Below are 144179 nucleotides of genomic sequence, written 5' to 3'. Positions count from 1 at the left end.
TCTTGCTGTTGGAGTGAAAACTTGTACAACCATTCTGGCAGTCAGTATGAAAGTTTTACTGACAATCGGGATGAGTATTCTTCACCATCTAACAATTCCATTTTTTTGGCGCATACCCAAATGATGTGCATTCATACAAAACGGACATGTATACAGCTATGTTCTTTTTTGTTTTGTTTTCTTTTGTTATTTTGAGACAATGTTTCTCTGTGTAGCTTTGGAGCCTATCCTGGCACTCGCTCTGGAGATATTGCAGGTCTCAAAATCACAGACATCCTCCTGCCTCTGCCTCCCAATAAAGGCCTGCACCTCCACCACCTGGCAGCTTGGTCTTAACAGCAGTATTTTTAATATTAAGCATCGGAAAACAACCAAGTTATCCCTCGACTGAAGAATGAAAAAAGAAAACTTGTTACAATTAATCAATTAACTACTAATCAGTAGAAAAAGAAACAATGAAATAATTAGGTAGAACTAGAAGAAACCATTCTGAGTGAGTTTACTCATACAAAGAAAGAAAACATGTTATTTACCCAATAATATATGGATATTAGACTTAAAGCAAATGATAAGTAGCCTCCCATCCACAACTCCAGAGAAGCTAAGAACATGTATGACGTTAGAGAGACACACATGGTTCCTCAGAGTAGTGGAAAGGCACAAGGTCTCCTGAATAATTTTGGAGCATGGTGAAGGAAAGGTAGGTAGGAGAAAGAGGAGTGGAGTAGAAGAGGGAATAGGAGAACATGAGGTATCAGGAAGATTGATTAGGGGGAAGAATAGATGAGAGCAATATAAGAGATACCTTAATAGAAGTATAAATTATAGGTCTAAAGAAAATATGGTACTAAGCAAATGTCCAGGAATCCACAAGGATAATCCCAGATAACAATCTAAGCAATAGTGGATAGGCTACCTTAAATGCACCTCCCGTATAATGTGATTGATGACTACCTTATAAGCCAGCCTAGAGCCTTCATCCAGTAGCTGATGGAAGTAGATGAATACCGGCAAAGCTAAACAATGACATGAACTCCTGGAATCCAATTATAGAAAGGGAAGAATGATGAGCCAATGGGTCAATCCCAGGCTGGAGAGACCCACAGAAATAGCTGACCTGATAAAGTGGGAGATTTCATACCCAATTATTACAGCTGGGGAACCATAATGTTTCTTATGTCCATTTGACTGGATAATTATTTCCAATCTTTTGTATGAGGTAGTTACACTCTTTAATGTAGAGCTGTGTCTCATGTTTGCAGCATAAGGAGTGATACTTTTTTCAATGATGTACAATCTATTAGCCTTTGTATTTTTATAAGTATAAGATGTCCACCGATATTAAGAGATATTAATCACCTGTGATTGTTATTTTTTCTTTTTTATCTATTTATCTTTTATTCTAATACCATCCCTCCTCTCCTCCTGAAACCCCAGCTTCCCCCTATACACTAGTACATTCCTTGGAGCTGGTAAGTCCTCCCCTAGGAAATAGACTAAGTCTGACCAATTATATAGTTGAGGCAGAAACAAGGAAATACTCTAGCCACCATAGCACTGTGTCTAAAATGACCAATGTATCTATCCATATAGAATGTGTTCCATCAAGTCAGTTTGTGCATTAAAGTTAGAACTTGTATCCACAGGCAGTGACCACATAGTGTCTGACAATCACCATTGTTACCTGTATTAAAGGAGTGGAGTTCAGTCCTAAGTTGATTCCCTCTTTTTCAGACCAGTGCCAATGATCTCTCACTAGCTTGGACCAGCTGATTCTCTGTATCTCCTCCTCATGCTCTTGACTCCACTGTTCATAATATTTCTCCTTTCTCATATGAATTAACTACTGGAGCTTAGTGAAAATGTTAGTGGTGCATTTCTGCATCTCCTTCCATCTGTTTCTGCAACAGGTTTGTAGCTTGTCCATGCTTTTGGCTTGTAGGGCAGTTATTTTTTGCTTTGTATCTGATATTCAATTACTGGTGGGTACATATTATATTTTTGTTTCTTGGATACTTCACTCATGATGGATTTTTGTAGTTCTGTGCATTTGCCTTCAAGTTTTGGGATGTACTTTCTTTCTTAATGCTGATTAGTATTCCACTGAGTAAACGTAACATATTTTCTTCATCCATTCAGCAGGTGAAGGGCATGAAGTGGGTTTCCAAGATCTGGCTACTATGAATAATGTTGCTATGAACATATTTGAGCAACTGACCTTGTGGTGTAATTGATAATCCTTTGGGTATATGACTTCCCATACATGTGTGGTTTCCTGAAGCTGTATAAGGAACCTTTGAGATAGAGGAAGCAACAAATGCTTAGAGTCTACAGATAGACTTATTGCAATGCAGAAGGCAAAGGAATATGTAATGTGATGTCATTATTGAGTGGGATTGTCTTAATTTGTGGATATGGTGTCATAGCTTAATATCATTATTTTTGCATGGGAATCACAGTGGGAATCTTTTCCTCCATTACTATGAAAGAAAAATTAGAGAAAACCTGAGAACCACTGGTTTCATAGGGTAATTTACTATCTAATACATGTGTACTATACAGCCTTTAATATTGACAAGGTGGTAAGTAACTCCAATCAGGCCATGGACAAGGCCATGAACAATATAGACTTGTATCTTGCACAACTACTCATTCAATGGCATATAATGACACTGAATATAGTCTGAGTGAAAGGTGGGAATAAAGTTGTGTGATACCAATGCCCGGATGATATCCTCTTTCTTTTTACTTTTTTTGCAATTAATTTTGATTATTTCAAGTTAGGAAAAAGCTTGCTTCACAAGTCAATCCCTTCTCATACCCTTTCCCCCAAAACTTCCTCAAACCCTACTCCCCAACCTCCTACATGCCTCACCACCCGATCAACCCTCTAATCCCCAGGCAGGGTAGGGCCTTCAATGGGGCTGCTCAAAGTCCAGCACATCATCCTGGGTTGGGCCTAGGCCCTTCCCCATCTGTCCAGGCCAAGAGTGCATCCCTACACATGATATCCTCTTTCTTAAGAAATAAACTTGGAGTCCTAAAATAAGACTTTGAAATGTCCATTAAGAGTTGCGTTTTCCATTGTTACATCCATTGTGTAAGATTTCAAGCTATTTCTTTTTTCTGAATTATTTTTTTATTTGAATTAGAAATAAGATTTGTTTTACATGTCAATCCCAGTTCCCACTCCATCCCTTCCTCCTCTACTATTGCCCACCTAACACCGTACCTATGACATATCTTTCTGCTGCCCAGAGAGGGTGAGGCCTTCCACAGGGGTCATAAACGTGTATCATATATTTTGGGATAGGGCCTAGGCCCACCCCTGTGTGTCTTGGCTCAGCGAGTATCCCTCCATTTGGATTGGGCTCCCAAGTTCTACACATATGCTAGGGATAAGTACTGAACTGCTACAGGATGTCCTGTAGATTTCTGAGGTTTCCCCAATGAAACCCATGTTCCTGGGGTCTGGATCAATCCCATGCTGGTATCCCAGCTATCTGTCTAGGGTCAAAGAGCTCCCAAATATTCTGGTCAGCTGTTTCTGTGGGTTTCACCAGCTTGGTCTGGACCCCTTTGCCCATCACTCATTCTTCTCTACAACTGGATTACAGTTCAGTTCAGTGATAAGTTGTGGGTGTCTGTTTCTACTTCTACCAGCTGCTGGATGAAGGCTATAGGATAGCATATAAGAGAGTCATCAATCTCATTATCAGGGAAGGGCATTTAAGGTAGCTTCTCCTCTGTTGCTTAGATTGTTAGTTGGAGTCACCTTTTATATCTCCAGACCTTTCCCTATTACCTGATTTCTCTGTAATACTAAATTGTCTCCCTCTATTATGGCATCTCCTTTCATGTTTTCTTCTAATCTTCCCCAGACTCTACCTTTCTTTCCCTAATGTACTCCTCACTCCTCCTCTTCTCCCCTTCTCATTCTCCTAGCTCCCTCTCCCCACCTCCCTTGCTCTGAATTTGCTCAGGAGATTCAAGCTATTTCTTATTTTTACATGTTATTTTATTTTATTTTATTTTTTTGAGACTGGGTTTTACTGTGGCTTTTGAGACTGTCCTGGATCTAGCTCTTGTAGACCAGGCTGGTGTCAAACTTAAAGAGATCCAACTGCCTCTCCCTCTCAAATGCTGGGAATAATGACATGTGCCGCCAACTCCCAGCTTCAAGCTATATCTTAGAGTGGATTAAGATTCATGTGGAAGGTTCTTTTCTCTACTGATTTATCTGTCCTACTTAATCAGGTTGAAAGACTATACAAGTCTATATTAGAGTCTATTTTCTGTAGACAGGGTCAAGGTTCTTTCTTCTATTGAATTCAAGGATAATTAAAGTTAGAGGCCCTGATGGACTCTGTAACTTCCCAAGGTGTTTAAGGAACTAGAATCCTTGAATGAGAAATATTAAAAGTCACAATCTCACACTTGAATGGTAGCCCTGTTCAGCAAGAAGCAAAATGTATTATTCTGGAAGTCTACATATATTGTCTGGGTAAGTAGGGAACGTTCCAGGAGTTTCTTCATGCTTGGTGCAAAACAGAGAAACCAGAATTCTAAAGAGAGATTCGAATTTTATGGAGTTCCCCTCAGGTTCCCTACCTATTCATTGGCTCTTTATACCAAATGATGACCCATTGCCAGGGGATTCAACATATCCTTGCTACTCTTTCACTACCATTAAAATTGAGGGGATAATTTTGATCTTCTTCGTGTGTGCTGTTATATTTCACTGTTGAGATTATGATGTGATTGTCATTTCTGCTTCATATGGAGACTCCCAAACATCCCATTTATGCTTTTTCTTTTCCAGTTTCATATAACTTTAAAATTGTGAAAAAACAATAAAAAAGATAAAATATACAACACTATCTGTGGCAAAGTGCTTAAAGGTAAACCCAGGATGATTCAACACTACAGAATTTTGTAGAAGAAAAATGGTCTTGTTGAGCATGAGGAAATGGTCTTCTTAGTGGAATAAGACAATTTGTTGTATTACATACACCTTTGTTAGATTAAATTATAAAATACTAAAATCTTCATTGTATGTTTGAAGACTATCACTTATGTTTTTCTTTAGCATATTCATGACCCCTTTACCATTAGTTATTGCTACATAATCTAAATTATATTAATTAGAATGTACACTACTGAAATCATAATCATTACCTTCTCAGTTTTTGGTTCTAGTTTCATTTATTTTATCCTTATTAGCTTCTTCTTTCCTACATGTCTTTTCACTATCATTTTATATGCTTTATCTTTTAATACTTTTCCATGCCCTTATTCATTTTAAGTTTCTTTTTATATTTTCATTTCATTTTATTTTTAGTTAATACTCCTTTCTTTCCTTCTTTGCCCCATCCTTTCTTTTATTTTTCTACTCAGAAATAACCTTTAAAAATACCTGAATATCTTGCTCACAGACCACTTCCTGTCAAATATATCACTTCAAATGAATTGTACACTCATTTTGAATAGAAAACAGTATGAACTTTGCAGATTTGTTTGCATATAAGCAACTAGTTGTTCTATTGGAGATGTAGATCTAATAAGGATAAAGCAGCATATTATCATAGTGAGAACATTAGTAGGAGAGATATCCATGATGTTGAAACCTGTGAAATAGGAAGAGTTTCTTTTGAAAGTTTCCACTGAATTTGTGGCTTATCTAGCTAGAAAACATGTAACATGAAGTATTTGAAATCATTTACACTTTGAAGGAATGTCTCTCAATCATGCATAAAATCCACGCCAGATTTGTCAGGTCAAAATTTTCAAAGTCTGGAATCCATCATTTTCCATATGATGGAGCCTAGTCTTTTCAAAAACTCTCTGATCACAAGCAGAATAATATGTAGCACATGGACAGCTATTACTTTATGATACTGTTCCAATAAATAAATTCAAGCAAATGGCAAGGAGGGAGAAATCCATCTACACTTCAAAAAAATTCAGAAAGCATACTAAAATCATGCTTACATATTATAATATAATATGCCATATCCAGTATTAGAGCTATTCATGTTCAATGAAAAAAATGTAATCACTTGCACAAGCCATATACCGACACAAATGAGAAGGAATCTGACATTAACACAGGTTATAGTCCAATGATCAGAAAAGATAAAACTAGCATTCTCTGGAAAGATATCTATTTTTAGTGAGAACAGGTAAGACTGTTGTCTCAAAATGTAGAGATAAATAATCTTTTCAGTTATTTGACATGCAAAAATATCCTGTTGAGACCTCCATGCTTGTCCACATGACTCAAGGACATTGTTAACAATAATGGTTTCATTATTTCTATAGAAAGTATATACAATGTCTTCTGCCAAAGAGTGTGCACTATTATTTCAGGTAGCACACCCAAAAATCGCAAAATTAATCCAGTTGCCTCTGTAGACTCATGACTTAGGGAATGGAAACTTCTTCTTGAGTAATATAATTTATTCTCCAAGCAAATCTATTAGAAATCTCGAGAAAAGTATCACTTCTTTGTGCTTAACCATGGAATATATGTGATCATGAATGTCAATTTTGTACCTGATATTCATTGTTACCTATGTTTGCCTCTTTCCCAAGGCATATGAAACTGACCAAGCATTCTGGAGTTCTTTGAAACGATAGCACGAGTTCAAGAAACCACATTAAACTGAAATATAGGGTAATCATTGGATATTTTACTCTCCCCAAAGGAATATCTATTTTATATCCTTGGACATCAATATGCATTGAGGTGAGTTTTCTATCATTAAAGCCTAGGGTGGTTTAAAGACAATGGACCACAGTGAAAAGCACAGCACAGGTGTGAATAACTCCAAAAAACTTTTCACAAGAGAAAGCAGAAAACACAGCTCTCAGTTCAATTGGTGGGCAGATTTAGCAGGAAAGCCAATTATAACTAGCCAGGATTCTCTATAAGTCAATATACAAGGAAGGAACTTTTCTGTTCCCAGCTACACAGAGTCACATTGAGAGTCCTGTGATGTTTCTGGCCTCTCTAGAAGCTCTCCTTCCTGGGATCTCAAATGATCTGGGTTATTCTGGCCTCTACTCTTGAAATGAGTACAAACACTGTTATTGTGAAAAGATAGTTTTGTATGATTTTTAGATCAGTATGTGATTATAATATTCCTGCATCTCTTTGAGTGAAAGAAGTCCCCCATTTTAGCCCTGTATATTCTTTCCATTATCATGAAATTTATGAATATGATATCCTTATAAAAATCTAAAAAGTTCTTTATATTTGAATTTCCCTGATGGCTAAGGATGTCGAGCACATTTTATGTGTCTTTCAGCCATTTTAGATTCCTCTATTGAGAATTCTCTATTTCCCACTGTATGCCACTTTTTAAACTATATTATTTGGTCTTCTGAAAGTAGCTTCTTGAGTTCTTTGTAAATTTTGGAGATCAGACTTGTATGCTGTGGGGTGTGTGGATATTTTTTCCCATTCTGTGGGCTACCATTTTGTATTGCTGACTTTGCCCTTTCCCTTACAGTAGCTTCTGGTTGTGTAGGGGGAAGAATATAGGGGAGCAAAATAAGAGATGCCATCATATAGGGAGCCAGTATAGGTTTACAGAGAAATTAAACTATGGGGAAATGTCTGGAGATCTACAAGGATGACAGCATTTAACCATCTAAGCAACAGTGGAGAGGCACAGGAATGGAATTTGGGAGTCCATTTCACATAGAGGGATACTCCCTAAGCCTAGACTGTGGGTGAGAGCCTAGGCCCTATCCCTAAGGATATGACAGACTCTGAAGATTCCCCATGGAAGATCTCACTCTCCCAGGGTGGTAAAAATGATATGGGATAGGTAGGGCATTAGTATTGTGAAGGGGAGTAGGGACAGTAAAGGGACCTTGGACTGACATGTAAAACAGTATTGTTTCTAATTTAAATTAAAAATGTAGAAAAAACTAAAAAGTACAACTACTAATGTTCCAAATGTATTAATGAAACACCCAGAAGCCTTAAACATTCCCAAATTTTACAAAAAACTTAGATTTGTTCCATTTTGGGAACTGCAACATATGGGATACATCTAAGTGTTCATAAATCAAGTGGAATGGTACAATGATACATTTACTTACATGTGTATAGATTGAAGCTATAGTAGATTACTGTGGAGCAGCAGATGTAAAATAATTAAAGCCAGATAGACAATTTTGACTTTTGCCTAAGTCCAGGAGGATAAATTCTGATGTAATAGATTGTGACACACAGATCACAAGTGTTTTCTGGCAACTCTGACAGTAATCTCTCTGGCCATATCATGGGCACAAGAAACAGGGAGGGACTGTGATGCAATTTTCACTTGGGGATTTTAATTTCCTAATGTATGTGCCATTGTACAACTTTTATTGTCACCATACAATGGAGCTGATTCTCCAAGTGAGCCTATGACAAAAGGTTTGTGCAATTCCAAGCAACTGGAATTGTTAACCCACATGAGGATACCTAATCTCTCTAAATATAGTCCATAAAGGAGCTGAACAACATCTTTTATTAATAGATTTTCTCTTCCATAGGAAGTAAAATCCTGTTGTATCTTTTCTATTTACTTCTGTAACTCACTTTTTAATTGGATTATTTGGTGTTGTGGTAATTAGTTTCTTCAATTCTTTGTATATTTTAGAAATTAGCCCTTGGCTAGATGTGGGGTTGGTGAATTTCTTTTCCTATTTTGTGTGCTGGCTGCCTTGTCTTGTTGACTATGTCTTTTGCCTTACACTATCTTCTCAATTTCAGGAGGCCCCTTTACTGAATTGTCAATCTGAGTGTCTGTGCTACTGTTATGATCAGGAAGTTGTCTTCTTCACAAATTCATTCAAAGCTACCTCCCAGTTACTCTCCTAAGAGGTTCTTTGTCTGGATTTATTTTGAAGTCTTTGATACATTGGATGTTTTGTTTAGTCAATAGAGGAATCTAAAATGTCTAAAAGACATCATGGAAATATAAATCATAACAAACCTGAGATATCATCTTACACTTGCCAGAATGGCTATAGAAACAACATCATGGACAGTTTATTCTGGAGACTTTGTAGAGAAAGGCGAATTCTTCTCTGTTTCTGCTGGGAGTGAAAATTGCACAAACTTTTTAGCGGTCAGTATGGCAGTTTTTCGGCAAATTGGGTATTAATCTACTTCAACATCTAGCGATTCCACACCTTGGCATATACCCGTATGTTGTAAAATCATACATCATGGACCTCTATACAGCTGTGTCCATAACAGCAGTAATTATAATAGCAACCTGAAGACAACCAAGATGTCCCTAAAGAATGGATAAAGAAAATGTGATGCAATTAATCAAAGGTGTACTGCTCAATGGAAAAAACTGAAACAGATGGATGGAATTAAGAAACCATACTGCTTAGATAACACATACATGGAAAGACAAACATGTTACATACTGACTAATGCATGGATATTAGACATAGAAAAAATGAAAAGTAGCGTAAAATTCACAACTTCAGAGAAGCTACGAATATGTAGGACCCTAAGAGATACATACATGGTTCCTCAGAGTAAGGGAAAGGCTCAAGATGTCCTGAAGACTTTGGGATATGGAGAAGGTGGAGTTAGGGAGGAGAAAGTGGAGGCGAGAAGAGAAGGGGATAAGATAGCATAAGGGATCAGGAAGATTGATTAGGTATAATAATAGATGAGAGAATGAAAGGAGATACCTTAATAGAGGCATATATTTTGGGTTTAAAGAGAAATATGGAACTAAGCAAATGTCCAGAGATCTACAAGGATAATCCCAGATAACAATGTAAGCAATAGTGGAGAGGCTACCTTAAATGCACCTCCCCTATAATGTGATTGATGACTATTTTATAAGCCATCCTACAGCTTCACCCAGTAGCTCATGGAAGTAGATGAATACTGGCAAAGCTAAACAATGACCTGAACTCCTGGAATCCAGTTACAAAAAGGAAGGAATGATGAGCAAATGGGTCATTACCAGGCTGGAGAAACCCACAGAAATAGCTGACTTGAACAAGTGGGAGCACAGAGACTCCATTCTTAGAAATGGTTATGAATCATAGTACCAAATTAGTCCTTAATGTGTGGGTCTCTTGAGAGATGTGGGCACTCTATGGGCCTGTGGCAGTGTAACCAGTATTTATTTTTAGCACACCAAAGTATTTTTTGAGTCATTTCCCTATGGAGGCCTACTCTGTAATTCAAGCTACTCTGTAGTGTGCTTAGGCTTTGCCCCAAATGATGTGACAGACTTTGATGATCCCCAATGAAAGGTCTCACCATCTCTGTGGAGAGGTTTGGGGATGGGATTAGCGGCTTTGGAGGGCATGTGAGTATGGAAGGGAGAAGGAATGGGATTATAAAGTAAATTAAGATTGTTTCTAATTTAAATACAAATTTATAAAAATGGAAAGAAATAAAAAAATTAGAGAGATAATAGTATTTTGGTGGGTTATGTCCTTTTGTATATTTGTTTCTCATTGTGGTTGATGAACTAAACACTGATGATTAAGTAGCCAGGTAGGAATACAGACAGTGCTTCCAGAGGAGGAGAAGGCTGGGTAGAAGAAGGGACATAGAGTCTGAGAAGAGATGCCAAGCTGCTGAAAATGGCAAGCAATAGTCCCGTGGAAATATATAGATTAATAGAAATCATTTAATGATTGGAAAAGATCTAGCTTATAAGAATCTCTAACCAATTGGTCAATAATTTAATAATTAATGTATCAACTATATGTTTGTTTTGGGCAAAGTGGCATTGGAACCATGTGTAACAGACACCTACATCACCAAGAATCCTTTTTCCTACCTCTCTTTGTAGCTATGTACTTATCATCCATTGTCAATTATTATTCCTTACTGTAAAATGTCTTTCTGACTCTGTATGCAGACAGAACTAAGTAGTCAGCAACAGAAGGCTAGCCTTGATTCTGTTGGTAGAAAGGGAGAATAGGATATCTCCAAGTCAAAAGAAAAAAATGATACATCATCAATTATCTCGAGGGAGAATAGATAGTTCCTGCAGGTTAGGTATTCAGATTTCTCGGTTGAGTGGGGATAAGTTTATTTACAAAAAGCATTTCCAGAGTGAAATAGGCAACTTCCTATGTAACCACCCCCTTCTCACGAACAGGTCAAAAATTATGTGTCTAGTAAAGGGTGATGATATTATTATGCAAAGAATTTTTTCAAAAGTTTACAATTTGATTTTGAATTAATTCAAACAATTTCCAAAGGTGTTACAGTGTGTATTTAGAGTTTCAAATGAATCCAATCTTTGGTCTTAGTAAAAGCAAGTGTAGGACACATACCACAATTACAATGGTCAATCTGAACTATGACTTTTCTTTTTGTATTAGGAAATTGATATTGTAGATTTATAGCTGTGTGAAGCAGAACATGCTCTTAATCGTAGCTACTAGCAGAATGAAGCTCAGCTAATTTTCTAATCTTTAGGTACATGAAAGTGGGTTTACATATTTAGACTAAAAAAATAAGTAAAAACTGTCTTGAAAAATTAAAACAATGTGTAATGAGAAAGAGAAAAGTTTTTGAAAGTGAAAAACATGTTGCTCACAATGGTAACAATAATAATACTAGAAGGATTAAAGTTCACTACAACAGAATATAACCTAAAGAGATTGAAAATAAAGATTTAAAATCATAACAAATTGGTAGTAATTAAATACACACTTTTCCCTGATTCAGATGCTATGTCAAAATGAAAGCCCCATACATATGGTACAAGATGACCATAGATACAAATTTAGTAACCTGTACTGCAAACTTCTCAAGAGTTTTTCTTTTTTTAAATTTTCCACTGGTAACCCAAGAATGTGTTACCTATAAGAAAAGGGGAAAATGAGGAACCAAAATAAAATTAATAAAAATTTATAAACTTAGGCCCTGAAAAGGGAACTTCTAATGGTAAAGTTAAATTTAATTCCTTAAATCAATAGTGCCATGCCTGGTACTGGATCTCCTGATCTTAGAAAAGGGGAGGGATCTCTCTACCTCTCCTGTTAACATTCCTTTGCTAATTGCTGGTCATAAGGAACCCCCAGCCCAGGGTATAACTGACAGACCCTGTGACCATGTCTGATCTCACTGAAATGTATATATATATATATATATATATATATATATATATATATATATATATGCTTTTATTTCCTTGCATAGAAGTTTGTGTTCCTGCTAATTTTCACTTTGAGGAAACAAACAGTGTTTGTCTACATTATGTAACAGCTTAAAAAACTAGAGTGTTAATCTGCATCTGAATACTAATGGACATACCCACACATTGTATTAACAATGGGATCTTTTTCTCCTCATGAAGCAAAATGACAGAGGTACCATGTGCTCGAAAAAGGGAGGAACAAGGGAGGGAGGATAGAATAGGTGTGAAAAATGTCTTCCACATTAGCTACACGAAAATCATTACCAAAATACCTAAATGGTATAAGTAGGTATAAGGATAAGAAGGAATTAATACAGATAAATTCATGCATAGAAGAAAAATATTTAAAAATCCAAGCAGGCATGCACACAAAAAGATCAAAACAGATTTTGAGAAGAATAACTTACAATTGCTAAAGCTCTTTTAGAATCTGTTTGTTAATTTTTTGTACATCAAATTCAAGGATATCTGATGCCCTCTTGTGAACTCTGTAAGCACTTAATTCCAGTGCACAAACCTATTCAGAGAAACACACATATACATTAAATTTAATACTGTGAAATAGAAAAGTAATAAATGATACAAATTGGAAAATGTGATATTATATTTTGTCCACTGTAAATTTCATTGTCATTGGAGTTACCTAGGACACACATTGATATGCCTGTTTGTGAATGCATTTTCAGAAAAGGTGAAGAGAGAACATTTATTGTCAATTGGGATGGCACCATTCCAGGGGTCAAAAGTTGAATAAACGTTTAGAAAGAAGGGACTTTGGAGGATGTTTCAGTTGGTAAAAGTGTTTCCTGTCCAATAATTTTTTTTAGTTCAAATCCATACCATCCAAATAAAATATGAGGAAGGACTCTGCTTTCAACCCTGTGGAACAAAGTTATACAGATACCAGAAGATTGTTTAGCAGCTAGCCTATCAGGACGAGTGAGAATCTAGTTTAGTGAGAACCAAAACTAAAAGGGAAAATGAATGCATATAGTGATGAATTAAGTAACTTCCACTGGTTTCTGAATGTGTTCATGCACCCACACACTAAGTGTATCATTATTGAATATCTACCACCAGAACTGAAATTAAAGAAGCGTTTATACACAAAAAAGTAGTAAGAGGAAAGAATGTCAGGTGAAAATATCACTCATGTCTCTGACTCCTGATTGCAGATGTGATATGACAATATACATGGTATGTGCTCCTGCTGTCATGCTTTCTCTGACATAGGACTCGATATATGTGAGAATTTTCCAAAGCTCCACATCTTTCTTTGAATTCTTGTCATGCATTTAAGGGCAATAATGTAACATGTATCTGATATTACAGAAAACAGAATATTTTTCTATGTACAATGACACAAGTCAAAAGTAACATGCTCACCTTGAAAAGTCAAATTATTGGTGTGTGTGTGTGTGTGTGTGTGTGTGTGTGTGTGTGTGTGTGTGTAGAATAATAAATGGAGACCATACAAAATAGAGATAAAATAAAGCAAACATATTATATAGCAATAAGAGAAAAAGACAGCATCGAGAACATACACTTCATACAAATTAAAGTACATAAGTTTGATCTTGTCATTTAAAACACTTAAAAATTTCACTCAACAAGTAAATACAACTGTCTTTGTCATGGAAATCATCACAAAGTGTACTTTTTTCCACTGCATCAACCAAATTTAGTAAGTACAAAGAAGGTTGGAATTTATAAATAACAACCAAAATTAAGGAGATTAGAAATATAAAGATGAAAAAAAGCACACAGCTTAAGATCCTCATACACCCATAGAGAAATCCAAGCTCAAATACACACAAAGAAGAAAGAACAATTCTACTGTTAAATAACAAATAAAGAATTATTGTATCATTTAGAAAATTTTAATATACTGCATAGAAAGCTCTGTGCATCAAGTTCATTGCCAAAATACTATAAAAATCACTGGGATGGTGGAAAACTATTATTATCATAGACCTGAGGTGACAGAGACAGGAAATTTCCTATATCTTGAGTGATAGATGGCCTAGCTTGCTCAATGTGTCCCAGTTCTGCTCTAAATTAGACTGCTCTAAAGGAGGTGCACATAAGATTGACTTCAGGCATATATATGTGTACACATACAAAAAAATCTATACCTACACATATGTACACAATAAAACAAGAAGGTTTTCAACCAAACAGTAATTTGGATGAAGTATAAACTACAGTGCAAACACAGCGACAAAATCAGAAAGTCAGAAAATGAAGGATTTTACATCTCCTATATTACTAGATGATAATTATATTTACAAATCATAATTATAACTAACAATATAATAAACAAAGTTTTACATGTGTATAAAATTCTAAACAACAACAGAAAACAGGGATTCTTTTCTATATTACATTGCTAACATACAAAGATTACTTTTGAAAATTAAAAACCCAGAAGATAGAATTTTTTGTGAAACATTTTTGTCTTTAGTAAATGAGAAATTATTTATAAAATCAAACTGTATTCTGTTTCACAGGCAAAGAAGATTAATAACTGTAATCATTTCATAATTTGATCATGGCTTATTTAACATGATGATTTATACCTACCATTGCCTTAGTGTGGAATATTAATAATTATATATGCTCCTATGAAAATGCAAAAAAAATTGGCAAATAGATAGATTTGGGACATTTTTCAATGATGTTTGCAACACTTGTTAATTGTAGGTTTAAATGCCGTGACTTATTTTGGAACTTAAAAATTACTTGTTGAAATACTTTGTGAAGTTTGAAAAACTCTTTTTTGTAATAACGACATTTTATAAAATTACACATTTCTTTGAAGGTAATATTTTATAATACAACATGTAATTTTTTATTGATACTGCATCTCCCTATCATGGCAATGAGTCCCTTGACCATCACATCCTCCCACTGACACCTACATTAGACAGAAAATAGATTATACAGCCATTTGGCACAAATCTCAAACTCAGATACTCCTCCCTCCCTTTCTTTCTCATTCCTTCTTTCTTTCCTTCTTTCTCCCTCTCCCTACTTCACTTCCCCCTTTATCTTCTCCTTTTCTTCCTCCTCATCCTTTGTTTTATTTTCCTAGAAAAGGTCAATATACAGCCAAAGCTTTGAGGCTAGTTATCACCAATGACCATGCTGTTCAGCAGAAAACCAAGTCTCATTTCTGATTGAAATCTCAAATCCATCCTGTTTTTGAGAAAATTTCTTAGTATACTTTCACTAAAAATATGCTTTCCACCATCTCAGCATGCAACAGAGCTCAGTTTCTTCCCCTTCTCCAACTCCTGCCATCACTTGTAACAAAGTCCCTATAAATAAAGTGCAAGGTTCAATTTTCCCATAAATGGTATCTTGTTTTCTCCAGTAATCAGTCCTTGATTGACATTCTTGTGGCCTCATTCTGCAAAATTTGTTAACACATACATTTGTTACAATTTATCTCAGAGAAAATCCAAGTTTGAATCAAAGACTCCCTCATCAGACTCTCTTGATTTACCCATTTCCCAGAGCTGGATTTTAAATCAACTGCCAATACAATGTGCAACAAATCATTATGTATCATTTGCATTGTTATTAGTATCATTATCATTATTGCCTTGTCTTTATGTTCATTATATTACTTTAGTTTTGTGAGTAGGCTTGGCATTCCTGAAACACAATATATAGACCAGATAGGCCTCAAACTCCCATTAATCCTATGCCTTCAAATCTAAAATACTGAGATTAATGAAGTGTGAACCTATGCACAGGTCATTTTTAAATTATTTATATGTATTTTCTGTCTGTATATTTTGCCAGGACGTACATATATTCACCACATGAGTGCCCAGTGCCTAATGCCCAGTGCCCAGTGCCCAGAAATGTAGAAGAGTTCATCACATACTATGGTAATGCAGCTAAAAACAGTTATGAGCCATCATGTGTAGGTGAGGAAACACAGTCCTCCTCTTCTTCTTTTTTTTTCGACACAAGGTTTCTCTGGGTAGCTATCCTGGCACTTGCTATAGAGACCAGGCTGGCCTCGAACTCACAGAGATCCAGCTGCCTATGCCTCCCGAGTCCTGGGATTAAAGGGGTGCGCCAGCAACGCCCAGCAGAAACACAGTCCACTCAATCATCTCACTTATTTCTACTAAGTGGGACATCTGCTCTCTATGTAGTTCAGGAACAATATTCAGTCATGCCATGTGTGTCTCCACTAAGCAGTGTGTACTCATACCCTAGTGAAACAATATTTTTCTCTAACTCAGCAATAGGTTCCCAGTTTTTATCCCTTTTGAGTCAAGGTTTCTCTATATTTTCAGGTTTCTTTTTCCTTCTTCTAATGTCCATTTCTCTGCAATTAGATTACACTATTGTGCCTAAAATGTGTGCAAGAAACATGATCCCTTTTTTTAAAGGAATATCTCTGAAAAGATACTAGGCCATGAATAAATTTGACTTCCCTTGATTTCCCCCTCCCTCACAGGATAATGGCTTTGAGCATGGATATACACCAAAAAATCTGTTGACCCTTTGTCAGCTTTAGTTTTATTTCTAAAACTAGGGAATTTCTCTCCTCAGTGCATTTTGACTTGTTCATATAATTCTCATGCCCAGCTAACTCCACCCTTCAAAATAAGTATTATAACAGAATATACACCTTAGAGAACTATGCTCTTGTTGTGTGATGTTTGTTTGTTTTGAGGAGTAATTGTTGGTGTTTATCATTTTTTCCTTTATGTCCTTGCATTTCCTTACTTAAGGTTTCTCTGAATGGGTCTGGAATGATTCTTTGAATACTCCCTTTTATTTCAGTTGCCCAATATTGTTAAAATTATCTGCAGCAATAGAACAGAAAACTGTATTTGGTGCAAATCTTTCAATTTTCCAAGGTTCAATTTTTCCAAACAATCCTTGAGTTGATGCATAGATTAATGTTATGCTTTAAGAGAATTGAATAAAATGTATGTGTAAATTAATGGATTTAATTACTGAAATTCTAAATTTCAACATTGAGTTTTGTAATAGTATAGAGCTATGTTTTAGGAACAAAGTAAAGGAAAGAAAATAGGGAGAAAAAAACTGAACGATTGAGGAAATTTTGAAAATACAGTCTAAAATTACAAAGAAATATAAAGAATTACACGAACAGAACCTGTTGTTTTCCAATTTACAAATCAACTTCTAGATTTGAACTTCTGTCTGTCTGACACACTTAAGTCCTTCATGTAAAACAAATAATTCCTTCAAAAGGCACTCAGTTTATCAGACTTAATTAATATTAATCACACTAATAATAATCAACTAATAATCACACAATGTGATAGGGATTTCAAGATCACATGTTAATAATTGTGATATTTTATGCCTAAAGAAAAAAAAAAGGTTAGGCATGTAGTTGGTTCAGGAGAACCATCTTTAGCATTTAAGATAAAAAAATGATAGAAATAGGTATTTTTTGATCAAAGAAAAAGGAAAGGAAGGCACAAAAGAAAGATATATAAGCAAGTAAAATTAGAAATGAAAATGTGTAAGTGGTAATAAACCAGTAAAGAATGTGTGCCACCACAACCCGGCTTCAAGCTTTTATTTATACTATATTAAGTTTCATGTAGAAAGTTCTTTTCTCTAATCATCTGCCTACTTAATCTATTAAAGGAATATGCAAGTCTATAGTAGAGTTTAATTTCTACATATATGGACAATGTAATTTCTTTTATTGAAATTCAAGGATATTTAAAGTTAGGGACTCTGATGGACTATATACTTTCCCAAGGTATACAGCGATCCAGAAATTCTTGAATGAGAAATTTTAGAGGTCACAGTCTAGCTACCAAAACACCCATCAATGAAATTAAAAATTGGGGTGTAGAACTCATTAGAGAATTCTCATTAGAGGAATCTAAAATGGCTGAAAGACACTTAAGAAAGTCCTCAAAATCCTTAGACATCTTGGAAATGCAAACCAAGACAACTCTGAGATACCATCTTACATAGGCCAGAATGGCTATAAAACACAAATGACAGTCTATGCTGGATCTGATGTGGAAAATAAGGAACACTCCCTTATTGCTGCTGGGAGTGCAAACTTGCAAGAGCACTTTGGAAATCATTATGGTGGTTTCTCAGGAAAATGGGAATCAGTCTACCTCAATATCCAGCAATCCCTTTCTTGGGCATATACCCAAAGAATGCACATTCATACAACAAGGGCATATGTTCAAATATGTTCATAGCAGTGATGTTTGTAATATCCAGAGCCTGGAAGCAACCTAGATGTCCCTCCACTGAAGAATGTTTAGAGAAGATATGGTATATTTACCCACTAGAGTACTACTCACCAGAAAAAAAAATGCAATCTTGAAATTCACAGGGAAATGAAGGGAACAAGAAGAAACCATCCTGAGTTAGATAACCCAATCAAAAAATGACAAACATGGTATATACTCATACATGTATGAATTTTAGACATAGAGAAAAAGATTATCAGCCTACAAGGACTCTAAGAGAAAATTTTTTAGAGCATGGAAAAATGGAAGGGGCAGTAACTCATGAGCTAATTGAGGCATGAGAGTAGGGGAGAAGGAGGTGGCATAATGAGAGTGGGATAAGGGGAAGGGAGAGGAGGAAATGGAGATGGAGAAAGTTTGAGTCAGGGGAAGAATGGAGGAGATCAGGATGTGAGATACCATAAGAGAGGGAGCCATTATAGGTTCAATGAGCGATCTGACACTAAGAAGATTTCCAGAGATCTACAAGAATGACACCTACTGACAATCTGGGCTGAAGACTAGTTTATCTGCCAATCTAGAGCCCCCACCCACAGCTATACACTGAACTGAACTCTAGAAATAAGTTTGCAGACAAGGAGGAATGAAAAAAAAAGGGACTAGAACCAGGTTGATGAAACCCACAGAAAGAGCTGATATGAACACATGGACCGCAGACTTATATATGTGAGGCCACCAAGTGACTGATCCAGACCTCTAAACATGTATGTCAATGAAGTTGCCTCAGTAGTCTATGGGTTCCCTGATGGTGGACCAGTATTTATCCCTGGTGTATGAAGGGAATTTGAAGGGCCATCCCATATGGGGGGATGTGCTTTCAACCTGGACAAATGGAGGTGGGCCTAGGACCTGCCCAGAATGATATGACAGACTTTGGAGAATCCCCATGTAAGGACTTGCCCTCCCTGGGGAAAAGGAGGAGATGAAGTGGGGGGTTGGTTGGGGATTGTTGGTAGGGGAGTAAGAGAGAGACCTGCAAACTTACCCACATGAATCAAGGACATTGTCAACAATAGAGCTTTCATAGATTGAGGTTTATATAGAAAGAATATATAATGGCTCCTGCCACAAAGGTGGTAGTATTTTTCTAGGTATTGCTCTAAAAACCTCAATATTAATCAAGCTGCCTCTGTAGGCTTCTGACTTAAGGACTGGAAACTCCTCCTTGTGTTATAAAATATGTTCACCAAACAAATCTACTAGGAATCTAGGGAAAAGCATCACTTCTTGGTGCCTTTACAATGGAACATATGTGAGCATGGGTGTCAATTTTGTTATCTTTATTTCCTCTTACCTTTGCCTTCTGGTTTGCTAAGGCATATGTCACTATACAAACATTGATAAAGTCTTGAACCCATATATTTGGTCCAATAAGCCACATGAAGCCCAAATACAGTGATATCATTGGATATTTTATTCTCCCCAAAAAACATCCATTGTACATCCCTAGACATCAGCATGCATGAAGGTGTGTCTTCTGTCATTGAAGCCTATGGTGGTTTAAAGTATATGGGTCACAGTCAAGTCCACAGATTCCAGGATAAGTGTGAAGAACTCCAAAATTGTTTAACAGGAGAAAGCAGAAAGCACACCCTCCCAGGTGATTTGGTGGGCAGATATAGAAAGAAAGCAAAGTAAAACAAGCCTGTATTCTATATGAATTAATGTATAAGGGAGGAAATTCTCTTTGTCACCTCCATACATCCTCTGCAGAGAACTGATATGCCAGCAACACAGTCACATCGAGTGTACCTTGATATCTATGGCCTCACTAAAACATTCTTTCCAAGGATCCCAAATTATCTGAGATCAACTTTAAGAGTAGAGGCCACACACTTCTATTGTGAATAGTTAGTTTTGTATAGCTTTTAGTTTTTTATGTGATTATAATATTCCTCCATCTGTTTAGTGGACAACAAATCTTCCATTTTAGCCCTGAATGTTCTTTCCATTATTATAAAGCATTCACAGTATGAAATCCTTATTAAAAAGTAAAAAGTGTTTTGATTTACATTGCCCTGTTGACTAAGGATGGTGAGCAAATTTTTATGTGTCTCTCATCCATTTTAGATTCTTCTATTGACAATTCTCTATTGAGTACTGTACCCTACTATTTAAATGTATTATTTGGTGTTTTGTAAACTAGCTTCATCAATTCTTCTTAAATTTTGGAGATCAGCCCTCTGTCATATATGGGGTTGGTGAATATCTTTTCCCACACTGTGGGCTGCCATTTGTATTCCTGACTGTGTCCTCTGACTTACAGCACCTTCTGGTTGTGTTGTTTGAGACAAGAAGAGAACAAAATAAGAGATACCATTAGAGAGGGTGCAAGTACAGGTTTAAATAGAAATCAGGCAGTAGCTAAATGTCTACCTATCTACAAGAATGATAACAAATAACCTATAAAGGAACAAGGGATTGTAGATCCCCACAATTAAACACTGAAGTGATCTAGTTTCCAATTACATAGAATGAGACAAGGCTGGTTAAACTCACAGAAACTGCTGACCTGAAAGAAGAGGAGCTCTTTACACCACGAATGATTGCTGGGAATCCATCATGGAACTGATTCAGATCCTATGAATATGGGTGTCAATGAGGCGGCCTTGAAAATCTATGTGGCCCCTTGTATTTCAGAACTTATCACTAGCCTACGAATGGATTTTGGTAGCCCATTCTTCATAGGGGGATACTTCCTGAACCAAGACTATGGGTGAGGGAATACGCCATATTCCAAGAATATGAGAGACACTGAGAACCCCCCCATGGAAGACCTCACTCCCATTTTGTAGGAGAAGTGTTATGGGATATCTAGGGCATTATTCAGGGGCAGGGGATGCAGGGAAGGAGAAGGAATTTGGGTTGACATGAAAAACAGTGTTGATTCTTATTTAAATAAAAATGGAAGAAAAATATAAAAAGTACAACAAATAATGTATCAAAATGTATGCGTGAAACACCAGGAAGCCTTAACCCTTCGCAAAAAAGTACAAGACACTATGGGTTGTCTCCATTTTTGTAACTGCTTCATAAGAGATATATGTAAGTGGTCAACAATCAGTAGCAACTGTATAATGATGCATTTACTTACATGTGTAATGGAGGGAAACCACAGTAGGTTACTGTGGGGCAGCTAAAGTAAAAATGCATTTAGCAAGAGAGAGAATTTTGCCTTCTGCCTAAATCCAATAGGATATATTGTGAAATCATGAGTTGGTGTGTTTGGTTAAGAATTTGAACATGCGACTGACAGATCATAAGTGTTTCCAGCTAAATATGACAGAAATCTCTCTGCCCAAATAATGAGCCCGCAAAAACAGGCAACAACTGAGGTGCAGTTTTGCCCTTGAGGATTTTAGTATCCTAAAGTATGTGGCATTGAACAACTTTTTATGTCAACATACAATGGAGTTCAATCTCCAAATGAGCCGATGACAAAATGCTTGGGCATTTCCAAGCACCTGGATCTGTTAACTGCCATGAGGTTACCTAATCTAACTAAATAGTCTTTGAGGGACCTGCTCCAAGTAGATTTTCTCTTACATAAGGAGTGAAACCCTATTATGTATTCTCTATCTTGTTGTGTACCCCAATTTTTAATTGGATTATTTGGTGTTATGATGACAATTTTCTTCAGTTCTTTTTATATTTTAGAAATCAACCCTTGGCAACATCAGGAGTTGGTGAATGCCTTTTCCCATTCTTCTGGCTGCTGTCTTATTCTATTGAATCAGTATTTGCCTTACAGAATCTCCTCAGTTTCAGGAGGCCCCATTATTGAATTATCAATGTGAGTGTCGGTGCTCCTATTGTTGTCTTCAGGAAGCATCTGCTATACATAGTCATTCAATGCCACTTCCTAATATCTCTGCTAAGAGATTTAGTGTGGCTGGAATTAGATTCAAATCTTTAATTCATTGGGACATTATTTTGGTCAATATGGGAATCTAAAATGGCTAAGAGACTTGAGATATTGCTCAACCAAAGAAACAAATGGATGGAAATTTAAGAAACCATCCTGAGTGTGGTAACTCATACACAGAAAGACAAACATGTTATGTATTCACTAATGTATGGATATTAGACATAGAGCAAGTGATAAGTAGCCTACAATCCATACATCTAGAGAAGCTATAATCTAGTAGGACACTAAGAGAGACATACATACTTCCTCAGAGCAGGTGAAAGGCAGAAGATCTCCTGAAGAATGGGGAAAGAGGAAGTAGGTAGGAGAAAGAGCAGGAGAGAAAAGGAATCTAAAGGAGAATATGAGGGATCAGTTAGATTGACAATGGGGAAGATTAGTTGAGGGCAATAAAAGAGACACCTCGATAGAGGCATAAATTATAGGTTTAAAGAGAAATATGTCACTAGGCTAAAGTCCAGTATTCCACAAGATAATTCCAAATAACAAGTAGCTGATGGAAGCAGAATATATGCAAAGCTAAATAATGACCTGATCCCCTGGAATCCAGTTTCAGAAAGGGAAGAACGATGAGCAAATGTGTCAATGCCAGGCTGGAAAACCCCACAGAATCAGCTGAAGTGACCAAGTGGTAGCTCACCCAACCCATTCTGAAAACTGCGGAACCATCATAGTACCAAATAAGGCCCTTCTTAATGTGCTTGTCAGTTGGGTGAAGTGGACACCCTATGAGCCTCTGACAGAGGAACCAGTGTGTTTCCTAGCACAAGAATGGACTTTTGGAGCCCCTTCTCTATGGAGGGCTATTCTCTCATTCTAGATACTCAGGGGTGTGCCTAGGCTTTGCCCCACATGATGAGACAGACTTTGGTGATCCTCCATGGAGGCCTCACCCTCCCTGTAGAATATAGGGTATTATATGGCCATTGTTGTGTGGCATGTGAATAAGGAAGTGAAAAGTTATGGGATTGGTGCCTAAAATAAGATTGTTTCCCACAAATAAAATTCATTTAAAATGGAAAGAAAAGAAAAAAAACTTTTTAGAAGACATAAGAGTATATGTTGGGATATGTCCTTCTGTATATATGTCACTATTATTCTTTGATGAACAAAACAATGATTATTGAGTAGCCAAACAGGAATATAGGCAGTGCTATAAGACCAGGAGAAGGCTGCAGAGTACAACAGAGAGAGAGGGTGACAAGAGTTGCCACTCTGCACAAGGAGTAAACTTCCAGATATTGTGTAAGCCATAGCAACATGACAATGCATCTATTAATAGAAATGTGTTAATAATTAAAACAGAGCAGGCCAATAGGAAGATCAAAATATCCCAACAGTTTAATAAATAATATAACATCTGAGAGTTTGTTTGGGGCTAAATTGAATTGGGAGCAGGTGGGACAGAAACCTCAATCTTCAAGATTCTTTTTCTCCCTTCTCTCTGTCTACCTATGAGCTTATCCTCCATTATCCCCTTGTATCTGAGAACCTGCTTCAAAATATATAACCATAATATCATAAAGGTAGGTAAATAATCATAGTATTATTATTTATTTGAGTAAATATTGTTGGATTTTATTGAGAGATGTTTACAGGTGATTCCGGATTTGCCTTTGAATCTTGATCATATTCCATTGCTCCGCTATCTCGTTGCTATCATCACAGTTCTATCTCACTTTGACTGATAAAATCATAGAATAAATGTTGAAGTGGAGACACACATTATATTTAGTTATTTTTTGAGAGCCAAACCTAATAATTCTCTTTTTTTACTTAAAAATCCTTGCTTTCATGCTTAATGAATACCAAGATGGCACTCAAAAGAATAAAACAGAAGTAGGATAAGTAGGCCCCTATATAATCACCTGAATACATTCGCCATGTTGCAAATTTCAATAAAATATTCAAGCCGAGAATATGGTGCATCTCATAAGTAATATCTGTACATCACTTCCTTTATGGATTATTAAAACTTCTCACAAAGTAAAACTTAATCTTTCTATCCCAAAGTATATAATCAAATTCCACAAAATCAATCATCTGGTTTCTCATGTTGTCTTGCTCTTCAGTTTCAATAATATGGAACTCAATCAAACTTTGCTAATATAAAAAAGGAACTAAAGAAAATATTAAGAATATTCCATCATATCACAAAAGTGGATTAATTTGTTTGTTCCATATAGAAAATATTGCTGGTACTTTTTACTGTTCTTGATCAAAAACATCATGAGTTGTACAAAATAATGCCTTGTAACTACTGGCCACTTTGCAGAAATTTTTCTCTGTTTCTTTCAAAGAGTTTTTATTCAAAGATTGTTTTTGCTATCTTTTGATATGAAAACATTACTAAGTTTGCAGTAATTATTGCAGTTATTTCTAATATTAAAATCCTGGCTATAAATAAGCAGATTCATGTATGTTCTAAGACACATCTGCCAATGCATTTTATTCTGGCATTGTACCCTCACTGAGAATTTGTTCCTTTACAAATGAGACTGCTTCATGGACAAAGGGGTGCAATCCAATGAACAGGCATCAACCTGTAGGGACAGTGCCTTTTTGAAGTCCAATTATTTCAAAATGCCTTTAGAATTCTTGTAATATCCAAACAAATCTCCTGGTTGCAACAAGATAGGGCATGTCACCTCATTTGTATGAGAGCATTGCCACAAGAAACCACCAGATGAATTCATAATTTAAATGTGGGAAGTCAAAATTTAAGTATAAATGGTAGAAGTGTATATATAACTTAACAAAAGGGACAGTGACCAATGTTTTTTCTCAGCATTTCTAATACCTGTTCCAATGTAACAGTGTCCTGGATCCTCAGATCTTCCCACCTTGTACCCCTACTCTTTTCTCTCTTTTTTGGTTTTTCGAGACATGGTTTCTCTGTGTATCTTTGTAGCCTATCCTGGCACACTCTCTGGAGACCAGGCTGGCCTCAAACTCACAGAGATCTGTCTGTCTCTGCCTCCAGAATGCGGGTATTAAAGGCATATAACCCCAAAGTCCACTGAACCTCTACTATTCACCACTCTATCACCTGAGTTCCAATTCCCTTCCCCTGTCCTGTGATTCTTACATAGGCTCAGTCACTTTGGATATTGGGTCTCTTTGTCTCTTAGCTTGCTTCTGGCATCAAGATTTCTCATCCCTGCCTTTTCCTGTCTCAACCCCCTCAACCTCTCGTGGATTTCTTCACTCTGGACCTTTCCAGATGCTGGGTATTTCTCCCTCATATCTCCAGAAAACCTTCTCATCCCTCATGACAAGCAAATACCATTACCATGTCATATTTCTTTGTCCATTCAACTGGGTTTATTTAACATATATGCAATAGAAACTTAACAGAACATGCTAAGATTATTTCATGGAAAACCCTGTAATAATCAGATGGGGATCCTATTTAGAAATACCAAAAAATATATTTGTGTAATTTGAAAAAAGTGAGAAACACATATTAACATGTTTTACACTTTTAGTGTTTAGATATTTAACTAAATTCATGTCTGTATAGTGCATGATTTCCTGGTTCTAGTATATGCCAGAGGTAGAAATAGGATTGTCTTTAACTGGAGTCTCAATATAGGTGCCGGAAATTCATCCCAAGTCCCAAGGAAGGGCTCCCAAACTTAAATTATTGAGTCATCTTTCCAGCCAGTCTACTACTTCAATTAGGTTGGCTTGTCCTCAAAGGAGCATTAGGTGAAGCAAGTGTGGATTTAAAGAAACCCATTTAAAGGATATCCAAACGGATTCCATATTGAACAATACATGATTTTTCTTGGGAATTGGTTTCCTTTTTTGAAAAACATGTTGTCTTTTTCAATCAATTTATATTTCTGAAAATTACTTTGTAGCACTGAATTTCAGCTTTGGTACTCTCTTTTGCAAATGGTTTAATGTAGTGTCTACAAACCAACATGTTTTTCTGTGAATACTCTTCTCAGCTTGGGAAACTTAAGTTATACATATTCTCTAGAATGACTGAAACTGCACTCTCACAAATGTGAAGATTTTGTCCTCCTTCAGGGGCTTGCTTTCCAAAACTGCTTTCAGAAGGACACATAGCCACACACTGGCCAGCAGAAAAAAACTCGGTGGTGAACATCAAAATGTGATCAGATGTTAAGATCCTATTTTTGCCCAGAAAAGCCAATATCATACCTGGATTATCATACCATGCTGTATTTTAATACAAATATTCTGAATTTAATTAATGTCTTAATTGGATAGACATAGAAAGTGTTCTTTCTGTAACACCACTTACTTTACCTAGACCCATTAAGAGTCACTATGCACACAGATGGCCTCTGTGCTTCAGGTACCAGCTTGTTACGTGAGGCTTGGTAAAGTGCAGTATCCAGGGATCCATTCCATTATCATCATCATCATCATCATCATCATTAATTTAACTTTGCAGCAGAGATTTTCTTCACAGTCTTGACTTACATAGAACTCTATTTCCAGATAGGTCTGGCCTCACTCTCAGAGATTCACCTTCTTCTTCCCTGTAATTGTTGTGATAATAGACGTGCAGCCACATTGCCAGCTGACTTTTCATTCTTTACGTAAGCAACATGTCATGGCCAATATCAATGGGCACCAGAATGGCTACTGTGCATATCCTATGCAGAGAGTCCAAACTATTTGTTTTCATTCCCAGAACTTGGTAGTTTGTGAAGCCTGTTTTCATTAAACATCCAGGTCATGCAAAATTGGCTAACTCCCCTCACCAGCAGAGAACACTGATCGCAAGCAAACCTCCAGAATGTTAGCAGAGAACAGTGATCGCGAGCATACCTCTGGAACTTTGATCACTTCCTGAACCCAATAGCCACTCCAGTTCTGAACTTCAACCACCGGACTTTTGCACAGGTCTTGGGAAAAAAGCCTTTCACAAATAATATCACTTAACATCTTCCTACAGCCAGTTGCCTTTGGAGGTTTTGCTCCACTGGTGAACTTCCCTCGCCAGCAGAGAACAATGATCGAGAGAAAATCTCTGGAACTTTGATCACTTCCTGAACCCAACTGCCACTACCTTCTTTTGGCCTGCCGAGGGTGCACAGGTGTTGGGAAGAAAAGACTCCTTCCTGCAAACACAGTTGCTTACCCTATTTCTCCTCCCAGTTGCCATGGGAAACACCCTTCAACCCTCTTAGCCTGAGATAAATAACTTAAGACAGTTTTCTCTGCTCAACTGCCTTAGAAACTACCTACCTAGACCATTTGAGACAGACCTACGGTCCTCAACTAGGCTGTGGCCCCTTGACCACACAACGTAGTCTCTCAGACGATGGAAGACTATCATCAACCAAGATGCACAGTAGGAAGTGTACAACCCGGGCAAAAGCCTGGAATATTTGACCCACAATAAATCCCAGAAGGATTTGCCACCTCATCAAGAGCCGCCGTGATCTCTCCTAAGATTGCAGTGCATAGACTCCCATTTGGACCAGCAGTAATTGCAAGGGGATCAGATACTTTCACTCTGGACGTGCAGACATCCAGTACTATAATGCAGACACTGAAGTATCTATGGACAATATGGGCACTTCAAGTTCCACAAAGGAGCTGAGACAGTGCAAGTATGGAAAGGGACCACTCCTTTTGCAGGTACTTAATACCTTGAGAAACACAGTGTGCAGTGATCACAGTCTATCTGCTTTCCATCTAGTCATCAGAGAAACACACAGGTAATCTTTTTTGCCCAGACCAGAGAAGTCTAAAAGACACTATGTTATGTCTGTCCTGTTGGAAGATAATGTGGATTGAGGAAGAACTAACATCCAATAGAAAAGTTGAATGGGAGTTTGAAATTGTTCTAGAAACATCTGTGTCTGTAAATCTGTTATTTTCAAAACAGGCACAGGTTACTTCTGTCTCTACTCGTGAATCCCAAGCACATTCCACATGTGAGGGAGGTGCTATGGATAATCCCTCACATTTAGAGGGGTCTCAGCAACCATTTTCTCAGGTACTGGTTCTTTGGGGCCATTGCAGTTCAATCAAGGGCCTGTAATACTATCCATTCTAGCAGACTGGACATACACATAAATGCCCTCCCCGGATGAAGTTGTCACTCACACTCCCTCTTACAAAGTGGAGCCCAGGGGTTCCTGGTCTAGGAGAATCAGATTAACAGGAAATGCCTGCAAAAGGAAGGGTCAGTAGATACAAACCAGGACACTATGGCCTAGAATTTCAAAAACAAGACCCAGAAACTCCAAGCCCTGCCTTAACAGATGAGGAAGTCCTAACACCAAACACTTATGATGAATGGGACACTGATATTTTAGTGGGGACATCTGATTCTCCAGACACTACTGCATCCTCTGAAGAGTTCCAAGTCACTTCCAGATCTACTGGAGAGGCCTTAGCATCATATCTATTTGAAGGAGGACTTCTGAATTATTCCACCCCTCCACCCCTACATATGTTGCTGTGGACCGATATTACTCGGTCCCTGACTCTCTTCAAACTTTGCAGTTCAATCAAGGATCAGCTAAACAGTCCTTACCTGTAGAATCGATGTTCACAAATATGCCCACTCAGCTGACACATTCTCCCTGTATAAAAGAGGACCCGAGTTCACCCTCTTCTATAAAATCCAGAATTCAATAGGCAGCCACTGTACAAGGAAGACTGAAGAGTGCACATCCTAATGACAATTGCTAAGGCCAGAAATCCTATGGCCAACAATATCCTGCCAATTCCTTAACATCTGAGGGAGGCCTAACATCCATCACAAAGTTGAATGGGACTTTAACATTGTTCTTGGTACATCTGGGTGTCAAGACCTTCCCATACTCTCAGAACAGATACAGATTGCTTCCATCTCCATTGATGGGCCCAAACACAGTCCATGCATGAGGCCATTCTGGATAATCCCTCACCCTCACAGGGGTCTCTGAAACCATTTTGCTCTGTCCCCAGATCCTTTTTGCCCTTTCAGATAACTCAAATGCCTACAACACTATCTATTCTGGCAGACTGGAAGTACACGTATATGTCCTTCTCAGAGGAACAGATCACACAATTTCCATCATAAAAATTGGGTTCAAGATGCTCCTACTCAAGGAGAAGCAGATTAAAATAGGAAACCACAGTAGAAGGAAGCCTCAGTACATAAAAACCAAACGACAATGGTATTGCACAGCAATCCTATGACCCACAAACTACCTGCACTATCTTAAGAATTGAAGGAGGTCTAAAATCTAGCACATCTGCTGAATGGGACATTGATTTTGCCATGAGGACAGACATTCCTTCTTCCTCAGTAGAGGCCCATGTGAGCTGCCCTAGAGAGGTTTTACCATCATGCACAAGTAAGGGAGGAGTTGTGGCTGAAGACGCCACTGAAGAGGGGTTCCTGGGCCAATCTTGCATTTTCCCTGAATCTCCACAGCCTCTGCAGTTCAGGCAAGGTACTATAATACTGCTCATTCCTGAAGACTGAAAGTTAACACATAAATCCTCTCAGGTGGAAGAGTTGACAGCTTCTTCCTCTTTCAAAGAGGACCCCATCTGTGAAAAAATCCTCATCTGTGAAAAAATCAATAATTAATGGACAGCCACAGCACAAGGAAGGCTGAATTGTTCACATCCTTGTGACATTTCCACAGGCCAGATGACCCAGAACCACACACCTCTGTTTTAAAATCTGTGGGAGGCCTAAAATCCAACAAAAAAACATGAATTGGACTTTTACATTGTTCTTGGTACATCTTGGTTTCTAAACCATCCTTCATTCCCAAAAGAGAAACAGGTTATATCCATCCCAACTGGGGAAGCCCAAAAACATTCCACATGTGAGGGTGGTGCTGTGGGTGATCCCTCACCCACAGAGGGGTCTGAGGAACCTTTTTGCTCTGTCCTTGGATCTTTTCTGCCCTTTCAGTTCACTGAAGGGCTTATAACACTATCCATCCTGTATACTGTACATACACACATATGCACTTCCCAGTGGAAGAGATCACACATTCTCCCTCTTACAAACTGGGTTCCAGTCATTCCTCCTCTAGGAGAAACAGATTGAAAGAGGAAACCACAGTAGAAGGAAAAGTCAGTAGATCTCATATGGATCACAACGGCATTGCACAGCAATCCTAAGACCCACGAAATTCCTGTTCTGCCTGTAGAATGGAGGGAGACCTAAGAACTTGCATATTTGATGAATGGATCATTGGTTTTAACATGGGGACATCAGGGTTTCCAGACTATCATTTATACTCAGAAGAGACCCAAGTAACTTCCAGCTTTCCTGGAGAGGCCTTAAAATCACATACATGTGAGGGAGAAGTTCTTGTTGAAGACTGACCTTAGAGGTTTTGCTGAACCAATTTTTCTTTGTACCTGATTGTTCTCAGCATTTGCACTTCACTCAAGGGCCTATAACTCTGTCCATACCTGTAGATTGGAAGTTAACACATAGTTCCTCTCAGGTGGAAGAGCTGACAAACTCTTCCTCTTTCAAAAAGATCCCCATGTCATCCTATTCTATGATAGGCAGTATTCAACAGGCCAACAAAGCACAGGGAAGACTCTGTAGAGCATAAATCCAATGACCCAAAACCCTTCACCTCTGCTTTAACAGCTGAGGAAGGGCTAACATTCAATATAAAAGATGAAAGGGACTTTGATATTGTTCTTGATACACCTGAGTCTCTAAACCTTCCATTATTCTCAGAAGAGGAACAGATTAATTCTATCTTTAGTGACGAAACTTAAACACTGTTGAAATTTTTTGTAGCTTATTTGGATGATTCCACTCCTTCCGAGGGGTTACCAGATTCATATTGCTCTGACCTGGTGTCTTTTGGCTGTTGCAGTTCACTCAAGGTCCTGCAATACTATACATTCCAGCACATTGGACATACACAAATATGCCCTACCTGGATGAAGATATAACTTACCCACCCTCTTTAAAATTGGGAATCAAGGGTTCCTGATCTAGCACAATGAGGGTTAATGTTAATCATGAAACTACAGCAACAGGAAGTCTCAGTAGATCAAAACCAGGTGAAAAGAGCCTAGAGTTGCAAAAAGACAACCAGCAGATTTTTGCACTGCCTAAAAAGCTGAAGGAGTCCTAACACCAATTACTTCTTATAAATGCTATAGTGATATAATGGAGGTATCTGATTCTTCAGACATTGCTGAATCCTCAGAGGACATGGTTACTTCAAGACATACTGGATGGGCCTTAACATCATCCAAAATTAAGGGAGAACATCTGCATGATGCCTCTCCTTCAGTGTGTGCTCTGGACCAATTTTGCTCTGTCCCTGATCAGTATAGCCTGTGCAGTTCAATCAAAGACCAACAACACAGTCCATAACTGTAGATTGGAATTTCACACATATGTGCTCTCAAGTGGAAGAGCTAACAACTTCTCCTGCTATAACAGACTACTCCATGCCATCCTCTTGTGTGAAAATCAGAATTCAACAGGCATCCCCTGCACAAGGAAGCCTCAACAGATCACATTCTGATGAGAATTACTCTGGCCAGAAATCTGATGAGTGACAATATTCCTTGAATGTCTCACAAGCTGAGAGAGGCCTAACATTCAAAACAAACTTAAATGAGACTTTGACATTATTTTTGCAACATCTGAGTCTCTAGACTTTCCCATATTCTCAGAACAGTCACAGGATTCTACCCTCTCTACTGGTGGGGCCTAAACAGATTCCATAATTGAGGCAGTTGTGCATGATCCCTCATATACAGAGGGTTTTGTGGAAACATCTTGCTCTGACTATGGATCTTTTGTGCCCCTTCAGTTCAATCAAGGGCCTAGAACACTATCTATTCCTGCAGAATGGACATACACACATATGCCCTCTACACAAGGAGAAGCAGATAGATACCAGAAACCATTATAGAAGGAAGCCTCAGTAGATCACATCAAGATCACAATGGCATTGCACAGCAATCCTATGAACCACAAACTCTTTCCAATGCTTTAAAATTGATTGAGGCCTAAAACCTAGCATATATGAAGAATGGTACTTTGGTATTACCATGGGGACTGACATTCTTACACCCTTAGTAGAGGCCCACATTAGATCTTAATCTACCTGACATGCTATAACATCGTCCTAGAGTGACTTGCTTATGGCTCCCCTGCAGATGCCTCAGTGAACCCATTTTGCTCTGTCCCTGATTCTTCTCAGACTTTGTACTTCATTCAAGGGACTATAACACTGTCTATTTCTGTAGAGTGTATTCTCATACATATGCCCTCACATGTAGGGTAGCTGACACATTTGCCCTCTTACAAACGTGGTCCAATGTTTTCATCCTCATTGAGAAGCAGACATAAATTAGGAACTAAAGCTTAAATAAGACTCAATGGATCATCACCAGTTTACCATGGCCTATACCAGAAAATCATTGACAAACAAACTCCTTCTGCTTCCTTAAAAGATGAGGAAAAAATAACATTTAACACATCTGATGGATGGGCATTTGTCATTTCTCATGGGTCTTCCTTTTCTGAGGTCTTTCCTTCATCTTCATTATAGACACAGGTATACTCCAACAATGTTGGAGAGATCCTAGCAACTACCACAAGTGAAAGAGGCATTCGTGATGCTGCCTCTCCCTGGAGGGTGATGTGAAAACCTTTTGCTCTGCCAGGATTACTTGTGGCATTTGTAGTTCACTCAAAGTTCTGGGTTGTTCTCCATAACTGCAGACAAGAATTTCACACAAGTCTTATCTCAGGGACAATAGCTGACAAATTCTCCTTTTTACAATGATTGCCCCATGTGTTCCTGTCTTAGGAGAAGCAGATGGAAACTGAAAACCACAGCAAAAGGAAGCCTCAGTAGATCACATACTGATTAAAATTGTGTGGGCTAGAAACCCTATGGCCCAGGAATTCCCATCTCTGTCCTAATACTGATGAAGTCTTCACAACCAACATACTATTTGAAAGGGGTAAACATTTACTCTAGTTACATGTGGGTCTCTAGATTTTCCATCGTCCTCCCATCAAACACAGGTAACATTCATCTATACTAAATACATCTTACCTAGTTCTACATGTAATATATGATTTATAGATTGTCCCACAACTACGTGTTGAATTGTGGACTACTTTTCCTGTCTCTGATTCTTTTGAGCCCTTGACGTTCACCCAGGGGCCTTTAAAACTATCTATACTGGCACATTGTCCCTTTCAAACTCCACCTTCCTATGAAGATGTCACTTTACCATCTACTTCTAGATCGCAGGGGACAATACATCACAAACTAAGGAGAAGAGATGCAAACACATAGACCCTCAGTTAGCATCACAATTATTCCCCTCAGAATAAGATGGCTTCAATTACACCTCACAGCACGAGAATGCTTCAGACCCATTCACATGCCTCAATTGGGCCAGATATTCCCCTTTACAAGATGATAGTCAAACAGCTTGCTCATGAATCAATAAGCTAAGAAATATATAGGTTTAGAACTAATGACCTAAGTAGTCCACAGAAAAAAAATATTTCTCTTTATATTTTTATATTGAAAAGACCTCATAAGCAGATATCTCATGTCTTTAATCATTGCAAATCTTCTCATAAATAAACCTAAGCCAGTACCAGGAGACTGTCTTAACTTCTATTTACCACAGCAGTTTACTGATATATGCACACTGAGAAGCAAGGTCTTTGGACTTTCCTTAGTAGACCAACATGCAATGTTACATACATATCTTTATTCATTTGATCTTGGACATTGTCTAGCGACCAAAATGGATTTCAGACAAAATAATGTTTGGATTTTGACGTTTGCATTTTTCACAGGAGGCAAAAGATTCCTAAACTTTAATCAAGGAAATCTGAGGTCCATCCGTTCAAGGAGAAGAGAGGTGAGACTTTTCACTTTCATGTAAGGAGGCCAAGATCTTCATATTAAGTAGAACAAAGGTTTGTATATTCCCCTCCAAACACATTTTCCTAGAATATATATTTATTTTCAACTGGGACTAAGAAATTCCTGCTGTATTCAGAGAACATTAGAGATATACCTGAGTTCATGACCGTAAAATCATGGCTCCTCACTCTTTGGAACAAGAAGAAGTAAAATACTACCCCAAGGTTCTGAATCTTTCTCTTTCCATGAAAAGAGGGACAAAAGTTATAACTAGACATAAAGTTATCAAAACTAACCTACTGAACAAAAGATACTTGGAAAAATGCTCATATGTAGAAATTAACTTATTTCTCCTGACCACATGAGCATAGCATCAGATTTTCAGGAGTGGACTAATATTGGCATGCAGGACTCCATATTCAATGGGGAGAATTCAGAAATTAATTATCCCTATTATACTGTGAGAGAAAATATCCCTATTATACTATGAAGATGTAAGCTACAGAGCATACCATGCATATACTAAAGTTTTCTACAATGCTAAATGGCAATGAAATGTAAACCTATCACTAAAAAATGATATATCTTCGTTGCATTCCTGTTAGTCCTAGTTCTACAGTGTTTTCTAGGAAAACTAACAGTGATTGAGAACTTTTCCTTCTCTGTTTGGTAGACCTTACATATACCCTTGTTAAAGGGAAATTCGGGGAACACTAATTTGAAAACCCATCACAAAAATGTAGAAAATCTAGCTTGAAACCCAGACCATTTACTGATAATTTTCCACTAAGTTTGGCAATTTCCTGTTCTTTGTGAAAACACCTTTCAAGTGATTTACAAATTTGAGCACCTAGCGCCAGGAATTTACATCTAAATTCTGAGAAGGATATAAAGATTTCACTCTTGCCTTCAGTGGAGTTGCCAAAGAAAGACGTTTTCTATACTTTAAAGATGAACTCAAATATGACAAGAATTATCCTGGATCATGCACTTCCTTAAAATGTAAATTATGGCATTCACACTTATAACAACACCATTGGAGACACTCAGCCCTCCCAAATTTTGTCTGACTGTTTTTCACCGTTTGAAAGACAGGAGTTAGAACTCCTCCGTTTGTGTCAGGGAGCTGTCATATTTCATTTTTCTGAGCACGGCACATTGATTTGCCTGCTTACTGAGAAATATTGTTCAGTATAGTGCAGATCATAGAGAACCAAGAGAGCAAGCAAAGCCTGGAATCTATCTACTTCCTTCAATTCAGTCAGCAGAAACTCTGTTCCATTGCAGCCCAGATTTTTTAGGTTGGGTGAACACAAATGTAACTATGCAATTTATCTGGAAAAAGACAAAGATTTCAAGACACCCGAGACTGTTGACATGTATCTTGCAGATCCCACTCTAGATATGAATATAAAAAAAATAACAGTGAAGACTGGGAAACTAAGGAGAATGTTCTAGGACTATAATGGACTGAATTTTACAAGGTATGCAAATGTATCCTGAAAATTTATCAGATTTTTCTTATGTAGCAATAGGAGTATAAATTCCACTTTTTTGATAGAGTGTGTCTTATACAGATGAGTCGACTCCTTCTCAGAAATCCTATGTACCTATATAATTCATTTTTCCACCTATAACAAAGGGAGCATAAAATATTTCTTCCAATGTCAAAGAAAGCCCAGACACCTAGTTATAAATGTCATTCTTGGCTACTACATTACTATAGAATTTCAGCTCTAGGCCAGGCAGTGGTGGCAAATGACTTTAATCCAAGCCCTTGAGAGGCAGAGGCAGGCGGATCTATGTGAGTTTGAGAACAGGCTTGTCTACAAGAGCTAGTTCAAGGACACCCTCCAAGGCCACATAGAAACCCTGTCCCAAATACCAAAAAAAAAATTCAGGATTTCAGCTCTAATAAGCTAGAATATAAATATCTTGGCTCACGTTTTGAGAACTGCTATTCCAGTATAAAAATTGTTTGAATCTGACATTGAATTCCAGCCTAGTATGAATAATGCATATTGAGACAATTACTTTCTGAGTGACTATGGGGTATCCCTTTTCTTATGTACTAGGTACAAAGGAATTTTCCCCTGAGCCTTTGTTTTATGACTCAAGTAGTCTGATATTTAACTTAGAGATGTTGATATATTAAAGAATACCTCTCTGAATAGTGTCTAACCTAGATATGCCAGAACCTATTATTTGCAAACTGAGTTGAGAATTCATGTCATCTATCTTTAGCCAGTCATCAGAAATTGAGAATTCTGCCTTATATACCTAGACCTATATGGCTAAAATTGAGGAAGCAATTTTCTAAGCCTACATCATTCATGCTGTTACAAACAGCATTTGAATGCTAGCCGTTCTTCCCAATATTGAAGACAATGTGTGGAATTACTAACATCTGAAATAGTGTTTCAAAATGGGTGATAAATGTTGTGGTATTTCTCTACTGCTAATCCCTTTTAAGTCAGGGAATTTCTACCCCCCCCCCACTAACCAAGGGGATTCTGACATTCACTTTTGTTTAAGTGGGTCTCACAGTTTTTCTATTGTAGAAGGTGTCAAGTACTCCCATTCTTCCATTATTACTCCTTACCTTTTCATTTTTGATAAGACTTAATGCATAGTTCTTAGACAAAAGCCTGCTTTTGACTTGTGTACTTTTTACCAATGGGATTTAACTTTTGTTTGTCTTCCATGGTACTCACATTTGTCCATTTGTATAATTGGGTACAAATTATTCTGCTGCTCAGTAACAGGGAGTAAAGTGAAGGGAGCCAGCTGTATGATTCTTCCTCTGTAGAAAAAAATATTGGGTACTTCAAGACAATAGGATAGATTAGAATGTTTATAATGCATCTCTTGTACATCAGTGTGCTCCAGATTTTCTATATTGTCTAAGGTGGTTTGGGGCAAAAGTATCTGGTAATTGAAAACACCAAATGTTTTCTATTGGCAAGTGAGTATCTTAATCATTTTTTCAAAGAAACTTCAGAGTTATCCCTCTGATCTCTAGTTGACCTTTCTGAATATGGTCACTTATCATTGCACACAAGAGTCTCCCCATCTGAGAAAATCAGAAAGTTCAACATTTGAAACAGATGGGATCATTCTACATGCATGAAAATACAGCAAGTAATAAAATATAGACATGGATTCATCTGTCTGGTGTTAGCCCCTGGAAAACTCAAGTATCCAGGGTCCCAGGCCACGACTGTGGTCACCCCAATCACCAGGCAGGTTCAAAAGCTTGCTGCAAACTGCACGAGGCTTTATTGTAATTTAAAGAGCTAACCCCATGTTAGCTCGGGTCTTTCACCCACACGCCATGGCAGATGGCTAGCAAAAGATGGCCTCCCAAGAGATCTTATAGGACAGCGTAAGGAGAGTGTCTAGGGGTAAGCAAGTCTCTCGATTGGTGTGCCTCCAGGCTTGGAGGGCTTGCCCTGTGTTGATTGGTCAACTGGTTGTTATGGCCCATGGGTCCTCCCAGGGTATTTGCTATGCTCTCTATGTCATTGCTGTGTGCTTGTCCTTAAAGTACACCCAGAGTCATAAAGCATAGCACCACCGGCTAACTTCTGATTGGTTCCTTGTCATGATACAGGTATCTGACTTTCTAGTGACTAACTTCTGATGGGTTCCTTGTTTGGAGACAGGCATGTGAACTCTAAGTGACCAAGGCAAGTTTATGGCAAGCACGTGTTTGGCTGTTATGGCTGCCGAAAGGGGAGCAGGTCCCTTCACTAGAAGCCAATAAATGTACTTGAAATTTTGGTATCAGTTATAGAGAAAAAGAAATGATTGTGGAAGCATCAGTACTTAGAATACCAACTGTACTTCAGGATAATATTCTGAATTCTTTCTGAACTCACAAACTTTTGACTAATTGTATGCATATCTGTAGCTGGGGGGCATAATGAGAAGCTAATAAGGCAGGGCCCACATATTTTCCTGGTAACCAAGGTAACCTAGGATTTTCACCACTGTCAAGCGTGAATTGAATTTATACATACTGAAATAATATATATATAAAGTCTTTCCTTCACTTAATAAGGAGATTTAGAAGTATTCCCTTACCCAGCCTAGTTTCAGAATTTCCCACTCTGTCAAAGGAGAAACAGAACACACTCAACAAGATGTCACTATATATTCCTCTTTGAAATAAGCAATCTTTTGTGTATATGTGAGAATTGCAGTCCTTTTCTTGCATTAAAATCTTGCATTAGAAATTAAATATATATACAAGGTAAAATTAAATTAGTACATTTGCCCATCTGCACCTCAGAAACTTTCTTAATGTCAAAAGATGATATTAAACATGCTTCTCTGCATAATATGACTATGCTTTACCTTCACATTTGATATTATATATACATGTGGACTCTGAATGCATAACATGTAACTACAGAGCCTGAAATCTCCACACTCACTACTAATGTTTGTTGGAAGACACAGTTATTAATGACATAAATACTTGCTTATACTGATGTGACATTGAAATACCCTAGTACTCATATTGGATCCTGTAGTAAATAATCAAAATAGTGAGAATCCAAACTTTGTTCTATAACATTTAGTTTAGTTTAAACTTGAAAGTACACAGAGAAAGCAATTTTTGTCCTTCCTATTTGATAAATGATTAGAGCACCTGAAGGCTAATATGGAATCTGTACAGATAAGAAACTTACAAATTGGAAAGAAGATTTGCACCTACAAAAGGAGAGGTAATGTATTTGGCTTTACATTATGGTGAGGCAAATAACTCCCCTTTTCTTCTCACATTTAAATTTGGCTTGCAACTCTTTGTACCTCTACAAGATGGCCTAGTACTTTGCTTTCTTCTACCCTGCCTTACACAATTCCCTTATGAGGGTTTTTTCAAGAGTATTTTACATATGCTATAATGTAGTTTACTTCAATCTCCACAGACTCGTGAGGTAAGTCTCAGACATTCTTTGTATGGTAAATGCACATCCTAGTTGTAAGTTCTCACCACTGGAATCCACTCTAGTTGAGTTCACAGACACCAATCATAGTGAGCATATCAAGGATTGGAGGCCACTACCAGCAATCCAGTCACAAGAAACATTGCAGTTTGCATTTATACCCCAAACTGTCTCCTTGAACACAAAACTAAGGAGCCAGTTTGGTTGACACAGGAGCACCAGCTGTACAAAAACACTAAAGTTGATACTTGTTGTCTTTCAAATTCCCTAAAGTCATGGATAGCCTAATGTGTGAAGAAATGCTAAATGAATAAGCATTGTTGGGACCCTTCTCTACTGTAGACTTCACAGGAAGTAATTCAAACTTTTCCTAAATTGATAGTAGTTTTCCTCCTTACCCGTGGCATCTTTCAATGTTATATCTTTTTTAATTTCCTTCTTTTAAGAATTGAATTTCCTGTAATACAGGACTTTAACTTGTTCAGCTAGTGGTACCACAAGATACTTTCTTTTGTTTGTGGTTATTGGGAAGGGATATTTTTCTCTATTTTTTTCTCAGACCATTTATTATATATATATGCATATATATATATATATATATATAATATATATATATATTCATACTACTGTTTTTTTAAATAAAACTTCTTTGCTCTCCCATGCATAAAAAATTTTAAAAAGTCTTTAAACTCTTAAAATAAAAATACTTTTAAAAGTAATGGCTAAAAGTGTTGTTTTAACCTTTTAAAAGATGCTTTTATTTATTTTGTAGTATGTGCATTACAGAAAACAAAACATAAGAAGCCAAGAACAGTCTCCCAGTCACATGCAGCTCAGCTTGCTGTGTCCTTTTAGTTGCTGCAATGTACACACATTTAGGGAATTGAGACCATACAAAATGTATCAAGCTTTCCCACACATTGTGAATATTCACTAACTATAAACCCAATGCTACATGAGTATTTTGATAACCAAGAATACACCAGGCAATCTCATTCTGTCAGACAAGACTGTAATCCTGATTTCCTTGGCAATAAAAATTTCATAGAAGGCAAAAATGGCAGCAGGGCTTCTAGATAGAAGTACGGGCGAAGTTACACTTAAAATTCTTCATTCCCTAATGTTCAGCTTATAAGGAAACACAAAGCCAGGTGGAGGCGAATAGGGGAAAGAATAGTGCAGGGCAAGGCACTGCCCGTTGGTTGGTTCCACTGGCCTAGCTACTGTTCCTGTGTGCATTTCAGTTAACGTCGAATGTTGCCAAGTATTAGAGGATAAGTTCCAGTGCCCATAAGAAGGGCTGTCTTCTGGGGGTGACCTTCTAAGACTGGCAGAATCCTGGACAGGAGTTGTGCAGAGAATAGGACAGATGAAGGAAGAGCTCCTTGCTAGGACCACCACATCTAGAAAACAGCTATAGCCAGGGATCCATATGTGCAGATACTTGTGTTTATTGTGTATAAAGTTCATCCCACTACATCTGAATTGCATGAATGTCCTAAAGGAAAGCATATGGTTAAAAGTATAGCTTCATAGATTGACAGAAAATGTGCCTCTTGAATTGTTATGCCATGTCTGGACAGCGTGAGTTAATTCATGTTGCTAGGCTGACTGGAGAGGCAGAGAGGTTCACAGGGCAAGTTCTGCAGTGCTGTGCTGTGATGAGATTGATATCCTGAAGACCCCTGCCATAGGTGCCTCTTCAGTGCTCCATAGGAGTACATTTTTTGAGCAGGAACACACCTCCATATTTTAGTATGTAGATCTGGTGATAAACTTAGAAATGCTGTACTTAGTGTGTCTGTTGCTTTGTGTTTCCTTATAAGCTGAAGTCATCATATGTTATTTTGGGACAGCAGAAATAAAAATAGTTAAAGCCAGAGAGAAACTTGTGCTTTTTGCCTAGCTCTAGGAGGATACTCCACATCCTGGTGTATCTGGTTGCTCTGTCCCAGTCCAAGCTGTGTAGCGATCTCTGGGACCTCATAGACCTTGCCAGATGTCAGCAGCTTAAAAGAAGAGGTTAAGTTAAAAAAAAAACAATGTATTTGAAAACCTGGTATGATGGCTGAATAGTATTCATCTAGAGTGAATATTTGGATGTGTTTGCATGGGTCTGATTCAGCTCCCTGGAACTCACACAAATCTTTGGTTTTGCGGAAAAATATAAATTTCAGACGTATTAGCAGCCTGTTTATGATAGATGTGACTTGGTTGAAAGCATTGACAATTTGGAGAGCAAAGGATATCTTTAGGACAATAAAAAACCACCTTAATTTTGCACTCATAGAGTGATTTACCATGTTCTTCATTATTCTCACAGAGAGACAGACACACACACACACACACACACACACACACACACACACACACACACACACACAATCACACACAGAGACATACAGACAAAGTCTCAGTTTAGGTGGAGATCAGTCCAGAGCATTTACAGTTGCAGGTTTTCTCCCAGGCTGCATAGGCAAAGACAGAGGGAGAGAGACTCAGAATGAAAATGAAATAAAAACAGAGACAGAGAAAGAGCAACTGACCAAGGGTCAGTGGAGACCCAGAGCAGTCCTGGACTATCAAATGCAGAGAGAGACAGAGACTGAGGCTCAGTGTAGCAGACAGGCACAGTGCAAAACAGGTAGAGTTGCAGACTCCCACCCAGACTGCAGAGACATAGACAGAGAGACAAAGATAGTGAGAGACAGTGATTCAGAGTGACAGAGATAGTGAGTGATAGGGAATATTATTAAGGAATATGAGCAATGGAACATGAACCATAAAGAGTCCTTGATCCTTAGAGTTTATGACAAGGTTCGAGTGGTAGAGTAGGGGAGACAGTAGAAGAGAGAAACAGGGCAAGAGGAAGAGCAGAGAGCAGAGAGGAAGTAGTGGGTAGGAGAAAGAGAGAAAGAGAACCTGAGTGGGCCGTGATCTTTCTTTTAAAGAGGTCTTTACACCTACCTGCAGATTTAGTACCCTCAGAAATCTGGGCTGTCTAGAGCACCACCTGAGTGCATCCTACCATGTGACTGGGGTAGGCCAGCAAAATTGCTGTTGCTTTCATTCCCACATTCACTTATTATTAAAAGGTGGGTTGTTAGATTTGGCAGATTAGGGACTAATTACCTCAAGTTCTTAAGACACCCTACTGCTGATGTGGAGGGCACTGAACATCTTCAGTACCTGGGAAACCTAAGATGGTGTCACATCCTGGAATAGCTTGATGCTTTTATGGTGTTTAACCCTTTGGCACTTCTTCTCCCTGGGTAGATGTTAGCTGTGCAGAAGAAAATGTTAAGTTTAGAAAAAAAGTTTCTTATGTAAAGGAGGGGAGGTTTGTAAGATGGGGGGGTACCGCGATGAGGAGGGAAGGTTGTCCAGGACCCAGGAAATGCTGATTACTATTTATTTGGAATGAATCAGACCTGATTGCATGTGTCTGATTCATCTTCCTGGAACTTAAAAGAATCCTTTGGTTTTGTGAGAAACATAAATTTTAGACACATTAGATTGCAAAGCACCATCTCCATCAGCAAAAGCATCAGAGTTCTTGAGAGGGATAAAATTTGCCCCTAGTCAATGATGACAGAAGAAGAGAGACTCACTATCCAGATGGCCGCAGGGACAGCTCCCAACAAGGTAGTCCTGGCCATGTACACCTGCCGACTCCCACCCCGGTTTCAGAGACAGAAACAGAGACAGAGGGACTGAGGGATAGAGAGATACAGAGAGAGAAACAGAGACAGAGACAGTAAGTGATGAGAAGATCTCTGAATTTTCTTTCCAAAATTATAAAATTTTATGAATATGATATCTTTAGTTAAAGCTAAAAATTTGTTTTGATTTGCAATTCCCCGATTGCTAAAATTGTTGAGGACTTTTTTCTGGCTTTCAGTCATTTTCAATTACTGTATTGAGAATTCTTTTTTAGATCAGTACCCCACATTTTATTTGTATTTTTGGTGTTTTGTAAACTAGTTTCTTGAATTCTTGTAAATTTGGGAGATCAGCACTCAGTCAGATATGGGGTTGGTAAATATCTTTTCCCATTCTGTGGGCTGCCATATTGTATTACTGTGTCTTTTGTCTTACAGAAGTTTCTGGTTGTGTAGTCAGAAGAATAGAGGAGAACAAAATAAGAAACACCATTAGAGAGGGATAAAAGTCACTCAACAACCATAGCCATCTGGGAGATGTATATCATAACAATTCTGAGATATCATATTAAACTTTCTATATTGGCTACAAAAAACACCATTGACAGTTATGGAGGAGGGATGTAGAAAAACGGTTCTCTGTTTCTGCGGGAAGTGAAAACTTGAACAACCAATTTGGCATCAATAATGAAGTTTTTCTGAAAATTGAGTCTAATTCACCATCAAAACTTCACTTTTGCAGACACACATAACAATACAAGAGATTTTTGGTAGGGATAAATCCAGGATAGTAACTCTGAGAAGATAAAGCAGGGGACTGAAAATACTGAGAGAAAGTTGAATAGTACCATTGGGATTGGTGAGACGTTTCAGGGTACAGCTTCCAATTTGGGGAATGGTGGAATTATAGTCCTGAGTTGTGGCCTTTTACCCAGTAGCACATAGGATAGGATGGATGCTATATGCTGTCTTTAGGACAGTTATACTGTTCTAGAGATTGAACCCAGCATTTGAAAAAACGTAAGGGAGATGCCTGGCATGGGTGTGCCTCAGGGTTCCTACAGCTGTTAAATTTCTAGAAAAGATAGGTTTTTATCTTTGTGTTTGTTTCCTTCTACACTGGCAGTTACCCAACCTATTCTACCTGATATACTCTAAAAGTATAACATGTCCGAGCATTTATAGCCTGTGTGTATGTCCTTAAAATCTTCCGCAAAATATCTATTTTTGAGATGAAAATATGATTGTAATTGCCAATTTGCTTTGCCATTTCCAACACTTCCCCGTCATCTCTGCTTATTGACTTCACTTTGATAAAATTTTCCATTGTGTCCCTGTGAACATGTGTATGATACTTAAAAGAAGAACTTATCAATCTGACAAATGATGTTCCCAAATTTATATGGGAAACCAAAAAATGTTTTCACAGAAGAATATGCAAAAGACATAGATTGATGCTAACAGTGGGAGAAATATATTTCCAACCTCAAAGAAATATTTCTTGTTAAAATTTATTTTGGTTACAGAAATTAATGATTTAATAAAAGACCAAATTAACAAATATGATAAAATAACAAGGTATATTCAATTACTTGCAATTTTATGAACTCAATTATAAGCAATTATTGTTACAAAATAATATGTATATATATGAATATAGAGCAATAATATATTTAATATTATCATCTTGGTTATTTTGCTTGCTGCATTTTTTCCTTCCATTCTTGATTCAATTTTATATTTTTCCACTCCTATTCATTCTATACTTTACTTTTTTATTTCAACCTACATATTTTTATTTTACTTTCTTATATTTCTTTCTTTTTGTATATTTCTTTTCTTTATCTTTGATCAAATATTTACTAATATATTTCATTTTTTTTACTTTTAAAAGACTCGCATCTACAGAGTTGAAGATGGATCTCCTCATCCAAGTACATGTCAAACTTATTTTCTGTAATCAAACAACATGCCCATTATGAACAGGTATTCTGGAAATTCCTATGGCATGGTGTGATTACTGGAATCAAGTTGTGGCAGTATTTACAAAGCATCAAAAGGCAGAAGGAAATTTTCTTCATGTTTTACATTAGCAGAAACTGAAACTTCCTTTCTGGCAAGAATGGTTTTTAAATCCAGTGAAATAGGAAGAGATTCTTTTGTCCAATTTTCTTTGTGATTACAGATTGACTAGCAAAGATTTATTTTGAAATATCAGACTTACTTTAATTTTTGGCAGTTTTTTTTAACATGGTCACAATCCATTCCTGTAATATCACAATCAATATTTAAAAAGTCTTCCAGCACTTGTATTCCATATGTAGCCAGCCTTCAATGGGACAGCACAGAAATCATAGTTGGAATAATAATTTTCATGACTTCCAAACATTGTAGGAAATTCCCAAGTTAACCAATGGTGAGGATGAGACTCTATTATACATATATATTAAGCTCCAACTTTCCTCTGTTTCCTCTGACACTTATGGATTACTACAAAGGGATACTAGCTAATCATCTAAGCAACAGTGGAGAGTTTATCTTAAATGCCCTCCACTGATAACGATATTGACAACTAACTTATATGCAATTCATCCAGCAGCTGAAGGAAGTAGAATCACACTCCCACAGATAAAAACTGAACTGAATTGGAACCCAGTTGCAGAGAGGGAGGAGTGGTGACCAAACTGGTCAAGAATAAGCTGTTGAAACCCACAGAAACACCTGAACTTAAGAAGAGGGAACTTTTGGCCCCAGAATGACCACTGGGAAAAAAGCATGGATGTGATCCAGACCCCATAAATGAGAGTGTCAGTGAGAAGACCTAGCAAATCTATGGGGCCTCTTGTACTAGATCAGATCTTATCCCTACCATAGGAATGGAGTTTGGGATCCCTTTTTTCATAGGGGGATACTCCCTCAGCCTAGATTAATGGGAGGCCCTAGGCCCTATCCAAAAGATATGGCCGATTATGAAGTCCCCCGCATGGAACACCTCATACACCCAGGGAGATGAAATGGTATGGGAGAGATAGGGTAATAGTGGGGACAAGGGGAGAAGAGAAGGCAGAGAAAACTGGGATAGACATGTAAAATTATCATTTTTTAATTTAAATATAAAATAGTTTAAAAAGCTAAAATTACAACAACTAAAGTACCTAATGTATAAGAAAAACATCAATAAGAACTAATCTTCCATAATAAAGTACAAGAAACTTATGGTTCAATTCATTAAGGGAACTGCAGCATATGGGATATTTCTAAGTGGTCATCAATCAGCTGGAATGGTATAATGATGCATTTAATTACATGTGTAATGGACTGAAGCCATATTAGGTTATTGTGGGGCAGCAGAAGTAAAAATAGCTAAAGAGAGAGACTTGTGACTTTGGGCTATGTCCAGGAGGGTATATTGTGAGGTCATGAGTGGGTGTGGTTGGTTTAGAAATTGAAGAGGTAATAGCTTGTGACAGACAGGATATTAAGTGTTTCCTGATATTAAATCTCTCCAGGATTACCATGGGCCAAAAATACAGGGAGAAACTGAGATTCACTTTTGTACATGGGATTTTAATGTAACCATACAATGGAGTGTGGGCCTGAAGAAGACATAGTATTGTCTTCAAGTGGAGTTACAATATAGGTGGAAGAAATTTGTCCCAAGCTCCAAGGAAGTCGTGCCAATCTTCAAACCACTGAGTCATCTTTCCAGGAATCAACAACTTCAGTTAGCCTGGCTTAACCTTGAGGAAACATTGTGTGAAGTAAATATGAGTTTAAAGAAATGCACATTTACAGAAAATCCAAAAGCTTAAAACATTGTGAAGTGCATGAATTTTGCTTGGGAATTGGTTGCCTTTTGTGAAAACTATGGTGCCTGTTAGGTCAGCTTTGTACTCCTGAATGTTAATTTGTAGCTTTGCTGTCCTGTTTTGTAAATGGTTTAAAGTGGGATCTACAAACAACTATATTTTTTCTATGACTCCTCTTCTCAGTTGGGGAAACTTAAGTTACACATATTCTCTATTATGACTCAAGCTACACTCCAAAACGTGAACATTTTGACCTGTTGCTGTTGCTCCTTATCCAAAACTGCTTTCACAAGGACACAAATCTACACACTGGCCATCAAAAGATGTCTGAGGTGAACATCAAAATGTTATCAGCTGTTAAGAATATGTTTTCCCACAGTAAAGCCAGAACATGACCTGGAGTATCATGCCATGCTGTGTTTTATTACAGATATTTTGAATTTAATTAATTGTATATTTGGATAGACATAGAAAGGCTTCTTTTTATAACCCCATTTACTTGCCCTGGACACATTAAGAGTTACTGAACACACAGATGGCCTCTGTGCTTCAGGTGCCAGCCATTTACATGAAGCATGGGAGAATGAAGTATCCCAAGCATCCATGCCATTTATCAACATCATCATCATCATCATCATCATCAAGTTGCCTTTGCAGCAGAGATTTTATTTAAAGTCTTGACTTACCTAGATTTCTATTTCCAGATATGCCAGGCCTCACACTCAGAGATATACCTGGCTCTTCATGTTGACTGTTGGGATAAAAGACATGCAGCCACTTTGATTGATCACTTTTCATTCTTTACCTGAGGAAGTGTTCATGGCCATTAAAAAGGCTAGTATGCTTCACCCTAATACAGAGGGTATCTTCATTCTCAGTACAAGGGGATCTGACCTGCCTCTGCAAATAAACAGGCATTGGCAAACTCCCTTCACCAGCAGAGAACACACATTGCGAACACACCTCTCAAATTGCAGCAGAATACACTGATAGCAAGCAATCCTGTGGAACTTTGATCACTTACTGAAGCCAAGTGCCACTCCAGTTCTTTGTTTGACCTTCCAAACATGTGCATGGGTCTTTCGAAGAAAAACCTCTCATAAACTACATTGCTGAACCCTTTCCTGCAGAAAGTTCACATTGTAGGTAAGGCTCCACTGGTGAACTGCCCTCTACAGCAGAGAACACTGATCAGGTGGGCATCTCTGGAACTATCATCCCTTTCTGAAGCCAACTGTCACTCCAGTTTTTCATTTGGCCTGCTGTAAGTATGCACAGGTCTTAGGAAGAAAAGACTTATACAAACACAATCACTTACCCTATTCCTGTCACCAGTTGCCATGGGAAACATTCTTCAACCCTCTTTGTCTGAGGTAAATAAATTAAGACAATTTTCATTACTCAAATGTCTAAGAAACTACCTACCTAGACCAGTGGAGAGAGGCCTACAGACCACACATTGTGGTTTGTCAGACCATGGACGACTATGAGCAACCACGACGAAGATCAGGAGGTTTATATCCCATCAAAAATCCTGAGTATCTGACAACCACTAAAGCCCAGGTGAATTTACCACCTGATCAACAGATGACACAGTTTCTACACAGATTGAGTTTCAGAGACTCATATGTGGACCAGGGTGAGGTTCCCTGTCTCTGGACACGTAGAGAGTATTTTCAAGCAGGCTCTGAAGTACCGACAGAAATTATGGGCACTTCAAGCTCCACAAAGGAGCTGAGACAGGGCAAGAAAGGAAATGGACCACTCCTTTTCAGGTGACAGATATAATGAGAAACACAGTGAAAAGTGATCCTATTCTATCTGCTTTCCATCCAGTCATCAGAAAAAGACTTAGGTCATCTTTTTGCCCAGACCAGAGAAGGCTAAAAGACACATGGATATTTCTCTCCTTTGGGAAGAGAATGTGGATTGCTGCCTGCTTTGTAATGGAGTTGCTGAGAGGTCTTCAGGACCTGGTCCAAGGGATGCCATTGCAAAGACCACTGGAACTTAACAGTACAAATTGGACAATCTACTTCTGATCCATGTGGACTGGTACATTCCACCATCTAATCAAAATTCCCTGAAACCTTCCCCATCCTACTGAACAGATTTTGAAAGCTTCAAAATCTGTTTTAGGGTCTAGTTATACCTGTACACCTGTCCAGGGGAGGCAGACAACTTACAAATACCTGCAAGATGAACCCATAAGTGTCCCCTCTCCAGAACAAGGCCACATTTTTTTTCCTATAGTCAAGGGAACCATAAATATTCCATTAGTCACCAAAACAAAACTCACACAATCTCATACTATCCAGGTATGTCCTAAATATACAAATCTAGAAAAATATGTCTAAGCACTTTCCTTCTGCAAATTTTTCACCACTTGAGGTGTTCAAAAGTTTGGCATTTCATAAAGAGAATCCGTGTTCCTACATGAACAGACAAGCAACTACTGGTGCTGAGAAAATGGCCCAAGAGCATATTTATTGCATGCAAAATGGTCTCATGAACATCCACAATCCCCCAATGTGTCTCTGACACTGTCCAGGTAAGTGCACAGAAAATTTACACATTTGTCCTCACTTGAAAGAGAGCTCAAACCTATTACCAATAGAAAGGGAAGCTCAATACAAACAGTCCTTGTGAACAACATGGAAAAACAAACCCCAAGAACTCAAGGAGTTCTCAATATAGCAAAAAGGGGTTACCATGTTTTATGTCAGAAAAGCTTTGACTAAAACATTCCCATATTTCACATGACAGCTCAGTGAGGAGTCAAACACAGCACTTCTGAAGAATGGGACATTGATATTACTCTGAGGACTACCAGGACTGTAGATATTCCCCCATTCGCAGAACAGACACAGGTAGTTCCAGCTATATATGTGGGGATCCAGTACCACCCACAAGTGAGGGAGGAGTGTTGGATGATCCCTCAGCTTGAAAAAAGTGTGTCACCCTCCAGGGAACACAACATATCCTGAATATTCTGTCACTTCCATTAAAGTTGAAGGAAGAACTTTGATCCTTTTTTCACTATTGAGTTTAGTATATGATTTTTATTTCCTCTTCATATGGGGACTCCTCCGAGACAACCCATTCATATTGTGAACTTTCCAGTTTTATATGATTTTAAAATTGTGAAAACGCAAACAAAAGCTAAAATATCCAACCCTATCTATGACAAAGGGCATGAAACTAAACCCAGGAAGCTTCAACCCTACAGAATATACTTGAAGAATCTTGGTCTTCTTGATCATGGGAGAAATGGTCTTATTAGTGGAATAATACAATTTGTTATATGATATACACCTTTTTTAGACAAAATTATACTATAATAACCACATCATTATATGTTTCAACAATGCCATTTATGTTTTTTCATTAGCATATACATGGACACTTTACCGTTAGTTATTGCTATATAATCTAAATGATTTTAAGTCAAAAATACACATCTGAAATCATAAACATTACATTCTCTGTTTTCTGCTCTAGTTTCATTTATTTTATCCTTATTTTCTTTTCCTTTCTTACGTGCATTTTCCTAATCACTATATATCCTTTACATTTTAATAATATTCCAGCCCAAATTCATATTCAACATTTATATTTTCCTTTTATTCTCATTTTCATTTATCTTCCCTTGTTTCTTTCTTCCATTCCTTCCTTTAATTTTCTACTGCAAAATATTCTTAAAAAAACAGAAGATTTTGTTCATGAACCACTTTCATGTCAAGTTATATTACTACAAATGAATCTTACACTGATTTTGAGTAGAAAACAGTGTGAAACTTGCAGCTTATTTTGCATACAGGCATCTAGTTTTTCTAGTGGAAATGTGGAATTAAGAAGCATAAAACAGACTATTTTCTTAGCTAGTATATTAACTGGAGAGTTATCCATGTCATAATGATATATCGTGTATTCCTGTGAAAAATGAAGAATTTTGTTGCACAAATTTCCATTGACTTCATTGACTTCATGGCTTATGTATCTAGCAAACATATAACATGAAGTAATTGAATCATTTAAACGTTGATCAAATTTATCTGAAATATGCAAGATTTGTGAGGTCAAAATTTAGAAAGTCTGGCATCCATGATTTTCCACATTACAAAGCCGATGTTAGTCAGTTACTCCATGATCACAGGTATAATACTGTGTAGCACATGGACAGCTAACACTTTAAGATAGGGTTGGGACCATGCACAAAACCTATGCCCACAAGGATCACAGACCTCAACATAAATGCATCCACACTGAACCTTCAAGAAGAGAAAGTGGAAGATACCCTTGAATGAAATGGTACAGGAGAATGCCTCCAGAACATAGCTATAGTAGCAAAGACATTGAAAACTGAAATTAATAATTGGAACCTCCTGAAACTGAGAAGCTTCTGTAAGGCAAAGGTAACAGTCAGTAAGAGAAAACAACAGTCCACAGAATAGGAAAAATTCTTCACCAACCCCACATCTGACAGAGGGCTGATACTCAAAATATAAAATGAACTAAAAATCCAGCCAACTAAACACCAATCAATTAAATTAAAAATTGGTGTAAAGAACTAAATAGAGAATTCTCAACAGAAGAATCTAAAGTGGCTGAAGGAAAATTAAGAAAGGGCTCAAAATCCTTAAGCATCTGGGAAATGAAACTCAAAAAAAAATGATGACTGCCTTATGTGCCATTCTGTAGCTCTCTTCCAGAGGCTGATGGAAGCAGATGCACACACCCACAGGTATACACGGAACTGAACTATGGAAGCAAGTTGCAGAGAGGGAGAAATGAACAACAAACAGGTCAGGTCCAGGCTGGTGAAATGTACAAAATAGATGACTTGAACAACAGGGAGAACATGGAACCCAGAATGATGCCTGTGAGGCTGGCACAGGACTGATCCAGAACCGTGAACTTGAATGTCAATGAGGAGGCCTCAACACTCAATGGGGCCCTGGGAGGTGGGTCAGTATTTATTCCTGGAGAAAGAAATGAATTTGAGGGCCCATCCCAAGTGGGGGAATGCACTCTCAGCATGGACAAATGGGCAATGATCTAGGCCAGACCCAGGATAATATGACAGACTTTGGGGAACTCCCATGGAGGGCCTTGCCCTCTCTGAGGTGCAGGGGGGATAAGGTGGGTGTCTGGAATAGGATTGGGGGAGGGAAATGAAATGGAGAAAAATTGACAGGTAAAGAAAGCTTGTTCTAATTTGAAATAATAATAAATCTTTATAAACATAAAATAAGAAATTTAAAAATAAAGTAAAATTGTTTTTAATAATTAAAAAATGTTCCTATAAAATATCTGTTCTCCCAGGAGGAAAGAAAGAGAGGAAAAAAGATAGTGTTTGACTGAATAAATAAAAGAAAAAGGCAAGGGGGGAGAAATCCTTGTACACATCAAAAAATTCAGACAACATCCCCAAATCATGCATCCATATTATAATGTAGGATGATATTCTACTATTAGAGCTATCCAAGTTGAAAGAGTGAACAATGTGATCACTTACACAAAATATATAACAACACAAATTTAAAAAATCTGAGATTACCACAGGTTATATTCCAATGATCTGAAAATTTAAAACTACCATTCGCTGGAGACCAGATAAGACTCTTGTCTCAAAATACAGAAATAAGTAAACTTTTCAGATATTGGACATGAAAAAATATCCTGTTGAGTCCTCCAAACTTGTCCAGGTAAATCTAGGACATTTGTCAACAACAGTGGTTTCACAGACTGATGTTTATATAGAGAGAATACATAATATCTCCTGCCACAGAAGGGGTAGACTTTTTCCAGGTATCTCACCAAAAATCTCAAAATTAATCAAGTTCCTTCTGAAGGCTCATGACTTACAGAATAGAAACTTATTAATGAGTTATAAAATGTATTCCCGAAACAAACATGCTAGGAATCTAGAGAAAAGTATCACATCATTGTGCTTTTACAATGGAATATATGTGAGCATGGGTGTCAATTTTGTATCCTATATTTGCTGTTACCTGTGTTGGCCAGTTTGCCAAGGCATATGTCACTATACACATATACTGGAATACTTTGAACCCATATCATGGGTCTGAGGTACCGCATGATGCTGAAATATCGAGTTATCTTTACATGTTTTACTCCTACCAAAGCAATACCCATTGTACATCATTAGACATCAGCATGCATTGAGGTTAAACACTATGGTGGTTTAAAAACAGGACCGCCATGAAGATTGAAGATTTCAGGGCAGTTGTGCAAAACTCCAAAGTAAAACAAGCCAGGATTCTTTATGAGTAAATGTACAAGTAGTAACCTTTTTGTGTACCCTTCAAATATTCTCAGTAGACCATTGTGATCCCAGCTACACAGAGTCACCTCGAGTGTGGCTTAATGTTATTGGCCTCTCTAAAATCTCCCTTTCCTGGGATCTCAAATGGTCTGGGTTATTGTGGCCTAACACTTCTATTTTGAAAAGTTAGTTTTGTGCAATTTTTAGATTATTATGTGATTATAATATTCATCCATCAGTTTGTGTGTCCAAAAATCCTCCATTATATCCCTGAATCTTCTTTCAATTATTAATGTTTTGTGAATATGATTTCCTTATTAGAATTTAAAAAGTTATTTTCATTTGCATTTCCCTGATGGCTAAGAATGTTGTGCACTTTTTTGTGTGTCTTTCATCCATTATAGATTCCTCTTTTGATAATACTCTACTTAGTTAACTACCCCAATGTTGCATTAGGTTATTTGGTGTTTTGAAATCTAGCTTATTATGTTCTTTGCAAATTTTGGAGATCAGCACTCTGTGGGATACGGGGTTGCTGAATATCTTTTCCCATTTTCTGATCTGCCATTTTGCATTGCTGACCATGTCGTTTGCCTTACAGAAACTTCTGGATGTGTTCGGGGAAGAATAGAGCAGAACAAAATAAGACATACCATCAGAGAGGGAGGCAGTATAGGTCTAAAGAGAAATCAGACACTACGGATGTTTCTGGTGATCTACAGGATGACACCATATAACCATGTAAGCAATAGTGAAGAGGCTACCTTAATTGTCCTCCTCTGATAATGAGATTAATGGTTAACTTATGTGACATCTTAGAGCCTTCATCCAGCAGCTCATGAAGGTAGAAGCAGACAAACACAGCAATACACTGTACTGAACTGCAATCCCATTGCAGATTAGTTAGAGTGATAAGCAAACTGGTAAAGACCAGGCTGTTTAATCCCTTAGAAACAGCTGACATGAACAAGAGGGAGCTCTTGGCACCCAGATTGATAAATGGGAAACCAGCATGGAAATGATGCATAACCCAAGAATGTGGGTGTCAGTGAGGAGGCATCATAAATCTATTGTGCCTCTTTTGATAGAACAGTATTTATCCGTAGCATAGGAATGGATTTTGGGAGCCCATTCCACATAGGCGTATTTTACCTCAGTCTAGAATACAGGGGAGGGCCTTGGCACTATCCCAAAGGATATGACATATTCAGAAGTCTCCCCATGGAAGCCTTATTCTACCTGGGTAGAAAATATTATAGGTTATTTAGGACTTTTGAGGAGCAAACGGGAGGAAGGAAGGGTGAGGGAACAGCGATTGACATGTAATACATTGCTGTTTCTAATTTGATTAAAAATTGAGGAAAAAAGCTAAAAATTATGGCAACTAACATACCAAATATATGAGTGAAGCACCAGGAAGTCTTAAAAGTTCAGAAAAAGTACAAGAAAATTCTTATTGTATTTATAATAGGAACTGCAACATATGGGATATATCTAAGTTTATATCATTCCAGCTGACCAATGAAGACTTAGATATCACATGCATAGATAAAGACAATTAGAGACAGAGACAGACAGAGAGAGAGAGAGAGAGAGAGAGAGAGAGAGAGAGAGAGAGAGAAAGTCTCAGTGTACCAGGCAGGCCCAGTGCAAATCAGGTAGAATTGCAGACTCCCACCCTAGCTGCAGAGACATAGACAAAGAGATGGAGATAGTGAGAGATAGAGATACACACACAAGGAGTCAATGAGTGATAGAGAGAGTACCTGCAATGTGTGACAAACAGAGAGACAGAAACACAGAGAGACAGACCAGGGCTCAGTGTTTTCTGAGACCAGTGTAGACCCAGGAAGGCTGCAGGATCCCACTGTACTCATGAAGGATGCCGTCTCTTCCTAATGAACTCTGTATTGCTGCTGACATCATCTCCTGCAACCAAGTAGGTCCATTCCAATGATCCCACAGTCTTGTCTAAGAAATGGAATTTAAACATTGCTGGAAGAAGATAACCATGGAAACTAATCTTTAGTTGGGTAATGTGAGTATTTTCATTTTCTTAGTCTACTGTTGTACTTCATAGGGAATATGGCATTCATCCACAAAAGTCTTTGAACAGTTTTTCCACAGTAACAGAAACTGGAAGGATGCCTTAAACATAAGATGTACTTCCCATGGGCAAGGCCAAATGTGGCTAGGCAACAATGATCTCAGAAGGCAGAGTCAGACTGGACTTGCAGCCAAGGGAGGAACAAAATTGCCTGAACACTCGAGTCTACAAAGGTGTCTAAAATGCTGTGGGAAAAAAATGTAGAAAGCTTAAAGCTGAAACACAAAGGTCACCTCATCCTTGGAAATCATACTGATCTGAAGGTGTGTCTCACCATTTGGTTTGTCTGAGTAAAAGATCTCTAAGGTTTCCCCATCACATGAGCATGGCCTTGGAGAGAGGTCACAGAGAGAGGCTCTCTGGTTTTCACAGATCCAGTGTTGGTCTTTTTACATGGAAGTGGAAAGCTCTCTATGGAGACAGAATTCTGAGAAATGGAACAAGAACCATATAGTCCATGAACTGCAAAGTATCTGACAGGGTGGGAGAGGGAAAGTGGGAGAGACATGAGAAGATATGAAGAGGGTAACAGGAAGAGCAGAGAGCAGAGAGGAAGTAGAAGATAAGAAGGAGAGTCAGAGAGAGCGAGAGAGAGGGAAAGGGAGAGGGAGAGGGAGAGAGGGAATGAGAAAGCATGATTGGTTCAAGGTCTGTCTTTCAAAAGGAGTCCTATAAACCTGTGTGCAGAATTAGCACCCAAGGAACCCTGGTGTGACCAGTGTACCTCCAGAGTGTATCATGCCAGGTGACCTGAGCCGGCCCAGACTGATGACATGACCATTCATTCTCACCTTCACTGATTATTAAAAGTTGGGATGTGAGTATGGGCAGGTTATGGAATAAGAATGTGGTGTTCTCAAGACTGCTTCCTTCTGATATTGGGGGCATTGTGCTTCTTTGAAGGACCCAAGAATGTTGTGGTACTACCACATTTAGAAGTATCTGGTTGCTCTGCCCCAGTCCAGGCTGTGTGGGCCCTCCTAGACCTTGACAGATGTAAGCAGTGTAGGAATGTGGTTAAGTTTAGGAAAAACACAATGTTTCTGAAGTCCTCGTATCAGAGGGGAGAATGGTCAGATGAAAGATGGGCTCCTGATGGATTGGTCCCAGATGAGGAGGAAGGGAGTCTGGGAGCATGGAAAGGCTAAATACTATTTATCTGGAGTGATTATTTGGAACTGTTTGCATTTGTCCAATTCAGCTTCCTAGAGGTTACACCAATCCTTTGGGTTTGTGCAAAACATAAATTTGAGACACATCTGCAGCCACTTTATGGTAGAAGTGACTTTGCTGAAAGCATTCACATATTGGAAAGCCAAGGATATCTTTGGGACAATAAACACACACACACACACACACACACACACACACGCACACTAATATTGCCATCGTTGAGCAGTATAGCATGATGTTCAGTACTCTGACAGAGAGAGACAGACAGACAGACAAAGGCTCAGTTTAGGTGGAGACCAGTCCAGATCACGTTCAGCTGGAGGATTTCACCCAAGCTTCAGAGGCAAGACAGAAGGACAGAGAGACTGAGAGACAGTGGATTACAATGAAATACAGACAGAGATAGAAAGACAGAGACATAGACTCAGACAGACAGACCAAGGCCCAGTGGAGGCCAAGAGCATTACTGGAGTATCTCATGAAGCAGAGACAGTTAGATACAAAATGAGAGAGAGACAGAGTGAGAGATGGAGGGAGACAGAGAGAGAGGGAGAGATGCGAGGGAGGATAAAGGCTCAGGGTAGCAGGCAGATCCAGTGCTAATCAGGTAGAAATGCAGACTTCCACCCTGGCTGCAGAGATATTGACACAGAGACAGAGACAGTAGAGACAGAGATACATAGAGACAGAGACATTGAGTGAAAGAGAGAGAGTGAGAGACTGAAAAGACAGACAGACAGACAGACAGACTATTATATACAGTTTCATTCCTTACTTAACGCTGTTCACTTACCACATTTGGCCACTTCTTTCTTCTTTTTCCTGTGCGTGCTTTTTCCCCAACCAGTTTGCCCGCAACGGCTATCTCTCCGATGTGTCTAAGCCTCTGCCTTGCCCGTTTCTTCGTGGTGTCCATGGCTTCTGTCCCCCATATTCAGTCCCACATTTCTGTGCCAATTTGTAAGTTAGCCTTGAAAGTAAAAAGTTAGAGAAATCAGGCAGGTAATTGTTAGTCAGATGATTATATATATTATTTACTTGGGTATAGTTTAATAGCCAGAAGAAATAAAACAAAGTGAAAGCAAGTACAGGAGATTTTAGAGTTTAAAAGTTTTAAAACGATCTTTCCTGCTTGCAAAAGCTATTGGCATGATGCAGCATTTCGAGTTGTGCAAGGGCTTGGGAAGACATAAGTGAAGCCTCGAATACATGTAGGCCCTCAGGAGATATGGGCAGCTGGATAGTAAAGAATATAAAGACAAATGATTGGGATCAGCAGGGAGAAGCAGTTAATAAGTACCAAAATGGAGAGTCTTCACCTCCTTCCTTCATTTTAAGCTGGAAATATAGAAAGGCAAATACTCAAGTACAAAATTCAGCAAGAGCTAAGAGAATTGGAAATTTTAGCGAAATTGCTTGCAGGAGATAAGAAATTTACAGGTTTCCTTGGATCAGGGAGAATGGCTCAGGGGAACAAAGCAGGATACATGTGCCAATATCATTCTAACAGCTCTAGGAATTAATAATGGCTTATGTCCAGTATGGGCCAACAGAGCCTGATAAGGAATATTGCTGTAGAAACCTCACCCCTAGGAAATTGAAAGTGGGTAACCAAGGCCTGCAAGTCAGGAGGAGGAAATTTGTTATAGACAGCAGGCAGGAACCTAGGGAGTTAGTTCAAAATTGATTTCTAGGCCTGTATGGATGTTATACAAAAAGGTTAGAGACACAGGTGAAGAAACTTTGATTGTGAAATAGCTAGCTTATGATAATGTTGGTAATCCATGCCAGACCACGCTAAGGCCTCATAGGAAGAGGACTGATGTGGCGAGTTCATTAAGAATTGTTCAGATATGGACCTAGCTTACACTGAGGGATTAGCGATGGTGGCTGCCTTACAGGAAATTCAGTTAAAAATAAGTTATTCCAACACAGAAAGCAAGGCATAGGGAGAAAGAAATGCACATAGCCTTCTAGAGGTTGCTTTGGACATATTTAGGAAAAGCTCCAGGTCAGACAGAGTTCCAACAAAAGAAAAAATAAGGGATCAGGCTTGTGCCAAAATACAGCCACAGATTTTTCAGCGGCCCAGAGAGCATAGTCGAGCTAAGGCCAAGGTCAGCCATAGCAGCTGTCACGGTCTGCAGGCCCTCAGCCAGCAGCTTGGTACCACCTCGTGCAGGTGTCTGTGGCAGGCTAGACAAAATGGCTGCCTGGGCAGCGGACAGCCTGCCTCCACGTGGTAACTTACAGCCTTGGGAGGTGCCATCATGGTTGATGGCTAATTAATGTATATAAATGCTATTGATACAGCCAGACAGAAACTGTTTTGAGACTTATAGAAAGAAAGGGCAACATATTTAAGCTTAGAATTGTTCAAATTTTGGATGCTCATGTTTCAATGATTGACTATAGCTATTATGTTAGAAATTTCAATTAGGGATTTTTCTTTTCAACAAACTGATCATAATCTAGGCAAAAGGAGAAATTTGAGACATATTCAAGTTATGAATGAATGGTGAGGCCACACCTGGATGTGTGTTGTGATTGTGAATTTACGAATGCGAATGAATGAAAATCCCTAAATTGCCTTGGATATGATTAGAGATATTTACATTGCCTCGGATATTGTTTTAAAAATATCAAAATCACTTTAACATTGCCAAAAAGAGCATCCAGTCAGTCAGTCAATGTCTTAGCAGGAAAAATTATGATTTCAGCCCTAGGAGACAATCAATTAAAAAGTTAGGAAAAGCCTGTGGCATTAGCTTAGAGATATGAGGAATCTATGATTCTGTAAAATTTGGCATATGAGAGGATACAGGTCTTACTAAATTTTATGGTTAAAAAAGGAAATCTAGAAAATAAAAGTTGGTACATGGTTTTAAAAGGGGGTTATAAGAAGCCTCAGGAGAGAGCCATGCTGTTAGGTTCACAGCTTGAAGGTGTCTTTGCATATGCAAAATAAGCCAGGTCAGTCAAGATGCAAATGAGGTCTTATCAGCTTGTCAGCTTTGAAGGTTGGATTATAAAAGGCTACTCAGAAACTTTAAATAAATCTAGAGAATCGTTAAAGACATATGTTATATTCTAAAGAAATTGAGGCTTGATAAATAGCAATTGGGGAAGATAGTTTAAAATCTTTAAGTTTTTTAGAAATTTTTATAAAATATTCATTGGTTAAGTACCTTTTTGGGATATCTAATGATGATTTAAATCCTTTAAATAAGATTCTATAAAGAGATAATGATCCAAATGTACCCAGACAGCTAACTAAGAAGGTAGACAGTTCTATAATTAGAGGAGGAGATTCATGATCATGAGATATATTGACTATACAAAACCATGGCAAGCTTATGTACTCCCCACAAAGCATAGTCTGATTTCTGGTTTATCGCAGAAGGAACCATTACTATGATTATGCCTACCTGAATTACCAGCCTAAATATTTTAAACCCTTATTTTAAAGCATTAGCCTACATGGTACAGAAATGCCATTATAGATTTTAGGAAGTATTTTAGGAAAAAACCAAGTATGATACATGTCTCCTACTCTAAGTAACAGTTTTATTGGTGGTTTCTGAACAATGAGTCATGGGCGATTATCTTTGCTCAGTTTTCAGGAAGAAATAATAATCAGTTACTAGCTCATGGACTGTTACAATTTGCACTAATTCATCCTTTGTATTTCAAAAATTTTAAAAAGCAGTCCTATAAAAATATGCTATGTAAGTTTTTAACAATGATTCTATTGGGAGAGTCACTTACATAGGTTATTAATAGAAAGGAATAGATAGAGCAGACAACTCTGGCTTCAGCTCAAATAATCAAATTGCAAGCTGTTGCAATGGCCTTTCATATCCTGGTAAATAATTCATTTAAATTTATATATTGACAGTCACTATGTATTTAAGGCTCTTGAGGTAATAGAGACTATTCCATACATAGGGTCCAGTATTAGATTAAAATATTATTTGATCAAATTCAAAATGTTATTCACCTAAGGGAATTGTTAGGTTTATGGGTCACACTGGGAACCTATTAAATAGGCCTTTCCCTGATTACTGGCAAAAGTTAATGAATTAACTGATTAGAAAAATTGGTTGATTTACCTCAAATGGAAAAATCTCGACAGGCTTGTAACTTTCTTCATAATAGCAAAAGTCTAAGTATGAAATTTGGCTTAACCAGAGAGACTGCTGGTCAAATCATCAAACAATGTGGAATATGTCCACAGTATGGCTATGGCTAATTTAAGGGTGAATCCTCAAGGCCTGCTCCCCAACCATTTATGATGAATGGATATGAATCACATTACAGAGTTTGGCAAGTTAAAAATGTGCCATTCCACAAACAAGAGAAGCCACAAGACATGTTATAAGTCACTGTTTAAGATGTTTTGCTTACATGGAAGTGCCAAAAGTTATAAAAGCAGATAATGGGTCTGGATATACTTGCAAAGCTTTCCAGCTTATTTTGTGCTTAATGGAAAATTGATCAGAAAACATGTATTCCTTATAATCCCTGTTAGACCCCTGAAAACTCAAGTACCCGGGGTCCCAGGCCACGTTTGCGGTCACCCCAATCACCAGGCGTATTCGAGACCTTGCTGCAAAGTACATGAGGCTTTATTGTAATTTAACAAGCTAACCCCATGTTAGCTCGGGTCTTTCACCCACACGCCATAGCGGATGGCTCGCAAAAGACAGCTCCTAGGGTCTCCCAAGAGATCGTATAGGACAGCATAAGGGGAGTGTCTAGGGGTACGCACAGGCTCACGATTGGTGTGCTTCCAGGCTTGGAGGATTTGCCCTGTGTTGATTGGTCAACTGGTTGTTATGGCACATAGGCCCTCCCAGGTTAGTTGCTATGCTTTGTGCGTCATTGCTGTGCGCTCGTCTGTAAAGCACACCCAGGGTCTTAAAGCATAGTGACACCAGCTAAATTCTGATTGGTTCCTTGTCACGAGGCAGGCATCTGACTTTCTAGTGTCTAGGTCAAGGTCATAGAAACACGTGTTCGGCCGTTAGGGCTGCCAAAAAGGAAGCTGGTCGCTTCATTCTCCCATTTTCTTTTTTGGAAATTCCAATCATGGAATTGCTGTCTCTCTAGCATCCCCATCATTGAGTGATAGATATTGGCATCCCCATGCAAGGAAGTCCCTCCTGACTTAGCATTTTAACCAGGGAAAATGGGCAGCGAAATTCTTTCCCTAACTGCTTCCTGCTGACTTTGGAATGAAGTTAGGGACCCCAGAAGGTTGAAATGCTAGTCAAAAGCAAAAAGGAATTTAGGCAATGGGGAATCCATCAGGGGCTTTTGACAGACTCTGTTGCAGAGACAGAAGGTGTCCACATCAGCTGGACTGGTTCACATCCACAGCAAGTCTAGGGCTCGCAGTCTACTTAGAACAGCCTGTAGTCAGCAACTGATATTCAGATTTCTGTCAGAAGCAGAAACCTGTTTAAGACATGTTTAAACTAGGAACACAGGTTAAAACTTATTTACTGAAGCCCACAGTGCAGAAAAACCAGATATCTGGATATCTGTTCAAAACAGCAGGAACATATTTATAACTTTGAGTCCTAGCAAAAACTACGGATTTGGGCTATAAGCATGTATATTTTTCTTCTGTCCAGAGAGCCAGGTATGGAATGGACAGAGGTGCCTTTGGCCTGATGAAAAGCCCTTTAAGTTTGTACTTAGATGACAACCAAAATAAACTTAAAAACCTTGAGCTTGTGCCTGAACAGTAGATAGTCACTATTTTATCAGCTAACATACTGACTAGTCTATATTGTATCTGACTGTCGGATGCTGTCAAGCTGACAACCAGTAATATTTCAGAGATCTGAGAAGGGTATATTTTATCCGGATCTACTAAAAAGTGACAGAAGCCTGTTAGAAGCCAGTCCATATACAGTTAGCCATATCCAAGTTTCTCCAATACCATTGGAGGCAGCTGTCTCAAAGAACAGCAATCTTTGCCAGGCCTATAAGGTGAGAGTTTTTCTTTTTCCTCTCTGTTGAAGAGGGACATGGAAAAGACTGACCTTGTTTTGTCTAGGCAAAGGGGGTGCAATCAATTTTTTCAGTGTCCAGCAGCTTTGTCCACAGTCTCGGCTAGGTCCTGGCAGGCGGCAGGTATCACATCTGAGCATCTCGCTCACTGGTTCAGGTGCAGGAGCTGGGTGCCTCATAATCTTCTTTGGAGACTTTGGGTCACTGTCAGGATCTGGCAGTCTGTCTGATATTATAAACTTTAAAGATAACAATTTAAATGTCATATTCTGAAGATCTCTGAAGCATTAGAGGTCTGTCTGTATGTTTTAGTTACTTGCCTTAAGCACACAAGAAGCATACAGGTGGCTAGGTAAGGTCTTATTTCTGTAATTAATTTCCAGCCGGACTGTAACTGGTTTTAACTTAGTAAAATATTTGAAAGTTAGCACAGTTGAATTTAAGACTGCATAGGGTTAACTTATAGTCCTTAAACAGTAGATATATGTACATATTTGGAGCCTGTAGAGTGGGCCCATAGTGCCCTAAAAGCATAGATTCTAAGATAAAACGGGAGGAGCTGTGCCCCCAGTCTGCACATGGTGTGTTAAAGAATGCACTGTTTATCTTAAAATTTTAAATATGAATGCCAATGAGCAATCTGATGCAGACAGATTCTGGCATGAAGGAACTTGAGCAAATTTCGCTCAGGTCATAGGGAGAGACAAATAGTGGGGACCAGACCCCATAATTATTTGGGGGTTGAGGGCATGTCTGTGTTCTCTTGCAAGAGGAAAACGGTGCACTGGCTACAGGAAAGATTAATGAGATGCATGGAACCAAGTAAAATGGGACCTGGGCCCACAGGAGACTATCTGAACCAGCTGGAGTGAAACACTGGACCTGTGTTCCTGAACCTTGAGGACATCTGACCTACAGCCAGAGAAAGAAGGGAGACACACCCAGTTCCAGTTTCAAGACTCTTTCAAGAGAACCAGCTTCCCTACAGACTGACTACATACACCTCTGAATCTGTGAGTGCTCATCCAGGAGAAGACTAAGAACTTGATAAAAAACAGCCTGCTTTCTTGCCACAAACTGTCATAAAAACTGTTTTACCAGTTTTCCCATTGGGAGAAAGGACCCATTTAGAATAGTCGGAAACTGGCATGAACCAGAGTGGCAGAACCTCCGTCACAATGCTTAAACAAGACATGGACAAGAGAATTTTTAGTTAACTTTCAAAGACTGATATTACAAACCTGATGTTAGGAATTTGGACTCTGAGCAAGTAATAGAAAAGTTCATAGGGGCACTGAGTCCCAGGTAGGGAATAAAGAAAAAAATTAGAATTGTGTAATTGTTCACACCCCACAGATTGAGAGGATATCTAATTGTCTTTTGAATTCTTTGTAACTCACCCTAATGTATGTTCATGATGGAATTGTTAATTTGTAATCTTGCTATATGTGTTATGCAAATGTTATTAGAAACTAGAAGTCAGAGTTCATTCTTACAGGAATGTAATGTGCAGTTTACAAGCCTTAGGATAGAAGTATGTTTTAGGAAGCAAACTTTAATAAGGTCCATATCAGAGGCATTGCCCCAGAGATATTAAAAAGGCCATTTTTTAACCTTACATATCTTAATCTGCATGAAAAGGCTAGCAGCCACAAGAACTAAGATGCTATTTCCTGGAGGTTTCTTGCTGATACAGAATGCTTGGAGCAGGACCATGGCCCATCCCCCACTAACCTAATTTGTTTTACAGAGTCTGGTTCCAGCCAAAGATGGGTAGGTTTTCCTTACTTTCAGGGAATTCCTAAGAGAGAACATGCATGATGGAATGTGTGATTCCATGATGGGCACCCCTGGTAAGTTGAAGGGAACCCCATGAGACAGGCGCAGTCATCTGTCCTGATGCAGAGGCACAGGTTTCTTTTTATTAATTTAAGTGAGAGGAATTGTGTGGGACCAAATATCCGATCCCAGATTCTGGCTGTCTGCAGCAGTAGCTCCAGGAAACTCTGACCAACTATTGTATTGTTAATGTCACCAGGAGCACTTTTGTTTACCTGTCGTGAGGGCAATATGCCTTTTATTTGTATCTGTATGTGTCTAAGCATCTGAATAGGCCCTCACCTGGGCAGAGGGCAAGAGGTATGTGAATTTGGACAGAAGGTTAGAAGCAAAGCAGGCTAGCAGAGAGAGAGAACAAAGAGAAATGTTTGCCTCTATTAGCAGGACAGTTAAGAGACACCAGAAAAGATGGCTAATAAACAAATGACTCCAGTTCCATAACATGAAACTTAGAGTTCTCTGAAGATGACAAGATGCCTGTGTTTGGTCTTTATCGCTGTTGGGTTCCTAGAAGCTTCCAAGTCCACACATGCCCACTCAGGTAGAACCTCCTGGCTGTAGTGTTCTAAGGTAGAGACATGCTGGGCCAGGACAAGGATTAAAGAGAAATCTGGCACTAGGCAAATGTCCAGGGATTCATAAAGATAATCGAAACTAAAAATCTAAGAAATAGAGGAGAGGCTACCTTAACTGTGCTTCCCCTATAATATGATTAATGACTACCTTATAAGCCATCCTAGAGTCTTCATCACATAGCTGATGGAGGCAGAAGAATACAGGCAAAGCTAAACAATAACCTGAAACCCTAAAATCCAGTTTCTGAAAGGGAAGAATGATGAGTAAATAGGTCAATACCAGGCTGGAGAAACCCACAGAAACAGATGAAATGACCATGTGGGAGCTCATGACCCCTTTCAGACAACTGGCAATCCATCAGTACCATACTGTTTCTTAGGTTAATTTGATTGGATAATTATTTCAAAAACTTTTACTATGAGGTAGTTAATGTCTTTACTGCTGAGCTGTTTTTCATGTTTGCAGTGGAAGGAGAGATCCTCTTTTCATATGCAATCTATTAGGATGTATCTTTTTATTAGCATATTATGTCAACTGATATTAAATGATAATAACCTGATTGTTATTTTTGGAATTTTATCAATTTATGTTTTATGTTCCAATTCCATTCCTCCCCTCCTCTCTCTACCCTTTCTGTTCACCCACCTCTCATTTGTTGCTTGGAGCTGTTAAGTCCTCCCCTAGGAAATACACTAAGTCTCCCCTATTATCTAGTTGAGGCAGGACCAAGGAAATTCTAAAGTCACCATAACTAAGTCAAAGATGACCAAGGCACCTCTCAATATAGAACGGGCTTCAGCAAGCCATTTATTGCATTAGAGTTAGAACTGGATCCACTGCCAGAGATCATATATTGTCTGACAATCACCATTGTTACCTGAAATAAAGGAGTGGAGTTCTGTCCTATGTATTTTCCATTGTTTTCAAGACCAAAGCTGGTGATTTCTCATTAGATTTGGTGAGCTGATTTTGTCCCTAAAAATGCTTAAGGCTTCTCAGCCAACCGTTACATAACAAAGTTGTTTTCTCTGTGTGTGAAGGTATATATGTGTACATGCATGTGTGTAGGTGTGTATTGGCCAGAAAGCAAACTTGAGTGCAATTCTTCAGGAACTACCTACATGGATTTTCAGACAGGATCTCTCGCTGGGGCATGCTGATTAGGCCGGGATGCCTCACCATCTAGTTCAGTGGTCCTGCTGCCTCCACCTCCCCAGAGCTGGGATTATAGATATGCACCATTATACCTACACCTGGGTATTGAATGGGTAAGAGGAGTAGAACTCTGATTGCCCTTCCTGTGCAGTAAACTCTTTCTGATAGACCTATCACCCACATAACTGCGTTTCAAACTTTAAATCTCATCTCCGTACGGCCAGATACCACCTCAGAGGGCTCCTTACAATACTCCCCCACAAACAGTTGGTCTTCCTTGCAGTACGACAGCTCATCACCATGTACCCTACTTTCACAGCCTGGCATTGCCAGACTCATAGGCAGAAGGAGATCTGTGGCACAGGAAACAGATATTCGAGATATATATACCTGAGCCTCTGTGGTCACAGAATCTGACCTCACTAATTTCACATCAACCAAAAAAGCAAAACTAAACTGCCCTATCTTGATAAAGCAACTTCTCCTAAATGTTATGTTCTCTCATAGACGGGGTTTGTCCACTGTGCTACTGTCCATGGCTTAGAGACCTCAATAAAAGTTTTATATCAGTTCTACTCTAGTAAATACTTTTATTGGTGTCTTTGGCTTGTCATTCCTGGCAAGATATAGGAGACACTCCAGCCTCCTCAGACACGTGGATAAAATCCACACAAGCTTTGAATTCACACACATCTGACTGCAGGTTTGGGATATACATCACATAAACTTTCTTCCTCCAGATAGAAACAGACAACTTCCAAAACACTGGATATTCACATAATCTGCCAAAGAACCAGAACATACATAAGGCATGCCCCACCACAATCACATAGGATGGCTTTAAAGCTCCTTCATACAGTTCCTAACATCCAGGACGTGCACATCAAATGTTTTACACAAAGACAAACTAACCTGAACACACATAAATTCCATAACCCCAAAGGTAAACAGGTGTCTTACTTCTATCTTCAGAATTTGCAGGAAGAAATGGAATCAAGGTGAAGCAGCAGGAGGAGATTGGCCACTTAGAACTGATCCCAAAGGAAGTGCATGCATTAATAGTTTCTGAGAACACTAAAGAAGACAGTCTCATCATCAGCCATTTTAGCACTCAGTGTCAGTTACAGGCAGCATCTCCTTGTGAAGGGCAGAGGACAGAGCAGGAGATCAGTGACCAAGCAGGTGACAAACAATCTAAGCAAAGACAGCATTAATGAGACCTCATTTCAACTCCAGGTAAAACTCAGCATCAGGCAAGAGGGTATCTGGGGCCTAGTCTTTTTATTTTTTATTTTTAATTGCTCATATTTACATATCCATCCACCCATTCCCTCACCTGCCCTCCTTCCATGTTCCCTAACCAACACCCCAACCCACCCACCCACCCCTGACTCCTCTAAATGGATAGTAAGGCCCTCTACCAAGGACCTGCAAAGTCTGTCATATTGTTTGGGGGAGGGTCTCTGCCCTTCTTGCTGTATCTGGGTTGCAATAGTATCCCTCCATAGGGAATGGGCTCCCCAAGTCCATTTGTGCTCTAGGGATAAAGACTGGCTCTGCTCTTAGAGGAGGCATAGACTGTCTTGGACTCCTAGCTGGCACCCACATTCAGAGGGTTTGGTTTGCTCCAATGCTGTTTCCTCAGCTTTATGATTAGGGTCACCTGTCGCAACCCAGCATGTCTCAGTTTTAGTCCATGACGTTATACCTGAGTGGCGGTGTGTGGCCCTGGAAGCTTCGACCAACCCAAAAGACAATAAAGACCAAACACAGGTATCTTGTCATCTTTAGAGAGCTCTCAGTTCCATGTTGTGGAACTGGAGTCATTTCTTTATTAGCCATCTTTTCTGGTGTTTCTTAACCATCCTGCTAATTCTATGAGGCTATCATTTCTCTCTTTGTTTTCTCGCTGCTCTGGCTGCTGCCCCTTAACTCCCAACCTCCTCTCCTCACAAGTTACTCACAACTCAGATCTCTCTGCCCAGGTGCAGGCCTAGTCAGATTCTTAGGTGCATAGATATGAAAATAAGGAGGCATATTACAATGAAACCATGGTAAACAGAAGTAGTCCTACTGTCATTAACAATACAATAGTGGGCCAGATCTTTCTGATGCTCCATCTTTAATGAGACCCATGCTGAATCTCAAAATATTCCATAGCGGAAACCCTTTGTTCCACCACAGTCTCCATTCTAACAGTAAGTCAGGTCTGTTTCTGCAGGTCTCTCCATTCCCATCTTGGCTCCTTTGCTCAACCATCCTCCCTCTCCTCAACTGAATTACAGTAGTATGGTTCAGTGCTTAGCTATGGGATTCTGGTTCTGCTTCAAACCTCAACTGGATGAAGACTCTCCTTCCTCTCCCTGTCCCTGGGCTCCCACTTTGGCCAGGGGTTCTTATCCCCATCCCCTTGTTAGAGGGACTTTTCAATCTTCTCTTGGTGTTCTTCTTATTTCCTAGCTCCTGTGGCAGTGTGGAATGTTGACTAATGATCCTTACTGTTTCCTCTATTTTATTTTAATTTGACATTCCAATATAGTTCTCCCACCCACCACTAACCTAGTCATTTTCTTTGTGTAGGGGAGGGTTGTGGGGACATTGTGTGTGTGTGTGTGTGTGTGTGTGTGTGTGTGTGTGTGTGTGTGTGTGTATAGGCATGTACAGGCCAGTGGCTGGTGTCATGTATCTTCCTACATCATCACTCTTATATTTGAGAAAGGGTCTCACTGACCCAGAGCTCACTGAACAACTAGAGCTACCTAGGCCAACCTGTCTCCAAAGGGTTCTCAGTGTTGTAATTACAAATGCATGCTGCCATGAACAACATTTTACATATGTACTGAGAATCCAATCTCATGTTCCCGTGTGTCTTTGTCACTATTTTATTGCTGTGAAGAGACACCAGACCAAGGCAATGCTTATAAAATAACACATTTAATCGTGGCTTGCTCACACCCACAGCTAAACACTGAACTGACCTGATATCAAGATTCAGCAAAGGAGGAGTGATGAGCAAAATGGACCATGCCAGGCTGCTGAAACCCAAAGAAACAATTGACTTGAACAAGGGGGACCTCTAGGTCCCCACACTATTCACTGAGAAAGAAGCATGGACTGATCCAAAATGCATATATTTGGGTGTCCATGAGTAAGCCTCAGAAATCTAGATCAGTACTTATCCCTAGCATAGGAATGGACTTTGGGATTCCATTTCACATAGAGGGAAACTCCCTCAGCCTAGACTATGGGTGGAGTGACTAGGACCTATCACATAAGATATGACAGTTTTTTAAGAACCCACATGAAAGACCTCACTCTCCTTTGGGAGCAGAAATGTTATCAGAAAGGTATGGTATTAGTGGGTGTCAGGGAATGAGGGGAGGGAGAAGGATCTGGGAGTGACATGTAAAACAATCTTGTTTCTAATTTAAATAAAAATGGAGGAACAAAAGCTAAAAAAGACAACAATTCGTGTAACAAAATATATGAGTACATCACCAGGATATATTGTAAGGTCATGAATGGGTATGTTTGGCTTTGAAGATGTAATAGATTGTGATAGACAGAACATATATATTTACAGGCAACTGTGACAGAAATCTTTCTGCCCATATCATGGCCCCAGAAACAAGGAGCAACTGAGATGCAGTTTTGCACTTGGGTATTTTAATATCCTAAGACATGTGCCATCGTACAACTTTTAATGTCACCTTACAACGGAGTTGATTCTCCAAATGAGACTTTGACAAAAAGTTCCGGCATTCACAAGCAACTGTAACTGTTAACCAACATGAGGGAACCTAATCTGGATAGATACAGCCCTTGAATGAAAATCTGCAAGTCTTTTATTTCTAGATTTACTCTTCCATTAGAAGGAAACCACTATTATGTATTCTCTATTTAGTTCTGAACCCCACATTTTAATTGGATTATTTGGTTTTTAGTCAAGAGTTTATTCAGTTCTTTGTATATTTTAGAAATCAGCCGTTTGCTAGATGTGGGGATGGTTAAGATATTTTCCCATTGTGGGATGCTGTCTTGTCTTGTTGACTATGATTTTTGCCTGAGAGAATCTTCTTAATTTTAGGAGGCCCCATTACTAATTGTCAATCTGAGTGTCTCTGCTACTGATAAGTTCAGCAAGTGGTCTGCAGTACATATTCATTAATAACTACAGACTCTAACCTAGGTTGCTGAGGCAGAGACAGAGAGAAAGAAACAGTGACAGTGAGAGACAGATAGATACAGACTGAGACAAAGTGATAGAGGCAAGGAGAGACAGACAGACCAATGCAGAGCTCAGGCAGAGACTAGTCCAGACCAGGTACAGCTGTACAGGCTGCACAGACAAAGACAGAGAAAAGGAGACAGTGAGAGACAATGTGAAAGATAGATATTCAGACAATGGAAGGCACATTATAGGCCAAGAGTAGTACTGGAGTATCACATGGAGACAGACAGAAAGAGAGACAGAGACCAAGACTCAGAGTTGAGGAAGGCCAATTGCAGAGCATGTAGAGTTGCAAGCTCCCACCCAGGGTGCAGAGACAGTGACAGTGACAGAGAGACACACAGAGACAGGGAGAGATAGAGAATGAGAGAGACTGACAGACAGGAAAAGGGTCAGTGTAGGCTGAAACCGGTGAAGACCAGGTACAGCTATGTAGGCTCCCTCGATGTCCTTCTACATAGCATCATAGTTTTTGAGAGACAGGGAAGAAATTTGACCTGAGTCATTGATGAGAAAAGGGGACATACTACCTAGCCACAGGCCACAGGCATATACGCCAACAAGGCAAGCTGAGACCTGTCCAGAACAGACCATGTACAGCTGCAGGATTCCAACTAGGTTGCAGAGGCAGAGACATAGAAGGAGAGCCTGAGAGAGAGAGGGAGAGAGAAAGAAAGAGAGAGAGAGAGAGAGAGAGAGAGAGAGAGAGAGAGAGAGAGACATACAGACACACAGACACACAGACACAGACATACATACACAGAGACACACAGACACACAGACACACAGACACACAGACACACAAACACACAGACCAGACCAGGTACAGCTTCAGGCTCTAACCAAGGCTGCAGAGACAGAGACAGAGAGAGACGATGACAGAGAAGGACAGAGAGATACAGACAGAGACAGAGACAGAGACAGAGACAGAGACAGAGATAGTCAGACAGACCAAGGCTCATTTCAGACAGACAAAATTCCATACCAGAAACAGCTGCAGGTTTTCATGAAGGTTATGGGGACAAAGACAGACAGACTTAGATACAGTGAGTGACAATGAGATATAGACTGAGATAGCAAAACAGAAACATAGACAGAGATGGACAGACCAAGACTCAGTGGAGTAAGCAGGCCCAGTGCAGAGCAGATAGTTTTGCAGGCTCCCACTCAGCATTCAGAGACATTGACAGTGAAAGACAGAGACACACAGAGACAGAAACCTTGAGAGATAGAGAGTGAGAGAGACAGACAGAAAGACAAACAATCAGAGAGACAAAGACTCGTGTAGGCTGAGACTGCTACAGACCAGGTACAACTTTGCAAGATCCCAACCTACTCATGGAGGATGAATCTCTACTTAATGAACTCTGTCTGGCTGCTGAGGTCATCTCATGCAACCAGTAGTTACAGTCAATTATCCCTCAGTCTAGTATAAGAAATAGAATTTAAACCTTACTGGAGGAAGCTAACCATGGAAAACTCAACTTGGTTTGGTAATTGTGAATCCTTTCATTTTCTAAGTACATTGTTGTACTTCTTAGGGAAGATGACATTCACTCCACAAATGTCTTTGAACAGTTTTCCATGGAACAGTAACCAGAAGGATACCATAAACATAGGATGAATTTCCCATTGGCAAGGCCGAGTGTGGCTCCATACAGACAATCTCAGAACTCAGAGTCAGCCTGAACTCAAAGTCAAAAGTTGAACAGAATATGCTTGAACAGTGGATGCCACACATGGTCCCAAAAAGCAGTAGGAATTAAACACTGAAGGCTTAAAACAGAAATACACCCATGACTCAACACATGCAGTGGTGGACCTCATCCTTATGAAACATACTTACCTAAAGTGGTATCTCACCGGTTTGTCTGTCTGAGAAAAAGATCTCCTCTGTCCCCTGCTCACCCAAGCATTGGTGGGAAGGGAGCTCACAGAGAGATTCTCCCGGGTATTAGTATTAGTCTTTTGTTTACATGGAAGGGGAAGCTTGATATCAAGACAGAACCCTGTGCAAAGAAAAACAAACCATGGACAGTCCATGAACCACAGAGTTAATAAAATGGCAGGAGAGGGAGTGTGGAGGAGACAGCAGAGGAAACAAGAAGGATAAGAACATGACCACAGAGCAGAGATCAGAAAGGAAGGGGAAGGTAAGGTAGAGAGACAGAGTGCAAGAAAAAGAGAATGAGTAGGCCAGGGTCTATCTAGTAAAGGGGTCTTTTACACATGCCTGCAGACTTAGTGGCCTAGGAACACTGCATGGGATGGCCAGAGTACCACCATGTGCATCCTGCAATGAAACAAGGGCAGGCCATCCTGATGCCAGGACCTTTCATTCCCATTTTCACTGATAATTAAATTGTGGGGTGTTAGACTTGGCAAGTTAGGGAATAAGGACTTAGAGTTCTGGATCCTACTTCCTGCTGAGGGGGGGCATTGACCATCATTGGGGTTGGACATATTTGTGGGTAACCATCATTGGGGCTGCCACATCTGGCAGTATTTTCTGGCTCTGCCCCATTCCAGGCTGTTTGATAATTTCTGGATCTTCTTAGAACTGGCAAGATTTCAGCAGTTTAGAATGAATATGTGAAAAGGTGAAGTTTAGAAAGCAATGTTTCCTCCATACTGGAATTAAAGGGGAGGATGGTAAGGAGAGGTGGGTTGATCCAGAGTGTTCATGTGATGAGAACAAGAACAGGGAAACTGGCACCATGCAATAGCTGAATCCTATTTATCTGCAGTGATTCTTGGGAACTGTCTGAATGGGTCTGATTAGATTCCCTTGAACTTACAATAATCCTTTGGGTATGGGAAAAACATAAACTTAGGACACATTTGCAGTGTAATTATGGTAGAAGCCACTTGGCTGCAAGCATCCATGTATTTTGAAAGGGCTGGATATCTTCAGGCCAACGGAATGCACTCAATTTTGCCACTGAGCAGTGGGTTTGCATGTCATTGGGTACTCTGTAGAAATTGGATATGTAAATTACAGGAAATTTATCAATTCATAGGGAGATTGTAACCACTAGCTGGAAGAGAAAGAGAGAAATTGGAGACATGTTTCATCCTCTATGGAAGGCCAAACTATGATCCCCATTTCTGACATCAGATCTGCGTGAAAGCTGGAATAGCTCCCTCTCTGTTCTCGTCAATAGCATCAGAGATTTTGAGAGAGAAGGAAAAGTATTGACCAAAGATAATGATGAGATGAGGAGAGAGACTCCCTTAACACAATTCACAAGCACTGCTGCCCACAACGCAGGCCGAGACCTGTCTAGACCAGACCAGGTACAGCTTTATGATACAGTTCTGGTTGCAGTGACAGAGACCAAGACAGAGACAGAGAGTTGGCGACAGTGAAAGACATGGAGGTTCAGATTGAGAAGAGAGACAGAGACAGAGTGAGTCAGACTGACCAAGCCTCAGTTCAGGGATAGACCAGTCCAATCTAGGTATAGGTACAGGTTTTCACCTAGGCTGCAGAGTCAAAGACAGAGAGACTGAGAACTGTGAGAGACAATGAGATATAGACAGAGACACAGACATAGACACAGACACAGAGACAGATATGGTCAGACCAAGGCTCAGTGAAAGCTGAGATCATTTCAGACCTTGTACAGCTCTGCAGGCTCCCACTCCACTAATGAAGGATGCCATCTCTGCCTAATGACCTCTTTCCCATTGCTGATATCATCTTATGCAACCAAGTTGGTGAAGACCAATGACCTCTCAGTCTATTTTAATAAATGGAATGCAAATCTTGCATGAGAAGTTAACCATGGAAAACTCACTCTTAGGTGGGTAATGTGATACTTTTCATTTCCTAATACCATTATTGCCCATCTTAGGAAAGATTGGATTCATGCACAAAAAGTCTTTGAACAGTTTTTCCACAGTAACAATAACTAGAAGGATTCTGTAAATATAAGATATATTTCCCATGAACAAGGATGATGATTTCTCACTAAGGAAGAACTCAGAACTTAGAGTCAGCCTGAACTGGCAAACAAGACCGGAACAAAAATGCCCAAAAAGTCCAGGAGGCATGAGGTCCTGAAAACAGTGGGAAGAAACTTTTGAAGGCTTAAAACTGAAGCACACTAGTGAATCAGCTTATGCAGTGGTGGACCTTATCCTTGTGAAACATACATATGTGAAATGGTATCTCACCCATTGGTTTGTCTGAGAAAAAGATACCCTGTGCATCCCACTCACCCAAGCATGAGTGGGAAGAGAGCTCACAGAGAGAGCCTCCATTTTTTTCACAGTTCCAGTGTTGGTCTTTTGTTTACAAGGAAGTGGAATGCTCTTTATGGAGATGGAACCCTGACCAATGGAACATGAACAATAGAGACACGATTAACGATAGAGTTTCAGACATGGGGAGAGAGGGAGAGTGGCATAGACAAGAAAAGAGACAAATATTGTAAGAGCAGAGATCATAACGAAAACAGAAGGTGAGAGAGATACAGAGAGAGAGAGAGAGAGAGAGAGAGAGAGAGAGAGAGAGAGAGAGAGATAGAGAGTGTTAGAGAAAATGATTGGACAGTGTCTGTCTTTACAACTGCCTGCAGAATTACGAGCCAAGGAACCCAACCTGGAGTGATGAGAGTACGACCTGACTACACCATTCCAGGTGACAAGGGGCAGAAGAGACTGAAGCCTAAACCTCATTCCAACATTCACTGATTATTAAATGGTGGGGTGTTATTTGTGGCAGATTAGGGAATAAGGATATCAAATATTGGCCCCTGCTTCCTGCTGATGTTTCCAGGCATTGAGAATCTTTGGGATTGAACATCTTTATGTGTAAAACATGTTTCATACTGACATATCCAGGAGTATTTGCTGGCTCTGCCCCAATCAAGGCTGTGTGACACTCTCTGGTTATTCTGAGAAATGGCTAGTATCAGCAGTGTAGAATTAATAGGTTATGTTTAGAAACAAATGTTTCTTCCATCCTAGAATAGGAGGAGAGTATTTTAATTTTGGGTGGTTGTCCCAGAGTGTTCATTTGATGAGGAAAATAGGAAGAAAGGCAGCATGCAATAACTGAATCCTATTTATATGTAGTGAAACTTGAGAACCTTTTGAATGTATCCAATTAGGCTCCCTTGAACTTACAAGAATGCTTTGGGTTTTTGAAAAAAAACTTTAGACAATTAGCAGCCTAATTATGGTCAAGCCACTTGGATGTAAGCATCCATGTATTTAGAAAGTGGCAGATATCTTCAGGCTTATGGAATGCACCTAAATTTTGCCACTGTGCAGTGGGTTAGCATGTCATTCAGTACTAAGTTGGAATGAGACATGTAACTTAAAGGAAATTTATCGACTCATGGGGAGACTGTGACCACAAGAATTATGGGAAAGAAAGAAATCGGGAACATATTTAATCCTCTATGGAAGGCCAACCTTATGATCCCCAGTTCTGAGATCAGCTCCTTGTGAAAGCAGGCATAGCTTGCTGGTTGAACTTGTTAATAGCATCAGAGATTTTGAGAGAGAAGGAAAAATGTTGACCCAAGTAATTGATGAGAAGAGGAGGGTTCACCAGCACAGCTCCCCACAAGGCAGGCTGAGACCTGTCCAGACCAGACAAGGTACAGCTGCATGATCCAGTACTGGTTGTAGAGACAGTGACAGAGACACAGAGACAGAGAAAGACAGGGAGGTACATATTGAGAAGAGAGACAGAGACAGATTGAGTCAGAGTGACCAAGCCTCAGTTAAAACATAGACATGTCCAGACAAGGTACTGGTGTCAGTTTTCACCTAGGCTGCAGGGCCAAAGACAGACAGAATGAGAGATACTGGAGACAATGTGATACAGACTGAGACAAAGACACTGAGACAGAGACAGACACAACAGGCCAAGGTTCTGTGTAGACTGAGATCAGTGCAGAACTTGTCGAGCTCTACAGTCTCTCACCACATTTATGAAGGATGCATTCTCTGACTAATGACCTTTCCCAATGTTGACTTAATCACATGCAACCAAGATGCTCAAGTCCAATTATCCCTCAGTGTATTCTAATAAATGGAATGTAAACCATGATTGAGGAAGTTAACCATGGAAAACTCCATTTATTAGTTGGGTAATAGTAATCTTTTCATTTTCTACTTCCATTGTTGTCATTATTAGGGAAGATTACATTCATCCACAAAAACTCTTTGAACATTTTTTCCACAGGAGCAATAACCAGAAGGATCCCATAAACATAAGATGTATTTCCCATGTAAAAGACAGAGGTGCCTTGGTAATGAAGAACTCAGCACTTAGAATCAGGCTGAACAGGCTGCCAAGGGCAGAAGAAAAATACCCAAAATTTTCAGGTGACAGGAGAACATGACACACAGTGGGAAGGAACTGCTGAAGCCTTAAAACGGAAGCACACTAGTGACTCAGGCTATGCTGTGATGGACCTCATCCTTGTGAAACAGATATGTGATGTGGTGTCTCACTAATTGTACTGTATTAGAAACAGTTAACCCTGGGTCTTCCTCTTACCCCAACAAGGCTGGTAAGAGGTCTCACAGAGAGAGCCTCCATGGTTTTCACAGCTTCAATGATGGTCTTTTGTTAACAAGGAAGTGGAATGCTTCACTATGGAGATGGAACTCTGTCCAAAGAACATGAACCACAGAGACCATTCACCATACATTTGCAGACATGGAGGGAGAGGGAGAGGGGGAGAGACTAGAGAAGTGACAAATTAAGTAAGAGCAAGAACAGAGAGTAGAGAGAAATCAGAAGTTGTGACAGAGAAAAATACAGAGAGAGAGAGAGAGAGAGAGAGAGAGAGAGAGAGAGAGAGAGGAGAGAGCATGATTGGCCGGGGTCTGTCTTACAAACAGCCTTGGCTCATAATGAGCCAAGGAAGCCTGCCTGGAGTGACCAGGGTACTGCTTGAATGCATCAAGCCAGGTGACTAGGGGCAGAACAGCCTGATGCCAAACTACATTCTAACCTTCACTGATTATTAAAAAGAGTGGTGTTAGGCATGGCTGTTTAAGGAATAAGGACCTCAAATCCTGGACCCTGCTTCCTGCTGATATTGGGAGGCACAAAGCATCTTTGTAGTTGAAGATCTTTATGTGTAAAACATGTTTCTTAGTGACATATCCAGCAGTATTTGCTGTCTCTGCCCCAGTTAATGCTCTGTGATACTCTGGTTTTTCTGACAACTGGCCAATATTCAACAGTGTAGAATGAATAGGTTATATTTAGGAACATATGTTTCTTCCATCCTAGATTTAGAGGGGAGCAAGGAAAGGTCAGGTGGGTTGTTCCAGAGTTTTCATGTGATGATGATGAGAATAGGGAGACAGGCATCATGCAATAACAGAATCCTATTATATGTAGTGAATCTTGGGAAATGTTTATCCAACTAGGCTCTTGTACTTAAAAGAATCCTTTGGCTTTTGAAAAAGACTTTAGACAATTAGCAGACTAATTATGGTCAAGCCACTTGGATGTAAGCATCCATGTATTTGGAAAGTGGCAGATATCTTCAGGATGATGGAACGCACCTCAATTTTGCAACTCTGCACTGGGTTAGTATGCCATTCAGTACTAAGTCGGAATGAGACATGTAACTTACAGGAAATTTATCAACTCATGGGGAAACTCTGACCACTAGCATTATAAGAAAGAGAGAAATCGGGGACATGTTTCATCCTCTAAGGGAGGCCGACCTTAAGATCCACATTTCTGAGTTCAGCTTGGTGTGAAAGCAGGCATAGCTTGCTGGCTGACCCTGCTAATAGAATGGGAGATTTTGAGAGAGAAGGAAAAACTTTGACCAAAGTCATTGACGAGAATTTGTGAGACACTCCCTAAACACAAGTCACCAGCACATCTCCACACAAGGCAGCTTGAGACATGTCCATACCATACAAGGTAAAGATGAAGGATCCAGCCCTTATTGCAGAGTTAGAGACAGAGTCAGAGAGACAGCGACAGTGAAAGACAGGGAGGTACTGTTTGAGAAGAGAGACAGAGACAAAGTGAGACAGACTGATCAAGCCTCAGTTCAGGCATAGACCTGTCCAGAGGAGCTACAGGTGCAGGATTTCACCTAGTCTGGAGAGTCAAAGAAAGAGAGACTGAGAGACAGTCAGAGAGAATGAGATATATGCATAAAGACACAGAGACAGACAACACAAGGGGCCAAGGCTCTGTGTAGGCTGAGATCAGTGCAGACCATGTCCAACTTTGCAGACTCTCACCACACTCATGATGGATGTCTTCTCTGCCTAATGAACACTGTTCTGATGCTGAATTAATCTCATGCAACCAAGTTGCTGAAGTCCAATGATCCCTCAGTCTAGTCGAATAAATGGACTGTAAAACCTGCTTGAGGAAGTTAATCATGGAAAACTCACCTTTATTTGGATAATGTGAGTCTTTTCATTTTCTAGTTCCATTGGTGTCATTATTAGGGAAGATCAAATTCATCCACCAACAGTCTTTGAACAGATTTTTCCAAAGGAAGAATAACCAGAAGGATCCGTAAACATAAGATTTATTTCCCATGCACAAGGCTGATTGTTACTCAGTAAGCAAGAACTCAGAATTTATAAACAGCCTGAGCTGGCAGCCAAGGGCAGAAGAAAACAACTCAAAAAGTCGAGGCCTCACGAGATCTCGAGAAACAGTGGGAAGAATCTCCTGAAGATTTAAAACGGAAACACACTAGTGACTCAGTTTATGCAATGGTGGACCTCATCCTTGTGAAACATACATATATGAAGTGGTGTCTCACTGATTGTTCTCTATGAGAAAAATTTATCCTGGTTCTCCCTGTTGCCCAAACATGGCTGGGAAGAGAGCTCAGAGAGGGAGCCTCAATTGTTTTCACAGTTCCAGTGTTGGTCTTTGTTCACATGGAAGTGGAATGTTCCCTATGTATATGGTTCTCTGACCAATGGTTCATGAACCATAGAGACTATTCACCATACAATTTCAGACATGTAGAATTAGGGAGAGTGCCAGAGACTAGAGAAGAGATAAATAATGTAAGAGCAAGAGCAGAGAGTAGAAAGAAAACAGAAGTTGAGAGAGAATCATATAGATAGAGAGAGAGAGAGACAGAGAGAGAGAGAGAGACAGAGAGAGAGAGAGAGAGAGAGAGAGAGAGAGAGAGAGAGCAGTATTGGCTGGGGTCTGTCTTTACAACTGCCTGCCTATTTATGAGTCAAAAAACCCTGCCTGGAGTGACCAGAGTACTGTCTGAATGCATCATGCCAGGTGACCAAGGGCAGAACAGCCTGATTCCTAAACCTCATTCCAACCTTCACTGATTATTAAATGGTGTGGTGTTAGGCATGGCAGATTAAGGAAGAAGGACCACAAATCCTGGACCCTGCTTCCTGCTGATGTTGTGGGGCGTTGAGAATCTTTGTGGTTGAACGTCTTTATGTGTAAAACATGTTTCTTGCTGACATATCCAGCATTATTTGCTGTCTCTGCCCCAATCAAGGCTCTGTGACACTCTTTGGTTATTCTGAGAATTGGCCAATAGTCAGCAGTCAAGAATAAATAGGTTATATTTAGAAACATATGTTTCTTCCACCCTAGAATTGGGGTGGGGATGATGGTAAGAGCAGTTGGGTTTGTTCCAGAGTGTTCATGTGATGTGGACGAGAATAGGGAGACAGGCAACATGCAATAACTGAAACCTGTTTATAGAGAGTGAATCTTGTGAACTGTTTCAATGTATTTGATAAGGTTCCCTGGAACTTACAAGAATCCACTGGGTTTGTGAATAACATAAACTTTAGACAATTAGCAGCCTAATCATTGTAAAAGCAACTTGACTGTAATCATCCATGTATTTAGATAGTGGCAGATATCTTCAGGCTAATAGAATGCACTTCAATTTTGCCAGTGTAAAGTGGGTTACCATGTCGTTCAGTACTAAGTCGGAAAAAGACATGTAACTTACAGGAAATTTATCAACTCATGGGGAGACTCTGACCACTAGCATTATAAGAAACAGAGAAATCAGGGACATTTTTCATCCTCTATGGAAGGCCAACCTGACAATCCCCATTTCTGAGATCAGCTCCATGTGAAACCAGGCATAGCTTCCTGGTTGTCTTACTTAACAGCATCAGAGATTTTGGGAGAGAAAGAAAAAACTTTGACCCAAGTCATTGATGAGAAGTGGAGAGTTCACCAGCACAGGTCCCCACAAGGCAGGCTGAGACCTGTCCAGACCAGACAAGGTACAGCTGCAGGATCCAGTCCTGGTTGTAGAGACAGAGACAGAGCCAAAGAGACAGTGACAGTGAAAGACAGGGAGGTACAGATTTAGAAGAGAGACAGAGACAGATTGAGTCAGACTGACCAAGCCTCAGTTAAAGCATAGATGTGTTCAGACAAGGTACAGTGGTAGGTTTTCACATAGACTGCAGACCCAAAGACAGACAGATTGAGAGATAGTGAGAGACAATGTGTTATAGAGTGAGACAAAGACACAGAGACAGAGACAGGCACAATGGACCAAGGCTCTGTGTAGGCTGAGATCAGTGCAGACCATGTCCAGATCTGCAGGATCCCACCACACTCATGAAGGATGATTTCTCTGCCTAATGAACTCTGTCCAGATGCTGACTTAATGTGATGCAGCCAAGTTACTGAAATCCAATGATCCCTCAGTCTAGTCTAAAAAATGGAATGTAAACTGTGCTTGAGGAATTTAACCATGGATACCTCACCTTTATTTGGATAATGTGAGTCTTTAAATTTTCTGGTTCCATTGTTGTCATTATTAGTGACGATTACATTCATCTACAGAAAGTCTTTGAACAATTTTTCCACAGGACACAGAAGGATCCAGTAAATATCAGATGTATTTCCCATGCAAAAGGTAGATGGTGCCTCGGTAAGGAAGAACTAAGCACTTAGAATCAGGCTGAACAGGTAGCCAAGGAAGAAGAAAAATACCCAAAAAGTCCAGGTGTCACGAGGACCCGAGTAACAGTGGGAAGAAACTACTAAAGGATTAAAACAGAAACACACTAGTGACTCAGCTTATGCAGTGCTGGACCTCATCCTTGTGAAACATACATATCTGAAGTGGTGTCTCACTAATTGTTCTGTATGAGAAAAAGTTATCCTGGGTCTCCCTGTCACCCCAACATGGCTGGGAAGAGAGCTCACAGAAAGAGTCTCCATGGTGTTCACAGCTTCAGTATTGGTCTTTTTTTCAAATGGAAGTGCAATGCTCGCTATGGATATGGTTCTCTGACCAATGGAACATGAATCATAGAGACCATACATCATACAGTCAGACAGAGTGGGAGAGACCAGAGAAGAGACAAATTATGTAAGAGCAAGTACAGAGAGTAGAGAGAAATCAGAGATGTGAGAGAAAAACATACAGAGATAGAGACAGTGACAGAGAGAGACAGAGAGAGATACACAGACCCACACACACACACACACACACACACAGAGAGAGAGAGAGAGAGAGAGAGAGAGAGAGAGAGAGAGCATGATTGGCTGGGGTCTGTCTTACAACTGCCTGCATATTTATGAGACAAGGAACCCTGCCTAGAGTAACCAGAGTACTTCCTGAATGCATCATACCAGGTGACCAGGGGCCAAACAGACTGATGCCTAAACCTCATTCCAAACTTTACTGATTATTGAAAGGTGGGGTGTTAGATGTGTTAGGTTTTAGAATAAAGACCTCAATTCCTGGAACCTGCTTCCTGTTGAAGTTGCAGGGCCATGAGAATCTTTGGGGTTGGATATCTTTAAGTGTAATACATGTTTCATGCTGACATATCCACCAGTATTTGCTGGCTTTGCCCCAATCTAGGCTCTTTGACACTATCGGGTTATTCTGAGAACTGGCCACTAGCCAGCAGTGAAGAAGGAATAGGTTATGTTTGGAAACCAATGTTTCTTACAATCTAGAATTGTATGAGAGTATGGTATTTTAGGGTGGGTTTTTCCTGAGTGTTCATGCAATGAGGTCGAGATTAGTGAGACAGGCACCGTCCAATAACTGAATCCTATTTATATGTAGTGAATCTTGGGAACTGTTTGAATGTACCGATTAGGCTCCCTTGAAGTTACAGGAATCCTTTTGGTAATTGAAAAACATAAACTTTAGACAATTAGCGGCCTTATTATTGTAGAAGCCACTTGGCTGTAAGCATCCATGCATTTATAATGTGGCAGGTATCTTCAGGCTAATGGAATGACCCTCAATTTTGCCAATGTAAAGTGGGTTACCATGTCATTCAGTAGTAAGTCGGAAAAAGACATGTAACTTACAGGAAATTTATCAACTCATGGGGAGACTCTGACCACTAGCATTATAAGAAACAGAAATCAGGGACATGTTTCATCCTCTATGGAAGGCCAACCTGACAATCCCCATTTCTGAGATCAGCTCCATGTGAAACCAGGCATAGCTTCCCAGCTATCCTAGTTAATAGGATCAGAGATTTTGAGAGAGAAGGAAAAAACTTGACCCAAGTCATTGATGAGAAGTGGAGAGTTCACCAGCACAGGTCCTCACAAGGCAGGCTGAGACCTGTCCAGACCAGACCAGGTACAGCTGCAGGATCCAGTTCTGTTTGTAGAGACAGAGACAGAGCCAAAGAGACAGTGACAGTGAAAGACAGGGAGGTACAGATTTAGAAGAGAGACAGAGACAGATTGAGTCAGACTGACCAAGCCTCAGTTAAAGCATAGATGTGTTCAGACAAGGTACAGTGGTAGGTTTTCACATAGACTGCAGACCCAAAGACAGACAGATTGAGAGATAGTGAGAGAAAATGTGATATAGATTGAGACAAAGACACAGACACAGAGAGAGACACAATGAACCAAGGCTCTGTGTAGGCTGAGATCAGTGCAGACCATGTCCAGATCTGCAGGATCCCACCACACTCATGAAGGATGCATTCTCTGCCTAATGAATTCTGTCCGGATGCTGACTTAATGTCATGCAGCCAAGTTACTGAAGTCCAATGATCCCCCAGTCTAATATAAAAAATTGAATGTAAACCATGCTTGAGGCACTTAACCATGGGTATCTCACCTTTAGTTGGGTAATGTGAGTCTTTTCATTTTCCGGTTCCATTGTTTTCATTATTAGGGAAGATTACATCATCCACAAATAGTCTTTGAACATTTTTTTCCACAGGAACCATAACCAGAAGTAGTATCTCATAAACCTAAGTTGTATTTCCCATGTAAAAGGCTTATGGTGCCTCGCTAAGGAAGAACTAAGCACTTAGAATCAGGCTGAACAGGTGGCCTAGGGCAGAGGAAAAAACCAAAAAGCCCAGGCATCAAGATTTCCCGATAAACTGTGGGAAGAATCTACTGAAGGCTTTAAACTGAAACATAATAGACTCAGTTTAGGCAGGGGTGGACCTTATCCTTTTGAAACATTTATATGTGAAGTGGTGTTTCAGTGATTGCTCTATATTAGAAAAAGTTATCCTGGGTCTCCATCTCACCACAACATTGCTGGGAAGAGAGCTCACAGACAGAGCCTCCATGATTTTCGTAGCTCCAGTGTTGGGCTTTGGTTCACATGTAAGTGGAATGCTTGCTATGTAGATGGAACTCTGACCAATGGAGCATGAACCTTAGAAACCATTCACCATACAGTTTCAGACATGAAGGGAGAGTGAGAGTGGGAGAGACTAGAGAAGATACAAATTATGTAAGACCAACATCAGTGAGTAGAGAGAACACAGAATGTATGAGATAGAAATATAATATATATATATATATATATATATATATATATATATAGAGAGAGAGAGAGAGAGAGAGAGAATTAGAGAGCAAGATTGGCTGGGATCTATCTTTAAAACTGCCTGCATACTTAGGAGCCAAGGAAGTCTGCCTGGAATTACCAGAGTACTGCCTGAATGCATCATGCCAGGTGACAAAAGGCAGAATAGCCTGATGCCTAAACTTCGTTCCAATCTTCACTGATAATTAAATGGTGGGGTGTTAGACATGGCAGGTTAGGTAATAAGGACCTCAAATCCTGGACCCTGCTTCCTGCTGATGTTGGGGGTCATTGAAAATCTTTGTGGTTGAACATCTTTCTGTATAAAATATGTTTCATGCTGACATATCCAGCATTATTTGATGGATCTTCCACAATCAAGGTTCTGTGACACTCTCTGGTTATTCTGAGAACTGGCCACTATTCAGCAATGTAGAATGAATTGGTTATGTTTAGAAATCTATGTTTCTTCCATCCTAGAATTGGAGGGGAGGAGGGTACTAGAGGTGGCTTGTCCAAGAGTGTTCATGTGATGATGACTAGAATAGGGAGAAAGGCACCTTGCAATAACTGAATCCTATTTATATGTAGTGAATATTGGGAACTGTTTATATGTATCTGATTAGGCTCCAGTGAACTTACAAGAATCCTTGGGTTTTGTGAAAAAGATAAACTTAAAACAATTAGCAATCTAATCATGGTAGAAGCCACTTGACTTTCAGCATTAATGTATTTAGAAAGTAGCAGATATCTTCAGGCTAATGGAATGCACCCCAATTTTCCCAGCGTGCAGTGGGTTAGCATGACATTCAGTACTAAGTTGGAATAAGACATGTAACTTACAGGAAATTTATCGACTCATGGGGAGACTCTGATCACTAGCATTATGAGAATGAGAGAAATTGGGTACATGCTTCATCCTCTATGGAAGGCCAACCTTACCATCCAAATTTCTGAGATCATCTCCATGTTAAAGCATGCATAGCTCCCTGGATATCCCTGTTAATAGCATCAGAGATTTTGAGAGAGAAGGAAAAACTTTGACCAAGGTCATTGATGAAAAGAGGAAAGAGACTCCCTAAACACAGGTCACCAGCACATCTCCCCTCAATGCTGGCTGAGACCTGTAAAGACCATACAAGGTACAGCTGAAGGATCCAGTCCTGGTTGCAGAGACAGAGACAGAGACAGAGTCTGAGACAGAGAGACAGTGACAGTGAAAAGCAGGGAGGTAAATATTGAGAAGAGAGACAGAGACACAGTGAGTCATACTGACCAAGCCTCAGTTCAGTCATGGACTTGTCCAGATGAGGTACAGGTGCAGGATTTCATCTATGCTGGAGAGTCATAGACAGAGAGACTGAGAGACAGTAAAACAGAATGAGATATATACACAAAGACACAGAGACAGACAGACACAATGTGCCAAGGCTCTGTGTAGGCTAAGATCAGTGCAGACCATGTCCAGCCTTGCAGGCTCCCACCACTCTCATGAAGGATGTGTTCTCTGCCTAATGAACACTGTTCCAATGCTGGCTTAATCTCTTGCAACCAAAATTGAAGTCCAATGATCCCTCTGTCTAGTCTAATAAATGGAATGTAAACCCCGCTTCAGGAAGTTAACCATGGAAAGCTCACCTTTAGTTGTATAATGTGAGACTTTTCATTTACTAATTCCATTTTTTTCCTTCTTGGGACAGATTACATACATCCACAAAAAGTCTTTGAACAGTTTTTGCACAGGAACAATATCCAGAAGGATCCTGTAAACATAGATGCATCTCCCAAGTAAAAGGCAGATGGTGCCTTGGTAAAGAAGAACTCGGTACTTAGAATCAGCCTGAGCTGGAGTCCACGGGTAGATGAAAAATGCCCAATAAGTCTAGGCAACAGGAGTTCCCGAGAAACAGTGCGAAGAACCTGCTGAATGTTTAAAGTAAACAAACTCGTGACTCAACTTATGCCGTGGTGGACCTCATTCTTGTGAAACATACATATGTGAAGTGGTGTCTCACCGATTGTTCTGTATGAGAAAAAGTTATCCTGGGTCTCCCTTTCACCCCAACATGGCTGGGAAGAGAGCTCAGAGACAGAGCCTCCAAGGTTTTAACAGCTCCAGTGTTGGTCTTTTGTTCATATGGAAGTGGAATGCTCGCTATGGAGTTGGAATTCTGACAAATGGATCATGAACATTACAGACCATTCACCATACAGTTTCTTACTTGGAGGGAGAGGGAGAGTGGGAGATACAAGATCAGAAACAAATTATGTAAGAGCAAGAGCAGAGAGTAGAGACAAAACAGAAGGTGAGAGAAACATACACACATATGTTTATATATATATATATATATATATATATATATATAGAGAGAGAGAGAGAGAGAGAGAGAGAGAGAGAGCATGATTTGCCGATGTCTGTCTTTACAACTGTCTGCATACTTATGAGCCAAGGAACCCTGCCTGGAGTGACCAGAGTACTGCCTGTATGCATCATGCCAGGTGACAAGGGGCAGCCCAGCCAGATGCCTAAACCTCATTCCAACCTTCAATGATTATTAAATGGTGGGGGTGTTAGAAGTGGCAGTGTAGGGAATAAGGACATCAAATCCAGGACCCTGCTTCCTGCTATTGTGGGGGGGCATTGACCATCTTTGTGGTTGAACATATTTGTGTTTAAACCATGTTTGTTGCTGTCATATCTTGCAGTATTTGCTGGCTATGCCCCAATCCAGACTATGTGACACTCTCAGGTCTTCTTTGAACTGGCCAGTAGTCAGCAGTGTAGAATGAGTAAGTTAAGCTTAGAAACCAAAGTTTCTTCCGTCCTGGAATTGGAGGGAAGGATGTTAAGGGCATGTGGGTTCTTCCAAAGTGTTCATGAAGATGGAATTAGGGAGACTAGCACCATGCAAAAGCTGAGCCCTATTTATCTGCAGTGAATCTTGGGAACTGTTTTAATGGGTCCAGTAAGACTCCCTTGAACTTACAAGAATCCCTTGGGTTTGTGAAAAACTAACTTTAGACACTTTAGCAGCCTAATTATGGTAAGAGCCACTTGGCTGCAAGCATCCATGTATTTTAAAAGTGGGGGATATATTCAGGCCAATGGAATGCACCTCAATTTTGCCGCTGTGCAGTGGGTTAGCATGTTGTTCTGTCACCTGTCAGAATTGGATGTGTAACTTACAAGAAATATTCCACTCATGGGGATACTGTGACCTCTATCAGGGTGAGAAAGAGAGAAATTGGGGGCATGTTTCATCCACTATAGGAGGCAAACCTTATGATCTTCAGTTCTGATCAGCTCCACATGAAAGCTGGCATATCTCCCTTGCTGTCCTCGTCCATAGCATCAGAGATTTTGAGAGAGAAGGAAAAACTTTGACCCAAGTCAATGATGAGAAGAGGAGAGAGAATCGCTAAACACAGTTCACAAGCATAGCTGCCCACAAGGCAGGCTGAGACCTGTCTAGACCAGACCAGGTACAGCTTTATGATACAGTCCTGTTTGCAGTGACAGAGACTGAGACAAAGACAGAGAGACTTTGACAGTGAAAGACATGGAGGTACAGATTGAGAAGAGAGACAGAGACAGAAGGAGCTAGACAGATTAAGACTCAGTTCAGGCATTGACTTGTCCAGATCAGGTACAGGTGCAGGTTTTCACCTAGGCTGTAGTGTCAAAAACAGAGAGACTGAGAGACAGTGATAGACAATGAAATATAGATAGAGACACAGACACAGAGAGAGAGACAGACACAGTCGTACCAAGGCTCAGAGTGGTCTGTAATTACGGCAGACCATGTACAGCTGTGCAGGCTCCCACCCCATTCATGAAGGATGCCTTCTCTGCCTAATGAACTCTGTCCCACTGTGACATCATCCCATGCATCCAAGTTGCTGAATTCCAATGATCCCTCTGTTTAGTCTAATAAATGGAATATAAACCCCACTTGAGGAATTTAACCATGGAAAACTCACTTTTAGTTGTGAAATGTGAGTCTTTTCATTTTCTATTTCCATTGTTTTACTTCTTAGGACAGATTACATTTATCTACAAAAATTCTTTGAACAGTTTTTCCACAGAAACAATAACCACAAGCGTCCAGTAAACATAAGATGTATTTCCCCTGGACAAGGCATTTGGTGTCTCAGTAAGGAAGAACTCAGCCCTCAGAGTCAGCCTGAACTGGTGGCCAAGGGTGGAACAAAACATGCCAAAAATTCCATGCGACATGATGTCCTGAGAAACAGTGGGAAGAAACTGCTGAAGAATTAAAACAGAAACACACTAGTGACTCAGATTATGTGGTGGTGGACCTCACCCTTGAGAAACATACATATGTGAAGTGGTGTCTCAACGATTGGTCTGTCGGAGAAAAAGATATTCTGTGTCTTCCACTCCCCCCCAACATGGGTGGAAAGAGAGCTCACAGAGAAAGCCTCCGTGGTTTTCACAGCTTCAGTGTCGGTCTTTTGTTTAAATGGAAGTGGAATTCTAACTATGGAGAATGAACCCTGACCAATGGAACATGAACTACAGAGAGTCCATTAACCATAGAGTTTCAGACATTGTGCGAGAGGGAGAGTGGGAGAGACAGGAGAAGAGACAAAGAATGTAAGAGCAACAGCAGAGAGCATAGTGAAAACGGAAAGTGAGATACACACACACACACACACACACACAGAGAGAGAGAGAGAGAGAGAGAGAGAGAGAGAGAGAGAGAGAGAGAGAGAATGATTGATGATTGGCTGGGGTCTGTCTTTCCACCTGCCTGCAGACTTACAACCCAAGGAACCCTGCTTGCAGTGGCCAGAGTACTGCCTGAATGCATCATGCCAGGTGACCAGGGGCAGAACAGCCAGATGCCTAAACCCCATTCCAACCTTCAATGATTATTAAATGGTGGGGTGTTAGAAGTGATAGGTTAGGGAATTAGAACCTCAAATCCTGGAGTGGGACATCTTTCAAATTTATATCTTCTTTAATTTCCTTCTTTAAAGTATTACATTCCTTGTAATACAGGATTTTAACTTGTTCAGCTACTGATACCACAAGATACTTTCTAATGTTTGTGCTTATTGAGAAGGGATATTTTTCATTAATTTGTTTCTCAGATATATATATATATATATATATATATATATATATATATATATATATATGTGTGTGTGTGTGTGTGTGTGTGTGTGTGTATTTATATTCAGACTACTGATATTTTAAAAAAATGTATGCTGTCCCATACATAAAATATTTAGAAGACTTTAAACCATTAATATATAAATACTTTTAAAATTGATGGCTAAACGTGTTTTTTAAATATTGGTATTTTCACATTGCATTTCATAAAATGTATTTTGTTCATATTTATCCGAATTGAATATATTGGATTAATATTTTGATCATATAAAATAGGATCTTGAGCTTCAATTGCCTAAGTATTTCATAAACATTATGTTCAAGTAATATCCATTAAAGCCCACTGTCTCTTATGTTTTGGTTAAACAAGTAAAATATTAGTTTATGAAAGTGATATTATCTCTTTCAGTTTTTCTGAACTGAGTGGAAATAAAAATATTTCATTAGGTTTTTTCTCAATTGAAAAGGAATTTTACTCATTAGAAAAATAAAAGAGGACCTGCAAATGTCATCCAGGTCATGATGCCAACATCACCATTTCCTGACCTGGTAATCCAAGTACTCAGTGAAGATCTCCGAACAGCAGCAAGTCACTGGTGACAGGACCAGGCACAGAATGCCAGGGTGGACCCATCCCAGGTGTAAGGAACACTCTGAGTCTGGCGACACTGCACTCTTGGTTCCACCTATGCCCTGCACCCTCTGCTTGAATTGAGTGTGGGTTCTGCTTGTGGCTCAACTCCCAACAGCTCCCATCAATTGAATCTTCCTTGGCCTACAACCTCAACTAGAGTGGTCTGGTGCTGGCCAGAAAGACAACCAAGGGTCCGCCACACATCAACCTTGGTCTCCCTCCATCATGCCTCCCCATCACTAATCCTTCAAAACCAGGGGAGTGTGTTGTACTTTCATTCAGTTTTAAAGGAAAAATATGTTAAATTAAAATGGTGGGGTGTTAGGCGTGACAGGATAGGGAATAAGGTCACCAAGTTCTCGAGAATACTTTACCTGGGGCCACTGGTCACTTTGGGGGGACCTGAGAAACCTGGGGTGCTGCCATATCCTGAGGTAGCTTGTAGCTCCTTAACATTCCAGTCTGTATGGAACTAGCTGGCACCTGTTCGAACTGCTGAGTTGTCAGCAGCATAGAAGACGAGGAGTTAAGAAAAAAAATGTTTAATAAGTCCTGTTATTAAATTTAATAAGTCCTGTTTGAAGGGGAGGAATGAAACATTAGGGAGGGCTTCCTGAGGGCTCCCAATATGAGGGAAGAGAGTCCAGAACCATGGATATGTGGAATACTGTTTACTTGGACTGAATTTGTCTTGTTTGGATTTGTACAATTCAGCTTCCTGGAACATAAATGAATCCTTTGGGTTTGTGAAAAACATAAATTTTAGATCCATTAGCAGCCTCTTTATGTTAGAAATGACATGGCAGAAATCATTAAAGTTTTGAGAGTGACAGATATCTTTAGGAGAATGAAAAGCACCTTAATTTTGACCTGCAGTCATTGTATAGTGGTATATGCTGTTTAGCACTCTGTTGCAGTTGGATCCGTAGCTTATTAGAAATTTATTGATTAGTTTTACAACTATGAGCAGTATTAGAATGAAAGAGAGGAATATGGACCATGGTTGATTCTCTGGAATGTAATGTAAACCTTAAAAATCCTTGTTCCTGAAATATGTTCTGTTTTAAGCTGGCAAATCTAGTGGTTGTGAAAAGCATCAGAGTTCTTGAGTAGGATAAATTTTTACCTGAGTCAATAAGGAGAGAGTGAGAGAGACTAACTGAGTGCCCGTTATTCTTTTGTTTAAGCTGCAGCTGCTAATAAAGAAAGGAACAACAGATAAGCAACTCACGTGGAGTTTATTTACCAGAAGAGGGGAAAGGGGGGATGGGCAGTCAGCCAACCCTAGGGTAGCCGAAAGGAAGAGAGAGCGAGGGGTGTGGGGCAGGACCTTTTAAAGGGAAGGTTGCATATGCGCAGTAGGGCAAAGGTCGAAAGGCATGGTGGGTGAGTGAGTGCCCAGGTTGTTAGGGGGCGGGGTTAGGGTCATCCAGGTGTTTTGTTCTTACAATCCCGGCTGTTGTTTATTATAAAAGTTAGAGAATTGGGCGTGGCAGGTTAGGGAAGTAGGGGCGAGGATGTCTTAAGGCTGCTTCCTGCTGGCCTGGGGCGTTGACCGTCTTTGGGGGGTTGGGGGTGATGCCACGTCCTGGGGTTGAATGTTGTTTCATTGTAGTCCAGGCCACTCTGGTGCCTTTTAGTCCTGGCAAGATGTTTGTAGAATAGAGGACAAGGTTAAGTTTAGAAAAAAATTTTTCTTAGGTCCTGTCATTTGAGGGGAAGATTGTAAGATGAGGGAGGGGTTCCCGAGGAGTCCCAAGATGAGGGAAGGGAAATTGGGACTGGGGAAGGGTGGGATATTACCTGGAATGAATCTGACCTTGTTGGATCTGATTCGGCTCCCTGGAACTTATAAGAGTCCTTAAAGTTTGGGAAAACAAAGATTAGACATATTAAATCATATCTAGGTGGTATGAAATCTTTCTGGTTACCTTTAACCAGAAGGCACAAACACTTGGCGGTCCTTGTATCCTTAGATCCATGGCTTTTAGCCTGGCATTCCTGTAACAACAGCTAAGTAAATTATTGTGAGATACTTTGGAAATTAATGAGCAGAGTGTAATTAGAAGCAGGAGCGTTTAAATCAGCCTTGTAAAAATTGAGCCTTTTTCTTCTGAAATAGGAGGTAAAGTGGATGATTTCAGTGTCCTCTGAAACCTAAGGGAACAGGGTCCTGTTGTAGAAACTGTGTATGAAGGGTGAGTCTCAGGTGGAGGAGTAAAGGGCTTGAGGTGGGATAAGTGAATCCAGTGGGGAAGGCCCTCAAGCTTAGCTGCTGTTGGAGTGACAAGAATAACTTTGAAAGGGCCCTTCCACTTAGGAGACAGGGGGGAGGGGCTCTGGTCTGGAGGAGAAAGAAGTACTTGATCCCCTATGTTAATTGGAGAGGTACAGGGGGTAGCACACGGTCAAGGTAAAGAGTGGTCAGAAAATTCCCAAAGAAGGGAATGGAGATGATGAAGTAAAGGTGTAAGCAAGCGGTCAGGGAGAGGCGAGGGTTTAGGTGAGAGGCCAGGTGTTAGAGCCAGCCGCCCGTACATGAGTTCAAAGGGTGAGATGAAAAGTGGTTGTTTAGGGAGAGCCCTAAGCCTGAAAAGGGCCAGAGGCAGAAGCTTTACCCAGTCAAGGTGAAGTTCCTGTGACATTTTAACCAGAACAGTCTTTAAAGAACGGTTAGTTCTCTCCACCTTCCCTGAGGACTGGGGGTGGTATGGAATATGAAAATGCCAAGGAATATTGAGAGCTTTAGACAGGGTTTGAGAGATCTGAGAGGTAAACTCAGGACCATTGTCTGACTGAAGAGAGGCTGGAATCCCAAACTGGGGGATAATTTCCCTGAGAAGGATGTTAGAGATGGTCTGAGCTTTCTTGTTAGTAGTAGGAAACGCTTCTACCCACCCTGAGAAAGTATCCACTAGTACCAGGATGTATTTAACTCGCCTGACTGTGGGCATGTGGGTGAAGTCAAGTTGCCAGTCAGTCCCTGGGAGAGAGCCCCTAGCCTGGTGGGTGGGAAAAGGGAAGATACGATACTTGGAATTAGGGTTTGACATCTGACAGGTTTTACAGGAGGCAGTGATAGTTTTTAAGAAATTTAAGTCCCCAGAAGTAGGTTTGAGGTGAGCCTTGACAAACAGAGAAAGAGCCTTACTGTTAGGGTGGAAAAGCTGGTGTAAGTAGGACAGAATTTGTCTCATGTCAGGAGGTGGCTGTGAGGAGGTGGGTTGTAGTGTATGAACTCCCTGTGGTGGGTGAGGTAGATCTGGGCCTTGGAGGGCTGCATCCCTAGCTGCTCTATGAGCCCGATTGTTGCCCCTAGAGATAACGGAGCTGTCAGTCTGGTGTGACCGACAGTGAATAATGCCTATAGCTTTGGGGAGGTGAGAGGCCCTTAGCATAGCCATAATATAATCTGAGTTAGTTATGGATCCTCCTCTTGTAGTAAGTAGCCCACGTTCCTTCCAAATAGCTGCGTGGGACAGTAGGATATGAAAAGCATATTTAGAGTCTGTGTAAACATTTAGAGAATGTCCCTGTGCCAATTGGAAGGCACGGGTGAGGGCTATTAATTCAGCCTGTTGGTTAGTAGTGTGGGAAGGAAGTGCCTGTGCTTCCACCACCCTGGTGTCTGACACTATGCCATAGCCCGCTTTACGGGTCCCCTCATGTAAAAAGGAGCTGCCATCTGTGTACCAGGTATAGGTGGCCTGAGGTAGTGTGCCCTCCTGTATGTGTGAAGGGTGGGGCAATAGTTCCTCTAAGGTTTCAATGCAGGAATGAGTTGGAGAATAGTTAGCATTAGGTTGAGGTAGAAGATTTGAGATATTAAGGGGTGGGCAAGATTGGAAAGTAAGCGTGGCATCTTCTACTAATGCCACCTGGAGGGAAAGAACGCGGGAAGGAGGTAGAGTTGGTAAGCCTCTATAGGTTAGGAGATGGGACAGGTTGTGATGAGAGAAGACAGTGATGGGTGACCCAAAGGTTAGTTTCTTTGACTCACGGATAAGAAGCTCAGCAGCTGCTAAAGCACGTATGCAGGATGCCCATCCTTGGGTGGTTAGGTCTAGCTTCTTTGACAGATAAGCTACAGGTGCAAAGGAAGGTCCTAGCTGGTGACCTAGAACTCCAAGGGCAAATCCTTCTTTTTCTGTTACATAGAGGGAGAAAGGACGAGTTAAATCTGGTAGATGAAGAGCAGGGGCTTTTAGGAGAGCCCGTTTAAGTCTCTGAAAGGGCTTAGTAACAGGGTTAAGGAGGGGTTCATGGGGAGGTCTGAGAGCTGCCTCATAAAGGGAGCGGGCAAGGAGGGAGTAAGAGGGGATCCAGGTACGTAAGAAGCCAGCTATTCCCAGAAATGATAAAATCTCCTCTTTAGTAGAAGGAACTGCAAGAGACCCGATTAAGTTTTTCCTGTCTACAGTAATAGCTTTGTGGTTTTGGGTAATGGTTAGTCCCAAATAGGTGACCTGAGTAGTAGACAATTGAACCTTAGAAGGTGAGACTCTGTAACCCCTGCTAGACAGGAAATTTAGGAGGGTGGAAGTGTCAGTCCGGCTAACTTCCAAGGAGGGGCTACAAAGTAAAATGTCATCTACATACTGTATGAACTTGGATTTAGGGAAAGACAGAGAGAGCAGGTCAGAAGCCAGGCCCTGACCAAAAAGGTGTGGGCTGTCCCGGAAACCCTGAGGTAGGACAGTCCAGGTGAGTTGAGTGGAGACATGAGTATCTGGATCAGTCCAGGTGAAAGCAAAGATATTTTGAGACTGGATGTGGAGGGGTATAGAGAAAAAGGCATCCTTAAGGTCTAAAACTGAGAAGTGAGATGTCCCCGTTGGGATAGTAGAGAGGAGTGTGTAAGGGTTAGGAACCACAGGATGGAGGGGCACGACAGCAGAGTTAATTAGCCGGAGGTCCTGAACCAGACGAAAAGTTCCATTAGGTTTTTTTACTGCCAGTATAGGGGTGTTAAAGGGGGAGGAGGTAGGACGAAGTAGCTTTTTCCTTAGGAGGTCAGAGATAATAGGTTTAAGTCCCTTAAGGCTTTGGAGTGGGAGTGGGTACTGAACTTGAGCAATGTACTTAGAGGGATCCTGTAACTGAATGACAATGGGGGGATGGTGTCTATCCACAGAAGGGTTCTGGGTGTCCCAGATCTTGGGGTCTACCCGAGAGTCTGGTAAAGGAAATGACGTACTGGACCCTGTAGGGTGAGTAGCTAGAAGGAGGAGGAGGGGAGCAGCAGGCGAGTCTGGAGTTAGGCGAATGTGGGGAGCAAAGGAAATAGAAGCTCCCACCTTAGCTACGAGGTCCCTCCCTAGTAAAGGTACCAGACAAGTCGGTATAACCAAAAACGAATGAGTAAGGGGAATCCCCCTAAAAATACAGCTAAGCGGTGGAGTCTGCTGAGGTAAGTAAGGCTGTCCTCCTACCCCGACAATAGGAAGACAAGAAGGAGAGGTAGGTCCCCAAAACTCCTTTAGGACTGAGTATGTGGCACCGGTGTCCAAAATGAAAGAGATAGACCGCCCTGATACTTTAATGTCCACCCGGGGCTCCCTTTCAGAGATGATGGTGGTCAGGTCAAGAGAGCCAGGGTCCCGTCATTCATAGTCCTCATCTATAGCCAGAGCTAAGAGATCGACTGGAAGGCTGCCTGTGTTTGATGTCCTCTTGTCACCTGGGACACAGGGACAGTCCACTGACCAATGGCCTACTTCCTGGCATCCAGGACATGGCTTTCGTGATGTGCGGGGGTTCGGGCAACCCCGGGCCCAGTGCCCTTTTTGACCACACTTGAAGCATGGACGCTGCAGTACTCTGGCCCCGGAGGGCAAGGGATCCCAGGCAGATGCTGAGGCTGGTCGGACGGCTTCAGCTAGCATCTGGTATCTGTTCTTAAGGGTCTGGCCAGCTCTCCCATGGTACACCTTAAACGCCACTCTTAGGGCCTCATCCTGTGGAGTTAGGGGTCCTTTCTCCAAATTTTTAAGTTTAGCCCTAATGTCGGGGCAGCTCTGAGCGAAAAAGTATGTCATGAGAAATTGTCTTCCCTCTAGCATCTCAGGGTCTAAGTTAGTATACTGTAAAAAGACCTGTTTAAGATGCTGTAGGGATTGGGAAGGATTCTCTGATTTGCCCTGAAATATATCTAGGAGCTTATCATAATTTATGGGCTTTAGGGCAGCCTTACGGAGACCAGACATTAAGCAGGTTACAAACTGATCTCTAGCCAGGATACCACCCGGGGTGTTATAATCCCAGTGGGGTTCCTTCTACGGGACAGCATCATTCCCTGTAGGGTGAGTTGGCTGAGTCTGATGTATCTCATCTGCACATGCCCTCGCATAATTCCAAACTCGCTCGCGCTCCTCATGTAGTAAGTTATTACTTAAAATCATGAAGACATCATGAAAAGTAAGGCTATAAGACTGCGCAATATACTGAAATTCCTTTATAAAGGCAGTGGGGTTAGAAGTATAAGATCCTAATCTGTGCTGAATCTGAGAGAGCTCTGATAGTGGGAAGGGAACGTGAACTCTAACCACGCCGTCCACACCAGCTACCTCATGCAAGGGGAGGATGGTGGTCGGATCAGCTTTGGTAGCCCTGGATCCGGTCCTAGAATGGGTAATAGGTGGGGTGAAGGTAGGAGCCAAGTGTGGTGAGTGTTTAGAAGCAGCTGAGTCAGAGGAAGCCGGAGCGGGGATGGTTGAGACAGAAAAGAGAGAAGGTTCAAGGATCTTAGTAGAGGCTTTAGAAGGCGCAGCTGAAGGGTGAAGGCGAACCGGTGGAGGTTCATCAGCTGGATCCAAGTCTATAAGATTTAATTCAGGCTTAGATTCCATAGCCAGAAGAATTGGGGATGAGGAGGGAGAGAGAGAGTGTTTAGCAGATAGATAGAAAAAAGCCTGTACATAAGGTAACTCCTTCCATTTTCCGGTTTGCTGACAGAAGTTAGATAAATCCCGCAAAACCTCGGGGTCTAATGTCCCGTTTGGGGGCCAGTGAGACTGGTTCTCTAAGGAATACCTAGGCCATTTTTTAGTACTGAGATATGTGAGTCTAGATGCCTTAATTAACGGCATTAGGTTGAAGGGTTTTAAGTTCTCTAAAAGACATCCCAGCAGTGTGGATGGGCTTATTTCCTTAGTTGGCTTATTCCCCATGGGTGAGCAAGTTAAAAACCGGTAAAAGCCCCTCTCCGGATGCTCGTCAGCCGGGGGGGGGTGGTACCGAGGGTCCTTAGCCCGATAGACCCTGGGTCTGAACAGGGACTCAGCTGTCCTGAAGAAGAAAAAGAAAACAGAAAAACCCACAGTCCCGCAGTGCAGCGACTAACCGCCAAGGGAGCAAGAAGCTACTGATGGGACCACCCTTAGGAAGTAAGCCAAGAGGGATTGTTGGTGAAGGAGGTCGACCGTAACCATGAAGGTCGTGGCTGGGTGTTCCCCCGCCTCCAAGAACACCAGAGGGGTGCCGGATGATCAATGGTCAGTCCCTCGGGTTCAGGGAGACGTTTACACTGACTGAAAGGGGTAGCCTTACCGAATTGGGTCCGGTGTTGTATGTAGAATCCCAGCAAACCAGTGATCTGGAATGTGGATTGTTTATCCGCATGATAAGGATGCCCTTGACCCAATACGTACCCGCCAGCGGGATGTGGAGGGGGTATCAAGGGCAGAGCCTTCCCATGTCCAGGGCGCCAAATGTTATTCTTTTGTTTAAGCTGCAGCTGCTAATAAAGAAAGGAACAATGGATAAGCAATCAACGTGGAGTTTATTTACCAGAAAGGGGGGAAAGGGGGGATGGGCAGTCAGCCAACCCTAGGGGAGCCAAGAGAAAGAGAGCGAGGGGTGTGGGGCAGGACCTTTTAAAGGGAGGGTTGCATATGTGCAGTAGGGCAAAGGTCTAAAGGCATGGCGGGTGAGTGAGTGCCCGTGTTGTTAGGGGGCGGGGTTAGGGTCATCCAGGTGTTTTGTTCTTACACTATCAGACAGAGATTCCAGACTGTGATAGTGACCCAAGGTCTCTAAAGATTATGGGGTCTCATGAAATGTGACAACCTTGACCAGTGAGCATGATGCTCAGATGCTACACCTGCTGCCAGGCAGGACCAGGCTCACACAGTGGACAGGCTACAGGACATTGGAGAATTGATTGCACCACCTTTGCCTAGACAAAATAAGGTCAGTCTTTTCCATGTCCCTCTTCCCCAGAGAAAAAAACCTCTCACTTTATGGACCTGGCGAAAATTTACTTCGCTGCCAACACTATTGAGACAGTGGACTGGACACTGTCAGTTTTATATAGATTCAAAAATTACATAGTATTTATCCTTCTCAGAACTCTAATAGTATGATAATTACATTAGCTATAACTTTGTCACCTTGGCAATATCAGTCAGCCTTAATATAGCTCCTAAATAAGGATCTAAAAAATAAAGACATATAAAAAGACTTCATAATATAAAAATAATTTAAAATATAAAAGTACAGAGCTTAATATTTAATAAAATTTTAATAACCTGTTTAATAACAACAGTTCAGTCACAAGCTCACAGATTTAAAATTTATTTTGGTTGTCATCTAGACATAAACATAAAGGGATTTTCATCAGGCTTAAGGCACTCCTGTTTGTATGGGCCTAAGAGGTCCAATAAGATATATAAGTTTTAACTTCTGTTACCAGTTTAAACATGTCTCAAAAGATTTCCACTTCTGGCAGTTGCTGACTACAGCCTGCTCCTAAAGACTGTGAGCCCTAGAGTTGCTGTAGATGTGAAATAGTCCAGCTGCTATTGACACCCCCTATCTCTACAACAGAGTCTGCCAACCAAAAGCTCCTGACGAATTCGGCATTCCCTAAATTCCCTTTTTTGCATTTGACTAGCATTTTAGCCTTCTTGGGTCCCTAACTTTGTCCCAAAATCAGCAAAATTAGCATTGGAAAGAATACGTCACCCATATTCTCTAGTTAATATGCAAAGTCAAAAGGAACTCCCTTACATGGGGGAATGCCAGTAATTCTCACTCTCTGATGGGGACATGGAGGTGGCAGGCAGGGTTGGCATTGGAACCGCAGCACTGGGCCAGGGACCCTGCAACTATAACGAGCTGAAAATGGCCATGGATGAGGATATTAAGGCCATAAAAGGGTCCATCACTAAACTAGAAAAATCAGTGGCTTCTCTAGTGGAAATTGCCCTCCATAATTGTAGGGGACTTGATCGCCTTTTCCTTAAGGAGGGCAGACTCTTTGCTGCTCTAAAAGAGGAATGTTGTTTCTATGTTAACCATTCTGGAGTTAGAGATTCCATGGCCAAGCTCACAGAAAGACTCAACCAGCAGTGGAAGGAACAAATTCCCAGCAGGGCTAGTTTGAGGGATGGTTTAACGGATCCCCTTTGCTCACTACCCTAGTCTCCACACTCTTAGGACCCCTGTTTATTCTTCTGCTGTTGCTCACTTTCAGGCCATACATTCTCAATTACTTACTAGGGTTCATTAGGAACCCTTGTCCATAACACAAGCCCTAATTCTTACCCAACAATATCAGGCTCTTCAACAACAAGAAGGACCATAGGTTTAAGGATTAAAACCTCACAAAAAGAAATGGGGGCATGAAAGAGTTTAGTTTGCTGAGAGAAAATGTATCCAACCTGCCTTGGCCCAGGATAAGGAATTTGGCCCCAAAACTAGGGCAGACAAACAATACTTTTTGGGTCACACCTGGCCAACAGACAATCTGGAACTTTCTAGAGTACATTCTGAGTTTTTTCCTTTGTAGAAAAACAGGCAACACCTGGGTGACCACTCTAATATGAGATCATACTTTGTAATCAATCATTTTGTGCCCCTTGCCTGTATGCTGATCTGCGTTTTTTTCCTATATAAGGAGATTGCAACACAAGCTGTGGTGTGCAGCTTTCTCAGTATTGTTGACACCCGGATGCACATTCGTTCAATAAACTCTCTTGCTTTTGCAGCTCTTGGTCTTGTTTCTGAATCTCTGGGGCTCCTCGAGTTCCTCAGGCCCTTACAGGTCTTGAGTCTTTCATACTGAATACCAAGTACTGTTTTGAATACCTTAATAATTCTCATATTATATCTTTGTATGATTTACAAACATCCTTCAAGTACTAATTTCATTAAATGTTTTATAGATGATGAAAATGAAATCAAGAACAGTGAAAAAAACTAACCTAAGATTCCACAGGTAACACAAGGAGAACCATAAAGCAACTTAGGCTATAGGTAAACTAATACCTCCCAGGTAGTATATTTTTAGCATAATTAAAATATTCTGATAGAGACAACTATACACAAGAGGATCAAAGTACTTGCAAAGAGTAGGCAGAAACTCTCACATCTGATGACTAGAAAAAGAAATCTTCATTAGTATAATCAGGCTATTTTTTCCAGTTAGTAACAAAAATGAATCAAAGTACATTAATCAGGGGAAATTTGTCATCTCACACTCCAGAAATCGTGAGACATATAGCTTCAGATTAATTCATTCAACAACTCTATATATCAAGGAACCAAGCATTTATGATATGGATTTCACCATTCAGAGGATGATTCAGGAAAGTAACATATTGAAAACAAAAAGTAGCCCTTATTAGACTCCTAAACCATCTAGTGTTTTCAATTTAGAATAGTCAACTTACTCCAGAATAATTAAGATAAATATTTTTTTCTGGCCTCAAGTTTAATTTATGGTTTCTCTTTGAAAAGACCTGTCTCACCAACCCTGAAGCTTTTACATATTTCTTTCATCCCCATGATACAATTTTTAAAAATCAGCACCCACATTCTGCTATGTATATTTGTGAGGTCAAGATAAATTAATTAATAGACTTAAATTTTATATATCCACCGAACATACAGGTTGAAATCTTACCTCTATGGCAGAAATGTTAAAAATTGAGATATCTAAAAGATTATTGCATCATGAGAACAGAATATTTAAAACTTGAAATAGTTTCCTTATAAAAAAGCCTGGGGTGGCTTATCTCACCTTTCTATCATCCCATAATGGAGCAACTAAATATTGTTTATGAAGACTAGAGATATCACTGGACATCAAATCTGTTGGCTTTTTTGATCTTTTACTTAACCTCTGGAACCTTAAGATGCAAGATTTCTGTTGTTTGAAAAATGCTAATTCTGTGGATTTTTATAGTAGTGTAAATTGTGTATGACTGTGAAAAGCACCACCAATTCAATGGTTTAATATAAAATTGGTTTTCATGCCAACTGTGGTTCCTTCTAGGATAATTGGTCCAGCAATTACTGGAGTATTGCTAGTTGCTTTGGAAGAAGATAAATATAACATGACTAATAAAAAGGAAGTCTTAAAGCTGATATACCCAGCCTGCATCTCACAGATTACATGTGTCTCAGGATATTTATGAATAGAGCGCAACACATTTGTGGATGATGTCATACTGCAATGTCAAAAGATTGGACACCTCTGTCTTATAGCTTCTCTCTGTGAACTATAGCCTTCATAGCCCCAAATGAAACAACAATGTCTAAGCACATTTTTGTGGAAAACCATAATTATGTTGATAGAGGAAGCGAACAAATAATGGTGAATAGTCTGCCACAGTCAGTTGCCCTTTTTTTATCATTTTCTCCATTGTTGCTATTTTATTAAGATAATGTATAGATAACTGATATTAAACTTTTGGCTCATGCTTTCTCCAATCTTGCCTATAGGCTTGCAATTTTATTTATGTCAAATTATAATAACTCTTTTCCATATAAAAATTAAATTTTAATATAAACAATGTCATTACTTTTTGTCCTTTTGACTTTATCGCTTCTGAATATAAGGTATTCCTTGGAAATAAAGATATGATGTAAGGATTCTTAATTTCATCTTTTCTATTATTTTATAAGTTTAACGCTTTGAAAGTTCAAATGAAGCTTTCATCTTTATATGTGGTGTTATGTAAGACTCAAATATAACCTATGTATCCCAGTAAGTCATTTGAAGAGACAGTATATCATTTCTACTATTGGAAGAAATATCCCCTAAGCCAATGTAGATGATAAAGAGAGACCATAAAGGTAGGATACAGATGGCTAGGTGCTTACAAATTAGCATGCATTACGTTTATGAGCTCTCCAGCATCTACTTTTCTTAATGTATACTCATTTTAAGCACAGAAGTGAGAAATAGTTGTTCTTTTGTATAGGTCTTTCCCTGTGCCGATTTAAGGTTTATCAAAGCCTGACAGTGGTGGCATATGCCTTTAATGCTAAACTCAGGAAGCAGAGGCAGGCAGATGTCGGTGAGTTCAAGGCCAGCCTGGTCTAGAAAGCACATGCCAGGACAGTCTCCAAAGCTATACAGAGAAACACTGCTTCAAAAAAAAAAAAAAAAACAAAAAAAGAAAGAAAAGAAAAAGTGTTATCCCATGCTTCTCTTTGTTTGTTAATAACATGTCTTTTATTTTTGTCTTTTAATAATGAATCAAACTATCTAATGTTATAAAAAAGTTGTCATTTTTATTTTCTATATTAAAGTCAGAGAAACGTTGTCATTTTTATTTTCTATATTAAAGTCAGAGAAACGTCATTTTTATTTTCTATATTAAATTTAGAGTAAAGTTGTATTAAAATGGATGCAATATTTTGTTTTATTCCCATGATTAATTCATTCTCAGACACTTCACTTTGTATATTTGAATCCGAAATGTGAATATTCTCTCAATTATGTCTGCCACACATTTTCTGTCATCAATTCCTTCCATAAAATACCCACATATGTGCTTAAATGACAAAAAATGAACAATGGGCAATTCAAAACTAAAAATACAACAAAGATTCTTCTAATCTATTAGGGTTATAATTTCAAACTAACTTTGCCATTCAACTAGACAAAGTACCCATAACTTAATATAATAATGGAAAAGAATGTGCTTAGCCTGCACTTCTTCTAAAAGTAGTGTAGAGGGAATAATAATGGGCATATAGGTTGAGAACCCCAAATACTATGGTGGAGGACTGGGAAAATCCAAACAGCAAAGGTAAAAATGTCAATCAAGGGGTTCTTATTATTTTCTTGAGGAGTAGACTACAGAATTCAAAGAAAAATATACTAGGTATGCAGCCACTGTGCTTCTGAACTCCTAATTCACTTACATTTCAAATTCTGGGATTGTTGGGGTGTCCTCAAATCTGTCTTCTAACTAGATATTTTAAAAAGTTAAGTCATAGCCATGGAAAACTGTTTAATCCTATGTGGGACACAATTCCTTTAAGAAGATACGAAATATGTATTACAGAATCACCCCCCTGACTAAGGATGTGTCAGAATTGGTGAAGTTCTTCCCTAGCGTGTATGAAACATTTGGTTTGATCCCCAGGAACACAGTAAAAAGAAGTATTATGTGAGTGACAACACTATGACAATAACAGCTAGTCTGTCTAATGGACCATTTCCTCCAATGGTCAGAGGTTTCCTCTGCTGAATAGTAATTCAAACTGACAGCTTTGCAATTAAGTTTACCCAAGTTTAAAAAGGAAAAAGAGAAAATACCCAGTTAAATTTGAATTTACACAAAGCACAAATTTAATTAGCATAAGTCTATACTATACAGTATTTTGGTGCAATATATTCAAAAAATATCTTATATGAAATACAAATTTACGGGGCAACAAGTCACTTGTCAGAAAGCAGAGGTATATGTTGCAATTGAAATGAGGTGCCCTGAAGCCTGTATTTGGTTGCCACAGCAACAACTAACACTGAAAAAGTGGGCAAAGAAATAGTAGAGCAATACACAAATGGTATCTGTAACATTTAAAAGAGATCCAAAACACAATTACACTAAATATTAAGCAACTGAAAAAAGTCTTCCACAGGTTATGGGGTATGTCCTCAAATCTGCTGATTTCCATGCTCATTCTTGGTCAAAAGTTATGCTAAGGTTTGGGAAAAGGTGAAAAAAACACAGAATTTTCTAAGATGACACAGAATTAGGAAGACAGTAATGAGAATGAGGAGGAATATCTTCCCTATGTGCCACCTGAGTTCAGGTACTATGCCTGATTCATCTTTGTATTTCACAGTATTTAGATTATGACTGTGTCAGAGGAATTCCAGTAAATATTTACTGACTAATCATATAAATAGGTAAATGGATGAAAAGATAAGCATAAGATAAATATATTAATTACAGGAAAACTAATAAAATTTGTACTGACAACTCAAATTGAATCAATTCAGATATTTGTATGAAAACAATTGTAAAACTGTGAAATAATATTGTCTTTTTGTATTTTTCGAGACAGGATTTCTCTGTGTACCTTTTTAGCCTATGTTTGCACTTGCTCTGGAGAGCAGGCTGGCCTCAAACTCGGAGATCTCCCAGTCTCTGCCTCTTGACTGCTGGAATTAAAGTTGTGTGCCACCAATGCCTGGTGAAATAACATAGTCTTAAATAATGCCTTTTAACCAGAGGCTTTGTAATACTGGTATTTGAAATATATCTTCCAAGTCAAGGCACTTTACTGATTAATCACTGATAATCATAATAATATTTATTCTTATCTCCAGAAATTTCCTGGTAAATTATATGTAACCAGTCATAATCAGGAATATCTTTTAGAATTGTGAGTCATGTTTACTCATAATATTGATATATCTTACAAATTTATTCACATACAATGTGCCAAAATTTCAAGAAAACTGATTACACAGAGGCCTAGTCTATAGCAGAAATTCACAAAAGATAGTTTACAAGTATTAGATGGAAAAAGAAGATTTTACTTTTGTCAATTGATGTGCACTTTTTAGTCACTGCTACTAGAAATGTATCATATTACTTGCTATTAAGGGTTCAAATTTTGTCCATTACTACAGAGAGCCCATAGCAAATGAGTCACTGCTAACCAAAGCAGTATGATAATGAAGAAACAAATGTGGGACCTAGAACGGGAATCATTGCAGAGGAAATCACGATCTTAAGAGAATTTTGAAGATTTCAATTCAATTAGATATATCATATTTCAGCTAAAAGATCTAGATGTCTTAGGTTATTAGGAAAGATTTTCATTTATTTTCATAGTTCTCCCATAAATGAGTTCTAAATATTTGGTTAAAAATATATAAAATACTTTCTGTGGGACTGAACATCCTCACAGCAATTTTCATTACTTTTGCCTACTTTTGTACACTCCCATGAGCATTATTTAGTAGATGGTTCCCTAGAATAATATATTTAAACTCTGGGTGTACACCATTAATTCAAGCAAAAAAAGGTTAAGAAAAGGTTGAAAATATAGAAATCGTATTTAAGAATGTGTCCATGCTGAACAAAAAGCTATTTTCAGATTTTCCCTGGGTACTACTTCATTGAATACAAAATCAGGAAAGCTATGGCCCAGATGCAAAGAACTAATCCTGACTAGTAAATGAGAACCTGCCTGAAAGTCAGTATTTCAAATCTCAAGATACTTGCTCCTGCTTCATGGAACTCAAGGAGCTTTCTGATTTTTTGTAGAAAAGGAAGTGAGAGATTTTCAAAATCTGCTTCATAAGAAATGTGACAGGAAAGTAGAGGACTTTTCCGGGCCAAGAAGGAGGAAATGATACACTATGTCTAATTTTTATTTAAATAAAACTTATTCTAGAATTTAAAACTTTCTACTTCATAGGAATTTTGAAAAAAATTTAAAAAGAAACAGTAATGACATGAACCGAACAGATAATTTATGTATAGATCACTTCCTTGTGGTTTTTGACATTTAGTGTGTATATAAGTATATTTTAATGAATTTACTATTCAAAATGAGTAATAACTATGTCGATTGATTTACTTTCTAGCAGTTTTTAAAGTTCCTAGCTGTTTTTGTGTATTAAAAGTGATTCTATGGCTTGTCCAGTTCATAGTATGAACAATTTCCATTGCAATTATTTTGCTCATGTTATGAGCTAAACTATAGTTCAAATAATAAGGCAGCCCTCATCAAATGTTTTTCTCTAGGAGAATTGAGTGGAGGTCTCTGGTCCATTATTCTTTCAAGGTCAGTCCTATCATACTCTAATTAATGGCAGCTCATTGATGACCACAGTAATTTTCAGTGGCAAAATATACCAAGGAAACACAGCATAAAGGACACAGACTCTATGGAATCCTGAAAATCAAACCCAGTATATTTTTCTTCACTCAGATAAATAGGGCTTATGGCTATGCAGAACAAAGCATGGTACAATAGTTTTCACACTATCCAAACTCAGTGATTGATACTGATTTGTATTACTGTGTTCATTGCAAGCTTTAAGACCAATGGGGCTAATTATGAAAGAAATGAGGCTTTAAAGAAAAACATGAAGTTTTAGAGGGCAATTGTGTGTATCAGAATAAATAAATAAGAATTGTATACAAAAAACACAGTACATGGGGAGTATGGACTGAGAGGTGTGAAAGAAGATGGCAGAGACAGGAAGATAAGATTTAGGAGGATTTAGTGAGGAAGAACAGAGATAGGGATGGGAGATAAGCAGTGACTAATCTTAAAAGGACACATTAAAAGGCTTATGTAGTTGTGCATCAACTGATACTATCAACTATATATATATATATATAATATATATATATATATATATAGAAAAGCATAAATCGTGTCATTTCAGTGTTAATGTCTTGTAATAGAAAATTTTCTATAATTCAATAATAAAAACCTAATTAAAAATTGACAAAGGTCTTAAACACACACTTTGCTACAACAGCTACACAAATAGCCAATGAACACATTCTTAACATCACTCTTTATGAAAAATGTGAAAATAAAAGCCAAACAGAGGCCAGAAAAATATGTAGTTCAGTATGTAACAGTGCTTTGTGTCCACCCACAAAATCTGAGTTTGACTCAGGGACCCACATGCCAGAAAGAGAAAACAGACTCTTGAAAGTTGTCTCAAAACCTAAACACATACATCATAGAAAGTGCCACCAACTAAAAAAGAAAGAAAAACATATTAGAAAATGTATATTTTAAGGGCTGGAGTTACAGATCAATGGTAGAGTGCTTCCATGTCATGAACAAATGCTTGGGCTTTGATCCCAGAACCAGAAAAATACATGCCACTTCATACTCATTAAGGTGAGTGTTATGAAAATACATATTGCAGCTGGACAGTGGCGGTACTTGTCTTTCGTCCCAGCAATTAGGAAGCAGAGGCAGGCAGATCTCCGTGAGTTCGGTACAAGCCTTCTCTACAGCAGCTAGTTCCAGGACAACCTGCAAAGCCACAGGGAAACCCTTTCTTCAACCCCCCCCCAAAAAAAAAGAGAGAGGGGGGATGGAGGGAGGGAGGGAGGAAGAAAGAAAGAAAGGAAACAGAGAGAAAGAGAGAGAGAGTAAACTAAAAAATGCAGAAAGCAAATGTTGTTGCTGAAGCAGATAAATTAGTCTTTGAGGGTTACTGTTACAAATGCAAAGTTGTAAAGCCATTGTGGCAAACACTAGTCATTTCACCATAATTCAACAGAATTGCTATATGATGTAAGCATTCTACTTCAATACAGAATTGAGTCCAATGTTTTATAACCATGTCTGCAGGCTCAAAGAATGCCTTTCTCTTGACTTGTAGCAAAAAAGTCATACACTACTATTTCATCTTTTAAAAACTGAATTTTTGTTTCCAGCCACTTCTACTGAATTTAGTTACATGTCCGTTATGGTTTAACAAAAGCATCAGTAGTGAAGTAGTACAATGCATAAAATAGATGAAAGAGGATTTGTGACATCTTTAGACTCCTGATGAATCCCAATGACCCATTGTGAATGAAAATATGAATCTATGAGATTTACAGATACATATATTTGTGTTTCTATAGGAGGTATTTTTTGCTGTAGTATCCAGAAACAACAACCATCATCTCATCACAAATCCCTACTTTTGGTTCTGTTTCAGAAGAATCATATTAACACCTGAAAGAATACCCCAATCTGCTTAGTAGTTATAGTATTTGGGAAAGCTATTACACTAGACTGGATTGATGAATTTACCGTAATACCTTGAAAGTAACACAGATTAAATAGCAATAGAAAATGACCAAACATGCAATAGAACAGTCTTGCAATTGTAGGTAAGAAATGATGAATCCTAATTATCTTCCAGGAGTGTGAAACCTTATACTTCTGAATGTCTTCATCACCATTAGAACACCTTAAGTGTCTTAATTCTGCAACACATACATGAGAAACCAATTAGCCATCGATAAAGCTCAACGATATTAAAAGCATTTCTTGTCTTTTACCAAAACAGGAAATTATAAGCAGAACAATTTTTTTGTCTTAAAAGGAAACCTTCTTTGCTGTCCATCCACCTGTGTCTGTGTTTTTAGTAATAGAATTCTGTTTGTTCATGTATTTAATCATAAAAATTACATATACTAGCTAAAAGCTAAAGGTCTCTCCACCTTTACTTCTAATTCCAATCTCCCCACTACAGGTATCTAGCTCCCTATACTGAATCCATTTTGTGAGAAACTGGTGACAAAATGCCCATTAACCAATAGGAGGGAAAGGAATAGAGAATCTCTGCTGTTGGACAAGGGAACATAATGTCCTAAACAGCTGAGCTTCCTGTGAACACATGGCGTAAAAGGAGATATTATGAGAACTGATGAGAGTTTTGGAATTTAGGATACCTGCAGCAGCATTTGATTTTAGTGGGAGATATACACTGTTTATGTGGAGCCCCAAACAGGTAAGGAAAAAGGTCACTGAATATATTCCTATTCTTTCTCAATCTCAGGAAAAACATTTTCAGGACAACAGCATGGGACATAAGACTTGTATCGTCCAAACTATAGAAAAATACATGAACTGGCATAATAATGAAAACAATCATCTCCTGCAGCTAGAAGAAGAAGCTCCTATGTTTGGGAAATAACTAATGTTCTTATTTGTTACTGTTTTAATGTCTGCTGAAAGTCATCATTCTATTGTTTATAAGGTCAATTTATAAGTCTCTACCTACTACAAGTCACATTTAAATAACAATAGCAACTCCCATAATTCCTTCATAATTTTGACTAGAGATGGAGACATTTTCTTTGCTGGATGATTTGGTCCTTTCAGTTACAACATGTAACATTCCACAATATCAAATAACCATGACAGAATGTCACTATTTAATTCCATACATTAATAAAATAAAATGTTCACTTGTTCTTATTTTTACCATCATTTTCAGAAAAGATGAAGGAAAACTTATACACATAAAAATATTTATTTGGCAACCATTAATATTACTTAAAAATCTATGCCTAATTCTCAAAGTAGGATAAATAGAAATGTAAACATTTGATCAATTTGGAATCTACTCATTCTGTAGAAAACCAACGTATTATTGAACTATAAAAGTATAATTGAATTTCAAGTATGTATTTCCAGCAGTTATTTTCTCATTGTAATATCCCAACTTACAAGAAACCACTGGGAACACAGTCCTCTATGAGAATAAAGATGTTTTTAAATTGTATCCATAGTTAAAAGTTACTGTTTCAGATGGTAACAAGAAGCCTTACTGAGGGAAATAAAGCATACACCTATAACCAGATTCTTAGAGGTTGCCCAGGGAGACCAACATTCAAAGTTGCATTAAAGGTAGAGGTATAAAGGTATAAAGAAGCAGAAAGATTTACTATGGTTATCTTTTAAGGCAATCCATGCATCTAACTAAAAGCAGATTAATTCAAAATCTTAGGGGTGGCTTTCCTTTGACCTCTGTAAATTGGATTACTTCTTTATATAAATGGCTTAAAAATTTTATAAACACATACTATTAAAAATTACAGATTTTCCTCATGTGTTCTTCATACAGGAATTTATTTTAAGTCAAGGTTTGCCAAGCATTTGCTTCACTTTTCCAATTTATTGGCAAACTTGGGTTCTAGCTATCCAAATTTAAGTAATTAAATAAAATAACAAAATCAAAAACCTTACTGAGATTTTTTCTCCAAGTTCCCACCCACTTTCTTCTCGTGAATTAGCCTGCCCTTTGGATCCAGAATGAACTCTTGACTCCTAAACAAACTCCTGGCAAAAGGCCACTGAGTCTTAGGCAGTGACAATTTGTTACATGGACAAAGCAGCATGTGTCAGTCACGATGAAGCTTCTACCACTATGGATTCCACTGACAAATTATTACTAACCCACTGCAGTGTTCTTAGGTTCTGAATAAGAGAAAAGTATTGGTGAAGACTCATGTATTAGCTGAAAAAGTGCACAGTAATAAGAAGCAGGTTTTAGCATCGGAGACCTTGGAAACTTAAAAGTTAAGAGATCAGGTAAAGTAGAAGGGATTTATTATTCTGACCTACTGTAATCAATGAAGAAAGAAAATAGAAATAAGAAATAAAATAGCATGTTCATACAAGAATGACCAGAAAATAATGTACAGAAGTGGTGAGGAAGATAGTCGAGAAAACACTTAGAACAGATTGGAGGATGTAAAGAATACAAGATTAAGAAGTATGGAGACCACTGCTGATGCTACTACAAACATCCAGACAGAAAGTGATGAGGGCTGAAACTAGGGTGGAAGCATTAACAAGTTAAGGTAGATAATAATAGAGCGGTACCAAAAGGGAAGTGTGTAGGCTCTAATATGAATTATAAGTGTCTGTCTTTAGGGACTGGCTGGAGGAGAGGAGATACATTTCATGGCTCCTAGAAATGAACTTGGCAAGTATTGTGTTTCAGATATGTTTGATTTGCCAGAAAAAATCCAAGACCCTCTCCACTTTAAATTTTATTTTCAGAAAATAAAAATGCTTATTTAGTGTGGACGATGTGGCATGTACTACAAAGAAATGTCAGCATTCTGGTATCTTATTAATGGGAAGGAGGTGAGATGGAAAAGCAGGACTAGTTATGAGCCAACAGAATTCTTTTTTTCAAACCACACTGCATCAAATAATCAACAAAAGATCTTTTTTTTCTCAACACTTATATTGAGGTCTTTGCTTCTTTACAACATACAGGTTATTTTTTTTTCTATTTTAGGCTGATTCAGGGAAATATATTTCATATTGTCATAGTGAAATATTCAAGTCCGGCTTAACAAACAGTACTGTTGCTGATAAACACCTTCAGCAAGGTAGCAGGATACAAAATTAACTAATAAAAATCTGTAGCCGGACTGTGTAAAGATGATAAACCCAATGAGTAAAAAATCATGGAAACATCACCTTTCACAATATCTACAAGCAACATAAAATATCTTTGGGTAACACTAACCAAAAAAGTGAAAGACCTGTACAATAAGAACTTTGAAACTTTAAAGAATGAAATTAAAGAAGATACGAGAAAACGGAAAGATCTCACATACTCTTGGATAGGAAGAATTAACATAGAAAAATGGCAATCCTACCAAAAGCAATCTACAGATTTAATGCAATCCCCATCAAAATCCCAACACAGTTTTTCACAGACATTGAAAGAAAAATACTCAACTTTACATGGAAAATCAAAACACCCAGCATAGCCAAAACAACTCTTTACAATAAAGGATCTTCTGGAGGCATCACCATCCCTGAATTCAAGCTCTACTATAGAGCCATAGTTCTGAAAACAGCTTGGTATTGGCACAAGAATAGACAGATAGACCAATGGAATCGAATTGAAGACCTAGATATGAACCCATGCACCCACGAACACCTTATTGTTAACAAAGGTGCTAAATTTATACAATGGAAAAAAAGATAGCATCTTCAACAAATGGTGCTGGCACAATTGTATTCAGACATGCAGAAGATTGCAGATAGATCCATACTTGTCACCATGCACGAAACTTAAGTGCAAATGGATCAAAGATCTCTCCCCAAATCCAGCAACACTGAATCTTCTAGAAGAGAAAGTGGGAATTACCCTTGAACAAATTGGCACAGGAGACCAATTCCTGAACATCACGCCACTAGCACAGACACTGAGGTCTGCAATTAATAAATGGGATCTCCTGAAACTGAGAAGCTTATTTAAGGCAAAGGACACAGTCAGTAAGACAAAGCGACCACCCACAGAATGGGAAAAGATCTTCACTGAACCCACATCTGACAGAGAGATGATTTCCAAAATATACAAAGAGCTCAAGAAGCTAGCCACCAAAACACCAAACAATGAAATTAAAAAGTGGGGTGCAGAACTAAACAGAGAATTTTCAATAGAGGAATCTGAAATGGCTGAAAGACACTTAAGAAAGTGTTCAAAATCCTTGGCCATCAGAGGAATGCAACTCAAAACAACTCTGAGATACCACCTCACCAGTCAGAATGGCTAAAATCAAAAATAACAATGACAATCTAAGCTGGAGAGGATGTGGAGAATAAGGAACACTCCTCCATTGCTGGTGGGAGTGTGAACTTGTAATATCACTCTGGAAATCAGTATGGCAGTTGCTCAGAAAAATGGGAATCAATATACCTCAAGATCCAGCCATTCCTGTTTTTGGTATATACCCAAATAGTGCATGTTCAAACAACAAGGACCTATGTTCAAACATGTTCATAGCAGCATTGTTTGTAATAGCCATAACCTGGAAGCAACCTAGATTCCCCTCAACTGAAGAATGGATAGAGAAAGTGTGCTACATTTATACAATGGAGTACTACTCAGCAGAAAAAAAAAACAATTGAATCTTGAAATTTGCAGGCAAATGGATGGAACTAGAAGAAACCTTCCTGAGTGAGGTAACCCAGTCACAAAAAGACAAACAGGGTATGTACTCACTCATATATGAATTTTAGACATAGAGAAAGAGAAATGTTTTACCAGCCTGTAATCTTCTTCACCAAAGAAACTAGGAAACATGAAGGACTCTAAGGGATAAATGACACAACTAAGGGATTGGGAAGTGGCATGAAGTCCTGAGCTAATTGGGAGCATGAGGGTAGCGGAGAGTGTGATGCCACAATAAGAGCAAGAGAAGAGGAGTAGAGGAGAGGAAATGGAGGAGCGGAGATCTTGAGTAGGGGGAAGAATATAGGAGCGCGAGCAGGATGAGAGAAACCATATTAGAGGGAGCCACTATAGGTCTGAGAAGAGATCTGGAACTAGGGAGATCTCCAGAGACCTACAAGGATGACACGATCTGACAATCTAGGCAATGGTGGGGAGGATACCCTAAAAGACCTTCCCCCAATATGAGATTTATGACTAGTCTTTATGCCATCCTAGAGCCCTCACCCAGTGGCTGATGGGAGCAGAGAAGACATCCACAGAAATACACTGAGCTGAAATCTGGAATTTAGTTGAATAGAGGGAGAAATGAAGGTCGAAGGCGTCTGTACCAGGTTGGAGAAACCCACAGAAACAATTGGCCTGAACAAGGGAGAACAAATCGACCCCAGATGCTATCTGGGAGGCCAGTACAAGACTGTTCCAGCCCCCTGAACATGGATGTCAATAAGGAGGCCTCTGCACTCCAGGGAGCCTCTGGAAGTGGATTAGCATTTTCCCTGGTATAAGAAGGGACTTTGAGAGCCCATCCCATGTGAAGGGATACAGTCTGGCCCTGAACACATGGGGAAGGGCCCAGGACCAGCACAGGAAGATTTGGTGGACTTTGCAGAGCCCCTTTTGAGGGCCCTACACTGCCTGGGGAGTGGTAGGTGTATGGGTTGGGGGCTAGGTTGGGAGTGGGGGAGATGGGATGGGGAGGGAGAGGAAGAAGTGACTTATATGTGAAACAAGCTTTTTCCCTAACTTGAACTAATAAAAAAAATTAAATTAGAAAAAAATCTTGAGGGCAAATGGATTTTATTTGTATTGTTTACTAGAGTCACTCATATACAAGGAATTTCTAACTGCTTCCAAAAAATTAGATACAGTACTGTGGACATGGGGAAAAAATAGAATCTCACTGAAAGCAAATTTTATGCACCAATTCGTTTTTGCAAGATATTCTGGTCTGACAAAAAGCCTAATTTCTCACAATGTGCTCTACTTTTCTAGAAAAATAAAGTATCTTCAAATAAAAACAGAATTTTTCTTCTATTTGTTTAGTGTATTGATATTACACTATTACCAAGTTAGAATATATAAATGTAAATAACAGGAGAATGATACAACTGTTGAGAAACCATTGATTGACATCGGTGAGTCAAGGGAAAATCATATTTCACAAGAATGATCCTCAGAATCAGATTTTGTAGGTTTCTTGCCCTGGGTGGTTAAGAACAGCGAAATCTTTACGTGGAATATGGTGGCTGCAGTCTATAATCCCAACTACTCAGAATGCTAAACCGTAGGCTTAGCTTATGTTCAAAGCCAGCCTGAGTTACAGGGTGTGTTCGAGGTCAGCCTGAATATCTCATCAAAATTCCTATCTCAAAATTTATAGAAGGTAATGAAATTAACTGGAGACAGTTCAAACAAGTCTCTGGATTCTGTCTTCAACACCACAAAGAAAGAGGGCAAGAATACGGGTGAGAGCTGGAGAAGGGGTGGGAAATGGGGATAGGAGAATAAAAGGGGAGATGTTTAAAAATACTTCACCTAGACAACAAAAATGTACATTCTAAGGGGAAATACAGCTTGAACAAATTCATAAAAGCATGACCTTATCATAAGTGATCATCAGACTATTACAGTTCCCTGTGTTATGGAAATAAGAACCTAAACAGGAACCTGTGTTAGGTAAAGTGGGTGTCAATATTGATAGAGATATGGTAATAGGGTTTATTGATAGACAAAAAATGTAGATTTGGAAAAAAGGAAATGTTTTTTATCGCATTTTCATAAGATTGTTCTGGGATAAAGATGATGAATTAGAGGCAAGAAATAAAGGAAAGCTGTGGTGATATCTTGTTTGTTCTCTAACAAAGAAAGCTTGCCTGAAGATCAGAGGGCAGAGATAGCCACTAGTTAGCCATAGAGGTCTGGAGGTTTGTACAGACAGACAGGAAGTGAGATGGCTGGACTCGGCAGAGAGGAATGTATGGCAAAAGAATACAGGAGCTCCGTCTCTTTTTGGCTGGTAAGTTGAGTAGGTAAGGTGGCTGTGTTTTTGCTCTGATCTCTCAGCATTTAACGCTATCACTTGTCACGTCCACCCTTGACCAGCAAGAACGACGCAACACCGAGGAACCTTCTTCTCAGTTTAATCGGGAACCTTGATTTAGAGTGAATGGCTGCCCCGAATAGAGGAAGACGAGGCCTGATATAGTCTACATCTACCAATCACCTAACCCTACATGGCGCGCCAGGATAGGTTGTCTCCAAGCAGAATTAAGAGGATACATGGCCTTTACCAAATTAGGAGTTGTTTACCACAGACAGCACTCGCCGTTGGGCAGGCGGAAGGCAGAAACCGGCGCCATCTTTTGGGCGCGGTACTTTGCAGCTCCCAACAGTTCCCCCTTTTTGTTTTAATATTATAGGAGTAGCAGTATCTATCTGTTGTCAGATTTCAATCATCTCTGTCTTAGGTTTAACCACAGTGTCCCCATCTTACCAGTCAAAGAGTCACTGTGTTGCCCTCACAGACTCATGTCTTAGGTCGAAGGGAACACATATATGCTTATTCACTCAGCAAAAGGGGAGGTGCCTGTCATTGAGCATGACTGATTCAGATATGCATCACTCACTCAGCAAGGGCGAGACAGACACATATTTGTCTGTCAGCATGGATAATCATGCTTGAGGGGATTGTCCTGCTTCCACAGCACCAAAGACCTGTACCAACATTGCAGCTTGGGATTTTTGTGACTTCCTGAACCTGCATAGGCACCACAGGCAAACAAAAATGGCTAACAGCATCATGGAAAGCATAACCACCACCCCAGCCCATTCCTTAACTAAACTAAAGGCTTGCATAAGAGTAGTTAAGAGGGTATTAACAGTGGGCAGGCTCAGGCGTGTAGCATTCATGGCAACAATCTGTTGTGTTAAGGTATCTGTCAGGTTCTCGAACTGTTGACTCCAATTTCCCTGAAGGTAGGCACTCAGCTGCCAACTCAGGTTGCTGTTCTCCGTGAAATTGTTGGTTATCCTGGAGGTAATACATAAAGAAAAGGAATGAATGCCTCCCATGGAAGTTAAGGTTACTAAATCATCCACCTGTTCCTGCAACAGGTCCACTCTTTGGTTCACAGTTAGAATGCCAGCTTTTAAGTGGTCATCAATAGATCTTAAGGTAGTTAATGTTGTGGCTGTTTTTTCCACAATGTCATTGACTGTCTCAGTTGATTGGACCTGAGCAGCCATGGTAATGGCAGCAGTCATAGCCACTGCTGCAGAAAGGGTTATGGCAGTAACCAATGCTGCAGTTATGCCAAAATCCCGTTTGGTTCTGATGATTTCCGTAATGGAAAATGTTCCTGCATCCACTTTAGCCTGAATGGGAACATACTTAGGAATCCTCATCACTACTGCTGTATTAGCAGAACCATTCCAACATTGACTAGCAATGCAGGAGATACCAGTCGAATTGCATGAGATCACTTCTTTGGTAGCATTGGTAGTGTTAGAGAGCAGAAAGAAAAAGGGAGCTTTTAAACATACTGGGCTAGCTGGATCAGTGAAATTATTCAAAGTTTTATGTATTGATAGATTCTTAAGAGAAGGTCCCTTCTCATCTCTTGTACCAGAAACATTAAAAAGTCTTATGCAGAGATTCTGGAGAACCGCAAAAGGTTCAAGAGAATTAAATGCTCCATGCTCGTTGGAGTGTACCCATTGAAACCATGACCTGGTGTTTTTACTGCCTGTTCTTTGGGAACCTCCCTGAGTTAGGTTATACTGGTACCTACCAAGAGGGGGAATAAATTCAAAACCAGGAGCTATCTGTTTAAGTTTGTGGCCCAGACTCTGACAGGGCATCCAATGAGGAGGATACCCTCGATTGGGTGCACAATAAGGCAAAACTTGTCGAGCAGTGGAGTTCTCTTGACTAAAGAGTGAATTTGAGGGTCGGAGCCCCTCCATCAGCATCAGAAGTGTAGTGATATGTAAATCTTTGGTGCCATTTGTACCAGTGCCAGAGCCAGAACTAGCGCCTGTACTAGCCTGGGTCAGTGCTTCGGTGAGCATAGCACTCGAGATCTGGTTATGAGTAAGGGAGTCAAGCCAATTGCCAACAGAACCATTTTTCATCCAAATGCATGGGTTAGAATTACTAATAAGTGAGAAGCATAATGCTCCATGGAGACAAAAATTAGTGGCTGAATACTGGGCAGTGTCAGGGTCTAAATTTACACAAGGCAAGCCCAATTCACAACTAGTAGAAAAGAAAACAGGCAATGCTTTAGATGCACTATGAACAGGCAAGGGAATTGGCCATGCTTTTGCTATGACCCACAGGATTTTTTCTCTGGCCTGGATAAGCCACAGTGTTGTCAATGTCAGCAGCAGGATCAATATCAAAGGCTTCATCTTATTTGTTCACTGCCTCATTAGTCTCTCAGGAATCCACACCGGGTCTTGCTGATCCTGGGGGAAAACCCAAACAGAACCTCTCGCCCATGATAACACCGGTTCCGGTTCATGCCATAGACCCATAAGGATATCTTTCCATCTTACATAGTCCTTCTGAGCAGGTGCCTGAGTATGGTGCCTATCGTCAGCAGAAAGGCCTTGAGAATCCAAATTTAAAAAATTCAGAGTAAAGAGAGCCAAGGATAGTTGTTCCTTTGGTGTTCTGACATGGCCTATTCCCCCTTTTTGTTTTAATAAGCATTCTTTCAAAGTGCGATGAGCTCTTTCAACTATTCCTTGTCCTTGGGGATTATAAGGTAGGCCATGGTTTAATTGGACTTCCATCTGTTTACAGAAGGATGTAAAAGAGTGGGCTGTATAAGCAGGACCATTGTCAGTCTTTATTTGCTGAGGTTTTCCCCAGGCAGTACATGCCTCAAGGCAATGTCCATGACATTGCGAGACTTTTCCCCACTCATAGGGGTGGCATGGATGGTGCCTGAACAGGTATCCACAGACACGTGGATATATTTAAGAGTTCCAAATCATGAAAAATTAATTATGTCCATTTGCCAAATCTTCAAGGGCAATAGCCCTCTGGGATTGGTCCCCAGGCTAGGGGGTTGCAAAAAGTTTATACACTGTTGGTAATTCAATACTATCTGTCTAGCCTCCACTCGATATAGCTGAAACCTTTGCTGCAAAGTTTTTCCAGATACATGGAATTGTTTGTGAAATTGTTGCGCCCGCTCCACAGGGGAAGCGAAAAATACATATTCCCCTCTAGTACAGTGATCCATGATCTCATTGCTTTTTGATAGAGGTCTGGGCAATTTGGTATGAGCCCTAATATGTTGTATAAAAAATTTCTGATCGCGATGCCAGATCAACTTTTGCAACTCCTGTAAGAGTTTTCAAATTGTACTATTAGGTTTGATAGGTCCTGCAATCTCCAGGGCTCTGACAGCATTCACAACATATGCCGAATTAGAAATTAGATTAAAGGAGAACAGGCAATTTCTAAGCACTTCAAGAACAATTTTACATTCAATAATCTGGGGGAGCCAGACTGATATTGAAATTGCACTGGATCCTGATGCTCTATCATATTGGCTCCACAGCCCATCTTGGATCCATCATTGAAAATGCTTTTGGCTCCAGCAATCGGAGCTGCTGCAGTAATTTTAGGAAAAATGACTGGATGTTCTTTAAAAAATGACATTAGAGGGTGTTTTGGATAATGATTATCTATTTCTCCTGAAAACCCGCAGCGCAGAATGGTCCAATCATCCACAGTTCCACAAAGGATCTTAACTTGTTGAGCAGTATATGGGATTATGATCTTTTTTGGTAGTCTCCCAAAATATTGAAGGCATTGCTGTATCCCATTTTGAGCCAAGTCAGCAACGCTTCAGGATAGTATTCAATAGTTTTTCCTGGGGAGGATTTAGAATAAATCCATAGTAAAGGACCATCTTGCCACAGCAAAGCTGTAGCCTGGGAGAAGGTTGGGAGCACACACAAAAGAATATCCATATTTTTTATTAGCTTTTTAAGTCTGGCGTTTTGTAATTCTGTCTCCACTTTCTTTGAAGCTACTCTGGCTTCAGGGGTTAACTGCCTAGGTGAATCTAATGCTGAATCACTATTGAGAATATTATACAATGGTTTCAACTCATAATTAATTAATTTTAAATAACACCTTATCCAATTTATATCTCCCAACAATTTCTGAAAATCATTAAGAGTTTTTAAATTATCTTTTCTAATCTCTATCTTTTGTGGACGAATCGTATGAGGGAGAATCTTAGCCCCTAGATAGTTAATAACAGTGTCCTTTTGTACCTTTTCTGAGGCTATGACTAAATTATGCATCTCAAGCAATTTTACCAATTTTGTATACTCCTTATTGAGCGTTTTATCATCTTTGGCAGCCAATAAAATATCATCCATATAATGAACACATCTAATCTTTGGAAAGTCCACTCTCAAAAGAGCAATCGCCTCTGCAACAAACATCTGACACATAGTAGGGCTATTGGCCATCCCCTGTGGCAACACTATCCATTCATACCTTAGATCAGGTTGTTCATGATTACAAGAGGGCAGCATAAATGCAAAGTGCCCTGAATCCTTGGCACACAAATGTATGGAAAAGAAACAGTCTTTAATATCTATAGAGATAGGTTCGTTTATCGTTGGGCGCCAGATATTGGATTAAGGTCTCTTTATTTCCAAGCACAACCGGGTGAAACACAGGCCAGAGCTAGGTTAAGAACCCAGCCAGCGCGGCCAGAACAAAGAGAGAGCGCGGTCCCCACGTGCAGTCCTTTAAGAAGCCCCCTTTACGTCATGCCGGCTTTCCTTCACCCCGCCCTTATGGGCGAGTCCCCAGGTCCACCTGGTACCTGCCCCAGGACTATTGGGCGGGGCTAGGGTTACTCCCTACAGGCCATGATGCAGATAAAGAGGTTAAAATTGGAAGACCACGTTGTGCAGGCCCATAATTTGCATCTGCTGATTAATGGCTCTAAGATCATGAAGCAATCTCCATTTACCAGATTTTTTCTTAATAACAAAAATAGGAGTATTCCATGGAGATACAGAGGATTTTATATGCCCCAGATCCAGCTGCTCCTGCACTAGATTCCTGGCAGCCTCCAGTTTTTCAGAGGAAAGTGGCCACTGAGGAACCCATACTAGCTCCTCTGTTTTCCAGGTAATAGGAATACCTCCCACAGTGGCCCCTAGGAAAAACCCAGACCTAGATTCTTTGATCTCGGTTGTGGAATAATAGGACTAGTTCGACCCTGCAGATTTTTTTCGAGGCCTCGACCTGGGATGTATACCATTCGTTTTATGATATTTTGAGATGTTTCTGAGTATTCAGTTCTGAGTTTAAAACCCATATCCTTTAACAAATCTCTTCCCCATAGTGAAATTGGTAAGTCTAACACATAAGGCTGCATGGTCCCTGATGCCCTTCCTGATCTTTCCAAGGCAATTGTCTAGCATTCATATCAGGAGCCTTAGCATAGCCCAAACCTTGCAAAGTTTGAGAAGAAACCTGTTTAGGCCAGCCAGAGGGCCAATCTTTGGTGGTGATGATGCTCTTATCAGCTCCAGAATCTAGTAAGCCTAGGATTTTCTTAGCATTCAGTATTAACTCAAGGGTCGGACATTGTTGGAGGTCTAAAGCTAGGAAAGTTAAGTTTGATCCAGTTGAACCAAAGCCTCCCTCTCCTCTCTCTCTGATTTGAGCTGGAAAATTATCATGTAAACTTGGCAAAAGCAGTAGCTGTGCTATCCTGTCTCCAGGAGAAATGGCTGTAATCCCTCTAGGAAATTCTACCATGATCTTTACTACACCCATGTAATCAGGATCTATAACTCCTGGAGGTACTTATAGACCTTTCAATGTTGCAGATGATCTTCCTATAAGCAGGCATACTGTGCCAGGCTCAAGGGGTCCCTTAAAATCAGTGTCAACGAGCTGGACCCCCATTCTGGGAGTTAATACGAGTCTGGTGGTAGAGCGTAAGACCATCCCCGTGGAGCCTGTAGTGGCTCTCCTCAATCCCTCGGATGTCGAAGAGCGGGCAAGGTTTCTGGACTCTGCTCCTGGTTCTGATCCTCCATGGCCCCATACATTGTGGGCCATGGGGTCGTGGGCCACATTGTCTGTTTTTTGGATGAGCTCCTCCATACCCCTGAACAAGAGGCTGTCCACTGATGTCTTTTACTGATCTGCAATCCTTAGCCCAATGATTTCCTTTTCTACATCTAGGGTTTAAGCCAGGTTGCTTAGAGCACGGGTTAGAGTTATTGACTTTAGTAATCCCTCCCTCTGGGCATTGCTTTCTCAAATGCCCTTGCTTACCACATTTAAAGCAAGCTCCTGAACTTCTGCCTTTCATAGTTAATTGCATCACAGCAGCTGCTAGGCCAGCATTGGTCAGCAGACCCCCTAACTCCCTACAGACCTTCTTCCAGACTTCAAGGCCTTTACCCTTATATGGAGTTATTGCAGCCCTACACTCCTTTGTACATTGTTCATAAATCAGCTGTTTGATCAAAGGCATAGCAGCATCTGAATCCCCAAACACTCATCCTGCAGATTTTACCTTTCTTGCCACAAAGTCTGAAAAGGGTTACATAGGACCTTGTAATATCTTTGTAAGATTTACACTGACCTCAGCTTTGTTGGGCAGAGATCTCCAAGCCCTAATGGATATTTGGTTAATCTGATCATACACTTGAGGGGGATATCCTGTTTGTTGCTGTGCAAAACGTCCTTGACCAAGAAGCATGTCCACATCCCGGGCTGGATTACCAGCCGCGCGGTTAAACACACCTTGATCATTGGCAAATTCAATTTGGAAAGCTCTCCAATCCAAATATTGTCCTGGAGAAAAACAAGCTCTTACCAAATTCATCCAATCACTAGGTGTCATACAGAAGCGAGTGACTACTTCTACCTGAGCAATTGTAAAAAGCTGCCATCACCCCATAGGTGCGTACCGACTCTGCCAGAGCTTCGACTATTTTAAAGTCAATCCGCTCGTGATATCTCTGTTGGTTACCATCTGTAAAAACTGGATAAGCCAGTGGTCGAGCAATCTGTAACTCAGTGCGAACAGTACACCACACTTCCGGACAGAAGGTGGAACAACCAGGAGCTGGGGGGGAGGAGCAATAGGGCGGTGCCCTTGCTTTACAGCTGCCATTTTAGGGTGCTGTTTCTCTGGAACTTTTAAGGAATGTTTTTCCATGAGCTCAATAACCTCTCCCTCCTCATCCTCTGTGAGGTCCTCATCCTCGTGTATATCGTGCTCTGATTCTGAATCCTCTCCTGGTTCTTTTAATTCCTTCCTCAACTCTCCTAGAGAAGGATAGACTCGCTTCTTATTCCCTTTCCGTTTTTCCTTTCCTCTCTCACTTTCTGACTGTTCTGATCTTTCTTTGTGAAGCATTTCAAGGGCAGCTTGTCCATTTGCTATAGCTTTCTTATATCTCTCTTGGTCCTCTAGACAGCTGCGTGCCAGTCGCCATACCGGCAGAAAACACGGCTTCAACATTCCTTGTTCCCAGACAAAAACCAGGTCTTTCCCTAACTTATCCCAACGAGAGATTGCCTGAGTCCTCGAACCAGGGTGCAATGGTGTCACATTCATTCAGGAACCTCTGCAACTTTCAATTTTTAGAATGAAGCAGCTCTTGAAGAGCCAGAAAAATTGGATGCAATTGTGACGATCCCATTGTGCTTTTGTTTTAGTTTGTGCGCTCCGAAGGTCTGCAAGTCAGATAACACCACCATAAAACAAAAGCCTATACTTCTATGTTAAAGAGCAGCCAAATCACCACTATAATAGCAGGGTCCATTCATTTACTCTCACTCTGCAAGTTAAAACAGGAGTGAGTTGTTTTGCTTTTGGTTCACTTTGGCTGCAAACAATCTTGCTCCTCTCTGGAGACTTTATTGCCTCTTTGCCGAGGCTTTATTGCTCCTTACTGGAGACCTTATTATGTCATTACCAAGGGCTTTGTTGCTTCTTTACCGGAGACATTATCGCCTCTTTCCCGAGGGCCTTATTGTCCCACTTACCTTGGGAACTTACCGGTGCCACCCCGACTGTGAGAAGTTCTGATTCCCATACGGGACGCCACTTGATTCGTCCACCCTTGACGAGCAAGAATGAAGGAACACCGAGGAACCTTCTCACAGTTTAATCGGGAACCTTGATTTAGAGTGAATGGCGGCCCCGGGTAGAGAAAGACAGGGCCTGATATTGTCTACCTCTACCAATCACCGAACCCTGTGTGGCACACCAGGATAGGTTGTCTCCAAGGAGAATTAAGAGGATACATGGCCTTTACCAAATTAGGAGTTGTTTACCACAGAGAGCACTCGCCGTTGGGCTGGCGGAAGGCAGAAACCGGCACCATCTTTTGTGCAAAGTACTTTGCAGCTCCCAAAAATCACTGAAACTGGGTTTTTATTATTAAGTCCAATTGGAGCATTGCTACACTTGGTGCCCAGATTTAAGTCACCAATTCACAAAATGCCACTTGCTTGTGGATTTTCAGCCACAAGCAAAAGCCAGAACTAGATGCCAGGCTCAAGCCAGAGTCACCACACTAGCAGCTAGGTTCTTTTCTTTTTTTCCCTAAGCCCCTAAACTATTTTGGATTTTTTTCTTGCAGCCTCTCTTCAACAAACTCCACAGGACCAATACTCCAGAGGCACCTGGGCTTCAAACATGCCAGCCCAACTTACCCACCCTAGACAGGCTGACTAGCTTCAGGGAGCTCCTGCCATACATTTTTTCAACATAATCCTGTGTGCATTTTTGAGACAGCTGCCTCCCTCTCCTTCATGGGATGTGAACTTCCCCTAGACCATCGGACATTCTGTAAACTTATCTGCATATAGCTATATCTGAGCTGGGGTGATGGATTTGTGAATAAAAGCTTATTGCTGAAAAAGCATGAAGCCAGGATTTCAAAATCTCAGTCTCCACGTAAATGCTGGATGTTTGACACAAGCATTTACAATCCCACTGCTCCTATGGGAAGAGGAGAGATGGAGGCAAGAGAATCCACAGAAACTGGTGGACTCCCAGCTAGGTACATATCAGCAGAAAAAATCATTTCTAGCAAGGTAGTAACGGACCAACACCAGACCTCTACACGTACTGTGGCATGCAACTGCTCATATTCACACACAAATGCATACACACACACACTTAAAAAAAACCTTAAAATCATATATGTATACACTGCACTCAACATAGTAGACTACATCCATACTCTGCATCAACCTTCTCATTCATGTCATCATTGGTTGACTGTATTAATGCCATTGCCTTTAAACTGATCAACGTTTTTATATTATCTTTTTTGCTGAATAACAGTTAGTACATATTAGGTCTCAATTTGGGTGCTGCAGATACTAATACAAATTAGATTAGCAATTCTGTATTACGGAAAACCTTCTCTAAATGTATGCTTTTTCAAGACTCCTACTTGAATTTCGTACAACATTTGCAACTCTACTACACTTCTGCTTCAGTCAAACCTACTTAATAATCACTTCTGAATCAGTCTGTCTCTTCAAGAGTCTCAAAGATGGGTTGAAGTATAATAAAATCATAGTAAGCAAACTTACATTATAAAGGTCAATGATAGAAATGCTTTTCAAAAGGTATTTTAGAAATGTAAACTTTTTGAGTATGGAGGTCCAGGTAAGGATCGCTGAAGAGAGGAACATTTCACCTGTACATTGGTAGAGATGATGAGTGGCCCACAATAGGCTGAGTCCAAAGTAACAAGGAGGACATTGATACAGAAGACAGAGGTTAATTCAGAAGTAGTGATCAAGAAGGTTTTAATTAAGTAGATGTATATAAGTGGTCATCAAGCAGATCTGACTGAAGAATCAGAGGAGCAGAGTGGCAAACAAGGTTGTAAATTTCAAATAAGAGACATGAAAGAGTAAAGTATAGAGAAGTTATGCCTCACTTCTTAGAATTCAATGAAAATAAATATACAACATAATCAAACTTATTGGAAACTATGAAAGCAGTACTAAGAGGAAAGTTATTGCTAAATGCCTAAATAAATCATTTGGAGAAATCACACAATAGCAATTTAACAGCACACCTAAAAGCTCTAAATCAAAAAGAAGCAAACTCACCCAGGAGGAGTAGGAAATAATCAAACTCAGGGAAGAAATCAACAAAATAGAAACACAGAAAAATTCAAAACATGAAGGAAACACAGAATTGGTTCTTTGAGAAAACCAGTAAGATAGACAAACCACTACCCAAACAATCCAAAAGCAGAGAGAATACCCAAATTAACAAAATCTGAAATGAAAAGGGGGACATAACAACAGAGATCCATCAGGTCATGCTTCAAAGTATCATACTCTATAAGACCGAAAATTTAAAAGAAATGAACAATTTTCTGGATAGGTACGGCATACCAAAATTAAATCAAGTCGAGTTAAACAATTTAAACACACCTATAACCCTTAAGGAAATAGAAGCAGTCCTTAAAATACTCCCAACCGAAGAAACCCAGGGCCACATGGTTTCAGCACAGAATTCTCCCAGAATTTCGAAGAAGAGCTAATACCAAAACTACTCAAATTGTTTCACACAATAGAAACTGTAAAGCAAAGGATAACCACACCATAATTAACTACTCCAGAGAAGAGCAAAGTAACTAAGAAAGCTCTAAAAGAGACATATGGTTGGCCCTGGAAAGGGGAAATTGATGGGATCTCCTGGGGAAACTGAAACTGGGGCCAGGGGAGGGGCAGGAAGGGGATAGGGAAGTTGGGGTGAGGGACGGGGGAGCATGAGAAATGGAAAAGACACCTTGATATTCGGAGCTCTTATGATGTTAGTGGGAAAACTGTTGTTAGGGAAATGCCCAGGAATCCAAAAGGATGACCCAAGAGAAGACTCCTAGCAATAGTGGAGAGGGTGCCTGAACTGGCTTTCCAATGTAATCAGATTGGTGACTAACCTAACTGTCATCATAGCATCATTGAGTAACTGATGGAAGCAGTAGCAGAGTTCCATATCCAAGCACCAGGCCATGCTAAGTAAATCCAGTCAAAGAGGGGAAAGAGTGATTTTATGAAGGGGTGTCAAAATCATGATGGGAAACCCAGAGACATCTGACCTGATATCCTGGGACCTCAGTGAATATAGAGCTATTGCTGGGGAGCTTGTGTAGGACCTAACTAAGGCCTCTTCATGTGGGTGATAGTTGTGTAGCATGATATGTTTGCATTAACCTTGGCAGTGGGACCAGTATCTAACCCTGGTGCATGAGCTACTGTTTTGGGGTCCACTCCTGTTGTTGGATGCCTTGTTCAGCCTCGATGCAGGAGAGCGATGTGGTCCTGCTGCAATTGAATATGCTAGGCTTTGTTGACTCCCATGGGAGGCTTTACCCTTTCTGAGGAGTTGAAAGGGGTGGGTTGGGCAGCAGTGGGGTCACAGAAGTAGGGGAGGGAAGGAGAACTGTGGTTGGTATGCAAAATGAATAGAAAATTTCTTAAAAAGTACATAGAGGCCATTTTACCCCAAGTAAATTATGCAGTAGTGCCAAAACTTTGCTGAATGTGGACAAAACTTGAATTCTACAAGCCTGGATAAGCAGCAGAAGGTTTCTCATAAACTTTGTTGTGATCTACCACAGACTAAAATAAGTCACTTTTTTCATGGGTGAAATTAAGTTGTAGTATCTAATCCTATTTTTAAAAAGCTGTTATATGGAATAATATAAAAAGAAGCATTACCTTCCAAGTTACCTGTTTTCTGGTGCATTTAATGTAGCTAATGACAACCAGAGCTAATTAGGACACCATGTTCCAATGTATCCTACAATTACACACAAAAACAAAAAGTTAGAAACAGTAAAGTTTTCCCAAGACCAGAATAAGAAAAGTGGTGAAAATCTTAACTATGTGAGAAACCCTCTATACATCTTTACAACTAGCTTAAAAAAGTAAATCATGATATGGGAAAGGATTTTTGAATGCAAAATACAACGGTAACAATGGTAATACTGGAAGGAATAAATTTCATTACAACAGAATATCATCAAATGAGGACTAGAGAAAAATGACAGTATTACAAAAACAACAAATTGACTGCAATTAATACATATCTTAACATAATTCAGACTTAATTTACTGACATTCCAATTAAAAGACATGGATTGATGGATAAGATTTCATAAAGGAGATCAAACTATTAATTATCTGCTGCAAATGCAATTCAGTGGCAATGAGACAGGCTAAAAGTTACAAACAATAACCATACTGATAGTCCACAAAATATATTTTAAAGAGACAAAGAAATTTTCTACATATTGATAATGCGAGTAATGCAAAACAAGGACACAAACATATATTTATGTGACATTGGCATACCAAATATTATAAAACAAACACTATTATACAAAAGATAACAGATTTCAACATTATATTGGGTGATTTCAATACATGATTATTACCAGCAGACAGGTCACCACAATAAAAGGAAAACAAGGAAACAAGTTACATATAAATAAATGAACTGAACTAACATATATAGAGAACACTCCAAGGAACAAGAGCAGAACACATTCTTCTCAGCAGCCTAATATATAAAACACTTTAAAAATCAGTGAGTCACTAAGGAAATTGGGCGTGGGTTCAAAAATCCTACCCAAAATGGTAGGAATGAAACTGAACATACTTAAAATGTATTAGAATGTTATTACATGTGCACACTATACTGACTGCTAAGTCCATGAGTAAACACACAGATAAGTGTTGAAAATGTCCAAGAAAACTCAAATATGCTTAGTAAGAAAGAAATGACAAAGATCAGAACTCATAATCATGGGTTCGGAATCTTTTTATTTTCATTCAGAGAACAATATTTTTTACATAATATTTTTTTTATTTTTACAAAATTATAATTTCACATATCAATCCCTTCTCTGTCTCCCCCCACAACCCTCCACCAGTGCACTCCCCATCACCCCTCCCATCCCCATAGAGTGTAGGGCCCTCCATGGGTACTTCGCCAATTCCGCAACATCATCCTGGGCTGGGCCTAGGCCTTCCCCCTGAGCTCTCAAAGTCCCATCTTATACCAGGGAAAAATACTGAACCACTAACAGAGGCCCCATAGGGTATGGAGGCCTCCTTTTTGACATGCACTTTCAGGGGTCTGCATCAGTCCTTTGATGGCCTCCCAGACAGCAGACTGAGGGCCGTGGGCTCCCCCTTGTTCAGGTCAGCTCTTTCGGTGGGATTCACCAGTGTGTTAGGAATCTTAACCCCTAGAAAACTAAGAATGATGAGCCAACACTAATAGAAATCAAACTTGAACCAAGAATTCAAAAGAACCAATGAAACAAATATTTCTATAAAAGGATAAGGATGAATAACAAATGCTTAACCAATCTAAACAAAATAGATAGATAAGGCACACCAAAATAATGATAGAACAAGTTTCATCTGAGATGCAGAAGAAAAGATGAAGAAAGAGGAAAAGAAAGATAAGGATCCGGGGGGGGAAGGGAAAGGGCGCTAGGGGCAGTGAGTGGAGGGAGAAATGGAATAAAAGCAAATGGGGAAAGTAACTGGATAAATGCTATAGGGAAGGAAACTGCCAGGGACCAAGGAGAGGGTGAAAGGAAAGCGGTGAGCCAATTGGATATAACAGGTGGGAAAAGGGAGGGTAATGGGAAGTGGGTGATTAGGACGGGAAGGTGACAGGAGGATGGAGAGAGGGAGAGAAGAAGAAAAGGTATGCAGGGACAAGAGCAATAGTAGGAGGTAAATGGGAAGGGGGGAAGGAATGTGGAGGGAGATAGAAGTAGAAAGATGGGGAAATGGTAGGAAAGAGGAGGAAGGGGAAAGGGAGGGAGAACATAGTGTGGAGAGAGAAGAAATAGGAAGGGAGAGTGTATGAATAGGGAGATAAAGAGGAGGGGAGGAGGAAAGAAATCTGTGCTATAGGGCAGGATAGAAACAAAAATAGAGGAAAGAGAGTAAGTTAGGAGAGGTGTAAGGAATGATAAATGGAGAGGTAAGGAGGATACAGGAGAGGGTGTCTACAGGCTGAGGGAGAGGAGAAGGGGAGGAGAGATGAGAATAGAGGAAATGGACACGAAGTAGGAAGGGAAAGTAATGGAGGTAAAGAGAAGAGGTTGAGAAGGCAATAGGAAGAAGACAGCTGAGGGTGCAGCTGAAGACTGTAAGGGTAGGGAGGCAAAAGAAGGGGGAGAGGGAAAATAAGGACTGGGAAAGAGAGGGAACTAAGAGAGAGGAGAGAGAGGAAGAGGAAGAGCAGAGGGACAGAAGCAAGAATTGGGAGAGGGGAGGCAAATGATAGAAGACGGAAAAAGAGAGTTGAGGGAGAAAGGGAAAAGAGAAGAGAGGCTGTAGAGAGAAAGGGAAGGTAAGAGTGTCAGGAGGGAAAACAGAAAAGGAGGAGGGAATAGGTGAGGGAGGAGAGGGATAAAGTGTCAGAGGGAGAAGGTAATGTTTAGGACCATAAATAGCAGAAGTGGTATGGGGAAGGAAAAAGAGAGGGACAGGAGAAGAGGGGGCAGAAGAAATGCAAGAAATTCCTCAATTCATTAAGTACATGAAAAACTTTAGCAAAAGGCCTAAGGTTAAATGTGGCAGGGAGGTAACAAGGTAGGAATATGGATAGATAACTGGGGAGATGGAAGAATGTTATTTTAAAACACAAACACCCAGGAACACAAAAAATGGAAAAACAAATTTGGAGAAACAATAATGTATAATTGCTGTAGCTCTTTTAGAATATGCTTAGTAAGTTTTTGGCTAATACTGGAAACCTATTCCATGAATATGGCTCATGTATAAATATTAGTATAGCAAAATTAAAATTAGCAAAGCAAAATTAATGCAACCAATAAATGAGCAAGAAGAAAATCATGGGCAAAATTTAAATAATAATAGTTATACCTGAAAATTGAATCTGGAGGGATGGGTCAGTTGTTAAAGTATGTACTGCTCTTAAAGTGAATCATAGCTGAGGTCCCATGTCAGGTCTTTCACTGAGTTCTCTACCTCAATTCCAAGGGAGCTGATTCGCTCTTTTGGAATCTGAAGGTACCTGCACTCACAGCATATACACATAGGTAAATAAGATGTGATCATTTGTCTTCATTGTCAGTTTCACTGTTATTTGGAGTTTCCTAGGACACATACACATATCTAGGCATGTCTGTGAAGGCATTCCCAGTGTAACTGAGGATAGAAGACCTATCCTTGTGTACATGGCACCATTCTATGGGTTTGGGGTCCCAAAATGAATTAAAAATTAGAAAGCATGGGCTGAGAAGATGGTTCAGTTGGTAAAAACACTTACTGTTCTAGAATGAGGATATGAGTTCAAACCCATTCCACCCACACAATATATTAGAAATGACTGTACATACCTGTAATCTCTATACTGACGGAGATGGGCAGATATTAAGAGCTTGCAATCCAGAAAGCAGAGTTGGAACATTGGGTTTGTAGTTCAATGAGAAGTCTATCTAAAAGGAAAAATGAAGGCTCATAGTGATAAAGGAAGGTATTTATTACACGGGCTCATGCACCCATACACTAAGTATCACCCCATATATTCATGTACCAAATACAGACACAGAAGCTAAAAACAAAGAACCCAAAAAAACCCAAATAAGAGGATACAAAGTCCACTGAAAACTATCATTTACCTCTCTCTACTTCCTGGTTACAGATGCAATATCACTATCCATGATGTGCATTATCCTGATGTATGCTTGCTCTGCCAGGTAGGACCAAAGGTTTCTGAACATTTTCTAAATCTCTACTTCCTTAATTTATTTCTTGTCAGGTATTTGGTTGGAGCAATGAGGGAAGTAACTAACATTTATGAAAACATAAGACAATTATTATTACAATGTAACAAATACAAAGATAAATGCTAAAATTTAAAAAAGCAAACTTCTTATATATCTGTGTTTGCATGTATGTATGTTTAAGTTTCTATAAAGAATGGAGACTGTACAACTTACAGATACACATGGCAATATAATACAAAGCAATAGAAGAATAAGACAGCATTGAAAGAATAGACTTCATGTAAATGGGAGGAAACAGGATTAATCTGATTATGTAAAATACATTCAAATTTTACTCACAGAACAAGACAATAATTTTATTCTCTGTAGCCCCCCAATTTTACAGGTACAAAAGAAAGCCTATGTACAAAGCAAACAAAATCAAGGAGAGTGGAAATCTAAACAAAAATAGAAACAAAAGACAGCACAATATGTTCAGATCAGTACAGAGAAATCCATGAACCAACATACAAAGACAAAAGAACAAATTTAGTGTTGAATCCCCCAAATCAGAATGATTCTGTAACACTCAGGAACTTCTATTGTCATACTGGGTAGACAGTACAGTGTGTAAAGTTTAATGCCCAAAGCCCACATAACAAACACAGTGGATGGTGTTAAATACAAATTATCCCAAACCAGGGGAGACAGAGACAGTAGAATCCCTGTGAGTGTCAGACAGTCTAGTTTACTCAGTGTGGCACAGGTACCACTGAAAGGCACAAAAAACACAAAGGTGACATCTTCTAATGAACCATACCTCAGGTGTACTTCTAATTTATGCATGTAAGCACACATAAGTGAACATGTACCTGCACAATATAAACACACAGTAACATTTATTACCAAATAATAAGTTTTGTGAAGTAAAAACTATGGAGGGTATAAGGAGAAAAAAATCAAATCTTGTAAATTTAGGACTTTACCACTCCTATCTCACTAGAAGACAAATCATATGTAAAAAAATAAGAATAACTAGCAACAATCAGCAGTGTAAGATTATTAATATATTAAACTGTAAACTGCAACAGATAACAGGGTTTTCTTTTCTATGTCATATTGCAAATTCACAAAGAGTATATATTAAATTATAAAATAATTCAAACCATATATTTTTGCAAAACTTCTCTACTCATAAAGAAATTGAGAAAAAGTTAATAAACAAAAGGTATTTATTTGAAATGCAAATAAAATAACTGAAATCATTCCACAATTGATTGACAGTATATTTAACATAAATAGATATACCTACTCTGTAGGTTATCAAAAATATTTTTTTCCTCTCAAAAGCAAGAAAACTGGGAAATGAAAAAATTACCAATGAGGTTTGAAACACTTGTTAATTGCAAATTGTAATGCTTTTACTTACCCTCGAATTTAACCAGCACATTGTTAACATACTTTCTAAATATTGCAAAACCATTTTTTTCTTTATAATTCACCATTTTTATGAGACCCTACACTTTACAAAAGGTAATATTGTATAATATGACACACTATTTTTATTTCATTCACACTGCATCTTCCTCTGCCAGGCAGGACTTCTTGGTTCATGACATCCACCCACTACCTCCTACAGAGGGCAAGGAATACAGTATGCAGCCCTGTAATATCATCTTCACCACCCTGCCTTCTCCCTCCCCTCTCTTCCTCCTCCTTTTTTCTCTTCTGAGACCAAGTCATTATACAGCCAAGGCCTAGATTCCTGTTATCACCATTCACCAGCAGACAACCAAGTCAGCTTCCTGATTAAACTCCCCACTCGCTGCTTTTCTTTTTTGTGAAAGTTTCTCAGAAAAGTGACAATAAGAACACACTGTCCACCAGAGTTGTACATCCTCCCAATCCTCCTCCGTCTCATACCAGGTGATTAGGCAAAGTTTGTATATCCCACTCTTCTGTAGAGGGCAGTTCACCACTGACGCCTTATATACAATGAGAACTTGCTGTAGGAAAGGGCTCAGCAATGTAGTTTATGAGAGGTTTTTCTTCGAAAGACCCATGCACAAGTCTAGCAGGGCAAGCAAAGAATTGAAATGGCACTTGGCTTCAGGAAGTTTTCAAAGTTCCAGAGGAATGCTTGTCATCAGTGTTTTCTGCGGCAATTGGAGAGGTGTGCTCGCAATTTGTGTTCTTTGCTGGTGAATGGAAATTGCCAATGCCTGACCTGGCTGTTTAATTGCAGAGGCAGCCCAGACGCCCTAGTACTGCAAATGAAGACAAATACTTTAGTCTCTCTGTATTAGAGTCACATCCTCACCATTAGTTAGCGTGGGGATTTCCCACAATGTTTGGAATTCATGAAAATTATTATTCCAACTATGATTTCCATGTTATTCCATTGAAAGCTGGCTACATATGGAATATAATAGCTAGAAGCCTCTTTAAATTATGATTGTGATGTTACTATAATGGATTGTGACCACGTTAAAAAAACTGCCAAAAATTTCAGTAAGTCTGATATTTCAAAATATATATTTGCTAGTCAATCTACAATCACAAATAAAATCAGACACAAGAATCTGTTTCTATTACACTGGATTTAACAGCCATTCTTTCCAGAAAGAATGTTTCAATGTCTGCTAATGTACAACATGAAGAGAATTTTCTTCTAACTTCTGATGTTTTGCAAATACTGCCTCCACTTGATTCCAGTAATCACACAATGCCACAGGAATTCCCAGACCACATGTTTATAATGGGGATGTTGTTTGACTACAGAAAATAGGTTTGACACGTATTTGGATGAGGAGATCCATCTGCAACTCTCTCGGTGCAAGGCATTTAAAAGTAAAAAAAAAAAGAAATATATAAGTAAATATTTGATCAAAGATAAAGAAAAGAAATGTACAAAAAAGAAAGAAATATAAGAAAGTAAAATAAAAATTTGTAGGATGTAATAAAAGTAAAGTATGAATGAATAGGAATGGAAAATATAAAAATGAATCAAGAATGGAAGGAAAAAGGCAGCAAGCAAAATAACCAAAATGCTAATATTAATTTCATTATTTCACAATACATATATATATATATATACATATATATATATTCATTATATATATAGATATTAGTTTGTAACAAAATTGCTGATAATTGCGAACATAAAATTGCAAGTAATTGAATATACCTTCTTATTTTATCATATTTGGTCATTTGGTATTTTATTAAATCATTAATTTATGTAACCTAAATGAATTCTTAATAAGAAATATTTATTTGAGGTGGGAAAAATATTTCTCCCACTGTCGGCATCCCTCAATTTCTTCTGTATCTTCTTCTGTGAAAACATCTTTTGGTTTCTCATAAAAATTTGGGAACACCATTTGTCAGATTGATAAGTTGTTTAAAATATCATACTCAGGTGCACATGGACACTTTGGAAAATGTTATCAAAGTGAAGAGAATAAGCAGAGGTGACTAAGTGTTGGAAATGGGAAAGCAAATGGGAAATTACAATCATATTTTTATCTCAAAAATAGACATTTTAGGAAGATTTTAAGGACATACACACAGGCCTTAATTGTTCGTACATGGTGTACTTTTAGAGTATATCAGGTAGGATAGGTTGGGTAGCTGCCAGTGTAGAGGGAAATGAACACAAAGATCAAATCCTATCTTTTCTAGAAATTTAACAGCTGTAGGAACCCTGAGGCACACCCATGCCAGGCCTCTCCCCTAAGGTCTTTCAAATGCTGGGTTCAATCCCTAGAATACTATAACTGTCCTAAAGACAGCATATAGTACCCATCCTATCCTATGTCCTACTGGGTAAAAGGCCAAACTTCAGGACTAAAATTCCACCATCCCCACAATTGGAAGCTGTACCCTGAAACGTCTCACCACTCCCAATGGTACTCTACAAATTTCCTTCAGTATTTTCAGTTACCATCCTGGATTCATCCCTAACAAAAATCTCATGTATTGTAATGTGGTAATACTTTGTGGTATTCTTGGGCATGAAACAGCCATTTCCATCTGAATTTTAACATTTAAGAAAATATAACTGAAGGATGTTAACAATGCCAAATTCACCATGTGTTGGAAACCTATGAGGCCTTTAATACCTTAAATCAGAATATTAATTTTCAGGAAAGATGACATCCACCATCAAAATCATTGAAAATCTAATCTAAATAGGCAGTCATTAAGATGAGGTACCATTGACTTGGGAAATAGTTCCAGCTGAAGTTTAATGGAAGCAGGTTTAAATATTAACTAATTTGGAGAATTCCCATATCTATGTTGCCTTTAAAAGTTGTACATGTCATTTGTTTATAATACTAAACATACAAAGTAAACATTAAATCCCACTTTCTCCTTTTTTCTTGGGCTCTTGGTACAAGTAGTGTGAATCTCTACTTGGTTTACGAAGCACCTGTTATAATCAACCTGTCACTGTTTAGCTCATCTCTATATTATAAACTAAATTGCCCACCTATTACACTGTATATGTAGCATTGTTTACACAACACTAAGGACATTAACCAGTGTGAGTTATGATTATTTTTATTTTTGATACCCCACAGCAATAAAAAAGATCAGGGCATAGCAAAAATGCAAGTGAATGTGTCACTGTGCCATTATAATTGAATGATGAGAAATTTAATATAGTTTATGTACTTTAGATGTCATGCATGCAGAATGCAGACAAGACCTCCAATGTTCCTATGTCTTATCCAGAATCATTTTACTCAAATAAAAACAAAAACTTAATTCCTCTATGTCATCCTCCCCTGATTTCACACCAAGACCAGCCTATCGACTTCAATTACTTCACTTTTCACTATTTACATGGTTTCTAGCCAAAGGTCTTAATTGTTATGAAAGAAAAAAAAGACTACTCTGCTGTCAAGTGAATATGCCTCTCCTAGATGATCCATGGTATATAACCTGGATTAACCTGAGTTTCTGATGAGAATTTAGTCTACATGCCTTCCGCTGTATAAAATGGCTTTATCTGTGTTAACACTAGTTTAGGTCTAATAGTAGATATGGTATCCTACTTTACCTAATTATTTGAATCACTCTTAGATGTATATTGCAACTTTCTATGCTTTTCTTCCTCTACATCAAAAGGAATAATGAATTATCCATAGATGTTTTGTGAGATTTCTTTATCCAGACTTGTCTTACATGTTTTTTAACCATTATGTTACACATTTGTTTATCTTGAGTACTCTTGGTCTTCCCAAATAAGAGTGGCTTCATAGGGAATATGGCGGCTGGAAGATTTTATAAATTTTGACCCAGATATTTCTTCAGGAATTTTTGACCAATGTGGAAACGCTGTACAAAACTCATGATTTATGATTTAAAGATGTATTTAAACTTGGACCACAAAGAAATGAAAACAGGACAATGAATCTATTCCTATTTCCTTGGTTGAAATGGAAAATGATTACTGAGTGGAAGTCTCTTCTTCTGCTACTGTTCACCTCCAAAAAAACTCTGTCTACTGCTCTTCGTTGGTACACTCCCAATGGTAAAACCAAATTACTAAAGTACACACTTAATCATAGGCAGCCCACCACCAAGTATTAATAATGGACATGGTGTATGCTTTCAGAAACATTTTTTGACATTCATTACATATGACACACATATTTAGCTCTCTTAATGGAGAACTTTTAGAAATGTAAAAAATAAAAGCCTGAACAAAGGAAATAAATTTACAAATAAGAAAGTAATAAGGATAAACTGGATAAAAATTACAAAAAGGTAGTAATAAATGGTAAAAATTTGAAAGTTGGATCTTAAATAGCTCTCAAAGCCAGTTGAACTTCTTCTAATGATGGAACCAATGGGATCTTGATTGGCATTGCATTGAATCTGTAGATTGCTTTTGGCAAGATTTCCATTTTTACTGTGTTAATGCTCCCTACGCAAGAGTGCAGAAGTTCTTTCCATTTTCTGTATTGTTCTTTAATTTCTTTCTTGAAAGACTCAAATTCATGCTATACTGGTCTTGCCATGTTTGCTTAGTGTTAACCCAAGGTATTTTATATTGTTTGAGGGTACTATAAAGGGTGATATTTTTCTTATTTCTTTTTCATCAGTCTTATTGTCTGCATACAGAAAGAGTATTGAATTTTGGGGTTAATCTTATATCCTGCCACCTTGCTAAATGTGTTTATCAGCCATAGGAACACACTGGTAGAGTTTTTTGGTTCACTTATGTAAACTATCATATCATCTGCAAACAGCGAAATTTTCTCGATGGTGAATTAGACAGATACTCAATTTTCAGAAAAACTTCATTATTGATACTCAATTGGTTGTACAAATTTTCATTCCCAGCAACAACAGAGAAACGTTTTTCCACATCCCTTCTCCATAAATGTCTATAGTGTTTGTTGTAGGCAATATAGAAGGTGTAAGATGATATCTCAGAATTGTTATGATATACATCTCCCAGATGGCTATGGATGTTGAGTGACTTTTATACATTTTAGATCGCTCTAGTGACCACACTAATGTTCCAGTGGATCAAAGACTTCAATTTAAATCCAGCCACAATGAACCTCTTAGGAGAGTAATTGTAAGCAGCATTCTATGAATTTATACAGCGGGCAACTTCCTGAATATAAGATTAGCACAGACACTCAGATGGACAATTCAGTAATTGGGGCCTCCTGAAACTGAGAAGATTCTGTAAGACAAAAGACATAGTCAACAAGACAAGACAGCAGCCAATAGAATGGGAAAAGTTCATCAACAACCCCACATCTAGTCAATGGCTGATTTCAAAATGTACAAAAAACTTAAGAAACTAGACACCAAAACACCAAATAACACAATTAAAAAGTAGGCTACAAATGTAAATGGAGAATACTCAATAGGGTTTTTCTTCTTATGGAAGAGAAAATCTAAGAATAATAGACTTGGTGCAGATGCTTCAGGGAGTGTATTTAGTGGCATAACATTTAGTCTCCAATCTCATTATCAGGGGAGGGCATTTAAGGTTATCTCTCCACTGTTGCATAGATGGTTTGTTGGTGTCATCATTGTAAATATCCACACATTTCCCCAGTGCCTGATTTCTGTTAAGCCTATACTGGCTCCCTCTCTGATGGTGTTTCTTATTTTGTTCTCCTCTATTCTTCCCACTACACAATGAGAAACTTCTGTAGGACAAAAGACACAGTCAGCAATACAAATTTGCAGCTCACAGAATTGGAAAAGACATTCACAACCCCATATCTGACAGAGTGCTGATCTACCAAATTTTCAAGTACTCAAGAAATTAGTTTCCAAAACTCCAAAAAAATACAAATAAAATGTGGGGTACAGATCTAACAGAGAATTCTCAATAAAGGAATTTAAAATGGCTGAAAGACACAAAAACGTGCTCAACAACTTTAGCAACCAGGGAATTGCAAATCAAAATAACTTTTTAGCTTAAAATAAGGATGCTTATTCATAAATCTTTATAATAATGGAAAGAACATTGAGAGATCTTCTCATATCTTACTGTCTCTGTCTCTGTGTCTCTGTCTATATCTCTCTGTCACTCAGGCCCTCTGTCTCTGTCTCTGAAATCTGGGTCGTGCCTACAGTTGTACATGGCCTGGACTACCTTGTGGGGAACTGTACCTGTGGCCATCTGCCTAGCAAGTCTATCTCATTCTGTCATTGTTGACTAGGTCCAAATTTTATTCCTGTCAAAAACTCTGATGCTTTTGACGATGGAGATGGTGCTTTGCCATCTAATGTGTCTAAAATTTATGTTTCTCACAGAATCAAATGATTCTTTTAAGTTCCAGGGAGATGAATCAGACACATGAAATCAGGTCATTCCAAATAAATAGTAATCAGCCTTTCCCTGTTCTTGGACAAACTTCCCTCCTCATCTCAGGGTCCCTCATCTTACAAACTTCCCCTCGAAGACCTAGACATGAAAAACTTGTTTTTTCTTCTGCACAGCTAACATCTGCCCAGGTCTAAGAAGCACCAAAGTGTTCAATACCATGTGGACTAGGTAAAATCAACAAGCTACTCCAGGATGTGATACCACCTTAGGTTTCTCAGGTACCGAAACATGTTCAGTGCCCCCTACATTAGCAGTCTTGAGAACTTGAGGTAATTATTCCCTAACATGCCAAGTCTAACAACCCACCTTTTAATAATAAGTGAATGTGGGAATGAAAGCAGCAGCAATCATCCTTGCCTACCCCAGTCTCCGGGTAGTATGCACTCAGGAGGTACTCTGGACAGCCCAGATATCTGAGGGTACTAAATATGCAGGTAGGTGTAAAGGACCTCTTTAAAAGAAAGATCATGGTCCACTAATGTTCTCTTACTTTCTCTCTTTTGCTTACACTCTATTTCCTCTCTGCTCTCTGTTCTTCCTCTTACCCTCTTTGTCTCTTCTACTATCTCCCCCACTCTACCACTCCCACTCTGTCTGGATCTCTAAGGTTCATGGACTGTCTATGGTTCATGATCTTTCGCTCGTATTCCCTAATAATATTCCCTATCACTCACTATCTCTGTCACTCTGAATCTGTTTCTCTCACTATCATTGTCTCTCTGTCTATGTCTCTGCAGCCTGGGTGGGAGTCTGCAACTCTACCTGCTTTGCACTGGGACTGTCTGCTACACTGAGCCTCAATCTAACACCCAAACTTTTAATAATCCAGGAAGGTGGGAATAAAAGGTCCTGGCACCAGGTTGGCCTGTCCTGGTCACCTGACAGCATGCACTCAGGTAGTACTCTGGAGAGCCCAGTCTTCCACGGTTACTATGTCTGCAGGCATGTATAAGGGACCCCTTTAGAAGACAGATGTAGGGGAAGCTGTAGCCATGCTTACTTAGGGGCTGGCTACAGGTGTGCCTGACCATGCTTTCGAGGCTAGAAGCCTCAGAATTTCATAAGAAACATCATGTAAATAGCAAAGGTTTGAAATAGTACTTCTCCATCGCTTGACAACAAGCCAAGAGATAGTAAGAAACTTTCCTACTTGTTCCGTTTATAACCAAACTCCATTGCCAGCAGGTTGTAATCATAAGGGCATTTGGAGAAATGAGGTTTGGCAGATGGATGTCTTTCACTTTGCAGAATTTGGAAATTTGAAATATGTGCATCATACTATAGACACATTCTTAGCGTTCCAATGGGCTACTGCACTTAACTCTAAAAAGCTGATTCTGTAATTATACACCTGCTACAGGTGATGTCAGTTATGAGTATACCAGCACAAATAAAAACTGACAATGCTCCAGCATATGTCTCTAAAAAATTAGAACAATTTTTCAAATATTATAACATAAAGTATGTTACCAGTATACCACACGATCCTACAGGACAAGCATTGGTTGAGAGATCTAATAGAACAATTAAGGAGATGCTCAACAAACAAGCTTGTAAAACTAAACCCCCCAACATAGGTTGCATAATGCTTTATTAACACTAAACTTTCTTATTGCCAATGAGAAAGGACAAACAGCTGCAGAAAGCCACTGGAATACAGAGAAAACTGCTGAACTGAATCAGCCGGTATACTTCAAAGATGTACTAACCTCTGAATGGAAACCAGAACATGAGTTACTCTGGGATAGGGGTTTTGCATTGGTTTCTACAGGAGAAGAAAAACTTTGGATACCATCAAAGTTGATCAAGATTCAAGTGGAAAGGGAAAAAACTCTTGACGAGGACAAATGACATGTATTCTACTAAGGTATATCTCATAAACTAAATAGAAACCCCCAAAGGAAAGGGAAGTGTTTTGCTTTTATCTTCAGAGGAAAACTCATCTCCAGAAGACAAAAGACACTCCATGGGTAGATTCTTAACAAGAAAAGGTACCTATAACCATCAAAAAAAAGGCCCGTGCCATTTGGTAAACTATACAGCTGTCTCTCAGAGAACTCTATTTCTCTTTATTTCCTAGTCCCTATTCAATTAAACCGTTGTTGGATTTAGAGGTGGATTTGGCTTTCCTCCTCTAAAATCCAATCACGTTGTTTAACTAAACTTTAGAGTTTCTGTATTGTATCAAGAAGCCAATTGATGTAATACAGAATAAAAGAAGAATTTGGGGACTGTCTTTGTCTTTTCTTGGATCTTTCTCTCAAGTTGTATACCGTCTCATAATTGTTATGCTCTCATGTTTGCATTCCCCAACATGTGTACATATACAAGCATACATTTCTCTGCTAACTGTTTATGTTTGAGTCCCACACATCCCATGAAGACCTGCCTGACAGCAAACCCTGGACACCCCAGAAAGAAAATGGTCCACACTTCCTAGCCTGCACTGGATTCAACTTACTCCATTTCAACTGACACTCCCGCCAGAGCTTCGGGTACAGACTTCAATCAAGTTGAGGATTTCAAGTGTGACCTTCAATCAAGTGAATTCCATCTAACATGGACTGGATACAATACATTCAAGACTTTTACTATAGTAACATTTTCTTCCTACAGGACACCACAAGGATGTCATCATCCCATTTCAGCAGGAAGTAACTTGGAGAATGCTACATCCCCTTCCCCAATTGCTGTCACTTAGAATAGTGTATATACCTAGTTAGGGATATCTTCCTAGTGTTTATGTTTGGGATTGGAAAAAAGGTGTTCAGGCTTGTACACCTTTTTCAGATGACTTGAGGGATTAGTAAAAATAGATATTTAGGAAGAGACAAAAGCAGATTGTTGTATCTTCTTATATTTCACCATTATGATTGTTAATTTTGTAAAATTAACACTGTTAAGTTTTAATCCTCTTTTAGACTAAAAGGGGAATTGCAGCTGTAGCCACACCTACTTAGGGGCTGGCTAAGGTTTGCCTGACCACGCTTTCTAGGGAATGGTCAGGGTGACACAGAGTGATAATTTCAGGGGACTGCGTTTCTCTTTCGGTTTCAATTTTGTACTTGCTGGACAGACTGCTGCCACACGGGCTGGCTAGGTTGCTCTGTAAGTAAGGCTTTTCCCCATTAAATACCCTTATATTTCTTTCTGACTCCATATTGGTAATTTCCCACTATAGACAGACACCGACCCACACATGCTCTCTTATTCTATCTATCTATCTATCTATCTATCTATCTATCTATCTATCTATCATCTCTTCCTCCTTCTCTCTATTTCTTTACACTTCTTCTCTGCTCTCTGCTTTCTGCTCTTCTTCTTACCTTCTTAGGCTCTTCTCCTGTCTCCCCCAGTCTCGCACCCTGTCAGCATCTATACAGTTCCCGAACACGCTATGGTTCATATTCCATTTCTCAGCATTCTGTCCCCATAGCAAGTTTTTCACCATCCATGTAAACAAAGGACCAAACCTGGAGTTGTGAAAACCAGGGGGTCTCTCTCTACCTGCCAATGATCTGATGAGCAGGAAAACTCAGTGATATTTTTCTGGGAACAACAAACCTGTAAGAACCAACGTCAGGTCTGTATGTTTCCCAAGGATGAGGACCACCACCAAATTGGCTGAGTCACCTGTGTGTTTCAGCTTGAAACCTACAACAGGTTCTTTCCACTGCTTTTCAGATCCCTGTATCCCCTAGACTGTTTGGCCATTTTTGTGATGCCCTTGGACATGACTTCAGGCTGATCATGAGTTCTGATATAGTGGGTACCTAGTCTCCTTTGGGCTCGCACATGGGAAATTCATCTTATGTTTAAGGGATCCTTCCAGTTATTGCTACCATGGAAAACTGTTCAAAGGTATTTGTGGATGAATGTCATATACCCTAACAAGTACAACAATGGACTAAGAAAATGAAAAGAATCACGTTACTCAAAAAATATGAGTTTTCTAGCTTAGCTTCTACCAGGAAGGTTTAAATTCCATTTCTCAGACTAGCCTGAAGACTCATTGGACTGTAGCTACTTGGTTGCCCGAGATTATGTCAGCAGGAGGACAGAGTTCATTAGGCAGAGACAGTGTCCTCCATGAGTATGGTGGGAACATAAGGAGGTGTACCTGGTCTGCACTGATTCCAGACTACACTAAACCTTGGTGTGTCAGTACATCTGTCTGTTTTTCTGCCTTGTGGGTCTTTTACTCTCTCTCTTTGACTCACTGTCTCTGTCTCTGTTATCTCTGTCTCTGTGTCTATGTATCTGCAGTGTTGTGGGAGTCTGCAAATCTACCTGAATTGCACTGGGCCTGCATGCTATACTGAGCCTTAGTCTCTCTCTCTCTCTCTCTCTCTCTCTCTCTCTCTCTCTCTCTCTCTCTCTCTCCCTCACTCTCTCTCTCTCCCTTCCTCTGTCTCTAATAACCTCTGTGTCTCTGGATGTGATAATCCACTATTGCTACCCCACTGTACAATGGAAACTTAAGGTGCTCTTTTATTCTCATAAAGATATCCTTTCCCTTTAAAAAAATGTAAGTTTTTTCAGCCAAGTGGCTTCTATTATAAAAAGGCATCTAATGTGTCTCAAATTTATGTTTTTCAAAAACCCAAAGGAGTCATGTAAGTTCCAGGGAGCTGAATCAGATCCAAGCAAACAGGTTCAAAGATTCACTCCAGATAAACAGCTTTCAGCCTCTCCATGGTCCCAGATTCCCTAACTCCTCATCTGGGACCTCTCTTTCTTGGTCCCATCCCTCATCTAACAATCCTCCCCTCTGATATCAGGAATTCAGATACATTTTTTTCTAAGCTTAACTTCATCTACTACACTGCTGACCTAAGGCGAGGTGTATGAGGCCCCAGAGAGTGCCACACATCCTGGAATGGGGGAACAACCAGATACTCAAGGATGCGGTAGTAACCCAATATTCTTAGGTTCCCTAAAGATGGTCAACTCCCCTACATCAACAGGACGCAGGTTTGAGAACTTGAAATCCTTATTACCTAACTTGCAAAGTCTAACACCCAAACATTTAATAATCAGTGTAGGTGGGAATGAAAGGTCCTGGCAACAGGCTGGCCTGCCTGGTCACCTGGCAGTATGCACACACTCAGGCATTTCTCTGTTCAGCCCCGCTTTCTGTGGGTACTAAGACTGCAGGCATCTTTAATGGACTCCTTTAAAGGTCAGATCCTGACCCCCTCATGTGTATTTATTCTCTCTCTGTCTCTCTCTGTCTCTCTCTGTCTCTTGCTTTTGTCTTTCTCTCACCTTCCCATTCCTGTCTGCTCTCTGCTCTTTGCTTATCCTCTTAGCCTCTTTGCCTCTTCTCCTGTCTCCACAACTTTCCCTCTCCTGACCCCTCAGAAACTCTATGGTTCATGGACTCTCTATGTGTTCCATTGCTCAGGGTTCTGTCTCCATAGTGAGCTTTCCCCTTCTACATAAACAAAAGACCAACACTAGAGCTGTTAATGCCAGGGAGGCTCTCTCTGTGAGCTTTCTCCCTCCCCATTCTCTGTTGAACAGGAAACAGCAGAGATCTTTTTCTTGGACAGACCAACCAGTTTAACAACCTTTCAGTTCAGAGTGTTTCCCAAGGATGAGTTCCACCACCACATTCACTGAATTACTTGTGTATTTCAGCTGTAAGCCTTTGGCAGTTTCTTCCCTCTACTTTTTGGACACTTGTGTTGACTTGACTTTTCAAGCATTTTTAGTTCTGCCCTTGGCCATGACGTCAGGCTGACTCTGAATTCTGAGTTTGTGGGTACTGAGCCACTTTTCGGCCCCTAACATGGGAAATGCATATTATGTTTAAGGGATCCTTATGGTTACTTTTCCT

Source organism: Cricetulus griseus, unplaced genomic scaffold, assembly GCF_003668045.3.
Source record: "Cricetulus griseus strain 17A/GY unplaced genomic scaffold, alternate assembly CriGri-PICRH-1.0 unplaced_scaffold_4, whole genome shotgun sequence".
In the NCBI taxonomy this organism is placed as follows: domain Eukaryota; kingdom Metazoa; phylum Chordata; class Mammalia; order Rodentia; family Cricetidae; genus Cricetulus; species Cricetulus griseus.
Note: the sequence above shows the minus strand (reverse complement) of the source record.